This window comes from Pseudoliparis swirei, chromosome 12 (assembly GCF_029220125.1).
Source record: "Pseudoliparis swirei isolate HS2019 ecotype Mariana Trench chromosome 12, NWPU_hadal_v1, whole genome shotgun sequence".
Classification (NCBI taxonomy): Eukaryota; Metazoa; Chordata; class Actinopteri; order Perciformes; family Liparidae; genus Pseudoliparis; species Pseudoliparis swirei.
In genome coordinates this window covers 6,733,594-6,877,772 of record NC_079399.1, presented here as the reverse complement: position 1 = coordinate 6,877,772, position 144,179 = coordinate 6,733,594, and the positions used below count along the sequence as shown (strand labels likewise).

Genomic DNA, 144,179 nt, shown 5'->3' with positions numbered 1-144,179 from the left:
TCTCTTATCATCTCACCACCGTTAGTTTAGTTGCAGTCCTTTACTAGCAGCTTTAGCTCAGTCACAAATTGGTTGAAACTTTGCAATCCCTTTGTATCTTTTCATGGAATTTATACTGCACGGAAATGGGGTTAGCTTTGGGAGTTACAAATGTTTTGAATTCCCAAATTCTAAGTAAAACACTTGATACCAGCTCGTCTTATTGGGCGTCCATCTTTATTGACTGCATTAATCGGCTCAGATCAATCATCTGGGTGCCTGCCAACATCAACGTTTTACATAGTGATGACTTCAGAGAGATTATAGTGACATAGACTTAACATTAATTTAAAGCTGACCAACACACCTGTCTCAAAACTTGTTATTTGACCTCAAAAGACCTTCTGTCTTCAGCTGGACAGGAACCAGGCCCGGGGTGGGTAATCGGGAGAATCGGGAGAGTTCCCGGTGGGCCGCTTCACTTCTGGGCCGGTCGAGAATTATATTTGTTGACATTTGTCAAGTTAGTCCATCTTCTCTTAAAGTGGGCTACACATGTTCCGCATTCTGACACCGCAGCCTCTGCATGGGTTGTACCATACGAGGAAGTTCACCCCTCCCAAATAATAGAGTTGGTTCGGTCCTTAGCCGTCTTTTCCAAAAAGTGTTCTCAGCTACGGATAGCTGGGCCGGCCCGACCGCAACGAGACGCGTCAGGGAGGATGGACGGGAGGAAGAGGGCAGGAGGGGCTGAAAAAGCCAGGTTGAAAAAAAGAAAGGCATTGGAGGAGGATGCTGCCAAATGTGCCAAGCTTACAGATTTATTTTCAAGAGGACAAACACAAGTGGCAACTGGTCAAGAGAGACAAAGGCCTAATGATTAGCAACATAACTATTCGGCTAACGTTGTAGCCTTGATTAATATCATTGTAGCGTTGTCAACCTATTCCCAAGCAAAATATTACATTGAATTAAAATATTAGCCTTTTTATCTCACCCAAAATATGGTGATCCATAGACTTTGCAAATATTATGCAAATATTGATATATACTATTGATATTGAAGTATGCAGTAATATGACGCTTAATTTTTCTTTGTAGCTTCGGAGCAGCAGATAAGAGAGTCTCCTGCTGAAAATGATGAGCCCGACATTTGCAATGAGGAGGCCATGACGACAGGGACATGTAGAGAGGATAACAGAGGAAACAATATGATTTAAAGTTATATATTCTAAGAAAGAGCAGTATATGACAGTACTTGATGAACCAATATGCATTGTTTGCTCATTAGTGTGTGTAGTAAAGGAGTAAATCACCACTTTATAATACTCATGCAGAAAAATGATAATGACCATGACCATGACGGCCCCCATGAGGTCTCACTCCAACAAATCTGGCCTACTGCCTAATCTGAGTGACACCTCTGCTACGCCCTTCTGCCTTTTTTAATGTTATGCATATTTTTTGTTAACTTCTCATCTTAAGTGGATTATTATTGTTGTATTTAACCTTTACATTATTTGTTGGACCATGGTATTAATAAAGGAACTATAGGATAGTAAGAGCTGAACTGCTTCATTTATCCAATTTCCACTACCATGAAAAAAGTGGGCTGGTCTTGAGCCTGAAATTCCCGGGCTGAAAAGTGGCCCCACTCCGGCCCTGACAGGAACTACTTAAGGGAGCTTAACAAAATCCCTAAAACGCCTGGACATTTACCAATATAACAGCTTCTAACATGGACACTGACATCTCAGGGCAAAAACAACTGTTTGAGAAAATATAAAATAGGCTCAATTCATTCTTGTAATGTCTAAAGTTATTTATTATTTAATTACATTTTGTATTATTTTAAATGGTTCATAAAGAGAAACCTGATGAAAGTTAAAATATCTTTCTTTACTTTTGTGTTATTACACTGTTGTAAGCATCTATAACACATAATAACGACAAATACTAGCCACATTATGAAAGATACATTTCTCCTTAAAAAATGAGCAAAAGAATGTATACAAAGGACCTTTTCTGAAAAATACCAGCGGCCTGTCACCATTACAGAGTCTAGTCGACTGAGATTGTTTCAATACTAATTTACTCTAGCCAATGTCTGCTCCCTCTTTTTCTGACAGCTGAATGATATTTTTATTATAATAAAAATCTAAGATTTTATCACCTCAATGTTGATTACATTTGTCCTAGTGGTATTGTGACAACACTAGTATACATGCTAATACATCAATAGTTATGATTCAGTTAAATGATATTCGGGAATGGGCCTTTCTGTCTATTAAGAACTTTTATTTTCTAAACTTAATGGATATTTTGAATTTTGTGAGATTTTGAATGCAGGAATTTACTTGGAACAGTATTTCTCCACTGTGGTGTTGCTACTTTTCACTCCTGTTCAACAGTTGTTGTTTCTAACTTTTCAAAATTGTTTCATTATTGGTTGCACTTTACCAGCTGATGGGGTGGATGTCCAGCTAAGATGCAGATATGCAGTGTGGACCAGACATGTTGGAGGAACTCCGAGTTCAGCTAAATCATGTCTTACGAGGTATGTATTAAACTGAAATTATTACAGAACAGAGCATAATTGCAATGTACAGGGATTATTATCCCAAAAATGTTCGTTAATGTAACTCAGATTGACGGATAGGGAGCCTTTACTCTCATATTAACATGGGGGAGATGAGTCAGGTAGGGCTGCAACTAACGATTATTTTGATAATCGATTAATCGGTTGATTATTCTATCGATTAATCGGATAAAAAAACTTTAATTTTCAACCCTTTATTCAAAACAGGGTCCGTACGGTCATGGAAAACCTGGAAAAGTCATGGAATTTTTAAATGGCTATGAGCAGGCCTAGAAAAGTAATTGAAAAAAATAAAATCCCACAATTTTTGGAAAAGTAATGCTAATGTGTTTTATTCACATTTTAATTTACACGGTATATAGACGGTATGCTTTGGAATTCTCATTGTTAGTTTAAATACTACATCTTCTCACTTTGTCACGTAGACAGAGTTTTCACAAAATGTTTAATCATGGAAATTTGGTTTAAAGTCATGGAAAGGTCCTGGAGATCCACTGGTCACCATGGTGATGAACCGTCACAAACAGACTGACAGCTTTCCTCTCCTGAGCAGTGGTCCCCATGTGGACCGGCCCCCTGAACAATATCAGAGACGCGTTCCGATTTATTATTTTTTTCACCTGGCCCGCTGCTGTTGAGATTGCAGTGAGACGCGGAAAAAATGTGAAGTGGTGCTCTTCGCAATAAAACATCTTTGATGGACGTGTCGAGTCTCGGCCAATCAGCGTTCAGATGTCCACAGCGTTTGGGAAGTTAGGTTAGCTTGAATGTTAGTCCGCTACATCTGCTGCTGTCACGTTGCACGGTGTATCGATACTAACAAAGTACCAGTACGTTAAAAACGATGTGATTTAGCATATTTTTAGTCTCGATACTTCATTAAAAGAGCAATCAGAGCGCACGCGCTGTTCCGCTCCGTCAAATGTTGTCTGCACGCGCAGCGCAGCGCACACGGCGAGTCGTGGCTTATCTCCGTTGCCTTTCTCCATGGAAAAATATTTTCCGCAATCCGGCACGGAATAAATCACCACGTTTTCGTTATACTCTTGTGGAAATGCCACACACGTCGTGACATGTAGCGCCCTGGTGTCTGGGTTCATAACGTCACCCGTAGGCGCACACAGCTCCGTGAATGTCTCCGACTACGTGAATGACTTCCGCATCCAGCGTCACGTGAGCAGCAGCAGCCAATTAGATTCATCAACAGAGGAGCAGCTCAGCGCTGATTGGCTCTAACAACGCAGCATTATGCTCTCTGCTCTCCCTCCGCTGCGCTCTTGTTTCCCCTGCGCCGCTCTGCGCTCAACTCAACTTTTTTTATACTCCGTGACTTATTGAGCACCGTAATAATCGCGCGACACAACGAATCGATAATGAAATTCGTTGCCAACTATTTTAATAATCGATTTTTATCGATTTTATCGATTCGTTGTTGCAGCCCTAGAGTCAGGATTCCCTTTTTTTGTGTGCCTTTTTTGCTTTTTTATACTGAACCAAATAACTGCAGTATATAACGCAAGTGTCCATGATGGGAGAGGTTGGCCAAAGTTGCACAAACGCATCAAACAGTTTTAATGTGAAAATCTTTAAATTGGAGAAACGTTAAGTGTAAAATGTCTGATATTTTAGGCTGTTAATTATTTCCGAATGAATACATTTAAATTGTGGATAACTCCAGGCCAAGATATAATGTCTATCATGTTTCCTTTTTTTCTCCCGAACCAAAAACAGGAAAAGAAGGCAAAGAAGAATAGATCATTGTCTTGGACAACATGGACACCTGCTGCCTGGAAGACCACAAAAAGATGGATTCCAACAAAGTATGGCAGTGGCGCATTATGTGTGGAAAGAAACTTTCAGTTTGTCTAGAACCATTCCATCACAGCAATAGAATAGGGTTGGATTTTAATGTGGCATCCAATACACAGAAAAAAATTGACTTGCAATTTGTGACAAATGGGGTGATACTTGAAGTCTGTGACTTTGCTAAAACAGTCAACAAGAGTAAAGGGCATTTTATCACCAGCATTCTTGAGAACAATTTTGATCTTGGGTTGGAAAATGAGCAACAGCTGACTGACTTTACTGCTCAAATTCTGCACAAAGTCAAAGACCTGATTAAGAAACCTCCTGAAGATAAAAAAGAAGTGTTTACTCTCTTTGACCTGTCATCAAAGCCAGAATGCAAAACCAACAATGGGCTGAACATGGCATCTGCAGAGCGGAAGACTGAAAGTGTTGGAGTGGAGATGGATGATACTGCACATGGAGATCAATACGCATGTTCACAAGCAACATCCAAAGAATACATGAAGATGGAAAGTCTCTTGGAAGACATGGAAGGAGCACACGGTGACGACAGTGAAGATAAGGATGGATTTAAGGGATCAGGAGCAATGTCAGCAGAAGAACTGATTGAGGATGCTTTTCTCCCTAAGTTTCCTTATTGTGAAGAAATGTGTCTGAACCTTGATGTTGGGTCAAAACAAAGTCTAGATCCAGGTCTGTTGACAAAGGGTGTGATGTTAGAACTGGTACACTTCACCAACATACTGGCTGCATCCTTCAGACCTATCGTCCTGGGGGTGCTGGAGCACAATTTTGAACTTGATCTCAAGAGTCAACATGGAAACAATCCAATTTGGTTCAGGATATTAAACCTTCTAAAAAGAAGAAATGGTCTTATCATGGAGTTTAAAAATGAGCCGTTTTCCTTCCAAGTAACCAGAGGCTCAGCACCTTCCAATATAGAAGTCCAACAGAATCTGTTTCAGGAAGTGACAAAGGCAAGACGATCTGGTTCAAGCAAAGAGCACAGAAGAGAAAAGTCTAAAGACATGGAGACAAACACACACTCTCATCACACTGAATTGTGTCCCACTCGAACGTCAGAGGGAGATCATTGTCAAACTGGTTCTCTATCAGAGTTTGATCTAGACTCCTTCACTGGCAATGAATGTGACAAAGAACAGGAGGATGTGGAAATGGAGAACTACCACACTTGTCCTCAAGGAGAGTCTGATCTCGACTCGGACAAAGTCACAAACTCTGGTAATCAAGATCACTTCCAAAATCCCCAAAGATGTTCTCTAAGCTCAGACATCTCTAGAGAATCAGAAGCAAGTTGTCGGAACGTTTGTGCGGCTTCAATCGACACCACCAACATCTCATCTACTTTACCAATTGTAAACGCAAATACCAAGTCATTGATATGTCAACCTGATGAAAGAGGGCTTGGCGGAGGTGAAGAGCAAACACAGACTCCGCCCCCAAAAAAGTATAAATGTGAGATGGAAGAAAAGGAATTGGGAACAGAGAACATGTGGAAGTTGCGTGCTAACCGTGTCAAACAAATCCTCTCTGCTAAAGAGTTGAGTCCATTCAACAAGTCCAAGATGGTTGGCCTTGAATTCAACGTTGGACATGGCACAAAGAAACACTTCAGTGTTGATTCTCTGTCTGATTCTTTACTGTTGGAGATTGCTAGATTTGCCATAGCAATGAATTCATCCCTACAGAATTTCATCATGGAGATTCTTGAGTACAACTTTGACTTCAGCCTGGAGACTGAATACCAGAGAGACATTTTCACATGTGAAATTATGAATGGAGTAAGAAAACTGAAAGATAGTGAAGATGCAGTCAAATTCTCAAAAGAGGTCTTTCAACTCCATGGTCCCATTCCATCAATAAGTATGACAAATCAGAGTGTGGGCAATGCCAACACTGAACTCAGAAGCATATCGATGATGGAGAAGGGTGATGTTGCCTGTGGGTTTCCTCCTCATTCACAGGCTGAAACTGAAGAACATATTTCACAGAAGTGTGTGGATCTTCATCCTTTCTGCAAGGAAATTAATCTGAAGCTACATGTAAACCACACTCAACCAAACAAGAAGCTGGATATCAACAAACTGACCTATGGAGCAATGACTGAAGTGACAAGCTTTGCAGAAAAGTTGTGTGGAACATTTGAGCAGATTTGTGTTGACATCGTGAAACACAATCTGGATCTTGTGTCACAATGTGGAGACTCTGACCTCGCCACAAGTATTGTTGCACAAATTCCTGTTGCACTGGAGAAAAGGAATATTCCTAATGCTACATATTTTGCAGGCGACACAAGAAAAATCTCAACCAATGTTAAACTGGATTCCCAGAACAACCTAAACTCTGATGTAGCTGGCATTGGTTCTTCACAGGCTGCATTTGTGATTCAGGAAGGAGTTAATTCGCCTGAAATGGAACTCCAAAATAACATCAATGTAAAGCTCTGGCAATTGAAGGAGAATCACATTCAGAAAATCCTCTCAAGACCTCATGAAGAACATTGTCCACTTTATTCTTACTCAAGATGTAAGAAAGTAGGCATTAATTTCAATGTAGGATCTGGAGTCAAACAGAATCTTGATCCCAAATTACTGACCAATGGCATCATGGTTGAACTTCACACTTTTGCCACAGACTTAATGTCGGCCCCAAAGTATTTAATTACAGAGATACTGGAGTATAATTTCCATCTTGATTTCAACAATGAGCTGTATCGCCGTGCTTTTGCACAGAAAACCTTTGAGCAAGTATGTTTGAATGCAATGAAAAAGAAATCACGAATCAAAGTACAGTTTGAACTCGCTAACACGAGGTGCAAACCAGAACCTACCTTTGAGAGACATTTATATTGTCCCAAATGCCATCAAGTCAGAATTCATAAGCATTGTCAGGAGGAATCTGACTCTCGTCACATGCACAATCCTCATCCAACCACCATGAATGATGCAGACTCTGCTGATGCAAACTGCTCTGCACAAAAGCCAGCAAAGGATCCGTCGTCTACCTTCTCAGCAATAGAGGAGTTGATAATGGACCACTACCCTCGCTGCAAGGAAGGAGGTTTGAGCCTGTGTGTGGACAAAGACAAGCCAAAAGACAAGCTTGACCCGCATGAATTGACAGACTGGATCATGGTTGAACTTTTTCATTTTGCCAAAAGAATGTGTGGAAAAAAATACAAGATCATTAGTGATGTCATTCATCACAACTTCAGTACTGGCATGCAGGGGCAAGTAGTAACTACTACATTTCAGTTCTACAAAGAGATAAAAGAAAAAGACGCCCTGCTCTCCTGGCTCAATGAAGTATTTGTCATTCAACCATTGCCTATCAGTCAACCTAGAATTGAAGTTGAAAAGAAATCCCCAGCAGTTGTGCATGGAAGTGAATGGATGGAAAGTGTAATAAAAAAACTGCTTCTGCAAAGAAAAGAAAACACAGACACACTTCAAAGTGTCGTAAAAAAATCGGAGAAAAAACATCCGAGTCATGGACGCTGTTATCCCATTTGCACAGAGATGGTTTTGGATCTAGAAATGACATCTTATTCAGGAGAGAAAGAACAATTGGAATTGAAGCAAATCACCAAATCTGTCTGTAACATTGAACAGGAGGAAATGGCAACAGATAACCACTACACTTGTCCTCTAGGAGAGTCTGATTTAGACTCAGACGAACTCACTGACTCGGAAAAGTCTGGCAATGAAGGTGAATTAAGGATTCCAAACGTTCTCTGAGCTTAGACCTCTCTAGTGTACCAACTGTAAACTCATATGTAAACCCTTGGTTTTCAAGCCAATCTGATGAAAGACGGCTTGGTGGTGTAGGTGAAGAACAAACACGGACTCCAAACAAATGTGACATGGAACAAGAGGAATTGGGAACGGAGAACATGTGGAAGTTGCGTGCTAACCGTGTAAAACAAATCCTCTCTGCTAAAGAGTTGAGTCCATTTATTTATTCCAAGAGGGCTGACCTTAAATTCAACATTGGATTTGTCCCAAAGCAAAACATCAGTGTTGACTCTCTGCATGATTCTTTACTGATGGATATTGCTAAATTTGCCATAGCAATGAATTCATCCCTACAGAATTTCATCATGGAGATTCTTGAGTACAACTTTGACATCAGCCTGGAGAATGAATACAAGAGAGACAATTTCACATGTGAAATTATGAATGGAGTAAGAAAACTGAAAGATTGTGAAGATGCAGTCAAATTCTCAAAAGAGGTCTTTGAACTCCATGGTCCCATACCATCAATAAGTGTGACAAATCAGAGTGTGGGCAATGTCAACGCTGAACTCACCAGCATATCGAGGATGGAGGAGTGTGATGGGTTTCCTCCTCATTCACAGGCTCAAACTGAAGAACATATTTCACAGAAGTGTGTGGATCTTCATCCCTTCTGCAAAGAAATTAGTCTGAAGCTACATGTGAACCATACTCAACCAAACAAGAAACTGGACATCAACAAACTAACCTATGGAGCTATGACTGAAGTGACAAACTTCGCAGAAAAGTTGTGTGGAACATTTGAGCAGATTTGTGTTGACATCCTAAAACACAATCTGGATGTTGATTTGCAATGTGGAGATTCTGACCTCGCCAGAAGTAATGTTGCACGAATTCCTGCTATACTAGAACAAAGGAAACTATCAAGCTATGTAAATGGCTACAGTAATCTTAATAGCTCAACAAATGACTCGACACTCATGAAACTGAATTTCTACAACAACCCACATTCTGATGCAGCTGGTGCTGGTCCTTCCCAGACTACAATCATAGACCAAGAAGTAAACAGTTCTCCTGACATAGAACACCAAAATGAGTTTGAATTGAAGCTGTGGCAATTGCGGGCCAATCATATTCAGCAAATCCTTTCAAGACCTCATGAAGAACATTGTCTACTTTATACTTACTCCAGATGCAAGAAACTAGGCATTGATTTCAATGTAGGATCTGGAGTAAAACAGAATCTTGATCCCAAATTACTAACAAATGGCATCCTGGTTGAAATTGGTACTTTTGCCACAGCTCTAGTATCAGCCCAAAAGCATTTCATCACAGAGACACTGGAGTATAATTTGAATCTTGATTTCAACAATGAGCTCTATCGGAGTTTCTTTGCACAGCAAACCTTGGTAAAAATGAGAGGTAAGACCTCTATAAAACAATCTGGAGTTCTTTTTGAACTCCCTGACACAAGTTGCAAACCAGGACATACCTTTGAGAGACATTTATATTGCCCCAAATGCTCTCAAGTCAGAAATGATGAGCATCATCAGGAGGAATCTGGCTCTGGTCACATGCATCATCCACATCCACAGACCATGACTGATGCAGAATCTACTGATGCAAACTGCTCTGCACAAAAGCCAGCAAAGGATCCGGCGTTTAACTTCTCAACAATAGAGGAATTGATAATGGACAACTATCCTCGCTGCAAGGAAAGAGGTTTCAGCCTGTGTTTTCACAAAGACAAGCCAAAGGATAAGCTTGACCCGCATGTATTGACAGATTGGATCATGGTTGAACTTACTCATTTTGCCAAAATAATATGTGGAACAAAATCGAAGATCATTAGTGATGTCATTCATCACAACTTCAACACTGGCATGCAGGGGCAAGTAGTAACTACTAAATTTCAGTTCTACAAAGACATAAAAGAAAAAAATGCCCTGCTCTCCTGGCTCAATGAAGTATTTGTCATTCAACCATTACCCATCGACAAACCTAGAATTGAAGGTGAAAAGAAATCCCCAGCAGTTGTGCATGGAAGTGAATGGATGGAAAGTGTAATAAAAAAACTGGGTCTGGAAAGAAAAGAAAACACAGACACACTGCAAAGTGGCGTAAAAAATCGGAGAAAAAACATCCGAGTCATGGACGCTGTTATCCCATTTGCACAGAGATGGTTTTGGATCTAGAAATGACATCTTATTCAGGAGAGAAAGAACAATTGGAATTGAAGCAAATCACCAAATCTGTCTGTAACATTGAACAGGAGGAAATGGCAACAGATAACCACTACACTTGTCCTCTAGGAGAGTCTGATTTAGACTCAGACGAACTCACTGACTCGGAAAAGTCTGGCAATGAAGGTGAATTAAGGATTCCAAAACGTTCTCTGAGCTTAGACCTCTCTAGTGTACCAACTGTAAACTCATATGTAAACCCTTGGTTTTCAAGCCAATCTGATGAAAGACGGCTTGGTGGTGTAGGTGAAGAACAAACACGGACTCCAAACAAATGTGACATGGAACAAGAGGAATTGGGAGCGGAGAACATGTGGAAGTTGCGTGCTAACCGTGTAAAACAAATCCTCTCTGCTAAAGAGTTGAGTCCATTTATTTATTCCAAGAGGGCTGACCTTAAATTCAACATTGGATTTGTCCCAAAGCAAAACATCAGTGTTGACTCTCTGCATGATTCTTTACTGATGGATATTGCTAAATTTGCCATAGCAATGAATTCATCCTACAGAATTTCATCATGGAGATTCTTGAGTACAACTTTGACATCAGCCTGGAGAATGAATACAAGAGAGACAATTTCACATGTGAAATTATGAATGGAGTAAGAAAACTGAAAGATTGTGAAGATGCAGTCAAATTCTCAAAAGAGGTCTTTGAACTCCATGGTCCCATACCATCAATAAGTGTGACAAATCAGAGTGTGGGCAATGTCAACGCTGAACTCACCAGCATATCGAGGATGGAGGAGTGTGATGGGTTTCCTCCTCATTCACAGGCTCAAACTGAAGAACATATTTCACAGAAGTGTGTGGATCTTCATCCCTTCTGCAAAGAAATTAGTCTGAAGCTACATGTGAACCATACTCAACCAAACAAGAAACTGGACATCAACAAACTAACCTATGGAGCTATGACTGAAGTGACAAACTTAGCAGAAAAGTTGTGTGGAACATTTGAGCAGATTTGTGTTGACATCCTAAAACACAATCTGGATCTTGATTTGCAATGTGGAGATTCTGACCTCGCCAGAAGTAATGTTGCACAATTCCTGCTATACTAGAACAAAGGAAACTATCAAGCTATGTAAATGGCTACAGTAATCTTAATAGCTCAACAAATGACTCGACACTCATGAAACTGAATTTCTACAACAACCCACATTCTGATGCAGCTGGTGCTGGTCCTTCCCAGACTACAATCATAGACCAAGAAGTAAACAGTTCTCCTGACATAGAACACCAAAATGAGTTTGAATTGAAGCTGTGGCAATTGCGGGCCAATCATATTCAGCAAATCCTTTCAAGACCTCATGAAGAACATTGTCTACTTTATACTTACTCCAGATGCAAGAAACTAGGCATTGATTTCAATGTAGGATCTGGAGTAAAACAGAATCTTGATCCCAAATTACTAACAAATGGCATCCTGGTTGAAATTGGTACTTTTGCCACAGCTCTAGTATCAGCCCAAAAGCATTTCATCACAGAGACACTGGAGTATAATTTGAATCTTGATTTCAACAATGAGCTCTATCGGAGTTTCTTTGCACAGCAAACCTTGGTAAAAATGAGAGGTAAGACATCCATAAAACAATCTGGAGTTCTTTTTGAACTCCCTGACACAAGTTGCAAACCAGGACATACCTTTGAGAGACATTTATATTGCCCCAAATGCTCTCAAGTCAGAAATGATGAGCATCATCAGGAGGAATCTGGCTCTGGTCACATGCATCATCCACATCCACAGACCATGACTGATGCAGAATCTACTGATGCAAACTGCTCTGCACAAAAGCCAGCAAAGGATCCGGCGTTTAACTTCTCAACAATAGAGGAATTGATAATGGACAACTATCCTCGCTGCAAGGAAAGAGGTTTCAGCCTGTGTTTTCACAAAGACAAGCCAAAGGATAAGCTTGACCCGCATGTATTGACAGATTGGATCATGGTTGAACTTACTCATTTTGCCAAAATAATATGTGGAACAAAATCGAAGATCATTAGTGATGTCATTCATCACAACTTCAACACTGGCATGCAGGGGCAAGTAGTAACTACTAAATTTCAGTTCTACAAAGACATAAAAGAAAAAATGCCCTGCTCTCCTGGCTCAATGAAGTATTTGTCATTCAACCATTACCCATTGACAAACCTAGAATTGAAGGTGAAAAGAAATCCCCAGCAGTTGTGCATGGAAGTGAATGGATGGAAAGTGTAATAAAAAAACTGCTTCTGCAAAGAAAAGAAAACACAGACACACTTCAAAGTGTCGTAAAAAAATCGGAGAAAAAACATCCGAGTCATGGACGCTGTTATCCCATTTGCACAGAGATGGTTTTGGATCTAGAAATGACATCTTATTCAGGAGAGAAAGAACAATTGGAATTGAAGCAAATCACCAAATCTGTCTGTAACATTGAACAGGAGGAAATGGCAACAGATAACCACTACACTTGTCCTCTAGGAGAGTCTGATTTAGACTCAGACGAACTCACTGACTCGGAAAAGTCTGGCAATGAAGGTGAATTAAGGATTCCAAAACGTTCTCTGAGCTTAGACCTCTCTAGTGTACCAACTGTAAACTCATATGTAAACCCTTGGTTTTCAAGCCAATCTGATGAAAGACGGCTTGGTGGTGTAGGTGAAGAACAAACACGGACTCCAAACAAATGTGACATGGAACAAGAGGAATTGGGAACGGAGAACATGTGGAAGTTGCGTGCTAACCGTGTAAAACAAATCCTCTCTGCTAAAGAGTTGAGTCCATTTATTTATTCCAAGAGGGCTGACCTTAAATTCAACATTGGATTTGTCCCAAAGCAAAACATCAGTGTTGACTCTCTGCATGATTCTTTACTGATGGATATTGCTAAATTTGCCATAGCAATGAATTCATCCCTACAGAATTTCATCATGGAGATTCTTGAGTACAACTTTGACATCAGCCTGGAGAATGAATACAAGAGAGACAATTTCACATGTGAAATTATGAATGGAGTAAGAAAACTGAAAGATTGTGAAGATGCAGTCAAATTCTCAAAAGAGGTCTTTGAACTCCATGGTCCCATACCATCAATAAGTGTGACAAATCAGAGTGTGGGCAATGTCAACGCTGAACTCACCAGCATATCGAGGATGGAGGAGTGTGATGGGTTTCCTCCTCATTCACAGGCTCAAACTGAAGAACATATTTCACAGAAGTGTGTGGATCTTCATCCCTTCTGCAAAGAAATTAGTCTGAAGCTACATGTGAACCATACTCAACCAAACAAGAAACTGGACATCAACAAACTAACCTATGGAGCTATGACTGAAGTGACAAACTTCGCAGAAAAGTTGTGTGGAACATTTGAGCAGATTTGTGTTGACATCCTAAAACACAATCTGGATCTTGATTTGCAATGTGGAGATTCTGACCTCGCCAGAAGTAATGTTGCACGAATTCCTGCTATACTAGAACAAAGGAAACTATCAAGCTATGTAAATGGCTACAGTAATCTTAATAGCTCAACAAATGACTCGACACTCATGAAACTGAATTTCTACAACAACCCACATTCTGATGCAGCTGGTGCTGGTCCTTCCCAGACTACAATCATAGACCAAGAAGTAAACAGTTCTCCTGACATAGAACACCAAAATGAGTTTGAATTGAAGCTGTGGCAATTGCGGGCCAATCATATTCAGCAAATCCTTTCAAGACCTCATGAAGAACATTGTCTACTTTATACTTACTCCAGATGCAAGAAACTAGGCATTGATTTCAATGTAGGATCTGGAGTAAAACAGAATCTTGATCCCAAATTACTAACAAATGGCATCCTGGTTGAAATTGGTACTTTTGCCACAGCTCTAGTATCAGCCCAAAAGCATTTCATCACAGAGACACTGGAGTATAATTTGAATCTTGATTTCAACAATGAGCTCTATCGGAGTTTCTTTGCACAGCAAACCTTGGTAAAAATGAGAGGTAAGACATCCATAAAACAATCTGGAGTTCTTTTTGAACTCCCTGACACAAGTTGCAAACCAGGACATACCTTTGAGAGACATTTATATTGCCCCAAATGCTCTCAAGTCAGAAATGATGAGCATCATCAGGAGGAATCGGGCTCTCGTCACATGCATCATCCACATCCACAGACCATGACTGATGCAGAATCTACTGATGCAAACTGCTCGACACAAATGCCAGCAAAGGATCCGTCGTTTAACTTCTCAGCAATAGAGGAGTTGATAATGGACAACTATCCTCGCTGCAAGGAAAGAGGTTTCAGCCTGTGTTTTCACAAAGACAAGCCAAAGGATAAGCTTGACCCGCATGTATTGACAGATTGGATCATGGTTGAACTTACTCATTTTGCCAAAATAATATGTGGAACAAAATCGAAGATCATTAGTGATGTCATTCATCACAACTTCAACACTGGCATGCAGGGGCAAGTAGTAACTACTAAATTTCAGTTCTACAAAGACATAAAAGAAAAAAATGCCCTGCTCTCCTGGCTCAATGAAGTATTTGTCATTCAACCATTACCCATCGACAAACCTAGAATTGAAGGTGAAAAGAAATCCCCAGCAGTTGTGCATGGAAGTGAATGGATGGAAAGTGTAATAAAAAAACTGCTTCTGCAAAGAAAAGAAAACACAGACACACTTCAAAGTGTCGTAAAAAAATCGGAGAAAAAACATCCGAGTCATGGACGCTGTTATCCCATTTGCACAGAGATGGTTTTGGATCTAGAAATGACATCTTATTCAGGAGAGAAAGAACAATTGGAATTGAAGCAAATCACCAAATCTGTGTGTGACATGGAACAAGAGGAATTGGGAACAGAGAACATGTGGAAGTTGCGTGCTAACCGTGTAAAACAAATCCTCTCTGCTCAAGAGTTGAGTCCATTTAGGTTTTCCAAGAGGGCTGACCTTAAATTCAACATTGGATTTGTCCCAAAGCAAAACATCAGTGTTGATTCTCTGTCTGATTCTTTACTGTTGGAGATTGCTAGATTTGCCATAGCAATGAATTCATCCCTACATAATTTCATCATGGAGATTCTTGATTACAACTTTGACATCAGACTGGAGACTGAATACCAGAGAACTATTTTCCCATGTGAAATTATGAATGGAGTAAGAAAACTGAAAGATTGCGAAGATGCAGTCAAATTCTCAAAAGAGGTCTTTGAACTCCATGGTCCCATTCCATCAATAAGTATGACAAATCAGAGTGTGGGCAATGTCAACGCTGAACTCACCAGCATATCGATGATGGAGAAGGGTGATGTTGCCTGTGGGTTTCCTCCTCCTTCACAGGCTGAAACTGAAGAACATATTTCACAGAAGTGTGTGGATCTTCATCCTTTCTGCAAGGAAATTAATCTGAAGCTACATGTAAACCATACTCAACCAAACAAGAAGCTGGATATCAACAAACTGACCTATGGAGCAATGACTGAAGTGATAAACTTTGCAGAAAAGTTGTGTGGAACATTTGAGCAGATTTGTGTTGACATCCTGAAACACAATCTGGATCTTGTGTCCCAATGTGGAGACTCTGACCTCGCCACAAGTATTGTTGCACAAATTCCTGTTGCACTGGAGAAAAGAAATGTTCCTAATGCTACACATTTTGCAGGCGACAAGAGAAGAATCTCAACCAATGTTAAACTGGATTCCCAGAACAACCTAAACTCTGAAGTAGCTGGCAATGGTTCTTCCCAGGCTGCATTTGTGATTCAGGAAGGAGTTAATTCGCCTGAAATGGAACTCCAAAATAACATCAATGTAAAGCTCTGGCAATTGAAGGAGAATCACATTCAGAAAATCCTCTCAAGACCTCATGAAGAACATTGTCCACTTTATTCTTACTCAAGATGTAAGAAAATAGGCATCAATTTCAATGTAGGATCTGGAGTCAAACAGAATCTTGATCCCAAATTACTAACCAATAGCATCATGGTTGAACTTCACACTTTTGCCACAGACTTGCTGTCGGCTCCAAAGTATTTAATTACAGAGATACTGGAGTATAATTTCCATCTTGATTTCAACAATGAGCTGTATCGCCGTGCTTTTGCACAGAAAACCTCTGAGCAAGTATATTTGAATGCAAAGAAAAGGACATCACGAATCAAAGTACAGTTTGAACTCCCTGACACGAGCTGCAAACCAGAACCTACCCTTGAGAGAGATTTATATTGCCCCAAATGCCATCAAGTCAGAATACATAAGCATTGTCAGGAGGAATCTGACTCTCGTCACATCCAACATCCTCATCCAACCACCATGACTGTTGCAGACTCTGCTGATGCAAACTGCTCGGCACAAAAGCCAGCAAAGGATCCGTCGTCTACCTCCTCAGAAATAGAGGAGTTGATAATGGACAACTACCCTCGCTGCAAGGAAATAGGTCTGAGCCTGTGTGTGGACAAAGACAAGCCAAAAGATGAGCTTGACCCGCATGTATTGACACACTGGGTCATGGTTGAACTTACTCGTTTTGCCAAAAGAATGTGTGGAAAAAAACACAAGATCATTAGTGATGTCATTCAACACAACTTCAACACTGGTGTGCAGGGGAATGTAAGATATTTTAAATTGCAGTTCTACAAAAAGATAAAAGACAAAGACGCCCTGCTCTCTTGGCTCAATGAAGTATTTGTCATTCAACCATTGCCTATCAGGCAACCTAGAATTGAAGATGAAAAGAAATCCCCAGCAGTTGTGCATGGAAGTGTATGGATGGAAAGTATTAAAAAAAGAAAACTGTCTCTACAAACAAAAGTAAAAACAGACACACTTCAGGGTCAAGGACTCTGCTATCGCAAGAAAGAACAGAAAAGGAAATGTACCACGTATCCCATGGAAGTTCCAGACAAGAAAAAGAGCAAGGATCATTTTGTACAACAAGCAAGATGCCAGTCGGATGAAAACCGTTTGCATTTTCTTGATGGCGCCAAAATTAACGAGAAAACTCTGTTCCGTCATGAGGACGCCGAGTTGCCAACAGATCCGGAGACGAGTCAAGTGGGTGCAGGTTGTGGCGGTCTTCTTCAGGGAAACCTTCACACAAAAGAAGAGGAATATGATCCATGTTATCGGAATATGAATCCAGAACCAGACACAGAGCAACAATATTATCCACTTCATGGTGAAGTCAAAATGGAGTCAAACGCTGCAGAGGCCGAGCACCCAGGCGAACCTCCAGAACCTCTGAGATTTACTTTCCCCAAATCAGAAAATGAGAATCTTCAGTATTCTCTCGCTGAGCCACAAGGATGTGCTGTATCCCCAAACACTTCCAAGACCACACAAACTGCATGGGACACTGAGGATGTGAAGTATGTAATCCCAGTTGAAGCAGCAGAGGACCTGGATTACATCATGGTAACCATAGGTTAGAGCAACCAGAGCACATCGATCAAAGAAGAGCAAGAAAATGTTCCAGTTGACTCGCACAGTTCATGTGGTCACAAAAGTGAAGTGGGCATCTAACGGGAACAAGTTCCTTAATGTTCTGGACTACAATTGACAAGAGACTGATTGACTGTTTGCTGCCTTCAATGTTATCAAAACCTCTTTCTCGTTGGGGTAAATGTAGATGATGGCTTTATTCAGTTTGGCAGAAATGCATACTTTTACATAGCTCATTGTTAACTTTCTCAAAACAATGGAAGCTCAAAAAGATGGAAAGATCTTACAAAAATCTTTCAGTATATGAGCTATCAGTATTTGTGGTTTGAAGCTTTGTTTTCAAATGTTTTATTGTGCTACACTTGGACATCATTTAAACTTGTTTTTGGGCTTTCCGTTTCCTTTGTGTTAAGCCTTGGTTAAGTTTGTATACATTTTTTATATTGATCTTTTGACACTAAACTTTACTCAATGGATTGCAGTTTTTTGTATTGCATTTCATTTCTTAACTCGTTCTGCCACGTTATATGGTACTTGTGCCTTTTCTGACTTTATACCTCTGTAGTCATTCGTTAAATTTTTTCCCAATGGAGAAAACTTTTAGAATATAATTGTACAATTTCTGTAAATTACTAAAACTGTAAATTTTTTGTGGCTGAGATGTACCAAGCTAAAGATGAATCCGTCATTTGTCATTGTTGATATACTCTAAAGAAAGGAACATTACCTGGTTCTTTATGTATATATGTTGCTCATTTCTGGTTAATTACATTCTATAAAAACTATTTTGAAAGCATCCTGTCTGTCTCGATGTGGTCTTTTCAGATACGATGAATGTGGATCATATAGGTTTGTGGCTCATGATTATTAGCTTGATTTGGTATTTTATATGTTGTTCTTCAAATGTTTAATAAACTTTTCAGACCTGAGTTTTGAGATACTTCAACAGCTTTTATTCCATGTTAATCCTTATGGAAAATTTGGTATATCAGATAGTGTCCACCCCCTTTTCAAAATAAACTATTTTAGCAGGAATCTTAGAATTATATATATTTTTGTCTTATTACATATTGCCCGTTCTCATACTCCTACAACTCTTATTGGTAATATTTCTACTACTACTACTATATTTTGCCCCTAACTGCTTAAAGAGTATTTAACACCAACTTTCTGATTGTCATATATTCTCAACTCAACCAATAACAGTACCAGGGTCAGAAAGGTCATCATGACAGTTAACTTGTAGATTTAATACTGTTTAAAGTGGGCTGTTGGCGGAGATCTAGACCAGCAGCTTTCTTCCTTTTTTTGGCAGCAAACACTTTATACCAATGAGCAAGGTAGATAAAATTAACTACTGATTATTCCATATCAGAGGGATTCAGTCGTCACATAAACCAGGTAGGGAAAGTCGGTTCAATCGAACTGCATGGTACTTAGGATGGGATTCAATTAGAAAATATTTTACAACTTTGTATTCATGCCTTTGACATCCTTGAAGGCAAGTGATTGCTCCTAACAGTAAGTGGACAGTGACAAGTTTTGGGGTTTTATTAATTGAAGCCATCTGGTTACATGTAGCATTATAGTCAGTCCGACATTACAACACATGAGCTGAATGAGCTTTTTTCTTTAAATTTACATGATTTCCCCCCTAAAATAAAGGAAAATAGTAGGTAAAATATCCAAAGGAATCCATCACAGGATAATCCATTTATGACAATAATAATATAATATAATTGCAAATATTTTGTAATGTCTTTGAGGATAAAACAGACTAGTTGACCATTGAAAACGGGAGACGCATTACGTCCAGTAAAGTATGCGTAAATAACTAAACTTGTATATTTTATAAAGGTGTGGTTTGAGTGTTTTTGTTGTTCAAGAAAGAGGATGGGCGGGCTTCGTCCAGTTATTCTTCATGTGTTTTTACCAAAATGCTTATCACGCGCGTCAAGGAGTTTTATTGTGAAAGCCATTACCGGAAGTCTGGTATGTAGAGCCGTCCGACTTGACCATCTGGAGAAGCCCATTCCTAGTCCACACCCACCCGGCGACTGGGTCGGTTCCTCCCTCTTCAGGAGCTACATTTTCCTGCCTGGATGTCGGATTACCATCGCAGTTCAACCGCAACAGGTAAATGATAAGAAACCATTGTAAAGCTTTTATTTCATGCCACTTTCATTTCACTGCACACCCTGTGTGTGTATGTGACAAATAAAACATCTTGAATCTTGAATCTTGAATCAGGACGGGACACATGTAACACACACTGGACACTGTCGCTTAGACCTTCTGTTTCTTTCTTTTTTTTGTACCTTTCCATGGAAGCTAATTGACGATTTTAATCGTTTTAATTCATCCTAACTGAATTACTGTACAACGTAGCCTTGAGGTGATACATTTTTTTTGCCCATCCTAAATAAATGTGGATTCCTGACACCTGTCACTAAACCCTGAGTGATAACCTTTCTGTGCGTTTTAGATCGTGAGCACTCCATATGGCTGAAAACGTCTGTCTGTGGCTGCAATTAACCCTTCATATATGCTTCAATGTCTTTCAACAGATGGGCTGAATCGCATTGAAAGATAAATCCCTTTTAAATCACCAAAATAAGAGCTGTCGGCTGCTAGTTGCCTCTATGTTGTCAATAATGTTAATGGCGGTATAGTCTTTTAAGTATATTTATTATACATGCAGCATATTACCTGGCACAAATATGCAACGGGCAATATACAATTGCTTTATTGCTTCGTACCAGGAAACATAACTCCAGAGGTTATTCATATCCCCCCCCCCCTGAGGTAAAGTTACCATTCACAGAGAAGGTGTGTTCATAATGTAACACTGCTCCCTAAACATTCAGTGTCCAGAAGATCCAGCCTCACTAATGATATGGCCACCCTTTTTTTATCTTCAGAGAAATAACCAGGACATTTCTGGAGCGTCTGAGTGTCTGAGTGTCGTTTAAAAGCGCGTCAACAGACGTTTAGATTGTTTTACGTCACTGCAGTTTTATATCCATCGTGATCGGGGCAGGTGCAGCAGCTCATCCGCGCTTGTGTTCATTCACTGCAGCCTAGAATAATTACAGAGATTGGCTATGTGTGTGCTTTTGTGTGCGCGTGTTTGTGTGTGTGTGTGTGCGTGTTCTGCTACTCTCGGTGGCAACAGAAAGAAGAGGCCTTTTCTTTGCTTTAGTGGCAAAGTCCACCCAAACGGCAGTTGCCAATGACATCTGGCCTCATCCCGGCAGCGACTGTTTCACATCCGCCCGCCGAGACGAGAAGCACCGCGTAACGCACACATAAACGCACACAAGCATACATCCGTTGTTGTGTTGAAAGTTGGAGCTTAAATGCAGACGTTCAGGCTCCAGTTTCCGGCTTTCAGGGTCCAGCTTCTAGCTACTGTGACTGTCACGTGAATGTCACAGTAGTATGCAAGTGCTTTATTTAAGACATTTTGGGACTTTAAACCGGGAGAAGAAATCTTGTGCCAAAAGGGTATAGGTGAGAAGCTGACTGTCAAGTGTGTGTTGGGAGTTTAAAGGAAGTAAAAGAGGCTTCGGTGAATCATTGCTCAAGCTGACCAACAAATGCATCAAAGGGATAATAAATATAAGACGGTTCCTTCAGCGCCTCAATTTTTCACCTTGCAGGACAGCAGAGGAAGGTGTGTGTGGATGTCTTTATGTGTTTCTGTGCTCCTGCGAACAAGCAGAAAATAGTAACACACACACACACACACACACACACACACACAGGCCTCTTTCTTCCTCAGGCTCAGCAAAGCTTCCTGGCTGTGTCTGCTGGAACAGGGTCCCCCTCTGTTTGGGGAGTGTGTGTCAGACACACTCGGGCACACAGGCCAGCGCATTGATACGCACATCCGAGCGGGCCGGTGCGCGGCGCACACAGGTGTCAATCAGCATGCAGGGCAGAGTCAAAGGTTCTTTTTATTCATTTTCTCCCACCGGTGCATCGAATAAGCAAACGTCTGGCCCGCGAAGTCACGTTGTTCCCCCAAATCTGAAATATTTAACCTGCTCGATTTTTTTTTTAATGTCAATATCCCATCGATAACTTTGAAGTACACTATCTTACGGGTTATCCCCCTTAGCACGAATGAAACCATGAAAGTCAAAGACCGTGGAATAGTATTTGATCGTGTGAGTTTGTTGTTGACAGAAGAGTAATGGTAGCCCAATGTTTGTTCTTTCATTTGTCATGAAGATGGCTCAGTTGATCAACCTGGTATGAGGCTTCAGGGCAGACATTTTGGTGCGGATCCCTGTTTCCCCCCCTTTCAATGCATTGTGTATGCACCCCATCTTATCAGAATCAGAATCAGTTTTATTGGCCAAGTAGTTTGCACAACAAGGAATTTGTCTTGGTAAAGTGTCTCTGTGCTTACACAAAATGTACGTTATTCAAGGTCTCACAGCACACAGTACTCCTGTTACTGTCTAATTTGGAGCCTTTCTACATAATAAAAGATCCTAAAACTGCAACTGCAGTGTACCCAGGACCTTTGGGTCCCCTGTGAGTTTGCGGCCCTAAAAGCCCGACGGCCAATTGTTAATCGAAGCATGGAACATACCTAATATTTTAGCTGGTTGAAAGCTCCAGAAAAAGTCAGTGGGCCTGAGGTCAAGACTAGTTTTGTAAATGAAAGCACAGTTTAGAGGATGTGTCGTCTTTGTGTCACTCTTTTGAAATCCCCCAAAAAATAATTCAAGAACGGTTGTTGCTTTATATCCTTCTACTCTTCTTAAAAACAAAAATGTCATTAAATAATCACTTTAAAAAAAAAAATTAGTTTGATGAGCCCTTTGCCAGGAAATGGCTCGAGTTGAAGCCGCATTTAAATCATCACTGAGTTAACGTTCTCCCAATACGGCTCCGCAACGTAACATCAGTCACATCAACACGGACTGAGCTAAAAGGTAAATTAGACTTTAACTTTTTTATTTTTAAAGCCTACATTTCTGAATTGCTCATGGGTCCTTCGGGAGGACAGACATTAAGTTGTGAGCCTCTGAAAGTGCCGTCAGTGTAGCTGTAGAGGCTGTCCTCTGTGCCTCGTGTTGATTCCGTGTTGCTTTTCTCCAGGATGTGTCCTATTTGAATAGAGAAGGCTTTCTAACGGGGCCGATAGATAATATCTTGTGTTTTTAAACCACCAACACCTCAAGGTACAACACTGTTTGTTTATGAGGGCGGAGGGGAGGCTGCTGAATACCTTTCTCCAAAATGCGAGTTTAAGACGCACGTATACAGTCTTCACACAGGGGCCTATGTAGTTCTATCAATTGATAGTTGATCTAATAATGATCAATCTGGCGTAGTCTACTTTGCCTTATGTCAATTAAATCACTGTGAAGCTTTAATACACGGTGCACACGGTGCACTATTACTGAATTAATTATCTAGTTATTGCGGTTGAACGAGGCTGTCTCGGGATGATGACATCATTATCCTCGTTGTAAAATAAGTGTTAACTAGGTGTCAATTTACCACATCACTAAATTATAACAGATCACACGACATCAACTTGTTTTTACATAAACATTAGTTTTAAATAACACCATGACTGCCATATGTTAATGTTGCATATTGAGGGCTGCAGGAACGAGTCCTAAAAGCTGCACTTTTAATTCCCTGATCTTCAAGTCAACGTTTTTTTTATGGATAGATGCTAAAACTAAGCTCTATGGATAACACAAGCTTAAAACACTTGAAAAGTTTTGTTCTACCATATGTCTGTAAATACCCCCTCATGCGAATTTTTAAGTTCTGACCTGTCTTAAGATTGATAACAATTGGCTAAAGAGACAACAAAACGACTGACTAGTCCACTTTTACGGCCTTATTGTGTATACTCACGCTCAGGAGGCCGTAGGGTAGTTTGTTTAAAGCCTAGCGTTAGCTTTTTACTTCTCCCAAGTGCATTCACGCTTAAAAAACCCCTCAAAGTGGTTGTTCATTTCTGAGGATTATCTTGCCGAATAAAGCGTGTAAATATCATAAACTTAAGTATTATAAACTTGTGTTTGTCGTGAGAAAATTTAGAATATAGTCAACAAATCTGACCTGACACTTGATAAGATGCTGTTGGGAAGATATATATATATATATATATATATATATATATATATATTAGCATATCTCAACATGACTTTGCAATAATAGCTTCAAGTAGTAAGCCAAGTTACGAGCTGGTTGCAAGTTAGATATTTTTTAAAACAATATTGTATAGTTGACAAATCTACTCTGAACCTTGATAAGTTTTGTTGAATAATGATTAGAACCGGGAAGAGTTATATATACAGTTTATATTTTTAAATAACCCGCCATAACTCAACATGACTTTGTGATAATAATTCAAGTAGGCTAGCAGTGTTACTAGCTAGTTTAAAAATGGCTAGTTTAAGCAAATATAGAATATAGTCTACAAATCTGACCTGACACTTGATAACATGCTGTTGAAAAAATAATATGAATTGGGAAGATTTATACATTTTAGTAAAAGAATAACCCTTTGATTTGGGCCCGTGATTAGCGAGTAATGCTAGCTGGTTTATGGTTTCTAAGAACTAAGGGTGGATACTGTGCCTAAAATTCCAGTTCATCATGCAGTTTCAAAGTAAGACGTCTACTCAAAGTTAGCGTAGAGTGTTATTTTACTAGGATTACCAAGGTTATGTAAGATTAACTGCTTTCTTTGTAGCCTATTATTATTATGCAAATATTTTCCTTGGATGGATTTATGTTTTTTTGTACTTGGAATGCCACTATTGTTTGCCATGTGTGTGTGTGTGTGTGTGCGTATATATATATATATATATATATATATATTTATTTTCTGTAATGCAATTAAAAAATAAATATTAGAACACCTGGAAACATTGTTTTGCTGTTATAAATATATGCGAGGCATATGCCACAGTTCATTGCTCTTAAGTAATTGGCAATGTTGGCATGTGCAGAGGATGATTTATACTACGACAACCTCAGCTCCCCCTCCAGGAATTCACACGCAAAGAGGGAAGCCAAAGATGGAGCAATGGTGTAACCAGAGCAGAAGGGATGAAAGAAATATTTGGTGGGAGTCATAAGTCATACAAGAGGGGAAGCATGTTCGAGTGAGACGTGATTTAAGAAGTCGGGGAGCTGAAATGAAAAAAGAGAGTGAACCGAGGTAAAAGAAAAAGAAGGGGGTGAAAAAGGCGTGGGGGAATGATTCGTTGGAAGCGGAGAGGAGATTCCTTCGATTTAACGGGAATCACAGCTGAAGAGAAAGCTGGCTCGTTAGCTATCGGCTTGAAGCTAAATGGATGAAACAAGAGGAAATAACGGGTTAGGTCTGAGTGGAGGGACTAATAGATTCTGGAGAGCAGGATTGAAGGAGTTGCTGGAATGGATTAAGAAACTGCAGAAATTATTAAGATATGGGGAGTGCATTGCTAGAGTAATTTGACTAAAACTTGATTCAGCAACAATGGCATGGCAAAGGAATATAACTAGAAGAGGAACAGTGGATTAGACATGGATTTTTTGGTGTGGCTGAAAAATAAAAAAGTCAAGACTCATTTTCCAATTTGAACATTATTACCTGCATGGGCTCATCTGTCCCCTCGACCTCGTGGGACTCTGCCAGAGATCCCACGGAGGAATATCTCATCAGGTGGGCCAGGCTGCCGGCCCTCTGACGACAACAACAACAGTGGATGCAAGCTGCACTCGATACACCCATAGCGCTTGTTTTGAGTGTGTGCGGTGCAGATACACGTGGGAATACGTGTGTTTTATTGTTCAACTTTATCAGAAAATGCCCTTGATGAGAAGCGTCCTTTATAGATACTAATATTAGGACAAATATTGTTTATTTTTCCAACAAGCAAAATATATATTCCTATTAATGTAAAGGTCTATACTTCTAAAAAGAGGAAATATTCATTATATATATATATATATATATAATGCATGTTTCCTTCCTAATAATACAAATATGTATAACCCTGCAAAAAAAGAAAAATGTCAATATTAATATACCAAAAAAGACCATATTTATATTCCAAATGAGAGAAATTTACTATCATGACGAGAAAACTATTTGCATCCATGAAATGACAAATATTAATATTTTTAATATAAATAAAAAAAATCCCCAATAAGTGCCAATTCGGTGGCAAATGCAGAAAACCACCAAAAAACCACCGTATAAAATGAAGACGCTCTTTAGATTATCCAGAAAGCCGCCATCTGTGCTGCGAGAGCGGAGAAAGATCGGCGCTCCCTCTCTCCTCAGACCACCATCATTCCTCCTTCCTATGTATCCTTCAACTGTCGGTCCTCCTCTTGCCGACTTCTCCCCGGTGGCATTGTCTTCCTTCTTTCCTGCTCATCCTCCCGCTCCCTCCTCCCTCTGTCATTTTGTGTCCCTCCTCTCTCTTTATTTCCCCTCCTCTGTCCCTCCCTCCCTCGCTCTGTCGTCCCTCTCCCACGTTCGCCGTTCACTGTACAGCATCCTTGCATTTTGAATGAATGCATTGGTTTTCTTCTTTTTTCCCCTCTCTCTCTCTTGCCTGCATCTGTATCATTTATTTTCTCTTTCTCACTCACACACACACACGCATGCCTGCGTTCCTCACATACGCCTGCTGCTCCGTGACACACACACACACACACACTCACATCCCTCTCTCCCTCTCTCTCCCTCTGCAGATGTCTGAGAGCTAGCCAGCTGAGTAGAGGACTCACCTCTCTGCCCGTGCTTTCCACCTGCAGCCATGAATGGTAAGAACACTTTGTCTTGCTCGTGATATTTTTCCCTCTACCGGAGGAAAACGTACACTTTTGCAGAGAGAGGTCGGTGCAGAAATTTGAATTTACCAGACTTAACGGAAAATATATATACAGTATATACATAGAAACAGAAATAAGCAGCAGTTGTGTCGTGCCCCTTCTTTAAACTTTAATCTTTGTCTCCGGTCATCTGACTGTCGAGGATGGAAGACGCGTTCGGTCTCGATGGATGTGTTGATGTTTGCGTGTCCAGCTGCAAACTGGACCCGGAGGTCGTGTTCATAGTGTATGGATCTGGTTGGTGGAGTAAAGGATCAGCTCTAAACTAAACCCGTCTTTGATCCTGTGACATGGACTTACAGGCAATTCTACATCGTATAAACCTCCTGAGCAAAGAGGGCTTGAAGGAAAATTAGCGAATTATTTTGTAATTAATTTGATGTGAATCTTGAGTTATTCTTGTGTGTGTGTGTGAGGGGCTGCTTCTGTTTCTGTTGTGCTCACTCTTGCGATGCGATGCATCGTTTTTGTCCTTGGTTTGTGGACTGAATTGCTCAAAAGTGTGTGTGTGTGTGTGTGTGTGTGTGTTGTTCCTCTTGTTTCACAGCCTTTGATCATAGAACAGTAGTTGCCGCTCCTTAAGGGCCTCTCTGGGAAATGCCTCTGAGGAAGTGTGTGTGTGTCTGTGCGTCGGATGCATCTTGTCCACATGACTAATTCTGCATTCTAGCAAAGTGCCGCTCCTTCCCCCACACACTCACACACACACACACACACACACGTACTGAATCAGCAATGAGCCAATTGTGGAGTCATTAGTCAGTCCATTTACCCAAACAGGTGGACACAGTGTGCAACAGTGTCTGATGAAATGCGGCAGCAGTGCAGACACTGTTGATCCATCCAGAGGCAGTGATGTGGTTTCCCCCCCCCCCCCCCCCCACCAGAAGGCTCGCCTGGAGGTTTGACTCCAGCGTCTCCCTCAGGCCCGTACAGCGCCTAGACAACAGCACACTGGCTGACATGAGGGAAGCGGTGCCACACGAGCCGAGGCTCTCTGTGTCGCAGCAGAGGATCCGAGGCTCCGTCGGTTTAAATCCTGCGCTGGCGTCGTTGCTGTGGAAGCCGTTCCATGGGAGTGTGCCGCTGCGTTTGTTTCCAGGAGATCGACTGTGTGCGCGCTGTATTGTCTCGATATTTGCTGACCGGCTCTTGTGTACTCGCGCAGAGTTTGTCTTCTCGGTTCCTGCGCAGGAAGCTGCTCCTCCTCTCTGACGGTGTGTGTCGGGGTGGACTCACGGTGACGGCCCTGTCAAAGAATGTAACAGGAACCCGGGGAGGGAATAACAGAGGGACACGATAAGAATGTTTACAGCACACTGAACACACACGATGGCCAGTGGTGAGCTTCAGAGCTGTTCCCTCCTGCTTTTCGTCTTTATGCTAAGCTAAGCAAATCTCCACCTGGTTCCGGCTTCGTATTTAAAGTGGCATCGACCTTCTCATGGAACTTTTGGCGGGAAAGCGAATAAAGTTTCTTTCCCCAACATGTCAACAAGGTTAAGATAAACATATGTTTTAAAGTGCAACGTGTCGGGGTCAAACGGCGGTCATTTGTTCATGTCGTTAAAACAAACAAATGGATGAAATAGCCAGAAGACTCATTATAATCGGCTCTCATATGCTCAATTTTCCAAAAATATGGCACCGTTTTATCTGGTCGCACATTGAGGGGTCTTACACTGGCCAGACCCCGATGGATGTCTGTGTAAGAAGCTTTGCAGTGCCCCACTTACACACACACACACACACACACACACACACACACATGCTGAATCAACTGACAGGCCTGTGGATGTGGCCATGCTAGCTACTTGTCCCAGTGGCACTGTGCTAAATATCCCCTCCCCCCTCTTCCTCTTCCTCACTTACAATAGCTTCTAAATAAGGTCTGTCAAAGCCAACAGTACGGAGAATACTCACATTTCTATGAGAGATTAATCACTTTTTCGACCTTTTTTTTTTTTTGTGGCTGCAATTTTGCCGACTGTGCAATATCTAGGTCGGGCTCCGAGAGGTGCTGAAGTTTGCCTCGATACCTGAACAGGTGCTACCATCGGGTGTTTAGAGATAAGTGAGTTGGTTCAGCCGCTGAGGCCAGTTCAAGGCAGTCAGCCGGAGATTCTAAAGTTGTAATCTTCCTCCTTTTTAACTCTTTGTAACGTTGTGTGATTCCTCTGAGATGTCCGTGTAGTGTGTGTGTGTGTGTGTGCTGTGTCAACAGTATAGCCGGTGGGGTGTTTGGGTTAGAGAAGGGGAGGAAGTTCCATCATGGGGCAGGCAGGGTGGCATTTCCTGAAGCTGGTGAAGAGATCTCCCTCCAGATACCAGGTCTCTCAAGACAAACACACATACCAGCACAAGGGTTTTTCCCAAAAACAATATTACAGCTATAATTATTGTCCTTAGCTCTGCAGACTTCATTTCTACTCTCTGAATCTTTTCATCTCTCAGAGATACCCTCCCCTGATGATGTTTTTGTTGTTCGTGTTGAGGGGAAGAGTTCAGAGAGAACTTCCTGTGTGAGATATTGTCTGTCGCTCAGAAGAGAACCAGAGTGGCTTTATGGGGATCCCAAGCATGATGCTGTTGACAACAGGGAATGTGGAGTTATTATGAAAATCAAGAAAAGCAATCGCACGATTAATTATGTGTTGATTATATAACAAAAAATGTCCCATTTATAGTTTCAGTCGATTTTAAAATGAGTATTTATATATTTTTGACCCAGATTTCTCAGACAAAGTGAGACATCAGTCGGACATCTTTTCTTTAATTTTATTAAGTATTTTTAAATGCAAGACACTGAAAATGATATGTGGAAATGTTCATGATCTTTCATTAAATCTTTGTGTACACTGCGCCCACATTTTGAGATGAATTGCAACGAGTTGTTATCACACTTCTCTTCAGTATCTAAATCGTGGCCTCCAGTTAGATTTAGATTTTTGTGAATTATACATTATCACACCAAGGTGAGCTTTAAACCAACAATTGTTTTAATTTTCGAATAATTAGTCGAATATAATTCTCAAGTCGTCGTTTTGTCTATAAAATGTCAAAACTATGATGCAGATCTGGGTTTTCCAAACGCCAAGACGACTTCTTCCAATGTCCACAACTCAGATATTCAGTTTACTTCCACAGAGAAACCAGAACATTAACATTTAAGAAACTGCATCAGAAAATGTTGACAGTAGTTTTCCATCATGTAACATTGCAACCATCCACTTTACAACCGAAGCGTTTCTCACGTGAAAACTATCCGTTCCTCCCGTCTCACTGCAGGTCACAGTCGATGAACGAGTCCATCACTCGGCTGTGCATCACTCTACGCTGTCTGGGCTCATTATCTGTCAATTTCTCTTTATCTGCGTCTCTGTCCTTCAATTACTGGCATATGGAGAGACCCATCTGTGCACCATGTCCATACAGTCGCTCCTTTAATTAAAAATGTCCTCGGAGCTCTCTAGTTGCGTAAACAAGTCGAAGGTATAAGGCCTTCAGTATACCCTGATCGTGTTGGGATTTGATAAATATTGCGGATTCCCTTTCTGATTAATTGATTCTCAGCTCCGATGATATCCTCTCACCCCCCTCCCCGCTATTAAAGACGTTAAAAATAATGAAGTTTCATACCCCTCACACGGCACATTCGTCTTCATATTTAATTCATGGACAACCCTGGACTTACCTTGAGAAACGCCCGAGTGGAGCGGAGTAAAAAAAAAGAAGCTGACTGGACATTTTTACACATTAATCATCTTCGGGAGTTGGTGGTGAGTGGTTTCATCCGAGGAGGAGATCTCATTTGGGATGGATATTATGCAGACTTTTTGGATGGCGATGTAAAATAAGACCCTGTAAACTGAATTCTGTCTGAGCATTTCCACTTTGGAGACTTTCGATGTGTTGCTGCATTTGTGTTGATGAGTGGCGCGCTGCCCACACACACATTATATATGTTTATATCCCCCTAAGAAATGCCGCTGTCATATTTATGAAGGTTTGGGGCTCCAAAATGTCCCCGGCAGTGCAATAAAGCAGGATCTTTTTGTGCTGTGTGTCTTTTTAACACACAGTACCACTGACCTCTGTTGACGTGCAGAGATGGAGTCTATGGAAATGACCGAGCGTGCTGTGTGGACTTGGTAGTTTGCATCTCTGTCGGAGGTTTCGTTGTGCTTGTATGACGGTATAATCGTGCTTTTAGGCCTAGATCTTTGGGTCAGTCGATACCGTCACTTTTCTTTTTTAATACCAACATTCATGGTCCCCAGAGGACCAGATGAACTGGCTTTGATGATCGCGTGACTTTTCTTCTCACTCCACCGGGAGGTTGACATTTCTGCTTTAAGACATCCCGATGTGACCTTTGAAAGTGCAGTGAGAGTGAGAGAGAGAGAGAGAGGCTCCCCGGCCAAAATCAACCTGTGGACATTTCGGTTATGTGGTATGCAGCTCAACCAGCAGGCTATGTGACGCCACCGCTGCTCACACTTTTCAGTGATCCTTGACCCTGTTATTGCATATTAAAGATGTTGTGTTTGAACAAAATGTGCACCAACTTTATCCGGCATCTCAAAGAACATCTCTTGTGTTTTCTTGTCCAGGCGGAGCCAGAGTGTGGGCTATCGCTCCAGAGGAGAGGGGGAAACACGACAAGCAGTTTGACAGCCTCTCCCCCGTCCTCGGCTATGTCTCAGGTCGGACGTTGTCGCAACAAACAGGAGTGTCATCGGTGAAGAGCGACGGCATCAAATGTCCGTCTTACTCTGGATTTCTGTCTGTTTCCAGGAGAACAAGCCAGGAAATTCTTCCTCCAGTCCGGCCTGCCTCCTTCTGTCCTGGCTGAGATCTGGTAAGCACCATCATGTGTGTGTGTGTGTGTGTGTGTGTGTGTGTGTGTGTGTGTGTGCCTAAGAGTGGCAGTTGTGTGTGTGTATGTGGGGTCCTGGTGAGGTCGGAGTTCAATCCTCTGATGGCCTGAGAAAAAACTCCGCTCAGTCTTCTGTTCTGCAAGCGTGACTACGGAGGCGCCTGCCTGACCGCAGCAGCTGAAACAGTCTGTTGTTGGGGTGGTGTGGCCTTCATGATCCTGCCGGCTCTGGTTCTGCCCTCCTGTGTACAAGTCAAGCAGGGTGGGGTGAGGTGTCAATGAAGCCAGCTCTCACTCTCACTACTCTGAGCCTGTCCTGAGCCTGAGAGCGGCAGTTGCCAAACCAGGCTGTGATGCTTCCTGTCAGACCACAGCTCCAGAGTAGAAGGACTGAAGGGGATCCTGGGAATTTTTAATTTAAATTTCCTCAGCTGCCTGAGGTGGTAGAGGCGCTGCCTTGCCTTTCTCACCAGAGTGTCTGTGTTTGTTGAGTGTGTGTGTGTGTGTGTGTGTGTGTTTACGTGTAATCAGAACAGAACTTAGTGTAACCCTCGCCCTTCATACTGTCTCAATAAAGACAGAAAAAGACGAGGAATGCACACTTTACTCTAAACCGATCATATGATGAGCTCACCTCTCTCCTCCTCCTGTAGGAACCTAGCTGACATGGAGGGTGATGGGAAGATGGACAGACAGGAGTTTTCCATCGCTATGAAGCTCATTAAACTCAAGCTTCAGGGGCGGAACTTACCATCTGGCCTGCCAACCACCATGAAGCAACCTCCCGTCTCCAAATCGGCTTCAACCATGCCTTCATCAGCACGTTTTGGTAAAGATCCTTTTCACGGATTTCACAGGAACAATCCAATTTTTTTTTTATCTCTCAACTCTTCCTCTCACAACTGTGAGAAAATAACACATTTAAAGTTCTATTTCAACAATGGATGTTTGTGTAGCCTCCCAGGCATCAAAAAGTGATTTTCCCTCAGTTGAGTTATGGTCAAAATGGAAGTTACTCAACTATAAGTCAGTCTCTCTTCTGAAAGTTCATGTTTACATGTGTGTGTGTTTCCTCCTCACAGGAATGGGTTCTATGCCAAACCTGTCCATCGGTCTGTCATCCATGTCAGCTCGGTCCTCCATGCCCATCCTAACACCCATTGCGACTAACCACTCCATGCACTCGGTGCATACCCTCGTGCCAACGCCAATGACTCTGCCCCTCATCAACTGCCTGGTCTACCCTGGACTCCCCAACGGCAATGTCAACCTCCTCACCCCACCTCTTGTCCCCAACAGTTCAGGTTGGTTCTGCGGTGGAACCATTCTGATCGGCTCACGGGGGCAAATGCAGCGAGATATTTATAAGTGGATTAGCACCCATTCATTCTAATTTAACCTGGGATTATAAAAAGCGAATGTGCGCAGGTGTTTGATTGTGTTCCAGAGTTAGCGAGATGTTTCTCTGGCACACGTCACAAAATGAGATAAAATGGGAAAAAAGGAGAATATAGGAGGTAAAAAACTGAAGGAGGCAGCATAAATTAGAGGCTTGTGCTATTGATAACTTCCACACATTCAAATAAAGTCATTATCATAGCATTACAGCTGGGAACACAGATCCAGGTGAGATGAGAGGAATAAATGTGTTTATCTATCTTCTCATCTTTTTGGATGCTTGAAGTTTTAGGTGTAAATCTACTCAAAAGTTCACGATGTCCTTCCTGCAGCAGCTCATTGTAGATTCAAACGACAAGTCTAATTATAACATGATATTTGACTAAATGGCGATTATGCAGAAAAGCTAACATAATATCAGAATAGGTTGACAAATTACTTATTCAAAAGGCTGTTAGATTTTGATCGAAACTACGAAGATGTTCAACTCTCACTAAAATAACACAATATACCTTAATTATAAAACACTATGCTAAGAGCATCTGACTGAATTAATATTACTAAATAGCTGGTCGCTGGATTAGCTCATTAAAAACGACATTAATACGACTAACTCTGAAGCATATTGATTTTTCCATGTATGCATATATAAATAAAACTATGAAGGTAGATTTGTGTCTTTAGTACGCGAACAAAAAAAAGATTTTGAGAGCAAATTTCTGCTCTCAAAAAAAAATTGCTCTCAAAATAAAAGAAATGCTCTAAAAAAACATTTGCTCACCAAAAAAAAACTATTTTTGGAGAGGGCACAATTCTTTTATTTTGAGAGCATTTTTTAAATTTGAGAGCAGAAATTTGCTCTCAAAACCTTTGTTTTTGTTCCCGTAATAAAAACACAAATCTACCATCATATAAAACAGTCACTCTTAACCTCTTTGCACGCTAAGCTTTTGTTGTTGCAGTGTGACAGCTTGTGACACAACAGTTAACTAAACTCATATAAAAACATCTCTTAAAGGCACAGTTTATAGGATTGTGGGAGTAGTTGCAGCAATGAAATAGAATATTCATAACTATGTTTTCCCTAAATGTATGTTCACCTAAAACTTAAGAATTATTGCGTTTTCGTTGTCTTGAATGAGGCCTTTATATCTCCTGAGGGAAGGGGTCCTCTTGACTGACCTCGCCATGTTTCTACAGTAGCCTAGAAGGGACAATCCAAGAGCCTTTTTGCCTTTTTCTCCGTAACCTGAAGGCAACAGTAGTTCTCTGACTTGTGAAACTGCAACAGAGTGCTAAACCATTTCACTTGCTGTCTCAACAGTGATATTATGGTATGGATGGCCTCTGACCTTTACAACGCTTTCCCACGGCGCTACTCTCGGCGGCTCGCGGTACCGCGGCCTTTGAAAAAGAGAGGAGTGACGGAAGGGATATTTAGTTAGTTGCCACCAAATCCTACAGACTGTGCCTTTAAGCCCGGTGCAGCTTGACTGAGACTGAAACTAACTAGTAGTTACGAGGATCTTATAAAGATTAATGAATAGCTGGTGCGACCCAATCCTGGTGTGCAATGTTTAGCGCAGCAGGCTCGGTGATCTGTTCAGCTCGTGTGCGCTCATGGTGCGCCGTTAACGCAGTGCAGTTTACACGTATGACATGAAAGGGCTGCACCCCCGAGGTTTCATATCTGACTTGGATGGATATTGCGCTATGAAGTCACAGCTGTTTGTTTTTACCACCACGGAGATAAGTGAGCACATTAAAAGCTTGATATCAGGCGTGCATCTATCTGGTGTACACGTACTTATTTAGTGTGTTTTCTTGTGGTGGGGATTTCTCTTTTATTTGGCTGTGCACTCTTCCGCTCTCATCTCTCCTTTGGCTATACTCTCTTTACTCTCTCACCCTGTTTGCGATCTCCTCTCTGGCTGTGAAGTGTACGACTTAATTAGCGTGACTTTTCTCTTCTATTCGATGCACCCTCGATCTTCATCCTTCCTCTCTCAAATGGGGGGGAATATATCAATGCCACGGCTTTCGAGACGAGCCCTCTGTGGCGCAGAGAGTTGCAGAAAACAACGATTATTTTTTTATTTTTTCCAAACCAGATGTCAATAACCTTGCCGCTGGAGCTGTGTGTGCTGCGACTGTAAAGTATGAGGAGATAAGATTAGCCGTACGCACGTTCAAGGGCAGCTGCATTCTGCACATAGAGATTGATTGCATATGGAAAAAAATAAAAACACACATGCACACTTGTGTTTACATGCATGCACGGAAGCATTCAGCAGATTGCCTTCTCTTATGAGTTTCTCCAAATTAAATGTGACTGTTAACCAACTGCCTCCCACCCGATCTATCTGCAGCGCTCCCTCTCTCTGGCTTTTCCTCTCCGACGGCGTTCTCTCCGTCCACCGGCATGTCCAACGCCAACTCTCTTCTGGACCTCGGATCCAGCAGGTGAGAGAGTGTCAATGGATAATTAGCATTTAAAGATAATTTCTCTCATTTTGAATGTCCTCTGTCATCACATCAAGGTTCCTCCAGATAAACATAAACTCAATTTCCAAGTAGGATTTCTGGGAGCTGTGACGAGTTCTCAAAAAGCACCATTTATAATGAAGGGATTCATTGCCTATAACCTCTCTATTAACGCTGGTCTGAGCCCATTCGTCCTGTGCTTACAAGGAAGCAGGGCTTTTTTGCAGGGAAGGGAAGAGGATCAGAATGTAGGCGGAGATGAAACCCTTCGATAACAGAGGGAGCAGGAAGTGGCAACATTAGGAAGTGGGCTTGTTTCGAGTCGCACGCATTAGAGGCAAAGGGCATTGTTACGGGAGGAGGGCACTGGTACTGTGAAGTAAACAGAGCCGGTCCTACTCATTAATTTTTAGCTCAACAGTTACTGATTTGGATCGCAATTAAATTGTGTCCAGATATTCATAAAGAACTGGCTCTTTAGCAATCAGATGTGTGAGCATCATCAGTGATTGTGAATATACTTATTGCTTTTTATGATGTTTTTTAAATTTTTCATGATTTTATGATGAGGCCGGAATTTGATCGTAACTGTATATATACACTACCGTTCAAAAGTTTGGGGTCATCCAGACAATTTCGTGTCTTCCATGAAAACTCACTTTTATTTATCAAATGAATTGAAAATTGAATAGAAAATATAGTCAAGACATTGACAAGGTTAGAAATAATGATTAATATTTGAAGTATTCATTTTGTTCTTCAAACTTCAAGCTCAAAGGAAGGCCAGTTGTATAGCATATATCACCAGCATAACTGTTTTCAGCTGTGCTAAAATAATTGCACAAGGGTTTTCTAATCAGATATTAGTCTTCTAAGGCGATTAGCAAACACAATGTACCATTAGAACACTGGAGTGATCGTTGATGGAAATGGGCCTCTATACACCTCTGGAGATATTTCATTAGAAACCAGACGTTTCCACCTAGAATAGTCATTTACCACATTAACAATGGATAGTGTGTATTTTTGATTAATGTTATCTTTATTGAAAAAACAGTGCTTTTCTTTGAGAAATAAAGACATTTCTAAGTGACCCCAGACTTTTGAACGGTAGTGTATGTTTATTGCTTTTTATGATGTTTCTGTGATAACCTTTTTCTTCATAAGTGAAAGCTTGTAATATCTGGTCACGGGGACTACGGTTGAAATTTAGCCTGAGCTAAGACTGACACATTTACCCCTGGGTTGATTGATGTGTACGGCCCCTGTTCAAATAAATGACAATAACTGGCCCGTTTTCCTCTGGCTTTTCTTAGAGCGCCACGATCATGTCAACGTTTTTAATTTGTCTAATTTTATGACTTAACACTTGTTCACACAAATGAAGTCCCATCAGTCTCATGTTGGACAGTAGACTGTGATACATACGCTGTTGTTTAGGGTCTAATAACTCACATTATATGCTGACAATGCCATACAGGGAAGTGGACGTGTGAGATAGCGACTGGAGGCGTTTGCTGTTGCTCGTGTGTTTTGAGCACAAAGCACTTTCACTCGGTCTGCCTGGAGCAGCCGTGGGACGTCATGAGGAGGGAACGAAGGAGAACCAGAGTCCGGGAGGTTTTTGTGCAGATTTAGTTTCGGCCCGATTCCCTTCAAAAAAAGACAATAGCATATATAATATCCTTCATCTTTTCTCATGGTGTTCTGTGTGGTTTAAGGAAATGAGTAGGTGTAGTATCTGATTTCATTTTGAGTGCATTGTTTTTTTTAAATGGCCCAGTGTTGGTCCTGGTCCTCAGGTGGAAAGGTGGGAAGTATCTTCTTTTTTTTTTTTTTTAAGAGAGAAAAGGGCAACAGGTTGATCCAGCGGCCATTCACACATCACTTTAACCTTTCAACTTATTATTTGACCCAGAAGGACACTTCTTTTCTTTTTTTTACAGCAACACATATAACAAACAATACATGAACAACTAGAATGGGCACTCGGTAGAGCGCATACCTTCGCATATCACAAGATTGGGCATGCCAATTGGATAGAAATTGACACGTGCTATGGTAAAAAGAAGATTTTTACCTTTTCATGACCTTGACCTTTGACCCGATCAATCCCAAAATCTAATCAAATGGTCCCCGGATAATAACCAATCATCCCACCAAATTTCATGCGATTCGGTTTACAACTTTTTTTGTTATGCGAATAACACGCATACAAATAAATAAATAAATACACGGCGATCAAAACATTACCTTCTGCATTTTCAATGCGAAGGTAATTATAGACATCCAGTACAGGAAAGGAAAGGAGTGGAGTCCTGAACGCAAGTGGGCGAGAAGTCATACGTTTTATTATAAGGGACTTTTACCCTCCTGGTGACACACACACACACACACACCCTACGGCGGAGGGAGGATCCCGCACTGCATCTCCCATTGTCTCCTTGAACCCTCTTCGATTTCAGAGAAGTGTTGCATGTTTGCACCCGGCTCTGATGATGAAAAAAAAAAAAGACATTCTTCTCAAATGAACGCCATCGACCCGGCCTACCCTCTTGCTATTCTAGCACAGTTGTTTGTTTATGATGAAAACAGAAGGGCCGATGAGTGTAGCCCGAGAGTACGGCGCTGCCTCGTTTCAGAGAGTCATCGTCTACGTAGCCGGCTGCTTCCTCTACGGCTAATTAACAGCTGGGAGATAACACAGGGGAGTCTCTGAGCAATTAGAGGGTTTAAGTGGAGGCTTGAGAGAACGGGAACGCTGACTGTGTCTTATTATTGTGTAATTTCCCTTTAGGTGATATCTCGGTGTAACGTCATGCCTCTTCTTTTCTTTTTTTTTTCATACTCTTCTTTTCGTAGTTCAAACTCTTCCTCCACCACGTCGTTGGCCAGTAACTCTCCGAAGATGGGTGCGACCGATTGGTCCGTCCCGCAGGGCTCGAGGCTCAAGTACCGTCAGCAGTTCAACACGCTGGACAAGCTCATGAGCGGCTACTTGTCCGGTGAGTCCCCGGGACAGACGCGCGTAGACGCACACACACACACACACACACACACACTGCGGCTAAAATAAACAGGAGGTTCTCAGGACCGCCTGAGAGGCCTCGGCTTCACTTCACACACACGCTCTCACGCACACGTCGGTGCTCTGAGCCCCACTTGACAGAGCGTGGAAGTCAGCAGCGGGAAAAGCGTCCACATCAGCCGGCGTGGGAATTCACTGTTATTATTCCTGATGTCATTTTTTTTTTAGGACCTCAGGTTAGAAATGCGCTGATTGCGTCCAACCTGACCCAGACTCAGCTCGCCACCATCTGGTGAGTATAAGGTGTGTGTGTGTGTGTGGTATTTTTGCTTCTTCACTTTATGGAGAACTGCCATGATTTACGGCTCAAGAACTTTCCATGAATGTGATTTAAAGCCACTTTGTTTATCATGTAAAAGCAAATTATAATAAACAGCAAACCAGTAAAAATATGTTTTTTTTTAATTTTAGCTCATTATTGTGTTATATTGATGTGATTCACTTTCAATGCTCATCACCAGAAGGTAAACACACCAAGTTATCATCTAGCTTGTGAACACAGTGACGCGTTGAGCATCGAAAGAGGAGTAAAAAGTATTCCCCTCTTTATCTGGTGGAAGCTAAACGAGTGTTAGTGAAGGACTCCTGAGCCAGGTGGTCAGAAACATTCATGCACGTTAACGAGTAAATAGGCAACAGTTCATCATCGCAACATCATAACTTGTTAATTTGTACAAAGTTGACTCTAAAGAAGACCATCACGCTGCTTTAAAAGTCATAGTCACACCAAAAAAAACTACTTTCTATCTTTATTGCTCTACAATGTGACTCACTCTGTTGTGCGTACATAGGAACTTAGCGGACGTGAACAAGGACGGTCAGCTGCAAGCGGATGAGTTCATTCTGGCCATGCACCTCGTGGACATGGCCAAAACTGGCCGACCGCTCCCCCTCACACTGCCTCAAGACCTGGTGCCTCCCTCTTTCAGGTAACACACACACACACACACACACACAAATGGACACACTCAATTGTTTGTCATACTTTCATTATTATATATACGTTATTTCCTTTTCCTTTTCAGAGGAGGAATCGAGCCCAGTGAGCTTGTGAATGGAACGGGGCCCTACATCACTCCCTGTCTGATAGAAACACTCGAGACTGAACCTGGGCAAAAGAGCAAGAGCAGTGGTACGGCGTGTCCCGCACACCGCCCCGTCACGCTACAATTCGAGTCTTCAGTCGTCCTCTGTGTCACGTCCGTCCGTCTCCTCTCCTCCGTAGTGTCCTTTGAGGACAAGCTGAAGGCGAACTTTGCGCGAGGCAGCGCCGAGCTGGAGAAGCGTCGTCTGGCTCTGGAGGAAGGGCGGAGGAAGGAGAGGGAGAGGAGAGACAGGGAGGCGAGGGAGGCTCACGAAAAGAGGGAGAGGGAGACCAGGGAGCAGGAAAACCGCAGGAGGCTGGCGGAGGAGAGGCGTTTGGAGAGTCACCGAGAAATGGAGAGACAGAGGGAGGAGGAGAGGCTGAGGGAGCTGGAGAGGAAGGAGGTGAGCTGGAGAAATTGGCCTCGCCCGTGAGATGACGAACATCCAGGCCGCCATGTCTCTGGGGGGGGGGGGGATGATGGCCATGGTCCTTTTGTGCTTCACAGGCGGCGAAGCAGGAGATGGAGCGCCAGCACCGGGAGGAGTGGGAGCGAGCGAAGAGAGAGGAGCTGGGCAGGAGGAGAGGGGGGGAGCAGGAGGAGATCTCTCGACTCAGGGCCAAAAAGAAGAGTCTGGAGTTGGAGCTGGAGGATGTGGTGAGACGCTCGGGAGACGAGCCCCTTTCCCAGAAGGCCGGAGCACACACTGATACGTCTGTCACCTGGTCTCACAGGGAAACAAGCACAAGCAGATCTCGGACCGCCTCCGGGACGCTCAGAGCAAGAGGCGGGTTCTGAAGGCGGAGGTGGACCTCGTCAATCAGAAGAGGGACTCGCGCATCAATGAGATCAACTCACTGCAGCTTCAGTTTGAGGTTTCAAGAAGTGCTCTTGCTTCGACTTCCTCCCTGTGAAACATGTATTCAAATTTTCCCCATGAATGTTTTTTCTCCTCATGTGTGTGTGTGTGTGTGTGTGTGTGTGTGTGTGTGTGTGTGTGTGTGTGTGTGTGTGTGTGTGTGTGTGTGTGTGTGTGTGTGTCTCACTCACAGGAGCAGCAGAGGAAGCTCTCCCAGCTGGTCCCAGAACAGCAAAGATTGACAGAAAAGCTAAGAAACCTCAACAAAACCCCCTGTGAGTAACAAACGCCTGTCGCACAACACACACACACACACACGGACATCACATCGGTCACTGAACCCTCGCGCTGACCTCTGACCTTTTGCCCCCATAGCGACAACTCTGACCTCGCTGACCGGGACCGTGACGGAGAAAGGGGGGAATTGCCGGCGGCTGAAGGACCAGCTCGACACTCTGGAGAGGGAGACCACCGACAAACTGTCCCAGATGGAGCAGTACAACAAGGAGCTGAAGGTCAGCGGTGGGCACAGACTGACCCGGGATACGGAGGCGGGTCATGACCTTTTTTTAACCCATCGCAATGGAGTTCAACTCCACCCAATGTATCCCGGGGATGAGGAGCAGCGTCAAGCCACGAGAGAGTCGCTCAGTGAAAGCCAGACTGGCTGTATCCCCCGTTTCCAATCATGATGTCGATCTAAATTAATCTACCGGCTCATTCCGAAATTAATGCGCAGACACGAAAGTGGTAATTTTCTCATTTCGCTCGAGCAAATAAATTCCCCCCGATTCAAGATAGAAGTCGGGTATAATCATAATAATCCGACAAAATAAAGCAATCCAACCGTATAAGGGATTCCACCGCTAATACGAACCGGAAGACATATCTTTATTGTACTTCAGCGACGGTTAAAAACAGTGAAAATACTGCTGCTTGGAGTTTCACCCCTCGGGAAAGAAAAGCGAGCCGCGTGACCTCCCGTTATTGCACACGCGCACTCGGACGCCCCGAGTATTCAATACCTGTGATGAATGGTGTCATAACTCCTTACAGCATATCATTAATCTAATACGTAGAGTTGCAGCATCAACAGTTATCTCTTCTATTGTTTTCTCTCTTTTCTCTGCTTTTTAAGCGCTTTTAACCCCTTTCCTTCTCCCCTCTGTCTTTTTTCCTCCCCCTGCTTCCCTCGACCTGGAAATCTTTCTTCTCGCCGTGGGTTCTTTCCATTAATTGTGTTTCTAATTTCCTTTTTCTTCTTTTATCCATCTTACAACTCTCACAACTTTGATCTCGATCGTCTACCCTCCTCCGTTCTCTTCCCACTCTCCTTTTCCTGCATCATCCCTCTGTGTCTTTTCTAAGCTCGGGGATATGGATGACTGTGTCCTGCGAGGCCTTCTGTCTCTGCTGGCCTGCCTCAGCCAGCTCTTCCTTCTCATCAAGGTTATCCTCCTCTCTCTCTCTCTCTCTCTCTCTCTCTCTCTCTCTCTCTCTCTCTATCTATCTCTCTCCCTCCGACTGTGTAATCTGTTTCGCCCGTCCTCCTTATTAGTTGTTCTCTTTTCCATCTCACCTCTTGCCACAATCTTCCTTTTCCTCCCGTTCTCTCATCCTTGGGGTTGTTTTTCTTTCTTTCGACTCATTATTTAACGGAGCCCTCCTTTGGTACCATGTCTTCCTTTTTTTGTTCTCGCCTGTGTTTTTATGTGTAAACAGGATGCACCCTGAGGGTAAAGCACACACACACACACACACACACACACACACACACACACACACAGTTAACTTGCACAAGTTATGTGTTAGAAAGGGAACAAATGAACTCGTTGGGTACACACACACACACACACACACACACACACCTATGCATGTGAATGGCTGCTGGTTTTTTTATTTATTATTTAGAGCCGTTTTGCCTGTTTAGACATTGTATTTGCACTATTCCACCATAAGATGTGTATTCTTTGAAACCACCACATTCTGTATGCAGATATGAGCTTTGCAACACATCCACATCTGTCTTTACATCGAGCACAAACGTAACGTTCAGTCCTGTGCATCCACTACGTTGGCCTGACCGTCGTTGGAGCTTGTGTTTTGTGATCATAACGCCGTCTTCTGCGTCATCGAGCCGGTCGTCGCTCGTGTCTTTCACGTCTCTCTGATGCCCGGTACATCCTGTGGCTGCTTCAGGAGCTGAGGGAGAAGCAGGCGAGGCAGCAGGCTGTCCTCGTCGACCTGCACAGAGTCAAAGAAGAGAAACTGAGGGAGCTGCAGAGGCGCAGGGACGAGGAGACGGAGAGGAAGAGGAGGGAGGAAGAAGAGGCGGCCAGGTGAGTGTGACTGCAAACGACTCTCACTGAACTTTTATTTAAATCAATGTTGTATGTCATTCTCTATGTCGGGCTATAAAAAACATTTACTTCCCACAGACAGGCAAAGCTAGATCAAGAGAGAAGGGAGCGGCAGGAGAAGGAGGAAGAGGAGGCGCACCAACGGAGGCTCCTGGAGGAGCAGAGGGCCAGACAGAGGGAGGAGGAGGAGGAGAGGGAGGCACAGGCTTGCCTCCAAGCGGCCCAGGAGAAAGCCCAGGAAGAGGAGAGACGGAGGAGGGAGGAGGAGGAGGAGGAGGAGAAGGAGAAGAGGAAGCGGGAGGAGGAGGAGAAGGAGAAGAGGAAGCGGGAGGAGGAGGAGGAAGAGGAGAAGGAGAAAAGGAAGAGGGAGCAGGAGCAGGAAAGGAAATGGAAAGAAGAAGAAGAAGAAGAGGAGGAGAGGAGAAGGAAAGAAGAGCAGGAGAGAGGAGAACAGCAGCCGGTGTTGGAGGCTCAGCGATCCTCCCAGCTGACCACGTATCGAGCTCTGTACGCGTTTGTGGCCCGAAACACAGACGAGCTGAGCATCGACGCCGACGGCCTGATCGAGGTACGGGACACACTCACACCGCAAAATACAGATGTTTGAATCCCATAGTGAAAGATACAGATGTCTGAATCCCATCGTCACACATCTACGAGAAGAAAGATACAGATGTTTGAATCCCATAGTGAAAGATACAGATGTTTGAATCCCATAGTCGCACATCTACGAGAAAAAAGATACAGATGTTTGAATCCCAGAGTGAAAGATACAGATGTTTGAATCCCATAGTCACACATCTACTAGATGAAAGATACAGATGTTTGAATCCCATAGTCACACATCTACTCGATGAACGATACAGATGTTTGAATCCCACAGTCACACATCTACTAGATGAAAGATACAGATGTTTGCAACCCATAGTCACACATCTACTAGATGGAAAATACAGATGTTTTAGTCCCATAGTCACACATCTACTAGATGAAAGATACAGATGTTTGAAACCCATAGTCACACATCTACTAGATGGAAGATACAGATGTTTTAATCCCATAGTCACACATCTACTAGATGAAAGATACAGATGTTTTAATCCCATAGTCACAGATCTACTAGATGGAAGATACAGATGTTTTAATCCCATAGTCACACATCTAGATGAAAGATACAGATGTTTGAAACCCATAGTCACACATCTACTAGATGAAAGATACAGATGTTAGAATCCCATCGTGAAAGATACAGATGTTAGAATCCCATAGTCACACATGTAACATTCAGACTGGGAGTCACGACCTACGATAGGATATTATCACAATGCTATATTAACTTATTTCAATGTTAAACATTTTCCGATGTGATATTGCAATAACATATATTGCCATTTATTACCTTTTTTCAACTGCAAATGTCGCAATTTGCCAACATCTGTTTAAAAAATAAATTGGTGTATACGAAGTTTTCCCTCTGTTCATCTCACTTTAATAATGTGTTGTGCAACATCGTCTGTCGGGCAGACGGATGGAAGAGTGAAAAAGTAATTGTTATCGAAAAGATTGGATTTTTATTTTTGTTCACGCTGCAGGTGAATGAGCAGACCGTCGGTGAGCCTGGCTGGTTTTGCGGGAGTTACCATGGAAACAGGGGCTGGTTTCCCCAGAGTTACGCGGAGAAATGTCCGACCCCCTCCACGACCAACACGCCTGTCCCTCCTTCAACTGGAAAATCGTCCTGTCCTCCGCCGCCACCACTTAACGCAAGGTAACGGGAGGGGGCGGGGCTTAAAGACATCGTCTGCATGATATTTCAGTTCCTCTTCATTAGAGTTCGTACAGTTCTGTGCCGTCTACTCGTTCAGTGGTTCTCAAATGGCGATACGTGAGATAAGAATATATACATTTGAATTTAGCATCCATTAAAAAAAATCTTTTAAATATTGTTATTTAACACATTTTCAATAAAATAATCTTAATAAAATCATTTTTATTGCGACATTGTCAGTTGATTAGACGGATTCAAAAGGTCGAATTTTTATTTACAACATAAATAGTTTATATAATAAAAGGCCATAAGTTATTTCGCTGATATTATTGTATTAACAAACTTTTAATATAAACATATATATACAATTCAGTTTATGAACTTACACTTCTGTGAATTCATACATTTTATATAAAAATCGAACACTGATGGCACAGCGCTGTTTATTTCATCTTTTATTTCCAATAAAAAATAGTTTTTGGGGGTACTTGGCTGAAAACATATTTCACAGGGGTTACATCACTAAAAAAAAGGTTGAGAGCCACTATGCTAGTGTCTAATAATAATAATAATAATAAAGTTATATAATAATAATAATAATATGCTGCCATGCTTTGGGCATTGCGATGTATGCTACCCCCGTATTGGGCGTCCCTTCTTCTTGTGTGTGCTCCTTTCTGAATGGTGTGTGTCCCTCCCTCCAGAGTCCCAGACAAGAAGGCAGCATGTGACATCACCGTTCCTGCCCAATCGGACGCGTCACAGGTAAAGCTCAACTTGTGTTTACTCTGAACTCCGGGGGATTGGGGCTAACTGAGTTTCCTTAAAAGAAAGCTCCCTCCTGGTGGACAGATGGTGACCTACCTTCCGGATGCAAATTAAAACTCCTGTTGTGTTGCTGTGTCAGTTCACAGATTAGCCGTTCTATTTCTGGGGAGCATAGCCACGTTCACACGGGAGCAACGCGGGAAATATCCCTCATAGAAAGTTCTCCTGATGTCTTTTTCAAAGGCCCTTTAATGAGCTACGGTCTCTCAGTGCTCTCCATTGTATCAGATGGAAGCTGCTATAGTTATTACTTTTATATTAACAATTAAATGAATGAAAATGGGAAATAAATCTCTGGTAATGAGATTTCTTGTACCACCCAGAGAGTTCTGCAATGCTGCGTTGCTCCTCAGCTCTACGGAGCCGTTTAGCTTCTCTCATTCTATTTTTAGCGTCTCATTGTTTAGATTTTTCCATCCCACAACTTTACTGGTTTCAGGAGATTGAATATTGGACGTGCCTTCCGCCAGGTGACCAAAGACATGACTCTGAATGAACGTCAATGTTTCTCTTTTGCTGTTGCATGTGTAAATAAGCAGCTGTTGCCATATCAACTTTTTAAGGTGATCCTATGTCACCGTTGCGGTTGCAGCCGGTTGCTCTGTCGCTTTCAAGACGTCTGCCTTGATAGTATCTCTGAGCTATAAACAAGCTTTGGCAGGAAACTATCTGGGTCTGGCTTGGTACACACACTGCTCCCGTCACCATCTGGCACACACACACACACACACACACATATATCTTCAGCAGCAGCACGGCTGTATATTTATAGCGTTTCCCTATGAGAGTCCCTCTCTCTCTGTTTGCCTTTCTGTGGCTCACACAGACATTTATAGATCTCCATCTCCCAATAGGTAACATCAGTGTTCGCAAGTCATTTTTGGCGAGTCCGGGTCGAGTCTTAGTGGGTCGAGTCTCCAGTCTCTTGTGTTTCCACTGAAGGTTCAATAGCAATATGAAAAAGCAAACAATAAACACTTCCCTGTGAGGTGAATTACTGTATTGTGCCCATATAAATGGTTATAGACTAACGTTTCTCAGGGTAACAGGAAAATAATTCTATGTTAGTCAGAAATTGCGAGGTGATCCGAGATGTTATTCCATCTTCCTTGACTTAAGAGAAGAATTGCTCGACTCTCTTACCCCCGCCCCTCAGTCCTCCGCCCCTCTGTTGGCTCGAGCCGTCTCCTCGTGGTCGGCCACCCCGGAGACGACGCTCAACCTCGCCTCCGGCGCCGGCGACGTCGCCGCCGCGATGCTGAGCTTCTCCCAGGGCGACGTCATCGGCGTGCTGCAGCAGCGGGAGGACTGGTGGTTGGGACAGCTCAACGGGACCCAGGGATGGTTCCCGAAAAGCTATGTCGCCGTGGAGACGGGCGGCTATACAGAGTATGAGGACACACACACACACACACACAGACCTTTCTGATGTCTGCTGAGTGTAAGACTAAATTGACTGTGTGTTGTTCCCGTTCCAGTGTGGATGACACTGACTGTGTTCAGCTAGAAGGTAAGAATACTTTACATGTAGAAAGACAGTCTCCACGTTTTATCACGGCAAGGAGCCAATCGGCTTTGTATTTGATCCACACCAGAGTATGTTGCTCTGTACACGTACGAGAGCCCAGAGGCGGGGGACCTGACGTTTGTTGAGGGAGACGTTGTCACGGTGACGGAGAGGGAAGGAGAATGGTGGCGAGGATGCATCGGGGATCAGACCGGGGTTTTCCCCTCTAACTACGTCCGACCCGTTGAACCAGAGGTGATGCATATTTACTCTTCTCATTGTATTAATTGTGTAAAGTATATTTCATGTAAAGTGATATTGCAAAGATCAGACAGCCGTAAACCTGCGATAAGCACGTGTTAGTACTCGACATTCTTTTCGACAAAGCAATTAATCAATTAATCTATATTTTGACCCATTTTATATATATATATATATTATTTAATTTGGAATACAATGTATTTATTTGTTACTTTACTCCTTAATGTACTGTTACTTAATTCATTTAGGTGTCAAAACCTGGAGCTCCGATCAAAAAGCCTGGTAAGACAGAGTTCACACACACACACACACACACACACACACGCATACATACAAAGACTATCAGTCTGCTGATTAACTCTTCTTTACTCTTGACATTTAGCTGATCTAAATCCTCCCTCAGCTATCTCTGTTTTGTCAACAGAGATAGCCCAGGCAGTCACCACCACCACCACCGCCGCTGTTGCCCCGGCGATGCATCAGCTGCATCTGTCTCCAGGGCAACTGATTGTGGTCCTGGCCAAGAACTCCACTGGCTGGTGGCTCGGGGAACTGCAGGTCAGTGTATGTGTATGACGTGTATATATAATATGTAAGTTTATATATATATATGTGTGTGTGTGTGTATATATAAATATATATATATATATATATGTGTGTGTGTATATATATACAGGACTGTCTCAGAAAATTAGAATATTGTGATAAAGTTCTTTATTTTCTGTAATGCAATTAAAAAATTATTAAATATTAAAAGAATAAAAGGCTTGCAATATTTCAGTTGATTTGTAATGAATCCAGAATGCATGACATTTTTGTTTTTTTAATTGCATTACAGAAAATAAAGAACTTTATCACAATATTCTAATTTTCTGAGACAGTCCTGTATATGTGTGTGTATATATATATATATGTGTGTGTATATATATATATATGTGTGTATATATGTATATGTGTGTATATAAGAAGATAGGAATAAAAGAATAATGTTATAACTAGGGCTGTGAAACGATTAAAATTTTTAATCAGGTTAATCACAGGTTTCTGTGGATTAATCATGATTAATCCCATATATACATTCAGGGTTTTTCCTGGGTCAAAATGGGTCTTCGGTGCTCCCAACATAACTTAATTGACCTTGTCGTAGGATCACCACAGCGTCGTCAAACTGCCCAATGGCCTAATACGTTGATTTACTTTTGTATTCAGGTCAGTCAAGTCGGATTAGACGTATCACAGACTTTAGGCCTGAGCTTTGATTGATTTCCTCAAGGTACTGAATATAAATTCCCAGTAAAGACCCGTCAGGATTCGGTGTCGGTTGTTTGTCCCGCTGAGACTCGGGAGCTTCAGCTCTCGGCGCCCGGGCCAAAATCAATCCATCCATTTCTACATCTCAGAAGTGAACCGGCAGGCGACTGATTATTTCTCACTGGCTCTTTGCCCGGCAGGCTCGAGGCAAGAAGCGGCAGAGAGGCTGGTTTCATTCCTCTCACGTCAAGCTCCTCGGCCCCTCCAGCAGCCGGCCCTCCCCCTCCCCTCTGCCAGGTGCTGCACGCTTTGAACATAGCGATTCATCACTTCTGTCTCACTTATTTCTTTAGCCACGATTACTTCGACAAACGGCGCCAGAAACTGCTGATGTGTCTCTGATTGTGACATTTAACCAAAATAAAGTGCATTAATGCATGAAACGAGTTTGGTGCTAACACCAAAATGCTATTTAATACATGTGACGCTCGATATAAGTGACGGACTAACCTGGGAAGATTGTATTCCCAGTTGTCTTAGCTGTAACTGTTTTAATGTGTTGTACGGCAACCTTGAGTGCCTTGAAAGGCGCCTTATAAAATACATTTATTATTATTATTATAACAATCAGTAGTTTCTGTCATTTTTTGGATTGTATGGTTAAACAGCATTGTTGTTCATTTAAAAACGATCAAAATTCTTGGTATTACCAACATATTGATAACATTCAACAAGATTTAGAGTTCACACTCGTCCAATCCATCTCATCACAAACGTCTACCTCGGGGGGCGGTGCTAGCCGAAAGGTCAGGGGATCACCACAGTGTGTGGTTCATCCTCCGGGGACCACGAATGTATGTAGAAGATGTCACGGCTCTCCATCTCCATCCAATAGTTGTTTTGATAACCCCGTGTGTGCCTCTGACCCCTCAGTGTGCCAAGTTATTGCGATGTACGACTACGCGGCCGCCAATCGGGACGAGCTGAGCTTCTCCAAGGGTCAGCTGATCAGCATCCTGGACAAGACCAACCCCGACTGGTGGAAAGCAGACATCGACGGGGTCACGGGCCTGCTGCCCACCAATTACATCAAGATGACCACAGACTCAGACCCCAGTCAGCAATGTGAGTCAACCTCAGGGTTGTTTTCTTCTTCTGCCATTACAGATTTCCACAGAGGGACGATGTGTATCTGTCTACTTGATAGAAAATCAATAATCCACACACGTAGTTTGAATTAGTTCGCGAGTGCTGTTGGGGGAGGATGGGGGATAAGACAAATGGAAAATGATAAATCATATTTATCGGCTGGAGAAAGAAACGTCTCTCTCGTTGCCGACGATCTGATTGGTTGACTCGGTTCACAGTAGACGACTCATCCATGTCCGAAGCATGGAGAGACTGCCGGTAAGATGAATAGAGTTGCTCTCTGTCACTAATTGGTGGATATGAACCCGCTGCACTGAAAAGGCTCCATCCCCACATACGCTGGGCGGGTATTCGTATTGAAATGATTGGCGTGTCAAAAAAAAGTACATTTATTATTATTTTTTTGCCTTTTTGAAGTGTTCCCTGAAACGGCTAACCAACCATTAAAAAAAATCATTCAAACGAGCAGTTTGATGTTTGTGGAACAACGTCTGTGCGTCTTCTTGCCGAGAGCCAAGTTAGCTCAGCATGAAGACGGGAAGCAGAGCGAAGGTGTTGGTCTTGCTCTCTCTATCCAAAGATCGAATGTCCTCTTTATGCGGAGCGAACCGTCTTCTGCCACCGCGTTGTACTCGGAGTCGAGTGAGGTCATCGAACTCTCGGCAAGAAAGGGAATGAGCGTTTTTCTCAAAATGTCTTTTTTCCACTGGGTCACAGAACAAAAGCGAACAACCACTGTTCATTTTCAAATTAAGAGCACTTTTAATTTTGACTGGTAGATTGATGTGGTCGGTAAAGAACATGTGAGATGCACTTCCACCATGCAGAACGCACTGGTGAATGTCTTTTTGACACATAGCTGGATTTCTTGTTATTTCTCTTTTTCACAAAGTGCCGATAATTTGTCAGACGTGTGTGTGTGTGTGTGTGTTTGAATTAGTATTCATAGCGTGTGTGTTCTCTGCTCAGCAGTCCATCTCTGTTAACAAGAGTAAACACGCCGGAGTTTAATTAGGAGGAAGTTGTTGAAGCCGCAGACACGAAACCCAACACAATGACGTTGTAATCCTTGATCATACACTCCCCGACACACACACACACACACACACACGACGCCTGTGCTTTATCAGAGAGAGAGAGAGAGAGAGAGAGAGAGAACACGCGCTCCAGCTGATGTGATTAGTAACAACATTTACATTTCCAGGAATACATTAATAATGCACTTGCATGTTGGAGTCTAGCATTAATATTAAAACTATATTAATGTCTCTCCGTTTCTCCTTCATCTCACTCACCTCCCCCCCCCTTCCCCTCCTCCACCTCATCTCTTTTTTTGTCTTCCGTTTCCTCTGTAGGACAGTAATGCTGGCTTTCCTCTCTACTCCTTCATTTCTTTTTCCTCCTCCTCCTCCTCCTCCTCCTGTCTGTCTGAGCCAATCTATCGCAACAGGAAGCCCAGCCGTCAGCAAGAGCAGCTTTCCACCTCACTCGTTTGGAACTCTGTCGTTCTCTGTTTTAAACTCTTTTATTATTATTTTTTTGTAAACTTATTTTGCTTCCTTTACCTTCTCCTCTTCGTCATGATCTAAAAGGCATTTATTTACTCACCCGTTCCCCCCCCCCCCTCGCTCTCTCCTCCGCTGTGTGTCCTCTTGTTGTTTTCTTTGACTAACTAATCAGCCGAGGGAGCGAGGGAGGCCGAGGCGGCTAGACGTGTTTTTGGAGGCTTTTTGAACCTCTGATGCAAAGGCATGAAATGTGTAGGTTCGCGAAAATATGAATGGAAATATGAATCACAAAAAAAATGTTTTTGACATCGTGTAGTTGAAATAATATGTAAATGGAATCGTACTGAAGTCTTCTAGTTCTAATTTAAGGCTATGAATCCGTATAACTTTGAACAGGGTCGCTCATTCTTGCACTAACAACACTAAACCTTGCTAAAAATGGACCAATGACCTCGAATTGCCGCTTTCTGACGCGTCGCTCGTTCTCAAACCAATTAATTGTGATTTTAATACTCACTTTATGATGCACTCCTCCATTTATTAATGCTTCCAAGCGATTTAATGTCGTGACTCATCCTGTCCTGAACTGTGATATCACCAGCACACAAAAAAAGAAACCGACTCACAGACGTTAGCGAGCGTAGCAACTTTATAATTAACAATAACCGTAGATTCAGAGACGATGACGCCACACTGCCGACGGAGTCTTCCACTGCTCTCTCCCTCGAGCATCCGCTACGTTACTCGTCCACACCTATGCAACCATGAGGAGTGTGAGCACTCCGCCATGACGGGTGCTTCACTTTCCTTTAATCCAGTGTCCTCGGCAGCAGTGACCTTAGCGTTAGCATCGCCTGCTATGTCCCCGGAGTTCACGTGCTGCGACTACAACGTGCCTCACTCTTGTCTGTGCATTCAGTGTAAATAAAATATAGAGCTGATAATAAACACAGATTTTAACACGCTGTGTGTGTCGTGTGTTTTCACCGTAGTTTCCTCACACACACACACTGTTTGATGACCGTGAAGTATTTGTGTGTGATGCACATGCTTGTGTGTTCGTCGGTGCATGCGTGGCCCGCATGTTTGCTCGTCTTGGCATGTGCGCGCGCTGCAGGGTGCGCCGACCTGATGACGCTGGACACGATGAGCCCTCAGGAGAGGAAGAGGCAGGGCTACATCCACGAGGTCATCCAGACCGAGGAGACCTACGTGGAAGACCTGGAGCTGGTCCTCGAGGTGCGAACGTACGCGCTCAAAAGAAACATGCAGAACCTGCTGAGTGCCGCCGTGTCTAACCTCCCCGTCTGCATTGTTAGGTCTTCTACCGGCCCATGTCCGAGTCGGGCCGGCTAACGGAGGCTGAGATGGGAGTGATCTTTGTTAACTGGAGGGAGCTGATCGTGTGCAACACCAAATTACTCAAGTAGGTACCATTACATAAAAAAACTAGAACGGGCACTCGGTAGAGCGCCTACCTTCGCATATCACAAGATTGGGCATTGAATTATGAACATTTTGGCATTAGATGCATGCAAATTGGATACAAATTGACCGTGCTATGGTAAAAAGAAGATTTTGACCTTTCCATGACCTTGACCTTTGACCCGATCGATCCCAAAATCGAATCAAATGGTCCCCGGATAATAACCAATCATCCCACCAAATTTCATGCGATTCAAGAAGATTTTGACCTTTTCGTGACCTTGACCTTTGACCCGATTGATCCCAAAATGTAATCAAATGGTCCCCGGATAATAACCAATCATCCCACCAAATTTCATGCGATTCGGTTTAAAACTTTTTTTGTTATGCGAGTAACACGCATACAAATAAATAAATAAATACACGGCGATCAAAACATAACCTTCCGCATTTTCAATGCGAAGGTAATGAAGCATTCTGGGAAATGATATGTGCACAACAAACTCTGCTTCATCTTTGGATGTAAAGCAAAAGCAACTGGGGATGATTAAACGATGAAAGAAAAACTCAAACTATAAAATCGATTTTGATCGACTAATAAATCATCCTCCTCCTCCTCCTCCTCGTCATCCCTGTTCTCCAGAGCGCTGCGCGTCCGCAAGAAGACGGAAGGAGAGAACATGCCGGTCCAGCTGATCGGGGACCTGTTGGCTTCGGAGCTCGCCCACATGCAGCCGTACATCCGCTTCTGCTCCTGCCAGCTCAACGCCGCTGCCTTGCTGCAGAGCAGAACCCACAGCCAGCCCGACTTCAAAGACTTCCTCAAGGTACAGGGTGCAGATAATGAGGTTTTTTTTATTTTTAAAGAAACAAAGGCACAAAACAGACAGTGAAATCCCTTCTTTCTCCTCCCTCTCTCGCCGTCTGCCTCGCTCTCTCGCAGAAGATCGCCACTAACTACCGCTGCAAAGGAATGCCACTGTCCAGCTTCCTCCTCAAGCCCATGCAGAGGATCACACGCTACCCCCTGCTCATAAAGAACGCAAGTGGAAAATATTCTCTGTGTCGTCTCGTGACAAACACCCTCCTTTCCCCATCTTTTCCTCCTGATCTTCATCGTGTGCACCTTCAGATCCTGGAGCACACCCCGGACTGCCACGCGGACCGCAGCCCGCTGAGGGAAGCTCTGCAGCGGGCCGAGGAGCTGTGCTCCCAGGTCAACGAGGGGGTCCGGGAGAAGGAGAACTCTGACCGGCTGGAGTGGACGCAGGGCCACGTGCAGTGTGACGGACCCATCGAGGTGAACGCGGTCGGACTTTTCTTCAGTCGTCGATGCACGTCAAACGTTTTATCGCCGCGGTAACGTAGAGTTGTAAACGCCCTATACAGGGCATTTTATGTGGGATGCCACTGATATAGATTCTGCTCCATCGCTTTACTATAACTCCTTCACATCAGAACGGATCACATCTGTTACCACATATAGGAGCGAAGCCGCTGAGCATCCGTCACTTACTGTACTTTATCGTTGTTCCCTCCTTTCCTTCCCTGCCTCCTCAGTCACGCCTGTCTTTACCATCTTTCAGCACTTGGTCTTCAACTCGCTGACTAATTGCCTCGGGCCTCGCAGGCTCCTCCACAGCGGTCGGCTTCACAAAACCAAAAGCAGCAGGGAGCTGTGGGCTTTCCTCTTCAACGATTTCCTCCTCCTCACACACAGCGCCAAACCCTTCTCCTCTTCAGGACCAGACAAGCTATTCGGCCTCAAGACCAACATCCAGCTGAAGATGTACAAAACGGTAAGCGAGAGGCTCATCGCTTATCCTCCACGGGATTATAAATATCATTTTTTTCTGTGGTGGTAAAATAATACATGCGCTGCTTTTTGATTATTTATAGCATACAGGAGAGGAAATCTTCTTATTTCGTTGACTCGTCACTTTATTTTCTTCCCCCAGCCGCTGTTTCTAAACGAGGTGTTGGTCAAAATGCCGGCGGACCCGTCCAGCGACGAGCCGATCTTCCACGTCTCGCACATCGATCGCGTCTACACGCTCAAAACCGAGACCTTGAACGAGAGGTGCGGCTCGCACGTGTGCAACACATTCACAAACGTGATATCAGATCACCTGATCACATCGTCTAAAGCAGGGGGGGTCAAACTCATTTTCAACGTGGGCCACATCAGCATCGTGGCTGCCTCTTAAAGGGCCGGTTATAATATAAACTACTCAAACATATTGTTAAATAACTATCTTTGCATTTGATTATTGTTTGAGTGTAGAAATAGTGTACATAAGAAAATGTCTCTAATATTATGACATGAATCCAGTTAATTTTAAACCTTCAAAATAAAAGCTCAGGATATTTGTCTTCAATTTCTTAAAGAAAAGGTGATCACGTGTCTTTCAAGCCGTCAGGGGCCACATAAAATGACGTGGCGGGCCTTGTGTTTGACGCCTGTGGTCTAAGGCATACATGCATGTTCTGTGTCGGTAGGACAACGTGGGTCCAGAAGATCAAAGCGGCATCGGAACAATTCATAGAGACGGAGAAGAAGAAGAGAGAGAAGGCGTACCAAGGTAAACACGATGACCATGTGCTGAGCCATGAACATGTGACCATGTCCTTCTAGAGCAAGTGATCTCTGTGGACAAGCATCCCAGTACAATGAGATACGTGTAAATACTGACACGCACATATTGAATTATACTGATTTTACAACCGCGTACCTATTATGCAATAATTATTATTGTAGAATATATTACATTTACCGTATTCTTTATTTTTTTCAAAGCAAGACCCTTTTACATGATTGATATTACCTTTGAACCCTTCTCTTGACTTGTCTCACCATTAACTAAAAGAGGTAAACATATAATTGTCATCCAACTTAAACCATATGAATAAAGTTTTCAGTGTGCTCATACAAAGTGGAATTAACAATTTCAAAATGCATGTTAAACATAGCAAATGAATATTGTAGCCTCTCTATTTAAGAAGAAATCTATGCTTTGTCCATTTGAATTATATAGGTCAACTTTAAGACACTTTTTTAAAACGTCTGTTCTTTTGTGATGCAAACTAAAGTGAAGGAAGGAACAACTGTTTTTAGAGAAAACATTGTATTACTGAAATCAATAAAAAGTGTATTGTGATGGGAAAAAAATATATAATTAGATTTGTTTTACTAAATCTAGCAGGCTATGGGTGAAACAACTTTGTTAAAAAGACCCACCCTTGCTCTGCAAAAAAAAGACCTTTCTCATAACAAAAGTTATTTTTTTAATCGCCCTGAATTATATAAGCTCCGGTTTCGTCCACACATTAGTCGCAGTAGTGCGTGCAGTACCTCTTCCTGTCTGTGTGTGTGTGTTAGCTCGCTCCCTGAAGACCAGCGGCATCGGCCGCCTGCTGGTGACCGTCACCGAAGCCCAGGAGCTGAAAGCCTGTAAACCCAACGGTGAGGACCGCAGAGCCCCTCGTGTCCCCGTGTCCATCCGTACCCGTGATATGGAGTTAATTTCACGATTCACCCCGCCAGGTAAGAGCAACCCGTACTGCGAGCTGACCATGGGGGCCCAGTGCTACACCTCCCGGCCCATCGGCGACACTCTGAACCCAAAGTGGAACTTCAACTGCCAGTTCTTCATCAAAGACCTCTACCAGGACATCCTGTGTATCACTGTGTTCGAGAAGGACCAGTTCTCACCCGACGGTCAGTGGAGAAGAGACGCAGACAGTCTCACACAAACAGAATGGATCCTGTCCGATTTGTCCACAGAATGAAGGAAACGCATCATCGCTGGTTGCTGATGTCCTCTTTTGAGCTTTTTAAGCCACGTTACCCATTCCATCCCTTTTTTCTGTGTTCTGTCTTTTGGTTTTTCGCTTATCACATATAGTGTATCTCTATCTGCAAAAGATTTGTATCTGTTGATAAACTGACATTGTGGCATCAGCTCAGCCACCGCCGGCTAACATTTTAAATCCCTTAACCCTCCTGTTACCTTAGGGTCAATTTGACCCCATTCAATGTTTAACCCTTGTGTTGCCTTAGGGTCATTTGGACCCGAATTAATATTACACCCTCCCCCCGCCTTTGGGTCATTTTGACCCGATTCAATGTTTCACCCTCCTGTTACCTTTATATTTACTAACATATTTTACCCTTTGGGTTCAATTTGACGCCAGCAATTAAAACCTCCAGAAAATTATTATAATTAATATTGTTTTCCAAGTTTAAGTGTGAGGCACTTTATGTTTGTTTGTTGACTACCGAAAGAACACCGACATTAAACATTGAATGGGGTCAAATTAATCCTAAGGCGGGGGGAGGGTGTAATATTGATTCGGGTCAAAATCACCCTAAGGCAACACAAGGGTTAAAGACGTGCATTCCTTTTTCATTTTTATAAATTTTTAGTCCATGACCGGTTTTCTGCCTCTTCAGATTTCCTGGGTCGTACGGAGGTTCCCGTGGCAACCATAAAGAAAGAGATGGAGAGCAAAGGTGCAGCGAATCGTCGCCTACTGCTGCACGAAGTCTCCACTGGAGAGGTTTGGGTCAAGCTCGACCTGCAGCTCTACGAGCCGATCAAGTGAGGACGACGCACGGCCAAAACACTCCCTCGGGCATTCGCACCACTCCTTTTCTTTTTTAGAGTACCGTATTTTTTGCACTATAGGGCGCACTAGATTATAAGGCGCACTGTCAATGAATGGTCTATTTTCGATCTTTTTTCATATATAAAGCGCACCGGACTATAAGGCGCATTAAGCGGAAAAAAAAGCTGGATCTTCTTTTCAGTGATCTTGTTTTTGCAGTATGCGCAGAAAATGACCAACTTTTCTTCGTAATCTTTTGGCAGTTGCTGCGAGACGGTAGTTCGTGTGCGGATAGAGAGATTACGTCTTTTCATAAAACGAAAGCACCAAGAAGGACCGCCTCGAAAGTCATTGATATTCATGTCCCGTGCTCACGCTGTTGCCTTCAGTCGAATAGAGACTGTAGAGACGCTTCTACCTGCTGCTCTCTGTTCAATAACCCACTGTTCAATTTTGTCCTCTAACTGTGGCCATCTCGCTTTGTTCCTGCGGAAACTCTGTGTGGTCTTCTTTACTTGGCGCAGGTCATCTTCTTGCTTCCTCCACTTCCGTACCATTGATTCATTGATGTTGAATTCTCTCGCAGCTGCTCTATTCCCATGTTCTACTGCGTGACTGATAGCCTTGAGTTTGAAGTCCGCGTCGTAAGCGTGTCTTTTGACAGGTGCCATTTTGGGATCCTTATACACACACTGTAATATTATGGTGAAGCACAGTATGTATTACTCCGCGACGCTCCTGGCTACGGTAGCCGTAATGCTGCAAGCGGTGCGGCTTTGTAGTTTACCAAAGTCGTACTAAAACATTTTGACTTAGCGCCGTGAGCGCCTTGTACCACACAAAATCGCTTAGAGGTCAGTAAGCAAAACCAGAATTAATCCATATATACGGCGCTTCGGATTATAAAGCGCACTGTCGTTTTTTGAGAAAATTAAAGGCTTTAAAGTGCGCCCTTTAGTGCAAAAAATACGGTAATGAAGAGAAGACATTTTGCATAACGGCTGCACACATCTAGAAGTGCCTACCTGTAGCTGTGCCTTGAACAACTCTTGATTTTACTGCCTTTTTTTGCCTCGAGTCCCCTAAACTCATCGAAGTGACCTTGCCAAAAATGGAGAACGACAAACCGATGGAGTAGAAACGTATTGTGGAAAAAGGGTGGTCTTGTTCCCAACAAACCAGCTAAAATAAATAAGATTAAAATTGGCCGCAGTCGCGATATAGTTGAGTTTTTACAAATATGTACAGTATCCTATTTTACCCTTCATGGAGGAAAACCACCTTGTCCAACATGTCCTCTTTGTTCATAGGAAGACGTGTGTCCTGTTATGCCATCATTTAAAAAATGCTGCACACTACTGTTCAATGTGATGTCAAATGTACTGAAAATGGCGTAAATAAAATGGACATACAGTAAAATATTTCTTCTTTATTGCGGCTGAATGTTTCTCTACTCTGTCGACACATTTCCCAAACGATAACCCCTTCTAGTGCGGTGCCTTTTGGGGAATGTGAGGTAGTTGGAGGGAAGCAGAGGTGGAGATTTACGGTTAAAATGCATTTTATTTGGATGTGGGCGAGCACTGACGCTGTTTTTAACTCGCTGGTTGTTGCCCAAATCCGAGGAGCCAGCAGCTGCTCTCATGGCATCTTCCATCTGCGTTGGCGTTTGCACTGAAGTAGTACGGTATGCGCTCGAGCCTGGATGAGACACACACAACGTTACTTCTGACATGGTTTGAACTGTCGCTTCTATCCTTAAGTGGCGTTGTGCCACAGCTGTTATTGAGTGTAACACTTAATACTAATACTACTACTGAATATTTGTACCCGCTATACCTCCTTCCTTCAGTCTCATCCCCCACTGGAGGGTTTCTGGATGCAGTGACTGGATGATTAGATGAAGCCAGTCGCAGGATGGCGGTCCGAGGCGTCGCAGATTCACTCAGAGGAGGATCCCTCTGAGATAGCATCTCAACTTGTCTCCTTGTGTATCTACATCCTGAAATGGAAGGGGAATGGGTTATCTACAGTTAGCCGAAATAAGCTGCAACACATGAGTTGAGCAAGCTTGTCTTTTATTATGAATGCAGCTTTTTTTCCTTTTTGAAATGGGAAGAATGTGTTATTTCTTCTTTCAAGAGTTATACAGTTTCACAATAAGAGAAAAATACCACTGCGGAGATCTCCTCTCAAAGCAAAGCATTCATATTGTTCTTACATTTCCTTTTAGTAAAACTAAATAACGGAAAAATACCTTCACAAGAACCGGCTGTTCTTTTCCCCTTCAGTCCTTCATGCAACTGGAGGTACAGCGGGTCCTTTAAGTCAGCAGTACTGCGCTAGTAGTGGATAAAGCCGTGAAACTAGTGTCAGTAACCAACACATTATGTCAATACGTCCATAGCTGGTTTATATATTTGTATTTATTTTGTATATATATATATTATTCCACTTAATAAATGTAATTTATTTTATTTCACTTATTATATTTAATATATTTAAATTCACTTTATAGAATATTATTTCACTTTATAATGTGTATATATATAATTATATATAATTTATATATTATATAAAGTGAAATAAAATATATTAAATATACTAAGTGAAATAAAATTTATTAAATATACTAAGTGAAATAAAATATATTACATTTATTGAGTGGAATAAAAAATACAAAATCTCCTTCACCTTTTTGGTTTGCAGAAGAAGCGGATTGTATTCCCTGACATCATAGGTCTCTAGAAACACAGAGCCCTGAAGATGACATGCATCACAGCTGTTAGATCATTACACCTGAGTACCACGCAGCCTGAAAGGAGAGATCTTCATCACCTTGGTGTTGCAGTGATGGAGGTAGTGACCGTATAAGCTCTGGCGCCTCTTGGCCGCCGTGGGGCCGCGGCTGGACGCATGTTCCTCCAGCCTCCTCTGGAGGGGGAACCACACGCGCTCAGTCCAGCGCTTGTGCAGCAGCTCCCTCCTCCTCAGCTCCGTCACGTCCCGGTGGCGCAGGAACCTCTCCAAGTCCTCCACGGAGACACATTTCAAACATGTCCAGATGTCAAAAGCTTTTTTATTAGAATAAAAAAAGTGCAGACAAAACAACAAACGCGGTGTCCATCTTCTCACCTTCACGAGACCCCTTTGTGTATCCAGCAGCGGTTGGATTATTTCTTCCAGCTGTTGACGGTCAGCCTCCATCTTGGCCTAAACAGTATTAAACATAGTGAGATCTGTTGTGTGCATGTCTGGTTTGGTTGAGCCACTACCTTCAGTCGTCTGAGGGAGGCGTGAGAGAGCCGCTCCTGTTTGGCTCCCGGTTGGGCCCCACAGGGAGGGGCCTCCTCGTCCCTTCCCCCGACTCTTGCGCATGTCCCGGGGCTCCTGGTCCTCGCTCCCCGAACAGCCGGGCTCCCTCTGCGGGCCGCAGGCTCCCTCACATCCGCCCTGCACTCCTGAAACAACCCGCAGTGTCACTCGCCACCACGACATCCGTCTGTAAACCATATCGCTCCAATAAACAACATCACATTAATATTCACGATAACATAGGAGAGCTCCATGTGGACCATGACCTCTCATGACCTCTCGTGAGGAATCAGCTGGAGTACACAGAGGGACCAGACGCGCACGCGCGCGCAGGTGAACGGAGGACAGCACAACAGGCACTGACAGATTACGTCACTACCGGGACACCTGAGCTGCAGCTCGCTGTGACGCAAACACACGTGGGACATCTGTGTCAGTGCACGACGCGTTTTTATTTTAGCCCCCTCTCCCCTTTGGGGTGTCCAATATGCAGCCTCCCTGACATTTAAAGACAAGTGATGATTCTTAATTGGCAAATGATTTCTTAGTTGTTTTTGTTATACCTCTGATTTGAACACGCTGACAGGAAGAGGCGTGTGGAAGATGATCACTCCGCCGGATGTGTAGTTCTTGTTGCGTCTCATCCCTAAATCACCAGAAGAACAACAATACGGTTTGAGTCATTAACTTGTGTGGCCTACAAACCCGAATCCAGCCTGAGTCCTCGCTAAGTGGTCAAATACGTGTATTACTCGAGCAGCCATCGAGGGCTTCCGGTGCCACGACTTACCGCTGCGCGCCGTGTCTGGGTCGGGGTGCCGGTGCCGCTGGAGGAGGACGTTCCCCTTCAGACGAGCTTTAGCTTCAACTCAGAGGAAGAGAGGGAGCCGCCTCCAGGTGTCCTGCTGCCTGAAGGTTTCCGTTGCCATGACACCGACTCACCGGCAAAGACGCGCGTCGGCGTCAACCAAATGTGTGTGTGTGTGTGTGTGTATTAGGGCTGTCAATCGATTTAAAAAAAAACCGAATTAATCGCACATTTTGAAATTCATTAATCGCGATTAATGAATAGTTTTTTTCCTTCTTTTTAAAGACAAAACTTCACACAGAGCTGTGTTTTCAAAGAGGCTCCTACATATAAAGTGCCAGCGAGGTAATTAATATTGTGGATGATAAATTGTTTCTTCAGTGAAACATCCAGATTCGTAAAAAAGAAGAAGTATATTGAGACCCCATTGGTCCCGTCATCTTTAACATTGAACAGCAGCAGAACCAGTGGCCTTGGTAAACTGACTGACATTCAAATATGTCACGTTAACCCTCTGGAGGCTGGGGGCATGTTCTCAATTCTACAAAAAAATTAAAATTCACCTTTTAAAGTCTTTTGCATCAAACATTCCAAAACAATCGCATCTCTATATATTGAGGCTCAGTTGTCCTCGCGCCGTGTTCTCTGGTTCTCTGACTGACCGGGTCCGTGTACGTAATGTTATTTTGTTTTTTCGTTTCATTCCAAATACGGAATACGGAAATCACGTGGTTTCCCGTTTGAAAACCAAAAACGGAAAAACGGAATACCACCTCCGTATTTCGTTTCTGCTGTCTGAAACCAAAAACGACAGAACGGAAGTGCTTAAAATGAAAGTCAAAATAAAAGCCAGTGATACATATTCGTATTAACCTGAGAAGAATATTAATTAATCAATATAAAGAATAAAGAATTAAACGGGGATATTTTAACGATGCAAACACATAGCACGTTCAATTTGATAATTTAATGACTTTTCCTGTAACTAAAAACATAATTTTTCAAACAAAGGTATATTATAGTGATGGTGAGATGAAGCCTCATGAGGCATCGAACCACTTCAGCCAATTGGTTCGAGAAAGGGTTCATTTCTCGAAGCTTCATGTGCTCACGAAACCACCTTCTGGCCAAGTGCATAATCACAGGCAGCTGTATCTGAACCACATCATGTGATGCATTGAATTATTGTGTCTGTTATGGCTGTTGGGAATGACTATGAATTACAAAAATGTATGACCAAATCATTTCTGTACATAAATTATCACATATGTGCATAATAAAATATTTTTTTTATGTATTCTGTGTGTGTAAATGTTCCCAAAATGGTAGTATCATATGATATGGCAGGTTGTGTAATAATGTTATTATGTCACTTTAGGAAAATGGTATGGGCTTAAGCAGGCAGAGGACAGTGAACGTGTGTGTGTGTGTAACTAGGAAGAGGGGACTGAATATGCGTGTATAACTTGGACAGTGATGTACAGGACAAGGGACATTTTATTCATTTTTATTCAGAAATAACAGTTTCTCAACAGTTCCATCTTATCACCTATCCTTCTCTCCTCACTCTCCAAACTATCTCTCTCTCTAAACTCTCAACCAACAACCCACATTTTGAATGGAGCCTGAGGGGTTTATATTGCTGTCAAACCTCCCGGCAATATCTGAACCACTTCCCGAAGCAGTCACGTGGTACAGCCGGGCAGCGAGGCTTCGGACGTCATCATTTTTGGCTCCTCCCCTAAACGAAGCAAGCCTCGATACGCGCTTCGAGGAAACGCCCCCTCCATTACTCGACACACGCTTCGAAGCGTCGGCACATCTCGTAACCATGGACGGATTAAGAAACCACGGGCCCCTGGGCCTGGACGTGTCAAGCCCCCCCCCCGCCCGTAAAATAAATAATAAATAAAATAAAATAAAAAATTCAGTCCGTATGGAACAACGATACCGGAGCTGAGCAGACAACATTACGCGAATTATATGATAGCAGGGACTTCGGTTATATGAATTAAACGAATAAACTTTCATGAAGAACAACTTTACAGAAATACATAAACAGCGCATTTGTGTGTGTGGGGGGTGGGGGTGCTTAGACAGAGCTCTAATGCTATTGTTTTGCACTTGCTTTTTGGATTTCTCCCTACAGAGTTGAAGGGCCCATATATTGAATGGAGTACTCAGCCCCTCTAAAGTCCTATAGATAAACTGAGGGGATAAACACTCACTTGAAAGGTATCATGATGGTTTCTTTCTTGTGACATCTTCAAAGTGAATATTTAGGCTATTCTTTAGTTTCTCAATCGGACTATTGGGGCCCTGTTACTGACATGAATGACTTAAGCCTGGCATATACCGGCTACGGCGCATCGTGTCATATCATCATATTCATATCAATACAATGTTAATAACAGCGACGTCACGCGCGGAGGCTCAGGCCCAGGGGCCCCCTGAGCTCATGGGCCCCTGGGCCTGGGCCCGGTAGGCCCGTTGGTTAATCCATCCCTGCTCGTAACAACACTAGTATATTATATAACATGTAGGAACTTGATATATTTGACAAAAATACATTTTGCTTGATCTACTTATTAGTGTTGAGTGATCTTCTGTCCCTGCGTTGGGCGTCTCTCGTCCATGCATGCTCTCTCAGAACATGAAACGAAAGGGAGAAAATGCAGACCGCGTACAGTCTCTGCAAGGAGAGTCATTCGTCCTGCTCTCAACACTGAAACGAAAGTGAAACATGCTTGGCCTACTTAATGTTTGGTTATTAGCCGCGTGAAGGCAGGGCAGGGCTTGGCCACATCACTCCTTCAGAAGTTCACTGCTTTTCCTTCTTTTTGTCTTATTGTTGCCGAGTCCAGGACCGAGGACAGGTCCCATGGATTGGTGGACATCGTTGGCAGCGACTATTGTCCTGCTCTGTATTTTCTGCTTCATAGACGGTAAGAGGAGCATCGAAGAGATTTGGAAGCTTTTCAGGAATGCTGGGCCACCAGTCTGCAACCACAAGGCAGAACAAACACATGAAATACTATTTATAGCTCTGCACAGCATGTTTAGTATGCTGTTCAACGTGTATAGTGCTGGGTTTAAAACTATGAATAGTTCACTTCACTTTTGCTTTAAGAATTGATGAGTTTCCATAAACCTATGAAACAATGGAGTATTAGGAAATCATAACTGTATTTTAAATTTTACACACGTTGCCAAATGTGAGCTGTGTTAGAATAAACATTAGGGTCGCTTTATGAGACTTTATGAGTCACTAAATGTTGTTTTTTCTTAACACAAAATGATTTGATGAGACATTTCACACATTTAAAGACTTATGATTACTTTTTTTTGTGATCAAATCTTTTATTGCACATACCTGCATATACCCATAAATACTGTAAATGTTCCACCCACCCCCTGTTGGAGACTTAAGATACTTGTACCAATTTTCTACAATATTTTGTCAAACGTTGGGAATAGAATTGGGATTATTTGGCTGTATGATTTGTGGACGTGTCCATGAGCTCGCGCCCCATGCACCGCGTCGCGTCGCGTGCTCAGGTGATGCCCGCCGCGCCCCATGGCTGGCGAACACTTTAATCCAAACGCTGCTCGTAATGGTTGCTGACATTATCCAGGGTGTTAAATTAGCGCTGACCCCCGCTGACCTCTCCTCTCCAGGCCACGCCGTGCTTGAGCTGCGGCTGCTCTTCCACGCTCTGACCAAAGCGACATGCCATCTGTACCTGGCGCTGGTGCCGCTGCGCCGCGCCGTCACCCACTTCGCCGACTGCGCGCGGTACCTGGTCAGCCATGCCCAGGGGCAGACCCCGCCCCCGCACGGCGGCTCCTCCCTCCTCCATCACCACCACGACCAGCCCGACTCGGCCAAGAAGGGCACCATGCACTTCCTGAAGGGCGTGTGCCTGGTGTGCGAGGCGGTGCTCAACCTGACGGGCGCCGCGCTCAGCCTGGGCTCCGCCTTCTGCCACATGCTGCAGGGCGGCTTCTTCATGCTGGCGGCCATGCTGCGTACCATCCAGGTCAACCTGTTCTCCCAAATGAACGGCGAGAAGGACCGATGGGACAAGGAGCGCCACCGGGCCAAGGAGGAGAAGAAGCTCAACTCCAGAGTGCTGGAGTCCATCTCGGTGTTCTGTCAAGACCCCGTCAGCGCGTTACGCATCAAGGACGTGCCACCTGTGTATAGATAACCACCCCACCCCACCCCATAGGCCTAGATTCTTCTCGCTGCTGAGGCTGTACATGGTAGTGTGTTCAACTTTGACCTCTGGATTTCACCCACTGTTGTTGAGGGAATAGTACACACCAGGGCCGGAGTGGGGCCACTTTTCAGGCCGGGAATCTCAGGCTCAAGACCAGCCCACTTTTTTCATGGTAGGCTATAGTGGAAATTGGATAAATGAAGCAACAGTTCAGCTCTTACTATCCTGTAGTTCTTTTATTAATACCATGGTCCAACAAATAATGTAACGGTTAAATACAACAATAATAATCCACTTAAGATGAGAAGTTAACAAAAAATATGCACAACATTAAAAAAGGCAGAAGGGCGTAGCAGGGGTCAGACTCAGATTAGGCAGTAGGCCAGATTTGTTGGAGTGAGACCTCATGGGGGCCGTCATGGTCATGGTCATTATCATGGTCATTGTCATGGTCATTATCATTTTTCTGCATGAGTATTATGTAGTGGTGATTTACTCCTTTACTACACCCACTTCTGAGCAAACAATGCATATTGGTTCATCAAGTACTGTACTGCTCTTTCTTAGAATATATAACTTTTGTCTTATCTGCTGCTCCGAAGCTACAAAGAAAAATTAAGTGATATTACTGCATACTTCAATATCAATATTTGCATAATATTTGCAAAGTCTATGGATGGCCATATTTTGGGTGATATAAAAAGGCTAATATATTAATTCAATTTAATATTTTGCTTGGGAATAGGTTGACAACGCTACAATGATATTAATCAAGGCTACAACGTCAGCCGAATAGTTATGTTGCTAATCATTAGGCCTTTGTCTCTCTTTACCAGTTGCCACTTGTGTTTGTCCTCTTGAAAATAAATCTGTAAGCTTGGCACATTTGGCAGCATCCTCCTCCAATGCCTTTCTTTTTTTCAACCTGGCTTTTTCAGCCCCTCCTGCCCTCTTCCTCCCGTCCATCCTCCCTGACGCGTATCGTTGCGGTCGGGCCGGCCCAGCTATCCGTAGCTGAGATGACGTTTTGGAAAAGACGGCTAAGGACCGAACCAACTCAATTTTGGAGGGGTGAAGTTCTCCTCTCCCAAATTGAGCTGGTTGAGTTCCATAATGGACTGAACCAACTCTATTATTTGGGAGGGGTGAACTTCCTCGCATGGTACAACCCATGCAGAGGCTGCGGTGTCAGAATGCTGAACGTGTGTAGCCCACTTTAAGAGAAGATGGACTAACGTGACAAATGTCAACAAATAAAATTCTCGACCGGCCCAGAAGTGAAGCGGCCCACCGGGAACTCTCCCGATTCTCCCGATTACCCACCCCGGGCCTGGTACACACACCGAATCAGTGAATAATTTATAATCAAGTGTGGAAAAAAACAAGAATCTATGGTGCATTTTTGTTATTGAGATGTAACAAAAATAACAAAAAATAAACATCTCAAACTAAAAAATGTATGGGTTATGTTGTTTGGCATTATTAGTGGTATCCAGTGTTATGATGTTTTTATTGGTACATTGTTTATACAATCAAGAGGCATCATTCAGTGTTTCCTATCAAATTGCAGTGATGCTTATTGTAAAGTGCTCTTTTCTGTCATGTCAGCCTTGTCAATCAAAACAATATTAACACAACGCAACTGATTAAGACCCAGTTATAGTTCAGTATTTTGATCCACAGGCATCACGAGTGCATCAGTCAGACGTAATGTTCGTCTTTATGCATCAACTCATTCTGATTATAGACATCACATAAAAAGTTGAAAGAACCAAACATTTCTAAAAAGCCATTTCACTTTTCATGTTCCTCTCGCACACATGTAGAGAAATACATGCAACATTTCCTCTCTTCTTAAAATTAAAAACACTTCTGAATTCGGGCCTTTGTAGCTTTATCTTCAGTACGGATACAGAGTGTGTGTGTGTGTGTGGGGGGGGGGGGGGGGGGGGGGGTTAAGTCTGGCCACTGGTATCGAGGATGCAGAGTTAAGATGGGCCGATTCGACCGACGGCTGCATGACGGCACGGAGGGTAAGGAGAGAAGTGGAGAGGGTCAAGCGAGGGCGAGCAGGCCGGCGAGCTGATACTGAAGTTGGATCCGTTCCAGCGGAGGCTAAAGTTTTGCGTCAGGCGGCGTCTGGAGCATCTGAGGAGGGATTTTCCCGTCTACGGTGAAAGAAGAAAAGAAAATAAATCTCTTGAGTTCGGTGCGGTGAACACAAAAAAAGGGCATAAAGCAATTCCTCAGCACACGGTGAGGACAGCCCATGTATCCTGTGAAGACGATGAGGTCTTCCGGTGCCACGACTTACCGCTGCGCGCCGTGTCTGGGTCGGGGTGCCGGTGCCGCTGGAGGAGGACGTTCCCCTTCAGAGAGGAAGAGAGGGAGCCGCCTCCAGGTGTCTTGCTGCCTGAAGGTTTCCGTTGCCATGACACCGACTCACCGGCAAAGACGCGCGTCGGCGTCAACCAAATGCAGACGTGTGTGTGTGTGTGTGTGTGGGGGGGGGGGGGGGGGGGGGGTGTGTGTTATAATATTATATTATATTTGATATATATTATGTTGTTCTCAGTCTGACTTATTTCTCCTGGTTTTATATTATAAATAAATTGGAAATCAATAAAAAAAAACGTAAACTCTTAACTCTGGTGTTGTTAGATGTCAATCACATTATTCTTAGATTAGTTTATTATCATCACTAGTATTATTATTTTGTACAGATCGTAAAGCTCCTGAATCAAATGTCTTATTTGTGATGTTGGGCTGTAAAAAATAAGATTGTCTTTACTTTTATATTATATCAGTCATACATCACAAGCAGCTACGTAGCTGGGATTTATTGAGTCCCCCAAACGTCATCAAGAAATTATCTAATTTGTTTTTCATTTCTCTAAAATCCTCTAAAATTCCATTAATTGCTTGTAAATTCAACACAAAAATGTGTTTCTTTTAACTTTGTTTTCATTTTCTCTGGTAGTAAACCCATGATGGCATTATTACACACTGAGGACCTGAGGAACCAGAACGAGTCTCAGAAAGAGTCTGTCTTGTGAAAAGCATGATGTCAAATTCATCTTGGCTCTGGTTTACATGCAATATGTTCAAAAAGAGAAGGGGCGAGGAAGAGAACATATATATTTTCATTACAATATCCCATATAGAACAGAGCAAGAGGGAAATACTTTTTTGTAGTTTAAAAATAATAATAATAAGGCTATTCTTGTTTTAAATAATCCAATGAGTCGCTGATTGCACCACGATACAGGCAGTTCACGGGGTGTGTCTGTTGGTCCTATAAGACGCCTGTTGACACCTCAGGTGCACTAGTGCTGCGAGAGGCTCCTGTGCAGAATGCTTGGCCTACTTCATGTTTGGGAATTATCCGCGTGAAGGAAGGGCAGGGCTTGGCCACATCACTCCTTCAGAAGTTCACTGCTTTTCCTTCTTTTTGTCTTATTGTTGCCGAGTCCAGGACCGAGGACAGGCCCCATGGATTGGTGGACATTGTTTCCAGTGACTATTGTCCTGCTCTGGATTTTCTGCTTCATAGACGGTAAGAGGAGCATCGAAGAGATTTGGAAGCTTTTCAGGAATGCTGGGCCACCAGTCTGCAACCATAAGGCAGAACAAACACATGAAATACTATTTATAGCTCTGCACAGCATGTTTAGTATGCTGTTCAACATGTATAGTGCTGGGTTTAGAACTATGAATTGTACCCTTCACTTTTGCTTTAAGAATTGATGAGTTTCCATAAACCTATGAAACAATGGAGTATTAGGAAATCATAACTGTATTTTAAATTTTACACGTTTCCCAAATGTGAGCTGTGTTAGAATAAACATTATAGGGTCGCTTTATGAGACTTTATGAGTCACTAAAAGTTGTTTTTTCTTAACACAAAATGATTTGATGAGACATTTCAAACATTTAAAGACTTATGATTACTTTTTATTGTGATCAAATCTTTTATTGCACATACCTGCATATACCCATAAATACTGTAAATGTTCCACCCACCCCCTGTTGGAGACTTAAGATACTTGTACCAATTTTCTACAATATTTTGGCAAACGTTGGGAATAGAATTGGGATTATTTGGCTGTATGATTTGTGGACGTGTCCATGAGCTCGCGCTCCATGCACCGCGTCGCGTCGCGTGCTCAGGTGATGCCCGCCGCGCCCCATGGCTGGCGAACACTTTAATCCAAACGCTGCTCGTAATGGTTGCTGACATTATCCAGGGTGTTAAATTAGCGCTGACCCCCGCTGACCTCTCCTCTCCAGGCCACGCCGTGCTTGAGCTGCGGCTGCTCTTCCACGCTCTGACCAAAGCGACATGCCATCTGTACCTGGCGCTGGTGCCGCTGCGCCGCGCCTTCACCCACTTCGCCGACTGCGCGCAGAACCTGGTCAGCCATGCCCAGGGGCAGACCCCGCCCACGCACGACGAGCCCGACTCGGCCAAGAAGGGCATGCTGCACTATCTGGAGGGCGTGTGCTTGGTGTGCGAGGCGGTGCCCAACCTGACGGGCGCCGCGCTCAGCCTGGGCGCCGCCTTCTGCCACATGCTGCAGGGCTACTTCTTCGTGGTGGCGGCCACGCTGCGCGCCTTCCAGGTCAGCCTGTTCTCCCAAATGAACGGCGAGAAGGACCGATGGGACAAGGAGCGCCACCGGGCCAAGGAGGAGGAGAAGAAGCTCAACTCCAGAGTGCTGGAGTACATCTCGTGTTCTGTCAAGACCCCCCGTCAGCGCGTTACGCATCAAGGACGTGCCACCTGTGTATAGATAACCACCCCACCCCTCCCCCATAGGCCTAGATTCTTCTCGCTGCTGAGGCTGTAAATGGCAGTGTGTTCAACGTTGACCTCTGGATTTCACCCACTGTTGTTGAGGGAATAGTACACACAATCAATCAGTAAATAAATATATATCAAAAAAAAAAAAAAGAATCTATGGTGCATTTTTGTTTATTGAGATGTAACAAAAATAAAAATAAATAAACGTCTCAAACTAAAAAATGTATGGGTTATGTTGTTTGGCATTATTAGTGGTATCCAGTGTTATGATGTTTTTATTTGTACATTGTTTATACAATCGAGAGGCATCATTCAGTGTTTCCTATCAAATTGCAGTGATGCCAGCGGTGAAGTTTATTGTAAAGTGCTCTTTTCTGTCATGTCAGCCTTGTCAATCAAAACAATATTAACACAACGCAACTGATTAAGACCCAGTTATAGTTCAGTATTTTGATCCACAGGCATCACGAGTGCATCAGTCAGACGTAATGTTCGTCTTTATGCATCAACTCATTCTGATTATAGACATCACATAAAAAGTTGAAATCATAAAAAATAAAAAGAACCAAACATTTCTAAAAAGCCATTTCACTTTTCATGTTCCTCTCGCACACATGTAGAGAAATACACGCAACATTTCCTCTTCTTAAAATTAAAAACACTTCTGTATTCAGGCCTTTGTAGCTTTATCTTCAGTACGGATACAGAGTGTGTGTGTGTGTGTGGGGGGTTAAGTCTGGCCACTGGTATCGAGGATGCAGAGTTAAGATGCGCCGATTCGACCGACGGCTGCATGACGGCACGGAGGGTAAGGAGAGAAGTGGAGAGGGTCAAGCGAGGGCGAGCAGGCCGGCGAGCTGATACTGAAGTTGGATCCGTTCCAGCGGAGGCTAAAGTTTTGCGTCAGGCGGCGTCTGGAGCATCTGAGGAGGGATTTTCCCGTCTACGGTGAAAGAAGAAAATAAAATAAATCTCTTGAGTTCGGTGTTCGGTGAACACAAAAAAAGGGCATAAAGCAATTCCTCAGCACACGGTGAGGACAGCCCATGTATACTGTAAAGACGATGAGGTCAACACCGTCACCGTGTTCATCTGCATCACAGCATCGGTTCATCTGTCACTCACAAAGTATGTCGCTGATTCTTCTCACGGCCGCTTTGTTCACTCTGTATTCGTTCTGCTCGGACCTGTGATGAGAAATCGCACGGAGAAGCTTAAAAGACGTCGGCGTCGGAAACTCGGACGACAGATTCTCAACCAACCACAGAAAATGAGCTTAACCCTCCTGTTACCTTTGGGTCAATTTGACCCCATTCAATGTTTAATGTCGGTGTTCTTTCGGGTCAATTTGACCCCAGGCTGTTTTTCACTGTGTCAAACATATAAGAAATATCAACTTTTTGATATATTTAAAGGGCTATTTAGGTAGTCAACAAACAAACATAAAATACCTCACACTTAAACTTGGAAAACAATATTAATTCTAATAATTTTCTGGAGGTTTTAATTGCTGGGGTCAAATTGACCCCGAGGGTAAAATATGTCAGGAAATATAAAGGTAACAGGAGGGTTAAACATTGAATGGGGTCAAATTGACCCTAAAGGCAACAGGAGGGTTAAACCCAAACGGACTCGCAGCGGCTAATCTCGTTACTCACGACTCCGGCTTCGCCAAAGTGTCCAGCCGCCGCAGGGCCGACACAACGTTCTTCTGCATGTCGGATGAAAGGGCTTCATAGGTGTGAAGCTCACCTGAAACACACACACACACACATACATAAATACACAATGATGGGAAAGGCCCATGTTAAGAGTTTAACAGCTTGAGGTTGTTTTTAGGGGTCAGAGGTCACTTTGTTTCACCTGACAGGATGAGCTTGGTTGCCAGGTTTCGCACAGCGGGTAGGAACCGTTTCTCGGCGATCACGTGAACTCCGTCTTCACAGAGGAACCTGAACACCACCTGGACATCAAAACACACCCGATCACACAGGAGGACGTACTCCGCCGACTTGCACTGTTTAAATCCAACAGCGTCATTGTCTTTGGAATACATTAGTATCTATTTATGCACCGTCTGGTGAGGAAACCTGCCGAGTATAAAATCTGTGATACTTTCATTTTCAGCATCTTGACATATAAATGTCATCAGGCGTGACCAAACAACCCAAACTAAATGTTTAAGTAACAGAGTTAATGTCTCTAATCACATTCATAACTAGAATGGGCACTCGGTAGAGCGCATACCTTCGCATATCACAAGATTGGGCATTGAATTATGAACATGTTGGCATTAGTTGCATGCCAATTGGATACAAATTGACCGTGCTATGGTAAAAAGAAGATTTTGACTATCCATGACCTTGACCTTGACCTTTAACCCGATTGATCCCAAAATCTAATCAAATGGTCCCCGGATAATAACCAATCATCCCACCAAATTTCATGCGATTCGGTTTAAAACTTTTTTTGTTATGCGAATAACACGCATACAAATAAAAAATAAATAAATAAATACACGGCGATCAAAACATAACCTTCCGCATTTTCAATGCAAAGGTAATTACATCACACAGTACATGTGTACATTTAAAATACATTAATCTAGGAAATAATCTCACATGTCTAATCAAGTTTAGCGAATAAGCAACTGCTTATTACTGAGAAACACTGTGAAATATTTCTGTTTAAATGGCTGCTCCAGACTACCAGGAATAAACAAAATTGAATTCAGAATTATTCATGTGTATTTATTCATTCATTTTCAACTAAAGTACGAAAAAAAACTAGAAGTTATATTGTATATTGTGAACTACCTCAGGGTTGCCAAAATCCCCTAACCCCCAGAACAACAGCAGAGGTCATGACCTCAGCGGTAGCTCCAGCATCATGTGCACAGTGTGATGTCTCAATCGGAGGAGGCACAAGTCAACGGACCTGATAAGAGTCGATGAAGGGCTGCAGAAGAGCCTGCAGGAAGGACAGCGCCTCCAGCCCCGCGGCCGACGCCGTCACTTCCTGTTCGCTGATGTGGACCGCTCCACACTTCCTCAGGAGGACGCACGCCTCCTCAAAGTCCTGAATAATGGGAAGACAGAAATCAACTGTAACGAAACCTGAATACTTAACTTTAGTTTTACAATATTGTACGACGCAAACTGTGGAAGAATATGAAGGCCGTGGGTGGGGTGGGTCCGTGGGTGGGCGTTTCATTACTCATTATTATAATCATTTGTTATTCTGTTTTGCCTTTGTTCTTTTTCTTTCTTTCTTTTTCCTCTTTACAATTGTAATCCGATTGAAACGCACACACAAAATGTAAATACTTGTTATTTGATCACTGTATACCATATTGCGCATTATCATTAAAGCATATTTAAAAAATAAATAAATAAATCATCAGGCAGCGACACACACAAAATCAATAACAATCCAACAATATGTCTTCAGATATAAAACGTTAAAGGCGAAGGTAATCGTGATGGTGAGGAAGCATTTGGGGTTTTCCTGGGATTCTGCTTGGAGCTTCATATATTATCACCGGGTCCAGGTGTCTTCGTCCCGAGATGACCGATGGGGTTCTCACCTGAGACGACTTCCCGGGGATGAAGATGAATTCGTTGGAGAAGACGTCTCGTAGGAAGCAGAAGAAGGCGAACAGCTCGTCTGTGAAGGAAACGGTGGAGCCGAGAGGAGAATATATAAAGGTGAATGTTACGGTGTGTTATTAGAGAAACGTATATATATATATATTATAGCCCCTCACCTCTCTGCGCGGTCTTTGTGACGCTCATGGCTGTCGCGAGCATGGCGGGACGCACAAAGAGATGCACCGACTGGTTCCTGTAGGACGCCACCATCAGCACCGCCGCCGCCGCCCCGGTCACGTCCTCCTCGGGGTCGACGGGGCGTTTCCTCTCGGGCTCTTTCTCCCGAACCAAGAAGACGCGCCCCTTTTCGCGGCGAACCACGGAGTGATGAAGAGCCACGGCGGACGACATCACATCCGGGTCGGGGACTTGTCCTGGAGAGAGAGGAAAAAATCACCGTTATAAGGGCGGCGGCTTAAAGAGGGGGTTGTCTCAACCTCAGGGGAGTTTTGTGTTTGTACACTCGCATGTGTGTTTAGGAGCCGACGTGTGTGTATTGGCACACACGAAGTGAGGCAGGTCAGTCGGGTCCTCTCAGGGTAAGTTACTGAAAGTGCATTAATCCTTGAGATCTCGTAAGTGAATCTGAACGCTTGTGCCAACTCAGATTCGTCTAATCTGTCTGATCTACCTCGGACCGGGTCGAAGGAGCCTTTGGTATCCCGAGGTAAGAGCCGACACATCCAATTTACTGACTTCTCTGCGTTAACTCTACCTGCTTCACTTGTAAGGCACTGTGCCCCCTAGTGGCCATTCAAGGGATGTGAAAATAATCCACTGAAAGAGGAGCTCGATGCAGCTGCATTGGTGCCACTATTAATAGACTACACATACACATCCATCTATCTCCTCCACCCACCGGGCCAGTGCAGGCGAGCCCCGAAGTCCAGCGCCAGCTTCCGGAGCCAGATGGTTTTTTCCGTGAGCTGATGCCAGGGCAGGCCCCGCTCGGTTAACACGGCGGGCAGAGCCTGCAGCAACAGGCAGGCCATCAGAGACCACGGGCTGATCAGAGAGCCCTCCTCTTGGATGCGGACCGTCAGATGAGCCAGCCAGCTCACGCAGGCCTCGGCCTCGGCGCTGGGCTTCTGAGGAAGATCTCTGTGAATGGACGTAAAGGGAGGGAGGGAGGAGGGGGCAGAACGAATGGGGGGAGCTGCATGACCACAGGGAGATGTCCTTTGGTAATATTTCTGACGTAAAAGAAGAGTTTAGATTGAGCATAATATGACACTTTGCTTCTATTAAATCCTATTAAAAACTACTTGGAAGGACTTTTATCTCCTACCTAGGTGTGAGGTTGTACTGGCGGAGGTTTATCTTGCCCCGACACAAACGTCGGACGGACATGGGACGGCAGAAGTTCACATGCATGACGCCGTAATCGTCCTGGAGCACTTTGCTGGCCTTCAGCAGAGCCTGAGGAAAAAAGAGCCAGACTGGGAGTGAATCCCGAGCAGGAGGTAATCAGATTGTATTCATGCACCGGCCCTTCGGACCTGCACTCATGAGTCACTGAGGTACGACACACGTTTCAGGGAGCGGCGGACCTGATGGGGCAATTAGTCTTTCGCGATTAGCTCGCAGTGAACGCTGGAAGGAGGCGTGGCTTCTTGGGCCGAGGACGTACCGTGGTGCTTTCTTTGGGTTTGGAGACGCCCAGTAACTCGTGGGCGAGCAGCGACTCCTCCAGCACTCGGTCGTAGCTGATGCTGATGGGGACCAGTTGGATGTCGTACACTTCCCCTTTAAAGTAGGGCTCCAGCACCATGTGCATCATACCTGCAGGGACACGTGCAAATACTTCAGAGCTGAGTCCCGTCTTCAAAAGGAAAATGCATGAATGTAATTGTACTATGTAAACAATTCAGCCTTTAGATCAACTGTAACCACGGTAGGACTTTACATAATTTTTAGGGGGCAATTTTTGCCCCCACTGATGGAAATTCAGGGGCAATTGAAAGGAAATTGGAGGCACTTTTTTAAACTTGTGAAATAACATTTAAGCTTTGTTCAAAAATAATAAATAGACTTATTTGAGCTTACAGTATATGAGCAATTGTCATACAAATGGCAATAATAAGACTATTAGGCAATAGTCTACAGATGCAAAGTGTTTTCTTTGATTTTTTAAAAACAAAACACAGAAAAAAGAAATCAGACAATCGTATTCAATTTTATTCTTATTTCTTTGTGGTTATTTCTTAAAACATTTTTTTAACAACTATTAACAATTATAACTTATTTCTTTTCTTTTTTCTAATAAAAAATTATATTTATAGATTTTTTTTACCTCGTACAGGCAATACAGATAGGACACACACAACAAAGAACAACAAATAAATGCTATCAAATTATTGAACTTATGGGGGCATTTGTTGCCCCTCTCCTCGTGATATCAGGGGCAACATTATATTTCTAAAGAGGCAGTTTTGCCCTTTGCCCTCGTGTATTTCTGACTGTAGCACACAGCTGCAGTCAATATCTACTCCTGCACACAATGACGTAATAAAAACAATAAAACGTGAAACAAAAGAAGTCAAATGGTTGAGACGGACTGGTATGAGGAGACGAGTGGAGACGAGACAAACGGTTCTCATTTGTAAGTCTATTACCGAGACAAGTCTTCCTGATGGAGACGCCCTCTCACCCCGGACCACATAAAGCGCTGACGTGACACTTACCTAGCTTGGGCATCAGGGACTTCAGCGTGCGGCTCCGCAGGCCTTCAACGTAAAACTCCAGAGGCGCGAACCCTTTCTACAGGAAACACCAGGTTGGAAACACTCGTTACAGACAAATACAGCAGCTGGTATATTGAGGAACACCTGAAAATAGCTGAAGATGTTACTGAAAGACAGTTTGAATCGGGGGTGGCTGATTGAGTCTCACTTTGATAATGGTTCTGACGTACTCGGACAGCACGGCCCAGTACAGTTTGTCGGAGCCGATGGCGCGTCGGATAAAGAATGCTCCCGAGCGACGAATTATCGCTCCGACGATCTTCATCCCTGCCAGAGCTTTACGGTGGAGAGAGAGAGAGAGAGAGTACGAGAAAGAGAGAGAGAGAGCATCATGCACATGTTCACGTCCAGCAGGGGTGTTGTGATGCAACTCTTTATTGAATATTATATTCGGCTGCTGTTATCAAAATAGATACTTGCGAATTCCCGCAGCAATAACAGGCACCGGGATGTCGTAGGTGAACATGATGTAGGAGATGACCAGGAAGTCCACGTAGCTCCTGTGATTGGGCATCAGGATCACAGGAGTCTCCTGTATGGCTTGTTGGAGCTGCATGGGACAGAACACAGAGGATGATGTCTCAGTCGCTTGGCTTTGAACCCTTATATATATATATAGTTGTAGGACTTTGATTATTGAAATATTAACTTACATTAACTTGTAAACAACGTTAATTATTTATTTGGCTAATGTCCCTCGACACTGTATATACAGGACTGTCTCAGAAAATTAGAATATTGTGATAAAGTTCTTTATTTTCTGTAATGCAATTAAAAAAACAAAAATGTCATGCATTCTGGATTCATTACAAATCAACTGAAATATTGCAAGCCTTTTTTTAATTTTTATATTGCTGATTATGGCTTACAGCTTAAGAAAACTCTAAAATCCTATCTCATAAAATTTTAATATTTCCTCAGACCAAGTAAAAAAAAGATTTATAACAGCTGAGTGTTTGTCAAGGCTCAGGAAACCCTTGCAGGTGTTTCGAGTTAATTAGACAATTCAAGTGATTTGTTTAATACCCTACTAGTATACTTTTTCATGATATTCTAATATTTAGAGATAGGATATTTGAGTTTTCTTAAGCTGTAAGCCATAATCAGCAATATTAAAAGAATAAAAGGCTTGCAATATTTCAGTTGATTTGTAATGAATCCAGAATGCATGACATTTTTGTTTTTTTAATTGCATTACAGAAAATAAAGAACTTCATCACAATATTCTAATTTTCTGAGACAGTCCTGTATATACATGTTTGTATATATATATATATATATGTTTATATACATATATATAATAATCATAGTTTGATTATTGACATATTAACAAACATTAACTTGTAAACAACGTTAATTATTTATTTGGCTAATGTCCCTAGACACTGTATATATGTACATATATATCATTTTTTATAAATATATTTATTTATCTATATATATATATATACAATGTTCGGAATATGATTACTGACACATTAACTGTTTGTATATATATATATATATATATGTTTGTATATATATATGTTTATATACATATATAATAATCATAGTTTGATTATTGACATATTAACTAACATTAACTTGTAAACAACGTTAATTATTTATTTGGCTAATGTCCCTAGACACTGTATATATGTACATATATATCATTTTTTATAAATATATTTATATATATATATATATATATATTTATATCATATTAGTCAGTGTCAATAAAGAGCAAGCCACTATTCCATACATTTTACCCACTGCGGGACAAATACAGGAATATATAATCTAATCTAAACACATGTAAATATGTTTGAACATTTATTGTGAATATTTTTGGCAAAAGATTACAAACGTTGAGACGGATTACAATCTTCTGAACTAACTCTCTTTGGATTTTTTTCCATGTTTTTGTGTCAACTTGACGTACAGAGGACAACAATTTCTGAAAAATGGGTGGAGTATTTCTGCAAAGGGTCTTGTTCATTATGTTGTCAGAGACTTATAGTTACAATATGAGCCTGAGGCAAAAACAAGAACTTTTAGTCAACGTAATGTTTAAATTGACGTTTACAACTTTCTCCCTCAATACATGGACCAATTAATTATTTCCTCACTAATTTTGTAATTTCCTCACTCCCCAAAAAAACATGAGAAAATTGGGTCCGGGTTTAAAATGACCAAAGTTAAAGTTGTCAAATAATATGGGGAGTGGAGGTGCGTGCGGGTGGTGGTAATATTCAACACATTAACTACAAAATGAGATTACAGGGTACGAGGCTATTCTCTGACGTTGCATTTATGAGCCATCAAAGAGATAAGATCTCCCACAAGATTAAAACTAATAACCACAGTGTCTCACTAACCTAATGTTGAGCATGGCAGACATACAATGTGGATGAGGTGACTCCTTCAGATCTAGTGTACATTGCGTAGTGCACATTGTGTGGTGTCCTGACCGCGTTGAGTCCCTCTATGTTGACGTTGATGCTGGTGAAGAGTCTCTTGAACACTTTGGAGAAGACGTAGCCCATCAGCCGGATGAAGCCCAGCTGCAGGTTCTGAGACATTTCCTCCAGAATCACAGACGCGTCCTCTCTCACCTCCTCCAGCGAGCACCCCGTCTCCGCGGCGATCTGACGGGGGAGGAACGCAGGGTAAAAAAAACGACTGAACGAATAGTGTAAGAAACGTCTTTTTTCAAATGACACCGTCCCACCTCCTTGAACACGTAGCGTAGATACTGGGACTCCAGCACGATTTTGGGGAGGTCGGTCGCCGAGCAGGACGGGCCTCCTTTGTAAGGGCTGGGGCTGAAGGTCCTGAGGGCGTGGCCGAGGTCACTGCTGAGCCTCCTCTCCTCCAATATATCCACGAACCCCTCCGGGCCGGCTCCGCCCGAATCCTGACACTTGGAGGAGAACGCCGTCGCGTGAAATTTAGGTTTGATGTTTGACACTTTTCATTTAGACACCTAATGTGACTCGTGTATGTGAGAGGACAACACATTATTTGTTTTGGGAGGTTACTGGCTGCTGAGGGAGAAGATAGTTAAACCAATGTTTCAACCCCTCTCTTAAATAAACACCTATTACACACAAAGGCTTTAGAGGTTGTAAAACAGTGGTGATGGCCGCGCCAACACAAACACACATAAAGAGAGGCAATGCATGCAGCTGGGTCGTAGCTCTTTAAATGTAACGCCCCCCCCCCCTCTGCTCCAAAATGTGATGTGCTCATCATCAAGTCATTCAGAGGTTTGACCTCAAGTGTGAATTGTGCATGTTTGAAACTAGAAAGCTGTTTGTGGTCCCATTAAATCTGAGTGGAACACATGCAGCCATGCTTGTGTGACGTCACAATTTAGAGGCCAACCATGGTCCAATATGGAATGTATAAGAAGTGTGAAGTGACAACTTTTAACCTCCAGTATGCCACCACACACACACACACACACATTAAGGATTTTTCAATGAGAGATAGGGTCTAGGTGCAATTTTAACTGACGTAATTTTTCTTTGAAATAAACATATTAAAACACACAATTATTATCCCAAACTGATGATGTCATATATGTTTTAAAACATCTGAAGACGTGTCTAAAGGAGATCTTAACACGAAAGCAGCCTATAGGACTGTTATCTATCAACCGAACTCACCGACCCCTTATCAGCTCGGTGTTGTACTATGAGCCCCTCAAGCTGGCCGGGGGCCACACATTGAGCAACGTTACACAACTGTGTGTTAAAGTAAGCGTCAGCAGCACAGATATAATACTCGCCTCACTCCTTGCACACTTTAAGTCTTGTGAACTTTCGGAGCCCGACTAAGATCGCGACCAGCCGGTCTACGGAGGATGCAGTGGGTGTTATACCGACCGGTTTCCGGTGGCGGCTCTCTTACCGTGCTCGTCGTCATGCTTCTCAGGGACACGCAGTCCTCCTCGCAGGTGTCTGTCCTCCGCGACTTGAAAGGTCCCTTCGGCCCCTGCGCAGCACCCAGCGGCCCCTCGGGGGCCGCAGCCAATGGGCTCGCTGGGTTTGGGAAACTCCTCCCCCAGCCCGTTGCTCTTGAATGACCCCACACTGCAAGTATCAGAACAAGCACATCTATAAATAAATTATTATTATTTATTTAATAATAAATAAAAATACATATATATTAGGGCTGTCAATCGATTTAAAAAAAACACTAATTAATCACACATTTTGAAATTCATTAATCGCGATTAAAAGTTTTTTCTTTTTCTTTTTAAAGACAAAACTTCACACAGAGCTGTGTTTTCAAAGAGGTTCCTACCTATAAAGTGCCAGCGAGGTATTTAATATTGTGGATGATAAATTGTTTCTTCAGTGAAACATCCAGATTAGTAAAAAAAAAGAAGTATATTGAGACCCCATTGGTCCTGTCATCCTTAACACTGAACAGCAGCAAAACCAGTGGCCTTGGTAACTGACTGACATTCAAATGTGTCACGTTAACCCTCTGGAGGCTGGGGGCATTTTCTCCATTTAACAAAAAAATGTAAATTCACCTTTTAAAGGCGTTTGCATATGACACATCCCTACGTGTTATACATCAAACATTCCAGAACAATCTCAGCTCTCTATATGAGGCACATTTGTCTGTCCGTGTCTCTCTCTTCTCTGACTGACAGGTGCTAATGAGCCTCACCACCTGAGGTGGGCGATTCTTTGTGATTGACTGAGTGTGCATTGGTTATTTTCTGTAATGCAATTAAACAAACAAATTGACAAATCACGTTCTGGATTCATTACAAATCAACTGAAATGTTGCGCCTTTTTATTCTGATTTCTTGTCCGCTGGTTATGGCCTATTTTGCATGCAAATTACAGAATATCTTTAAATAAAATCCATATTTTAAATAAAATATTAGAATATCATGAAAAAGTATACTAGTAGGGTATTAAACAAATCACTTGAATTGTCTAATTACACTCAAACACCTGCAAGGGTTTCCTGAGCCTTGACAAACACTCAGCTGTTATCCAAATCTTTTTACTTGGTCTGAGGAAATATTAAAATTTTATGAGATAGGATTTTAGAGTTTTCTGTGTAAGCATAATCAGCAATATTAAAAGAATAAAAGGCTTGCAATATTTCAGTTGATTTGTAATGAACTACAGTGAATGCATGAACAAAACATTTCATGTTGTCCAATTGCATTAGGAAGAGAAAATAAAGAAAGCCTCATCACAATAGGTTAGTTTGTCCGAGACAGTGAATTGTACACCTTCAAAGAGCTATATTTTAGATGATAATATACTGTATCTAATTACACAAGGCCATTTTAGGACCTAGGTGAAATAACTGTTTGACTGAAACTGCTTTTAATGAGCCTAACCTGTGTTGTTACTTTGTAGATATTACAATACATTTGGAAATGTTCATTGTTGTTTTTTGGGCATATGTTGACAGACAAACGGATTGACATTAATGGCCATTGGGCTGGTTTGGGCTGGTTTTGATTGGCCATTGGGCTGGTTTTGTCACACAGACCTGGCAACCCTGGTTCCTCTGTGTATCAGAGGGGGAGACGGGAGGAAGGAGGAGCAGGAGGAAACCCGACTGATTCATCCACGAGTTAAACTGATTTCTGCTCCTTATTTTCGCGGAGAAATAATTGTTTTAAAAACGGAAACAGTGTAAATACTTCAACGCACACCGGAAGTAAACAAAGTTGCGTTAATTGCGGTAAAAATATTTTAGTGCGTTAACGCGGCCAAATTAATCGCATAGATTAACGCGTTAACGCTGACAGCCCTAACATATATATATATATCTGTATATATAATAATAATAATAATAATAAATAGACTTATCCATCTATATCTATTTAGTTGTCTTTTTAGTTCCTTTTTTTATTCATGGAACAGACATTTTTTTACATTATAGAATATGATGCATTGCTGTATATTAAACTATCCAACAGTATATAAACATTAAACATCTCTAACAAAATAATGCAACACATTAATGTAGCATTTATCCAAAAACATCACATATAACAGGAACACACTTGGACTTTTACTTTTCATAGTGTGATATTACTATTTTTTAATTAATATTTATTCTCCAGTTGAATGCAGAGTTGCCATGCTGAATTATTGACCCACACTCGCTGTTATCAAAGCATTTTTTATTGACTTTGCTTACACAAACATAACAGTGAACTGGTCGGGGGAAGGAGTGGAGGGAATAAATGAACAAATTATTGATTATATTGTTCACGGTTTGGCAAAGTTAATACACTTTCAGGCAATTTGAGCTCTTTCATGGAAAGAATCATGAAGCATTATATGCTCTTTCATAAACTATACGCTTACTGAACATGAAGCTACTGTTCGGGTGGTTCACAGTGAAAACATTGATGCATTAGGGAGGTCGCCATGACAGCAGCTCCTGCATATGACTGCATATGACCTCAGGTTGGCTGTGGTGTTATACAAATGAAAGACTTTTAATATTGTCGCCTGCTGTGCTCTCTCAGCTGTCTGATGAGGGGGATGTTACAAGGGAATGGCAGCAGTAAAAGAGCCAATGGGTGACGTATAATGTCTACATGTTATATCAGTCAATGTAACCAGATAAAATAACAAAATATAGCTCACGGCATGTATGGAAACAAGCATAGATCTGAGAGAGTTGAACACCAAACAGTCACGTCGTACGAACTCTAACTGGCTAAATTCATTTTAAGAAGACAATATAAACACTCTGTGATTTCAATAGAAAAATAAAAATCTCTCAGACACTCCAATGGAAACCCATAATTATTTTGACCATTTAAAATGTTGTGCTTTCTGTTCTCCGGTCAGATTACTTTGTCTCAACAATAAATATTCATTCAAAAACGTCTTTACAATGTAGACTTTGTTCAAAAATGTCACGCTGCTTAGACCACAACATATTAATTGTGCTGTGTAATACATTTTATGTAACATACTATGTAAATAATACTGACAGAATAATAATAATAATGTACACATATGTCGCTCTCAAGTAAAATATATTTTATAAATATATATATTAAAAAATATATATATATATATATGCAACTCCATGCTGATTGAGGATCTGTAACAGTCTCGACTGAAAAAGTTCAGAGTAAGGAAATAAATTCTTCATCGAGGAAGACGCTCTTCTGAACATAGATATACCGTCTGAGAAATACAGTATGCAACTGTCTGCATAAATAAATTTAAAAGTCGAGCTCCCGAAATAACCTCAACACGCACTAAAAACATAACACATGTGCTAAGCTGCCTGAATAAATTATAATTATTTATCATATACATACAGATAGTCAAAAGGCCATCTTTTTATAAAAGTGCTCTTACATCCATCTAGTGCGTTTGACATATTCACAGCAGATTAAGCGACTTAAATTGCTCTCTGCCGTGCCCTCAAAGGGCTCCATCTTCTTCTACAACATCCAAAAGAAATACATAATTCCTATCACACACATGTGACCATCACACCTGCCAGTGCTCCGCCTGCTAGCAGTCAGCTGCTGGGGCGGGGAGTCTGTGGAGGTGTAGTACCCGGATGGTCCACCCGGGGGAGCTGCTGCCTCCAGTAGGTGAAGTGGCTGTAGGTGTCTGAGCAAGGGAAGTCCGAGGATGAGGCTCTCGTCTTCAGAGGAAACACGTGGTCCACCACCTCACCGAGGCGGACGTACCTGCGGAGAGGAGAAGGTCACAGTCGGACACGTTGAAAGAGAAGCTCCTGGAATACGGCGCGGGAAATGGACGCCGGACTTACGATGAGATGTTGGTCTTGGCGTGCTCCTGCACGAGCTCGCCTTTCGGGTTGACTGTAAAAATCCGGTTCAGTGGCACTCCCACTTCTTTATAGGAATATACATCCTAAAAAATACAGAAAAGAGCATTCAACTTTGTAAAAGTAAAATGCATTTATGCAAGAATGTACGGCACAAATGGCGATAATGTTCAGTCCCCAATAGATCTAGATGGATGTTATACACCAGTAATAACCATTAATTGACACGGTGTACTTTATATAACGCGAGCGTACCGTCGGTCGGTTCCCAAACGCTGCATAGAACGGCTCTGTGTTGGGGAAGAAGAGGTTCTTGATATCGTTGAGACACTCCACCTTGAATTTCTCTGGTTTCTTCTCGATCACCTCCCTGTCACACATACACACCACAAAGATGTAGCCAACAATGATAAAGTTGCAGTGTCTCCTGCATCTTCTTGAGTGTAAATTTTGAGTTTGTAGTTTGAGTTTTTTTCGAGAATTTAGTGTGTGTCTGTGTGTGTGTGTGAATGACAGACCTGTGCAGGGCTGAAAAGAGGCTGCTCGGGCTGAGGAGGACGGGGCCCATAGGAAGCATGGTGCCTCTCTCGTTGACCCAGTGGAGGTAACCTCTGGTCATGTCGGCCATGCCGATGGCTCGCGCCGAACAGTACAGGAACTTGTAGCCATTTCTGACGAGAAGCGAGAACGAGCATGTGCGTCGATAACGATCGCTCCGTGGCAATAACAACAAATCTTTCAAAGCGATGTTTGCCTTTCGGTGTTTTGCTTTAATTGAAACTAGTTGGTGCTTACTGGCTGACTTTGTGGTAGAGGTGTGCAATGCCCTGGTGGGTCCAGTCTTTCCCCAGGGTGGGCAGGATATGACCCAATGTGTCCGACCTAAAGACAAACACACAGAAATTACATATATATATGTGTGTATTTGTTTATGTTTACATGTAAGACACCCACCTGGTGATGGTTCCATCTATGTCAGAGATGATGATCTTGTCATCCCAGTTCCAGAGGTAGATGGTGCCCTGACAGCGACAGGTTCCCTGGTACTGAGTGGTCACGCTAAACACAGCATCGTTAGGGCCATCCTGCAGCTTGAGGGACAGCTGTGTGTGTGTGTATGTGTGTGAGAGAGAGAGAGAGACAGAGAAAGATATATAATGATGGTAAAAAAGACTACAATAAGTAGAACCATTTAAAATAAGTCCTCACCAGCTGCTCTGATGTGAGTCGGAGGGTCTTCTTATAAGACACGCCTCCTAGTGTGGGCCCGGGCTCTGATTGGATGGCGGGAGAGCTCTGCATGGCTGCCCTGTGGTCTTCGTCGCTGGAGGACGACTCCTCTTCGCGTCTGCCGCCAGACGGGACGACAGTGTGTTAGAGGATGTTCACAGCACGGCGGTCGAGGCTCTTCTATCGCTCGCCCGGGACTGTTTTGAGGGTTCCTCACCTGCTCGACATCTCGCCGGCCTGTTCAGCATAACCACCGGCCCCGCGCTCCGAGACCGAATCCTGCAGAGACGGGAGAAACGGCGTGGGTTTGATTTCCGCCCGCTCATTTAGCGGGAATCTCAAAAAGAAGCGTTGCCGGCGAGGTGAGAAGCAATCACCGATTTGCTGCTGCTGTTTCTGCCTCGCCAGGAGAACCACCACCGCCCTCCTTTCTTGGGCATCTTCTCCTTCATGATGTTCTCCACCGCAGCCTGAAGGCGGAGCACACACCACGACAGAACACCGTAAAAAAACACACTTAAAAAAGAAATGGGTATGTATGGGTGGGCGGTTAATGGGAAATTTGATAGAGGACAAGGAATGAGGAAGATGGAGAAAGGGAAGGAAACGTGAGGAAGGGGTAAAACAACGCGGTGACGTACAGAGCTGTAGCCCAGCACGCCAGTAAGACAACAGAGGAGGAACTCTAAGGCTGAGTGAATAGAACTGAGGCAGGAGGACTCATGGATGGATGCACCGATGGAAAGGGAGGGGGAGGGGGGGGGGCGGCAGAGGGGGAGACAAAGTTTAAGTAGAACAGATTCAGTGGATGTTTGTCACGAGACATAAAGAACGTGATAACAGGTGCTATGCGACAAAACGCATGTTGGATGGGTAGAAAGTATAAGGTGTACAGGGAGTCCTACAGGCTGCAGTACCAGCTGCCGCCAACAGGGGGAGTGGTGTTCATGTTTAGTGCTGTATCATTTTCGCACCTTTGGCAGCGGTTTCTGAAAGGCTTGCATGGCCAGCATAAGGGGAGCCGCAGAGCTCCAATTATAGTATCTGAGGGAGACACCAAATGTATTTTTATCAATATCAACCACATCGTCAGCTCCACGTCTTCGCAGAAATGTGTGACGGCTAAATCCATAACGCATGCAGTGGATTACAAACTGCGAAATGTGTCTTACTTGGAGCCGATTTTCACGACTAAGTTGGGGTCGTCGATGATGGAGGGGTTTTCCGAAAACTGCTGGTAGGAGATGAGCTTCTCGTGGAACAGCTCTGTGAGGAGACACGATCCTCCGGTTCAGTTGATCTTCGGGGCAAGGAGCGCGAGGCTGTGCCGCGTCCTCGTCTTACCTTTCGTGATCTCCCGGACGTCGTTGAGCCCGCCGCACAAAGAGATGGCGATGGCCGGCATGTCGGCCATGTGGTCGCAGTAGCTGTCCACCCCGCTGTCTCCTCCGGAGCTGACCGACTGCAAGGACGGACTGGCGCTGTGGAGACCCGGGTCCGAGACGCTCCTCACCGCCGCGCCGCCGTCGCTACGGAGGAGGAGGGGCGTGAAGGCTCGGCCACGTCGATGCGTTGCGACTTGAGCGGCGCCCGCGACACACGGGACACGCGTGTGTCATACCTCTTGGGGAAATAAAGGGCCGCCACTTCAGGCTGGAGCTCTGTGATGTCATCCAGGTAAATTCCATCGGCGCCGAGGTGGCGGCTTCTCTTGTCTGCAACGGGGAGACGGCTTCATTACCTTCGCATTCTGAGAATGCGGAAGGTTATGTTTTGATCGCTGTGTATTTATTTATTTATTTGTATGCGTGTTATTCGCATAACTCAAAAAGTATTAAACCGAATCGCATGAAATTTGGTGGGATGATTGGTTATTATCCGGGGACCATTTGATTCGATTTCGGGATCGATCGGGTCAAAGGTCAAGGTCATGAAAAGGTACCAAAAAGTGGCTGCGGCGAAGGTATGCGCTCTACCGAGTGCCCGTTCTAGTTGTGTTTGCTTTCCTCCCGAGTTCATCCATGAGGAAATCCTTTTTTACAGCTGATAAGTGAGTCAAACTAAATAATCATCTCAACACCGTGAAAAAGGCTGTTTCTAAATATTTTTAGTGACGTCGTTTTAATATTCTTCAACGTTAATGTCGGCAGTTCGGAGAATTTGATTGCGAAGATACTATTTCACCACAAAACTCAATAAAGTTTGGTTTTCTTCAGGCCATCTTGTTTTTGTTTTTTTGCTGCAGCTCTCCCTAACTCTGCATGAGATTGTGGTGAAACCAGAAAGTGTGAAGAAGAAAAATAGGTTTCTCTCATTTCCTTGCTTATGTTGAGCAACTGATTATATTTATAAAGACCGTTAAAATGTGGGATTATAAATAACATTATAAACTGACACAGAAAGAGAAAGGCGTACAACTGACAGCTGAAAACCTGCAAAGGATCTTGTACTGTGCCGTTGACCTTTGACCTTACCTTGCCTCTTGGATGGAGAGTCTGTCTTGCCCGGCGGAGGCGACATTGCCTCCTCCATGTCGGACGTCATACGGGCCGCGACGCCTCCAGCTGACTCCTCCCCCACAGCGTCCTCACCCGTCTCCTCCGGCATCAGCAGCCGGAGCGCCGATATCTCCGAGCAGGGTCTGCACTGCTCCGAGGACGACGGGTGCGTTATCACGCGGAAGTGTGTGCTTTCAGACACGGGGATGGACAGCGGGCGCACTGGGGGAGGGCCGGGTTTCACCGGGAGGAAGGACGGCTAGAAAAGAAGGGAGGACGACGAAATATGAAAACCATGCCAACCAGACGAACACAAACGTACCAAAATACTACTGCGAGTATATTTCGAGCTGTGTGTGTGTGTGTGTGTGTAGTGGACTCTGTTGGTTACCTTGGCAGCCTGTGGCAGCTCGCCCCACGCCCACAGCATGGCCGGGTTCCGATTGCGTGCGTCCGACGGCTTGGTCAGGAGCTCCGAGTCGCTCTTGGGAGAGGTGGGGCGAGAGTTTCCAGGGCTGAGAGAGGAGCAGAGGATAAACCGGAGTTACGGAGCCGTGCCTTCCCGAATAATAACACGGAGCTCTGACGGGTCACACGAGGGCGCGGAGCACCTCTGAATCGGGCTCCAATCCCCATCCGAACGGGTGTAGACGCCGGTCTGTTTGAAAGAGACGACTGTCGTCTCATCTCTGAGGACGTCCCGAGTCCTGAAGCACACACAAAGACAGGATATATGTACAGCACATCTACGGACAGCATGAATCTGCAACTTAACGTTGTTTATTTTTATGAATAGACTATCATTTAATTTCCCTTTTCACCCACAGAGACCACGGCGGACATTGTCGCTCTGTGCACGCACTCACAACACAAGTGTCTGGACTGTACGTCGGACTTATGCTCAGTGAACAGGAAAATACCTGAAACAAGCAATTCCACCAGAAATGCAACAGGATGTACTCGTACTGGCTCGGTGTCTGAGGTAAAGTGTTCCCTTTGGTAACAAAGCATTATAATAATATATTTACACGACACATGCAACCATTTTTAAATACGTTTTTCGTGTGCAGGAGAGACGAGCCAGATGTTCACATGCGATGTCTCCCAACACACACATGCGCAGGGATCTAAATAAATCCCTTCCCTCTTCATCACATGCAGTACAACATGGCTCCCGGAGCTGCAGGCCGGAGCCGGCCTGTTTTTGATTGGACCGGAGGCCGAGGCGCATGTTGGGCGTCCTGACGCACATTTAACAGAAACACACATATTTCCTCTTTTCACGAGAAAGCTTCTTCCTTCTTTTTTGTGTCTTATCAGTGTGTGTGTGTGTGTGTGATCTGTATATTCTCCAATTGTGTTACAGCTGCTCATCTCAGTGATGTATTATACTTGTTATCGTCCTTGCCTCACTGCCCCCCCCTCCCCCACCCCACCTTGTTCTGTCTCGTGTGTTTCTCTTCCTCTTTGCTTGCACCCCCACATGTACTTCCTATTTCTTTCTTCCTCTTTCTCCTCCTTTTTTCGCCCCCTTGACCCTTTCACCCTCTCCGCCCTCCTTCTCACCTGTTGCTCTCCGCCATATCGTCCGAGCTGATGTCGATGGTGAACATGTCCTCGTCCTCGGAGTACTCGCCGCTCTCCTCCCTCCTCACGCTGTCCGCCCGCGCCTTCCGTCTCCTCTTCCTCCTCTTCTTCATCATCGTCACCGTCCCACCGCCGGTCTCGCCCATGCAGCCCGCGGAGCCCAGGGTCTGTACGGGCGGCCCGGAGCTCTGCCCCATCAGAAGGGGCCCGTCCGACAGGATGGGGGAGGTGGCCAGGTAGGAGGGCACCACTTCCTGTGGGGAACCAGATCAAATCAGGGCCATCGATGAGTCAAATAGCTTCTGAATTAAATTTATAACACTCGACATCCACAAAAGTATTGCCATTAAAAACTGTTCGAATTGAAGTAAGACTGCATTTATTTAATTTATTTACTTTTGGCACACTCAGCACTTTATTTTCCTGGACACTTTAACCTGCTGGAAATTCACTTTGGTCACTGCCTTGTGTAAATATTTTCTTTCCTCTGTATATTTTGTATTTTAGTATTGTTATTGTGTTTTATTTTTATCTTTTATTAATGCTCTAATGTGCACCCACTGCTGTGATCCTGAAATGTCCCCACTGTGGGACAAATAAAGGATTATCTTATCTTATTTTAAATCCTGATTATATTTGTGTTCAAATGAATTGTTGAGCAACACAAATAACCTTTTATTAGGAGCACAGGCAGACTAACCAGAAAGGGACAATCTGCTGCAACGGTGGAAGGACCGAGAGCGGGATGTGTACTACATCCAAAATATCTTCTCTGTCATCCACCCTAACAATCTAATCTAAGCAGAAAAACACGACCCCAGAGTTTGTGCACAGTTTTCGTCAAAAAGCACAATTGTGCAATCACTGCCAAACTGTTTGCAGCCACCGAGGAAAGCCTTTATCCAGGAAACCAAACGGCCCGTCCAAAACAGGCTCTGTTTCTCCGTTTTGTTTTCCTTCTCGGAAACGATCAAATACTTTCCAGAAGAATCTAGTTGCCAGTGCAAGGGGAGTGTACATGTTTATGTGTGTGTGCTGACACAAAGAAAGAGACAGAGAGCGAGAGAGAGAGAGAGACAGACAGAGATATAGAAGGAGGAAAAAGTGAGATATAAGCGTATGATTCATGGTCTGACAATACTGTCCCCTCATGTTTCTATTCCCCGTGCCAAGACCTCTCGGTGTCCCCGTCCGCATCCTTTCTCTTCCAGGCCTGGGATTCTGACACCACTCCGGGGGAAATAAATTACCCACTTCCCTCTTTGGTGCCGGGGCCCCTTCATCCTTGTTTGCGTCTTTCAGCTGCACAAAATCCTCACGTGCGCACGAGCACATGCGGCTCCGAATCCTTGGAAAACCAAAATGCTTTCCAAGAACTCAAAAGAATAACAGCTGCTTTTTTCCCCCCCAAAGTGGTTTCTTTTTTATGGCTCTCGAGGGCTTCATAAACATAACAATATTTCAAGTAAAATGATTTTTAGAAAGAGAGGGCCATTTAATTTGTTTACTACATCTTTTCAACTTGTCAAACTATAGCCACTTTTTTTTAAACTTACAACCTAATTCACAAACATGCACTTGTACTTCTTTGTCAGATTGATCCTGCAGCTTTAAGTAGACTTCAGAAAGCCTAAAATAGTAAATGCTGCTTAAAGCTCTCATTCACTCGCTGATGAACGGAGGAATACTTTTCAGCCAAAAAGGAAAGGCAAATATTCGTGGCCTCAGGGCAACTCTACACACAGCACGACCTTGTTCAAACTACGATACAGTAAGACGGCCTGGGAGCAGGACGATAGTTTGGATGACGCCTCTCGGTTGTAAACAAGGGGGGTGTCAGGGGGGGGGGAGACCGATTGTTTTCAGATGAATCGTGTTCAGCGAAAGCTGCATCGTATTACACTTTGAACCAACTCCCTGCTCAAGATACAGTCGCATCCATGCAGACCTGATCATTCTCCGTTTCCTGCACAAAGAAGGCTTCTCCATTGTCCCCGAGCTTCATGTGTAGATCCACGGGCTCTCCGTTGATCTCCATGTCCACCTTGAGCAGCGGGGGCACAAAGGGGCAAAAGAGGTGAAGGGGGAGGGGTTTAAAAGCGTGAAAAGAGGCTGCATGCGTCCCTCAATGTGACGGCGGAGGCGGTCGCCCTTACCACTTTCTCTCGGGACCGGAGGACGCCCATCTTGCCGAAGCGCACGTGGAAAGGCGAGCACTGCAGAGATCCGTCGGGCCGCCTCACCACGATGACGTCGATGCAGCCAGAGAGCGTGGCGGGGTTGAGGCCTCGGTACAGCTCTTTGACCTGGACGAACACCTGGCCGGCCAACTGGCCCACGTAGTTCATGGTCTGACGGGTCTGTAGGAGGGGGAAGGAAGAGATTATTTAGCATTGAAGCGATCAAATACATCCATTTGAGAATGTCTAAATGTGCTTCTTCATAGTGGTGATCACTAAGTGCCACAAAGTCTGTCAACATTCAGAGGAGGAGGAACCGGCATCGAGTGTGATGGTGCACAACTCTACCTCAGGGGTGAAGTTATTCCAATACACCCATTTTAAGTGTTTTAAGCTGCACTAAGACTGGTCTGGCTATGGATGGAGGACATGGAGGCTTGTTCCTGTTTAGTAGTCGTTGGCCTACATAATGTAGGAAGAGCACGATGCCACTTTGACCTCATGTCTGGAAATCCTACCCGACTGTTTTCCATTCAGCCGCCCCCGTCAACGGAGGTCAACGGATAGCAAACAAGTCAGATCGGTGTGTATCAGCGGAGGTGATGTCACAGCCTTCCTCTGTGTTTATTGGCTGAGCAGAGACGCCACGGGAACTACAGCCGAGCACGTCGACAATGCAAATGCTTTTTCTTTTTTACGATTGTAAAGAATACCGTGACGCGATCAAGAGATCGAACGCATCCGTCGGAGAATGTTGATTGACAGCTACGGAGCAGCCGGTCACACACTGTACACTACTGCCCCTGGTTTGATGATCGCAACACAGTAAATATAGAGGACGGCGAGGGATCGCAACAATGGTCACGCGTGGTGAATCCCATTCGTGGCGGTCAAGACTCCTTGGGGTTCGCAGCTGTCTGATAACAGAGAAGGGGGTCTGACCTTGACTCGGTTGCCAGGGGCCCCCCAAAAAGAGATGCCAACACAGCTCTACCTTTGAGCACGTGACCAGGAGAACGGGGCTCCTCACAAGGAGAACAGGAGCCCTAATTTTAGAGCATCCGGTGAATCCGAGGTGCCATAAGTATACCAGAGTCTTGAAATGCTTCATGCAGATGACCTTAAACGCGTCTTTAATTATTAATTTCACCTTTCACTGAGGCATTGAGTTACAGTGCCCGCTGGCAAGTCCCCTGATGATTTTTAAAGCAGGGGACTTTTTTCTGTGGTCACTGCTACATGCACAGCTTCATCCAAAAATAGATTATCTTGTGTTACAGATGAAATAGAAAGAGGAAGAGCGACTGATGCTTCAAATAAAGACACTTTCATTTTCACCAAATGACTTTAGTCCCACGTTACCATATATACATATATACATAACTCATATGCCTCTCAACATAACTTTGCTCCACCTAACTCTTGAGCCCAAGCAAGTGGAAGGTGTACGTGATGAATTATGAGTGTAATTAAGAACACTCATCAATACACGTGACTCACACAGTTAAACACATTTAAAGACATTTAAAAACAAATTCCCATACATGTATAGCTGACTCAAAATAACGTCCTGTTTTAGTAATGCATGATAACTGATGAGTGGATCGATGTAAAGCGGTTTTGGTCATAACAACCGTGTTAAAAACCTGAATTACCATCAGACATGCAGGTGCAGTAAAAAAATACTATAAAAACCCGCATCATACCTTCTGTGCTGGCAGCCGTTAAAAAACACACACGGAGAGGTTCCCACAGCAGTGAATGACAGCTCAACAACCCATTACAGAAGAGCCATTTGCGGACTGAGAGGCGCGTGCGTGTTTGACTAAACCTTGACTAGTTACGACAAAAGAAAAGAAAAACAGCCTCTTTAAGTCATTGCGACACTAAGTTCCCCCTCTGACCGCCTCTGTTTCACTCGCTCCGTCTGTCTCAACGAGCCTGGTCGGAGAATGACGTCACCTCCATCGGAACCCGCCCGTTGACCAATCAGCGTGCAGCTGTTGAGTTGCCAAACGCATCGTATCAGATGCCACAGTCAGTAATATCTTTAAATAAACTGACTCCAGATCAGCACGTACACACATGGACATGGGACACGCCCACATACACACACTTTAAAAGCAGTGTATATGGTTTGGCACGGGCATATTTTGAGTTCTGATATTGGGCTGGTTTTTGGGCTGGTTTTATTGGCCATTGGGCTGGTTTTGGGCTGGTTTTGTCACACAGACCTGGCAACCCTGGCCACAGTGGCAACACAAGTCTCCACGCCCTCGCGCGTGTGACGACAAACACATGTTTGGGGTGGTCGTGTCGTGTGCAAAAGAGTTCTCCTCAAAGTGACCTTAGACACGACGCATTCCGCACCGACTATAACGCGCATGTGCTTTACGTTTGTTTTTGTTGTGTTTTTCACGTGAGAACGGGACACGGACGCGTTACATTGTAGCGCAACCTCGCGACGCGGTGACGTCACCGGTTACAGAGCTGGCGGAGGCGTCAATGAGAGGACCCCGCAGCAGCAGCGGGAAGCTCCAGCGAGCGGCGGGAAGGAGCGGCGTCTACGTCACAGCGTTTGAAGTCACCCAGTCAGCCTCGAGCAGTGAGGTGATCTCTCCAGCCAATCACAGGCCCGCGTGAGAGCACGTGTGCGATGGAGCGGGTCTAGACCGAGACCCTTTGGAGGAGCGGTGTGTGGGCAGCATGTGGTTCACTGCTGGTGTCACACACTCACAGAACCAGACTGACACTTAGGAGGTGAAACATCTGCATTATACACACTTTACATATTTATAATAATATATGCAGAGCTATAGACTCCACCTAGGTACACACGCGTGTGTGCAGTGCACGTGCAGCCACACTTCTGACAGCAACATATTTAATAGGTTACATTCTACAACAGCCTCACATGTCCCTCTTCTGTAACAAGAGCCAGCACAAACACACACGCTTGTTTGTGTGTGTGTGTGTGTGTGTGTGCACAGCAACTAATTGTTTAACCATACTATTTTTCAGGCACAACCATAAAAGGAAGAACGCATGTCCCTGTGAGGGGGGTTTCCAACGCTGAAGCCTTCATGCTGCTACCGTGTGAATGTTTTGAAAGGTCCTCGCCGCCATGACAGTGGTGACAGGTGTCACTGTCATGAACTCATGGCGCTGTGTCGAGTGGCGTGCAGTGCGTGTCACAATGTCCCACTGTACAATGTCATCACGGTTTCGTCCTGGATCGCTCTGGCTGGTGGCGCGTGTGTGTTTAGTGGTTTACAACGTCTCATGTTCTGCATGTTCTTTAGTTTCAGGGCCAGTTTGTTGCCTGAGATCTTTGTCTCTCCAGACTGTGGACCCTGCACCAACCTGCAACCTCACCTGGACATATCGGTGGCTTTTTTTACTGCATAATAAGTTATGTAACATGTACTATGATGTATAGTTCACTCTTTCTTTTGTCATTAAATCATATTTAAACTGAGGCCTTTTCCTGTGAGCATGTTTCTCTTAAGCTCTGCTCGTCTGCGCCGGCATACCGTTCAATTTCATTCATCACAGCACAAAGCCACTTGAAGAATAACTGACCCTTTGGTGACCCCCTGAATGCACCATGAGCATCTTTAACAACTCATAAATGTGGAACCCTAGAAGACCCCCCCCACCCCTTACATAAAAACACACAAACTCCTCAGACTTCCTGTTACTTGCTTACAAATGTGACTGGAATCATGACGGAGATATTTAATGCCACATTTGCAGACACAGTAATAACCCTGTAATAACTATAGGCGTGCAACATACTGTTATAGCCCATTCTGACTCTGCTACAGACAGCAGTCAGAGACGCTGAGATTATACAAGGACATACGAGCCTCTCAGCAACCCCGGGACATGTTTCTTGGAACGAGTTGCGTTGCCGGGGGAAGCTGAGCTCATTGGATTCTCTCTGGACACCAAACAGCAGACGATGGCCGTTTCATGTTTGGTCAGTGCTGTGACCGGTGTCAGGCTACGGTGGGACAAGCTGACACGTGACGCTGCATCTAAACCACTCAGAAACTATTCAAGAGAGATTTGATTCGGCTCTAATATCTTAATTCTGACTTTTAAAAAATTAAGATGGACCCTGACCTCTAGCTTGACCTTATTTAGCGTTGCACCAAATCCTTCACCCTCTCTGCTAGGAGGAGTGTATCGGCTGCTGTGGTCTGCGGATTTATGACGGATATGTCACGATGAGCTTCCTATAAATCTATCAATCCCACTGTAGTAGAGCAGACATTTATTTGCTCTATTCATCTGCCAAAAATTAAAAAGTGACTTTTAAGTTATTTTTAAACTGCAGGAGAGGAAAAAAACATCAGCTTCTGGGCACACACCAGCCGAGAACTTGGCAATCTTATTTTATGAGAGGGTGAGCGGGTATAAATACCTGGGAGTCCACATCACCGAGGATCTGACATGGTCAACGAACACAGACACTCTGGTGAGAAAGGCAAGGCAGCGCCTCTACCACCTCAGGCAGCTGAGGAAATTTAAAGTTTCCCAGAGGATCCTTCAGTCCTTCTACTCTGGAGCTGTAGAGAGCGTCCTGACAGGAAGCATCACAGCCTGGTTTGGCAACTGCTCCGCTCAGGACAGGAAGGTTCTGCAGAGAGTAGTGCGTTCGGCTGAACGCACTATTGAACTACACTCCCACCCTGCAGGACTTGTACACCAGGAGGTGCAGAACCAGAGCCGGCAGGATCATGAAGGATCCTCACCACCCAACAACAGACTGTTTCAGCTGCTGCGGTCAGGCAGGCGCCTCGTAGTCACGCTGCAAGAACAGAGAGACTGAGACGGAGTTTCTTTCCTCAGGCCATCAGGACTGTGAACTCCGACCTCACCAGGACCCCCACATAGACCCACACAACTGCCCCTCTTAGGCACACACACACACACACACACACACACACACACACACACACACACACACACTTACTGTAAATATTGTGTTGTTTTTTATTGTAAATAGTGTGTACTTGTTGCCCTTGCACATTCCTGCTGAGCATTGCCACTTTCATTTCACTGCACACCCTGTGTGTGTATGTGACAAATAAAACATCTTGAATCTTGAATCTTGAATCTTATCTGTGTAGCCCGATATCACAATTACATAAGACATCCTCTGTCCTTGGACCCTCGCATCCGATGAGGAAAAACTCCTCCAAAAATAACGTGGAGGAAAAAAAAACTCAGGGAGAGAAACTGAGGAGCGCAAACGACAGCATGAATAAAGAACATCATAATAAATACAGTCCGTGTGACAGAAATGATAAACAGTGATTGGTCGTGCATCATTTGAGCTACACAACGCTCGCTGATGATCAAGTTCAAAATAACGATTACAACGAAAACTCCTCACAACGTGCCTGAAGTCGGCAACAAATACAAGTAACAAATTCGTTGCACCATGTTTGACACGCTTGGTGGATATAACGAGGTCTCTGATTGGCTCATCTGGAACTGTAAACCTTAGGAAAATTGATTAAAAGGGTAAAAACAGTTTGTCCTTAATGAGAGACGTTATGAGTGCAGAACAGCCTCTTGGGCAAAACCTTGTTGACTTGTGGCTGCAGACTGTGAGAGAAACACATGAGATTAACTCTATTTTTATTTTATGGAAGATTTAAAAATGGGGGGTATTTTCAAAAAGAAATATAAGAAATCCCAAAATAACTTTTAGGATGTTTTGGTCCAACAAAAGCCCACATGATAATGATTATTATTCTTTTTTTTTTTTAAATCAAACCAAGATTTTTTGGTATATCAGAAAATGCCACATATTAAATGTAATAATTAATATAACAACACATTTAACAATTGCCATACCTCCTCATGTTTTCCTCACATAATGAGGTGTTTTCTTTCTATTTTATACAAATATCCGAGAGAGACTGGTGGAAGCCCCCCCCACACACACACACACACACATCCACGTAGGTCATCCCTCCACTCCTCTTTCCCCCCTTTCACACGTTCCTCCTTCTCCCTCCAGAGTTTTAGTCAACACAGATCGGCTTACAGAGGGGTTGGAGGGGGGTTGACTGAGAAAGACATTCATGTTCTCACTGTCTCTGCTGTCCTAAGAACCAGCTCCAGGACCCGCTATATATTTATTTTTGAATGCACAATTAGTTTTAAGATATATAAAAACAGTGTAAATCCAATATATTTAGTAATCCTCCATGTACATACTGTACACAATCATCCTAAATATATATTTACAGTATGTATCGCTTTTCTCTCTGTGCATTTCTTTCCATTTGCAAGTGTATTCCTTCGCCTACTCAACCCATTGATTGTGTTCATCACGATGTACACATGCAGATGATTTTACAAACTACTTTACCCAGCCCCATGTGGTCTCCGAGGCGTAACGCTCAACAGCCTCTTCAAACTCTTCATCATCCTCTGCTGATGTCATGATTCCATAATGTGTTTGATCCCAGCCGCAGGCTTCTTATAGTTGCTCCCCCTAAGCAGATGTGTATGTGTTAAAAAAAAAGCTCCACAGGTCCAGTCCTGTCTTGAACTTGCGTCTTCTCTCTGTGAGCATGTCAAGTGTCTGACTGCAAGTGGACCTCGTCTTCCTAAATGTACCTGGGCCCCCTGGTCAGAAACCTGAGACTGTTCTGGAGTGGTCATCGTCCACCAGACCCTCTGACTTCTAAGGCATTTGAGGAGGGGGTCGGGGGGGGGGGCACCTGTTAGGATTATTTATCAGAATGTTGGTCTAAGAGGCCTTTATACACACATAGTTATACTTGATCACACAGTTAGATTATGCATTGCCAAGGCTGACAGGGAGCCACCCCCTTCCAATGCATGCCTGAGGTGTAAAAATTCTCATTAGTTAACCCAGCGGGTGTGACGCCTTTCGCTGCTCTTCCCCCCCAAGTTGACCACGGTCGTGCCGTCAAGGAGATTCCGAGAATATCAGGACACCTGTCGCATGGGATGAAGTCCAAGTCTGTCCGGTGACCAGGAAATCTTTCACTGACCACTGTAATTAATATGCCACTGATGCGTTTTAACAGGTGACCTTTGGTATATATTTGATTGGCCAGCTGGGCCTCAACCAGGCATCGACCTCTACTGCTGCTAGGCCGTTTCAATAGAAACATCTCCATTGCCCTCTAGTGGTCAACATGTAAACATAGCAGATTGTGTGTTGCGTTCCTTTGCTACATTTAAAATCCGATTTATTCAATTCAATTCAATTCAGTTTATTTGTATAGCCCAATTTCACAAATTACAAATTTGTCTCGGAGTGCTTTACAATCTGTACACATAGACATCCCTGTCCCAAAACCTCGCATCGGATCAGGAAAAACTCCCAAATAACCCTTCAGGGGAAGAAAAAAAGGGAAGAAACCTTCAGGAGAGCAACAGAGGAGGATCCCTCTCCAGGATGGACAGAACAATAGATGTAATGTGTACAGAAGGACATATTTAGAGTTAAAATACATTCAATGAATATGACAGAGTGTATGAATAGTTCATAGTAGGCATATTCCACGATGGAGACCTCCACGATCCATCAGGCAGATGGCGGTAGAGAGGAGGAGTGGGCGGAGTCTCAACAGTGGGCGGAGTCTCAACAGAACAGTGGCGTGGTCGGTAGCAGGAATTCCACGACCCAGACCTCGATGATCCATCAGGCAGATAGGATCTATGCCGTCTCATAGGGTCCGATGACCCCATGAGACGTGAAGTCAAAAGGACTCCGGGGAGAAAGCAGAGTTAGTAACGTGTGATTGAGAGATGAAAATTCATCCCTAAGGAGAGAAAAGAGGAGATAGGTACTCAGTGCATCCTAAACGTCCCCCGGCAGCTATAAGCCTATAGCAGCATATCAAGGGGCTGGACCAGCTGAACTTGATTCAGCCCTAACTATAAGCTCTGTCAAAGAGGAAAGTCAAGATTTTTAATTTATTTATCAAGATATACTTTGGTTGTTAGACTTCATGTGTCTTTGGTACAACTACATTTCTTTCGGTTACAATTATATTACTTTTCTTTAAAGGCAGGTTGTATTTTGGTGGTTAATAAATACATAAACATATAAATAACCTCAAGATCCACGCTATAGCTTTCCTGGAACTTCAGACTAGACAAGAGTATAGTTACTGCGCTATTATAGTTATTTATTATTTAGCTATGTAGCTGTGCAACCGTGCTCACGATTTCGTGTCACAACGTAAATATCAAATTTCCCGCAGCACTTGAAAGCAGCATAGTACCTCTGGCTGCGTTCACTGTCGTCCTCTCGTCGCGTATCGATCCTGCTCGCTGATCGCTCGCCCTGGCCTCAGGATGGTGGCCGTGCTGTGTGACGCCACACGTTTGTCCGAAGTTCCTGGTTAACGGGTATCTGGCACCCGGGGGATTTAATGTTCCGTGCAGCTAATCTACAAACCATCGGCAAAGCGGGAACCGGCTGGTGAGCTGGTGTTTGAACTCACTGAGACGAAACGTTCACGTCTCTTTCACGTCCACTCTCGTGTTAGCTGCAGAGCTGAAGCTAGCTTTGCTAACAGCTAGCTAGCGAAGCTAAAACATCGGGGTTTCTCCATTTGTTTATTTCCCCGATGACCGTCATTAAGCTAACTGTATAATAAGTAATACGTATATTGGTTGTTGGTCGTGTAGTGGTTTTCTTTTGTGATGGTTGGTTAGTTAACTTAAGATGGCTAGCGAGAATACATTAGCTCGCTAGTTAGCTCGCGTGTGAAGCTATTAACTAGCCTCAAGAAGAGTAACGTCGGTGTTGGTGTTGAATCCAGAGGAGAACGCAGGCGACATTACATCTCTCCAACTCCTAAATCAGACATCTGAAGATTTCTAAACGTACATAATAAGCAATGAACTCGGAGGATGTTGTATTCAATTTAAGGAATAATGTGTAAAAAGAGAATAGTTAGCTCTCAGGCTAACATGAAAATCGCAGTTGCTCGTCTGTTCATGGCAACTCGGCATCTCAACTGCCGACATTAAGCTAATTAACGTCACGTTTAGGACATTTGTAACTGTAGCTTTCCAATGATAATGTACCCATTATTCCTGCACACACACACACACGCAAAGAGAGACTTTCTAACGGCCTGCAATGCCAACAAGTATCCGAGCAGCCGTCCTGCACATATAAATACAATAATCCCAAATTGCAATCCTAAATGTGTAAAACTGAATCCTCTCTTTTCCTCCACTTCAGGCACTTCTGCCGGACGATGGACGAGCTGGTCCACGACCTGGTGTCCGCGCTGGAGGAGAGCTCCGAGCAAGCCGCTCGCGGTGGATACGGCGATGGAGGAGACCACGCGCTGGCCGTGGGCTGTCTGCTGAAGAGGCAGTCTCGGAAGCGGAGGGGCAGAAAACGACGCTCGGACAACCCGCACCCGCCGTGGGAGCCGGGCCACCTCAGTGAGGGCTCGGAGTCCAGCGTGGAGGAACACAAGGTAACGGTTCGGCACACAGACGGTCGTTCGTCCAGGATTTGCTCTCGACATCCTTACGTTTCTAAATGTAGCACCAGAATCACGGTTTGATGTTTCCTGCGATCTTCGTTGCAGGACTACCGTGCCAGCACAGGGGGTGTCTCTGCTGCCAACAGCCATGCACGAGACAACAGCGACTCGGATGAGCAACTTGGCCCCAAGCGGCGCACCCTTCTAACGGCCGACAGCGGCCGAGGCAAGCGGCCGATTTGGCCGGAGGACTTGGGTGTCCTGGGGTCCGCGGAGGGAACGCGCAGCCTCAGACGGCGCCGTAAGGTCAAACGCATGGCTGTGGACCCACCCGCTGAACCAGAACCCCCCTCCTGTGCCATGCTCGGGCCACCACCTGTTCCCAAAGCCCGTGGCGGTGCCAGGCAGCATAGACTGGGTCCTAGAGACGTTAGGGGTGCCATGGAAGTCTGCGGGGGTGGGAAGAACAGGGTGAAGAAGAGAAAAATGGCTCCCAACAGGCTGGGAATGGAGGCTGCCGACGAAGGGGTGGTGGTGGAGAGCGAGGACCCCATTTCTTCTCCGACGGACGGCTCAAAGGACAAGATGGAGTTGGAGGAGCAGAAGGGTTCGGATGAGGACATGAGTGACAGGTGGTTAGTGTTTTGACTTTTGTCTTTTTCATACTCCACGTTTCCAGAAGTTGCAACTCCTATCGCTGCTTCTGTAGACTTTTATATACGAGTGTGTGTGTGTGTGTGTGTGTGTGTGACACAACAGGTGAGGAAGAACGGCTGGGAATCGCACATCCAAACTGTTTAGTTTTGACATAAATGTGTGTTAAATTGAGTATCAATAACGGTAACATACCAACATGTGGCGTATCATTTTTGGTCAGGTTAATATCTTATTCACTTAGTGATCAGGAACTTTCTGTCTTACATTGACATTTGACCTATTTCAGGCAGATCTTTTAAGCAGATGTCCTTTTATGGCTGTTTGTGATTAGACAACATAACATTTCAGAAATCTTTGCTTCCGTTAATTTGAAAAAGGGTTTGCGTTTCCATCTTCTGCTTTCTTTTTCAGTGAGACCAGCAGTGTCAGCAACAGCAGCGACGGAGGCCTCTACACCAATGACGAGGGAAGGCAAGGTAAACACTAGTGGCAGCAAGTTTTCACAATTTCCAGCCTTTTTTTATGCCACATCAGGTGTTTCTTTATAAAGGTGTAGCCACAGTAGAGCCTCCTTTTATCAGTACTTGACAGGACAGCTTTCCAAATGACTCCCGTAAAGTGAAACGACGGTCCCGTTTTCATCTCCTCCAGCTGATGACGAGCAGAGCGACTGGTTCTATGAGGGCGAGCCAGGCTCCGCTTCAGGATCCGGAGGGGTGAGTGGGATCGCGGGAGTGATTCCTTGGTGGGAGAGGGAGACGGGCTCAGAGGAGCTGGACCTAGGGGACCCCGTCTTCAACAGCATCCTCACTGGATCCTTCCCCCTCATGAGCCATGGAGCACATAGAGGTAGGCTGGAAAGATACAGATGATAAAGCTAAAAACGGCACTCTGATAAAAGTACAATTTTAGTTAAAAAAACAGTAGAACTCTCGAGGAGTGTGTAAGGCACACATACATTTTTACAATGTACTAGTTGTTGCAGTCTCACTCATGACCAGAGGGGGCCAAACACGTATCAATGTTTAGCGTTAGGCTATAGAGTGTTGTATATTAAATATGATCTACCTGTGACTTCGGCAAGCCGTACTAAATAGAAAAAAATACTGATTATAAATGCAAATAATACACACCTAATAGTTATTTAACATGAATCCCAGTACCTTGCAGAATTCGGTTCATCCTTAGTGGCCACCTCACTGTTTACCAGGCCTCATTGAATAATCATGTCCTCAGGTAAATAGGTGACGAACCAGTACTCTGTTTGTCAGGGTTCCAGGCCCGGCTGAGTCGTCTTCATGGAAACCAGCAGGTATCTCAGGCAGGCGGCTCCAGACAAGGCTTCAACGACAGACTGAGTAGACAAACCCAGGACCCTCATGAGTGAGTCCCCTTCTCTTTCAAAACTCTCATCAATTCAGATTTGTTTTTGTTTTTGTCGTATTCATACTTTAATGCCGCTGGCCTTGTAAGAGCAGCGGGCGGAGGCTTTATGTTTACACGTTGTCCACTCATACGGAGTGGAGATGCACAGGAGATGCAACACGTTTTACAGACTTGTATATAGAGTTAGTACCAGATCATAGACATAATCGCAAATGAGCGAAACAACCAACTTAATTGTTGTCGTCATGATTTATGAATCTATTCACATTTAAAACACGTCTATCACAAGTTACCAGAGCCAAAAGTGATGTCTTGATTAGTCCAGGTCAAGGTCACTGCGACCTCACATCTGTCCCATGCTCGTTAACGCGATATCTCACGAACGAATCTCTTCCAATTTGCCCACACATCCACCTGGACTCATGATTGTACTGATTATAATTTGGTGGTCACCGTTGCCTCAAGAATTCATGTGCTAATAACTGACAGTTTCGTACTGATGTCTAATAGGAATGCTAATGATGAATTGATGTTTTGGACAGACAAGGATGTAACTGCAACATGACTGGATGTCAGAGGCATACAACGGCGTGGCGGTAATTCTAGTTTATTTTTAATCTGCTGTTATGATTGTAGCACTTTCAGTTGCATTTGATTTCATGAAAGGTGCTGTACAAATGAAGTGTTAGAAGTTACATCTAGGATCAATTCAGATTGAATTGTTATGTAGAACTGATTTTGTTTGCATAGTTTGTAGAGTGCCGAGTTTGATAAAATAAAAGCATGCAATAAAAAATGTACTTGAATTGAGACGATATGAAAGCAAAGTAAACAGGAGCACCGATTTATATTAATTTCATATTACCGGTTCCACATTTGTACCGAGTTAATTAAAAGTATTTGACTGCAACTAAGTTTCTGCAGTTAAAATGCAAGTACGGTCCCCAAGTTAAAGTCTAGAATGGTCAAAGTTTCTGTGATGAACGACTGTTCACCCACAGCAAGACGTGGTGCTTAATAGCAGTTTGGTTTCTGTCTCTGGAACGCTGCCTTGGCGGGAATTTGAGGGCCTTATTATCCACCATTATATCTCCAACAGGCCTTGGTTTAGCTCGGGCTCGAGGAGAGAGCACGGACAGGTGAGCCATGTTTCTTTACCAACGTATTCCCTCTCAAATGCAAAGTAAACATGTTGATCTAATACGAGGACCTATGTGGCCGGTGTTTAAGACGGACGTGTTGTGTTATTCCAAATATTTATAACAAAGTGCTTCAGCACTAACTCGAGCTTTTCCTCTTTTCTTTCTCCCTTCCCCGCCACTTCAGCTGCATTGGGACCCGCGGTCAGACCGAGGGCATCGGAGAAGCTGCTCCGTGAAAACAGCCAGCAGGTGAGAACAACAGCGTGACGTGAAACGCCGGTGATTTACGACCAAAACTCGGACTCGTTTAATTTAGTACCTGCTTTGGTTTCGGCGGCGGTCTCCTCGACCCACCTCCCCTCTGGTTTCACCTTGTTTAAAGCTGTTTTTCAAAGGACATGACAGCGTTGTTTGAGCTCAAACTAACGCTCCCATATTTTTGTCACGCTTGTCTGGCTTTGCAGACAAACCAGCGGGCACCTCGGCTCTCTGTGCACCGGGGATGTCAAGCGGAGGCGAAAAGCAGCGCCCCTCGGCTCCGCCGCCCCCTCAGGTATTGGATGCAAACGTAGCTCCGCCTAACACACCATCTGGTCCTTTTTACCTACTGCCCCTTTTATTGTATTTTTGGCTCTGGCTTTCTCGCCCGTTTCCCTCCCCCCTCTCGCTGGAGCCTCAGTATGTTCACCGGCCTGCTTTCGTCATTGCCTTCTGTCTCGCACACACTCACACCGGGGCAAACAATTAAGGCTTTCGCTACGCATTTTTAAAAGAAGGAATCGAGAGAACGGAGTCCTTCATCTCTTCATATTGCTCCCTCTCTCCGCCTCATTATTCAACCTTAGCTTGGGCTTAATTTGGACATGAGTCATCCGGCTCGTCGTGCTTTTAGAGCGGTGACACTGGATTGGCTCTTAGCCGGTAACACTTGTGTATCACCCCCCCCCCCCCCTCCTCCAAACCACTCTCTTTACCTCTGGGTCAGTTGATGCTTTTGGACGAGGAAGGACAAGGCAGCAAAGCCTTTTACTGTTGGGTCAAAATGCTCATTATGAATATGTACTCTGAAGCCACGCCCCATTTTATTTAGACCATGCAACCTAAACTGTATGCACAATAGAGTTCCATCTTTTTCTTCAGGTGTGTTCGCTGGTCATCCCCTGGCCCGTTATGTTGAATATATCAAACGCATTTGATACTCGCCCCCACACACTGGTTTCCGAGCTCAAGGGCAGCAGGGTGGCGGCAGCAGCAGAGGCCCTGCCAAAATCACATCTTGAGAATTTGGCTTGACTCCACCGGGGGGGGGGGGTGGGCATGCCACCCCTCATGTGTGTAAATGAGCGTGCGGCTTTGCTTCAATCGCTGCACCATGAACTTCCAGAAAGAACGAGGATGGAAAGCGTGCTTTGAGACAATAGGAACCTGCTTTCTCTCTCTCTGGTTTCTGCTTCAGGACTTGAACATTTAACAGAATTGCAAAATAATAAAACAACCAACTTGTTATTTTCCATATTGATTCCACTATTCACATTAGAAACCTGCCCATCACACGTTCCTAGAGCCAAAGGGGATGTTTCTAACACAGACACAGGCCATTTATAATGACGTAAAGGGACCGACTCAGCAAATCCTCACAGTTGCTCGCCTGGAGCTATATTTTTAGATGCGCACATTTTTTTGGGATTGTCGTTCCCGTGAACGAGAGATTTCTTCATATTTGGGACAAACATCCGCTCGGAGTCGAGGATGAACTGATTAGATTTGATGGTTAAAGTTCAAGGTCGCTGTGACCTCACATCTATCCCATTCTACTGTACTTTATATTTCGGGAACGCCTGGAGGACATCTCCTAAGATCAGGCACGGACATTCACTTGGGTGTCCGGGTGAACTGATTAGATTTTGGCGATCAAAGCTCAAGGTCACTGTGACCTCCCATCTGTCCCATCTTCATGAACATGATATCTCAGGAATGCCTGAAGGGATTTGTTTTCTTCAAATTTGACACAAACGTCCACTCGGACTCAAGGATGAACTGATTGGAATTTAGTGGTCAAAGGTCACGCTGACCTCACACAACTTGTGTATGCATATAATGTCTAATGGGATAAAATAATAAGGTGATTGCATTTTTGACAGACATGGATGTGAACTGCAACTTAACGGAGGGAGGAATATATGTTATTTGTTTCTGACCTGCGACCTCTCGTTTCAGGAGCGGTAGGGGAGAGTGCGTCTCCGATCCCCGACTCAAACATGGGGAGTCGGATGTTGCAGAGCATGGGCTGGAGCCCGGGGACGGGCCTGGGTCCAGAAGGCCGGGGCATCACTGAGCCCATCCGTGCCACACAGAGACCCAAAGGCACAGGATTGGGCTTCAACTGAACACCTGGTGTCTGCATCCTGAACCTGGCGTGGACCAAATGCCCAAAGACCTACAAGGAGGGAAGGAGATGAACTGCTGCTCAGGGCGATGAACGATAACGACAACAAATAATCCTGGCATGCGAGTCATAAGAAGGAAAGGAATGAGGTTTTACCTAGCAACAGTCTGTGATGAAAGAGAAACTTTCCCATATTGGGGAAACTGCAAGAAGCCCGGGATGTCCACACAGCAAGAGGGAGAGGGAGACAGCGGGACATGAGGAAGTGCATGAAACTGAGCTGGAGACGAGACTTTTTGCAAACATGTCTTCTCAAGAAACTCCATGTTGGAGAAAATGAATGACATTGATGCCTCCATAGTTAGTTATGCTTGATGCAAGGATGACGTGGTTTGTCAACGATTTTGCTTAGTGAATTAAAGATATTGCACAATCATTTTGAATTAAAGACTATTTGAGCAGGTCATACCTCAAGGTTTCTTTCTAAGGTCATGAAGTAAGGGTACACTGTATGGATGTGTGTTGGAATATCTCAAACTCCCCATCCCTCCCACACCATCTTATTATATTGTTCATTTAATGGAAAATGTCCTATCAGAATTCTTTTTTTTTTTAATCCAAAAACAAAATAAGATATTAAATCACTCATATTTTCGCCTCCATTGTAGCACCACTATGTATGCATGTACAGCCGTGGCTGCTGTCGGTTCTGCTGATGTTTACTTACAAAAAACACCATCTTTTGACTTATTTTATTTCCGTTTGTTTTAGGTGTTTTAGCCTGACGTATGCTTGTGCTGCGGTGTTTCGCCAGCCATAGATAGCCACGCTCAAGGACTTGGCATGAAGACATGGCTCTCATATTGTCTGGTTACAAGCACTCAGTTTTTTAATTTCCTGAGTGAGAAAATTGGTAAATATAGCGTTTCAATGTCTTCAGAAGTAAAATAATTTTGTATACATACATATATATATTGCCCGTTATATACATACAAAGGTCCGAAGTACCTTTTTCACAGGTGTTTTCACTTAATTGGCACTGATGGCCGGCTCTGCTAATCAGATGGAAGTGAAAGCACCTGTGTCCGGCAGGTCCTCTAACTGAAAACAATCGAAGTGCTACTTGAATTACATTTTATAAATCACTTTTAGACCCACTGTTTCTTGGGTTTGTTTAGGCTGTTGGGTAAAGTAGTTTACTTTCAGCCATAGATTGTTCTCGACACGGATTTGAAATTATTTTAAGTGCAGGTCGAGAGTTTAATGTCTAAAATAACAAATGATAACGAATAAAATTTTGACTTTATAAATGTGCAGGAAGTTGTGTACCAATATTTTCCTCTGTTCTTGTACCCATTGAGCGATAACCCCACGTGGCCGGTTTAGAGAAGTGTGGGATGTCTGAAAGTATTAAAATCAGACACTGCCTGACCAGTTAATCAGGTGAACAAACCTTAACGAACTTTCTCATGACTAGCTATGCCAGGTAACTTTGTTACGTAACTGTTCTACTAGTTATTATATCATGCCGTTATTCGACGTCACTTTTTCAGACCATTTGCAAATATTCAACAGTATCTGTCCGTGGTTTTCAGAAACAACATCAACATTGATTCCCGTCGTCGACCTGGCTCAATAAATGACAACGGGGAGTTGCGTAACGGATCCGTCTCTTGGCCTGGGGCAGCAGCTCGTCGGAGTCTGTACTGGTTGCCTGGCAACCTTATAGTGTCAACGAGACTCCAGGAAATAAAATACACCTGTATTGCCGGTGTGTTCACGGGCAATACAGGTGTATATGTGATCCAAATATACCTGTTAAAACCCAGTTATATCGGCCATGCTGATATTTTGGATGCGTCCACATTTTTGCTAAGTTAATATTTGGTTAATGTTTTAAACCCAAACTAGAAGAACTTTCTAGTCCGTTTGCTTTTTCCAGCACAAACACGCTCGCATCTCCTTTTTTTCTTCTTTCAAAATCCACAACAACATGCCCTCTAAATGTTTCCAACTCCATCAACACATGCATCGCATTCACATGCTGACTCAACATCGCTGAAATATGATGCTCCCTCTTGTCCCCTCCCCCCCCCCCTGTGTTTGCGAGGCTGCGATAGAAATCCCTCTGTATCTATGGGAATACAGGAGCGCGGTGTGTCCTCTACCCTCCCCTCTACTCACCACCTCCCATCCTGCATATAAGGGAACGCTGGCTGCCCCCCACGCCACCCCTCTTGGACACACTTTTTTTTCAATCCCCCCCCCCCCTAGTCTGACACACACACTCAGGACTCCCCTTGCCAGCGAGCTATAGGCAGGTAAACTCAGCGCTGGATCAGAGTGAGACGCTGAGAGGAGAGAAAGGAGGAGAGGGGAATGTGTGTGTGTAGGGAGAGAGAGAGAGAGTGTGTGTGTGTGTGTGTCTGTGTGTGTGTGTGTGTGCTGCTGCATCGCTGAGCTACAGAGACCGGAGGCGAGGAGAGCTGGAGCGTTTGTCCTTGAGACTGACTGACTGACTGCAGCTGTGGAGCGGAGCAGCAGCCATCCAGCCGGTGGATGAAACTGACAGTAAGTGCCGAGCAGAAAGCTTTAAGATGTGCGAGCGGGAGGAAGTAGAGCAGGCTTCTTGTTCTGAGAAACAAAAACCCATCGGTCCATTTGCTCTGTCTGCTTAGAAACAGACCAATGTGGTGTTTGAATGGAAACAGAGGTGCGCACAATGTATCGCTGTGTGTGTGTGAGGACAGTGTGTGTGTGTGACCAGGTGAAGGTCTACTCTGCTCCCAGGTGAACTTATTGCTCATGCTTTTTTATTGGCTCCCATTAATACTTGCTTTCCGACCTATGTACGACTTTGTCAGCAGTTCACTTGCAGTTATTCAGCTATTCTAGTTTGCCTGCAGCAGCGTCCACTGTGTGTGTGTGTGTGTGTGTGTGTGTGTGTGTGTGTGTGTGTGTGTGTGTTAGGCGTCAAGAGAGACGTCAGTAAGCATAACATTACTGTCCATCTCTTCGGCTCCAGCTCCTCTCCCTCGACGCTCCTGTTGACCGATCGATAGTTGTGCCTCTGTAATTGGAAGTCATCATTTATGGCGACCCCTCCAAAGCGAGTCATTATCATGTGTAATCTTGCAGAAAATTACGTTTGGACTCGTGTACCTTGGCGTGGCCCGGAACCAGTGGACTGTGTTGAGTGGGCTTTGAAGGAGGGGGGGTCACTTAGAACAAGGCTCCAACACCTGGAGGAGGAGGGCGGTGTATAGGATGAAATGGGCCTGGTATCACATTGTATTTGCCCCCCCCCCCCCCCCCGCTTGCATGATCAGATGAGGAAGGGCAGTCAGGAACGGATGGCGACACAGTGTGTAGGATTAGAGAGAAGACGGGAAGGAAGGCGATGGAATCGGAGAACGCAAGATGAGACCGGCTCACCTGTGGAGCTGCTGACAGAATGTGTTAGGCCACGTTAGAGGGGTGAGAGAGAGAGAGAGAGAGAGAGAGAGGGATGCAGAGATGGAGAGAAAGCCAGAAGGCGAATACATAAAGCTGTGGCGGACTGTTTACAGCAGCGCGACAGGGCGGCTCGCCGGGTCTCCGTGTCTGTCTGTGTCCGTTTGTTTATTGTAGACGTGCTGACAGCGAGCCGGAGGGCGAAATGTGCCACCTGTGGAGAAGTGATATGATGAGATAGATGAGACTGCATGTTGAGTGCGTGTGTACTTGTGTGTGTGTGTGTGTGTGTGTGTGTGTGTGTGTGTGTGTGTGAGGGGGGTTATGTGAACGTGTGTATAATGGTCCCTGACATCAGCAGTAGGTGTGTGGTGCTGACTCCCAGGATTTTATTTGCGTGTCGGGCCCACACCCTCACCTGAGACTGGGAGCCAGGTGTGCGCGTGCGTGTGTGTTTGTATGTGTGTATGTACATGTGTATGTATACGGGTGTGTGTGTATGTACGTGTGTGTGTGTATGTACATGTGTGTGTACGTGTGTGTATGTATATGTGTGTGTACGTGTGTGTGTACATGTGTGTATGTACGTGTGTGTGTGTATGTGTGTGTGTGTATGTACATGTGTATGTGTGTGTGTGTGTATGTGTGTGTGTGTGTGTGTGTGTATGTGTGTGTGTATGTACATGTGTGTGTGTATGTACGTGTGTGTGTATGTACGTGTGTGTGTATGTACATGTGTGTGTGTATGTACATGTGTGTGTGTGTGTGTGTGTGTACGTGTGTGTGTGTGTGTATGTGTGTGTGTATGTACGTGTGTGTGTGTGTGTGTATGTATGTGTGTGTGTATGTACGTGTGTGTGTATGTACGTGTGTGTGTGTATGTACGTGTGTGTGTATGTACGTGTGTGTGTATGTACGTGTGTGTGTATGTACGAGTGTGTGTGTATGTACGTGTGTGTGTATGTACGTGTGTGTGTGTACGTGTGTGTGTATGTACGTGTGTGTGTGTATGTACGTGTGTGTGTGTATGTACGAGTGTGTGTGTATGTACGTGTGTGTGTATAAAAATTGTTTTTTTGGTGAAAAAGATGTGAGTGAATCACATTTCATCAAATCCACATCACTTCAAGTACATTTTAGTATCATATGTGTTACTTAAATAGCTCAAAGTCAAAGGTTAACGAGCTGGAGCCCAGAGGCTGACCTCTGGATCCAATACAGGTGAGAATATGAAGGCTGAGCGTCGCAGCGATCCTCATCGTTTAGTTCGGACAGGCTTGGTTACATCATCGCCCTCAGAACCTCCAGATGGGCCAGAAGACGACATGGCGTGATGACTGGACACGTGACATAATCCGGGTCACCGTCAGTCACATAACGAACTGTAATTACAGTCCTTATCAATAGTGCTTTTAAATAATCAACTCTGATCAAGCCTGTGGTCAGTAAAGCTGCTGCGGATGGCACATATATCTGTCCACTAGGGGGCAGCACAGCCAAGTTATTAGGGTGTATCCCAGCCTGTGAATCCACCGTGTTTCTCGAAGCATTTAGTCTCAAATATTCTTAAAATGATCCCAAATTAATAAAATCCAGCCTGCCTGAATGCCTTCCTGTGCATATGCATGTGAGCTGACTCACTTCCTGTCCAGTGGGACCGCAGGATGACCAGATAAGTGAAAACCATTTGAAGACCATTTGCCCTCCGAGCTCAGCAGCAGCAGGTCTCAGTAGCTAAGTGACATTTCTATGGTTATGTTGCTTTAAGCTTCTCCCAGAGGCTTTCTTTGGGTTCTGGTGTGTGTGTGTGTGTGTGTGTGTGTGTGTGACCTCTGATCCCTGTACAGTGCTCAATGGATCAATACAATGCATCTGATCCTATTCCAATCTGTCACTTAATCCCTCATTCTGTGTATCATTTCCCTCCCATTCATCTATTTAAAGACGTGGAGCTGTACAGCAAGCATGCAGATCAAAGCTCCTCCATTCCTATATCGCATGTCTCTCTAGTCCTCCTCATGTTCGTCGTCCTTTCTCTCTTTCTTTACTTTTACTTCCCCCCGGCCCCTCCACTCCTTTCGTAAACCACTGAAGTGCCGGAGAGGTATTCTGTGCCACTGCGGCGAGACAATGGTGTTTGCACACAGTGTCAATAGTCCTTCCCTCTGTCTCAGTAATTGATGGATGACTGTGAGTCAGGCATAAACTAAGCAGATTACACTCACTAGATCTCAGGGCTAATGCTAATGTGTGTGTGTGTGTGTGTGTCTTTGTGTGTGTGTGTGTGTGTGTGTTGGGGGGTTGGAGTTGGAGTTGCAGAGTGACTCTCCAGTTTTGGAAGTCACTCCGACAGCTGTCCCTGGAGGCTGAGATTTGATGGCCGTGAGTTTAGGGATGAGGAGAAAAAGGGTGCACACACACACACACACACACACACACACACACACACGCACAAGTGCGAAGGGTGTCTGATTCACTTGTACTTTTGCTTTTCCGTGTGCATCTGGTGTGGGGGGTCAATAGCTGGCAGCTGGCCGCTCCGTCACAGGCAGCGTCCCCCCGGAGCAGCTATTGAGCTCCTGTCTTCGGTTCAGCTTCAGCAGTGTAAAATTATTTTTGATGTCTAACTGCAGCCATGCGGGTTCAATTTAATTTGCTGCGTTTTTTGAGACTGTTTCCATTTCTTGTTAATACCAGATGTTCTGGTTCATGTTCTGGTCTTCTTTGCTCAGTTTACTTGACTTTTGTCTTCTGTGGTTTTGTCATTTATGGTTGACGTTTTTTAAAATTTATTAGACCTTGAGTTTATTAAAAACTATTTCTTTGGTTAGTAAATACATTTTTGACATTCAGCACAGCGTTTTAATTGTTTTCAGTAACTTTTACTCCTTTATATCGCCACTGATTTTTGAGGCCAATACAAATGTGGATATTTTTAAATTATTCAAAGAAATATTGGCAGAATAACACAATAAATAAATTGTAAAATATATATATTTAATTATCTAAAAATGTATTTTAGATAAACATCCATCTCACCGGTTACCGTTTTAAAATACAATTGTCATTGTTATCATCCTCATACCCTCACCCTCTTAAAAATTCAACCCCAAAGAGACCATCTGACTAATCCTCCCAATTTCACAGTTTTTAAATCTGCAGTGTGAAAGTTCATTTTCTTTCTTTTTCTTTCTTTTTCTCTTGGGTCCCTAGAACAGAAGTCCAATATGTGTCTGCTCTTCCTTGGACGGTTAAGACATTACTGTTTATAGTTCCTACCTTGTAACACATCAACAAAAAAGCAGTCCAAAAACAAGACAAAAGGCTTTTCCTCTTTAAGTGAGATCCACCGTGAAGTCACAATGTGACTGTTTACTCTGAATCCTCATCTTCGTACATCCTGAGTGGACACCTGGACTCACGGGTCGAAGTATTTCCACAACTGTTCCAGTGGTTTGAGAGGAATGGGAAGTTGTTTTGTATAATTTTAAAGAAATATCCCAATAACCAGCAGCGGAGGTTGTTTCCTCATCTTGATGATGATGATGATGATGATGCTAGACGGAAGTTTTAGGGATCACATTTATTCATACAATTTTAACTCTGGATTAAAATGGTGGACCGACCGATAGCGTGACATCGACTTCCCCGGAGCCGCGTGGCAGAACATTTGATAGATTATTTACCCCCTAATCTGTATTTATTCGGAAACCTCTTTGTCGATAACGGCTCAAATCAAACGAATAAGATCAATGAGTGTCTTTTCAGTCTGGAACCTTTTTTGTATTTACATTACCTCAAACGACACACACCTTTGACGTGGAGCCACCGCAAAGTGAAACAAAAAGCTTTTGTGCAAGTGGCGCACATTAACGAGTAGATTATCAGACAGAATAAACTACTCGGGCGCGCTCGGCCCTCTTCAAGTGGTCCGCTCGACGCCACTCCGGCTACTTCACTCGAGACCACTCGGGCTGCCGGAGCCAGGGGGAAATATCAACCGCTGATTAAAATTATTAATCTCAAGCTTTTTAGAATTCAGCCTGAATATCGGAAAATCTCCTCCGCTCGAGCAAATAAAGAAATCCGTTGAACTTAAAAGCCGCCGAGCGATAAGAGCCAATCGGCTTCAGCGTCAACATTTGGTTTCCTAAATGGTTTATGAAAGATAATTTCTCCGTGTAGATAACGGTTTATGTGACACATTAACTTTGGGGAGATTTGACACGATGGTAGCGCTCGGTGTCTGGCTCCTTGTGTTTTATGGTCGAGATAAAATAATGTGCCATTACAAGTCACACTCTCTTTATCGCTCGTGGGTATTTTTTCATACCCCCCCCCCCCTTGTGTCGGCGCTCGTTCACACGTGGTCGTGCACGCCTGCGTACGAGGCCGCGAGATAAGAGCCCCACTCCACGCAGTCTGCCGTCTGGCCCCTTATCTGCACCGCGGATTAGCGCAGGTGATTTCATTCCTGTGGAGGTTTGGCCAGGTGAGGGTCAGCTCCAAACGCCCCGTCGCCATCTTTGACGGGCCACAAGGCTGACATTGACTCGACTCCCTCTGATGCTCAAGCAGTTCTCATTGGGGGAATGTATCTGAATGGCTGTTGTTCTTACATGGTGCAATGATTCTAGGATTAGTGAGAAGTGAAGTCACTCCATCAGACTCTAGGATGTCTGTATGTGACCGTGTGCTTGGACACTGATGAATACTTCATCGCTGGACTGAGCGGAGACGTATGCAGGAACAACTGGAACCATGTGGGAAAATAGATTAGCACTTTAGTGGCACTTAGTTATGGTTTTACTTATGGTATTACTTATGGTATTACTTATGGTATTACTTATAGTATTACTAGTACTTATGGTATTACTTATGGTATTACTAGTACTTATGGTATTACTTATGGTGTTACTTATGGTATTACTAGTACTTATGGTGTTACTTATGGTATTACTTATGGTATTACTAGTACTTATGGTATTACTTATGGTGTTACTTATGGTATTACTTATGGTATTACTAGTACTTATGGTATTACTTATGGTATTACTTATGGTATTACTTATGGTATTACTTATGGTATTACTAGTACTTATGATATTACTTATGGTATTACTAGTACTTATGTTATTACTAGTACTTATGATATTACTCATGGTATTACTCGTACTTATGATATTACTTATGGTATTACTAGTACTTATGGTATTACTTATGGTGTTACTAGTACTTATGGTATTACTTATGGTGTTACTAGTACTTATGGTATTACTTATGGTATTACTAGTACTTATGTTATTACTAGTACTTATGATATTACTCATGGTATTACTCGTACTTATGATATTACTTATGGTATTACTAGTACTTATGGTGTTACTAGCATTTGTTATGTTACTTATGGTTACTATGTTACTTATGGTATTACTAGTACTTATGATATTACTCATGTTTACTAGTACTTATGATATTACTTATGGTTACTTACTAGTGGTATTACTTGGTATTACTAGCTTGTCATATGTTACTTACTTATGGTATTACTAGTGTTATATGATTACTTATGGTATTACTTAATGGTATTACTTATGGTATTACTTATGGTGTTACTAGCATGACTAGTACTTATGGTATTACTCAGTGTATGGTATTACTTATGGTAGTATTACTAGCACTTATGGTATTACTTATGTATTACTTATGGTATTACTTATGCTTATAGCACCATGTATTACTTATGTACATGTATTTAGTACTTATGGTATTACTAGTACTTATGATATTACTTGTACTTATGGTATTACTTATGGTATTACTAGTACTTATGGTATTACTTATGGTGTTACTTATGGTATTACTTATAGTATTACTAGTACTTATGGTATTACTTATGGTGTTACGAGTACTTATAGTATTACTCATGGTATTACTCATGGTATTACTCATGGTATTACTCATGGTATTACTTATGGTATTTTTCTAATTTGGCTTTCTTGTAGAAATGTTACTTTCTTGATTCTTGTTGTTCTGAGTTTGTACTCGTGGTTAAATTCACTTCCAGTCGCTTTTGGATAAAAGCGTCTGCTACATGACATGTAATGTGATGTAATGTGATGTAATGTGATGTAATGTACAACATATTTAATGTACTGCAATATAACTCATTTATTCAATGCTCCATGGGAAGAGTCCACGCTGTGGAGGCCTGTGCTGGGACTTTCACCATCATGATTTTAACTTGATCCATGACTTCTCAACAAGGCTGAGCAGTGTATCTGTGTGTGTGTCTCCACACAGCCAAACACACACACACACACACACACACACACACACACACACACACACACACACACACACACACACACACACACACACACACACACACACACACACACACACACACACACACACACACACACACACACACACACACACACCAACACACACACACACACACACAACACACACACACACACACACACACACACACACACACATTCCCAAGCTGGTTTTCGGCACCAACAGGGATTTCCGTTGACATGGACTCTGATAGATCACCAATGCATCTGTCTTTTAAGTGGATTAGGACGCAGTGGCAACAGGATGGCTCCTCTAACGCCGGGCGCTTCCTACCGTAACGTCATTAGTGGCCTTTTATTATCTTTAGTATTAAAGGTTTAATCTTATATTTACTGAATTCTTGTCAAATTTAGTCAGGTTGAACATTTGGCAAGCGAGGATAATCTTTAAACTTTACATTCACACTTTCCTATGTCAACAATTCAAACTAAATGTGTGTATTTAGTTCACTTTTCTTGTGTTTCTGTCGACCACGGTTCATCTCGTTGCACCTGTTAACCCTCTTCCCCTGCCAAGCACTACTCACTGTGTTACTTATTTTGCGTGCACGCGTGGGATGTCAGTGAAAGGTTAAAAAAAACGTGACATTAGGTACATAGACATCGCTGATAAGATCAAATAAAACGACTGTACTGCATGCAGTAAGTCAGTTAAGGCCTGGTCGCACACTGCATATGGTGGTCCATGTGTCAAAGCTCTGAATACAGCTTATAGTCCATTTATTGATTATATTTATTATATTTACAGTGAGGAATGTTTGTGGTAATACTTGTTTTGTCAAAAAAGTAATGCAAAATGCAAATATGTTTAATTTACAATCGTATAAAACAGAAAATAGCCTCTAATTTTCATGTTTTATAAGTTGGAACCAGATTTTTTTTCGTTGGTAAATGCCAATTATTGATGATTTAAGGATATATAGGTTTTGTGGATCTATTAATATGTTATTCAATTCAGCACTGGCTGCATTAGATCATATTCATTGATTAAGTGTAGATGTATGTGGTGGTATATTCTCTTGGGCAGTATATGAGCCATGGTTTATCCTTTAATTCATACACACTTATAAAAGGTTCATTTCTTTTAAAGTCTTCTTTTTGTTTCTCAGCTACAATAATCAAAAAAAATATCCGCCGATATATTAATGTGAGTGTTCACCGTCTACATTCCCAGTTATGAAGTTATTCCTTGGCACCCAACCCTAAACATCCTCTGTTGTCACATCCACCTGCCCCAGCGTGAGGCTGCCTCTCATTGGCCCAGAGGCCGGCCAATCCTCGGCCAGCTCTGCGCTCTGAGGGAAGGCCATTCAAATGGTGTGGCTCATGAGGGCCAGCTCAGAGACCCTTGTCACACACACACAGCCAGCTCGTCACACACACACACACACACACACACACACAGTCAGGACTCCAGAGGCAGCCGGTGGCAGCCGGTGAGCAGTGAGAGTGACAGGAGGACAGACGGACAACCAGAGGAGCTGAGAGCGGCACACCGGAGGACAGTAGATGGAGACAAAGTTTGGAGGCAGAGGAAAGAGACAGTGACAAACACTGCTGCGAGAGGAGAGAAGAAAGAGAAGGAGAGTCGAAGGGAAACAGAGGAGAGACACACGTTTCTTTTTTTCTCATCTTCAGAGCATGGTGGCAGAGTGCACATGGATTTAGTCGAGCTCTACCTCCCAGAGTGTTTCACCTACCACTCTGACACCGAGTAAGTACTTTCACCTTTCACAGGGACTGAGTGCACTCTCATGGTGCCACTCAGGTGAAGCCAGATTGAATGTGTGCTTCCTTATGATGTCTTTACTGGGATATGAAAGTGTGTGTGTGTTTATGACTTTAATTTAAATGGTTTAGAGAGTCGGTTTTCTGACTCTTTTTTTGAATTAAGCCGGTGTAAACATTTGCCATTAATTAGCAGTTTGAGGTTTGCAGCTTGTTCTTCATCCTGCAGCCTTTAATTAGATAGGTACTTCTCATGGATTAATCAATTCCTCCTGTCGTCTATAAAACATCAGGAAATGGTCATAAACGCTCAGCCAGCTTTCCTTAAGCCAAAGACGACGTCTTAAAATTGAAAAATATGTTGAGTTTACTAAGAAATATCTCCCTGATTCAATATATGATAGTAAAGAATGTCATATTTACTTATAAACGTCTTAAACTATGAATCATTGATCAAAAGGAATTTCCGTATCATTTCCCGTTGAGTTATTAAAAATTGCTAAATATGTTGAGTTAACAAAGAAATATCTTCCTGATTCAATATATGAGAGTAAAGAATGTTCTATTTACTTATAAACGACTTAAACTATTAATCATTGATCAAAAGGAATTTGTTAATCAGTTATTTGACTAAACCGTAAGAGCGTTTTTCCGGAAATACAAATGTAAAGTAAAGTCGTCTTTCTTTGTGCTTTGGGGACATTTCTCCGGTGGGGAGGCGTGTTTGCGCCGCTTACAGTTGACATTGTTCCCAGTGTTTGTAGAGGGTGAGTTGGGGAAGATCAGTTTGAGAAAAGCCAGTGTCATCCAAACAAAACAAAAAACTTCCTGACATGCACAAAGCAAACACACGCCTGTGAAGCAGCAGTTTGATTACCCCGGCACAGCGTTTTGATTGCCTTCCTTTTTCTGTAATCATAAAAATAAATAAAAAGGTCTTCATTATCATCCCGGTGAGAACTCATCTCATCCAGATTTTCATGGATTTGAAAGTCACATCCCCAGAGCAGAGAAAGAAAAGCCGGGAGAAAAAAAAAGAAATAAAAGACGGCGAGGCGGAAAGACACGCGTGGACGTCCAGGTCGGCTGATCGCCGGTGACGGAAGCCACCGGATAGGGAAGGAGGGGAAAAGGGCAGCGATGGCCGCAGATGATCCCGTCTGCGCGGCACGCTCTCCATGTTCCCAGGGCTCCAGCAGCAGGCACCTTGTCTCCCTGCTAACCGCTTCGTCCAAAGCCTGACTAAGGCTCTTACGGAGGGCTCATCTCCTACTGGCTCATTAGTACAACAACAAAAAACCTCAAAGAAAAACCCTCCCGAGACCACACTGACCTAAATAACTGCTCCTCAGGGTCGGCGGGGTTAGGGCTAAGAGGTTAGCATCTTATCTTCACTCCCCCTCTCCAAGGCCTGGAGATGGACTTTTACTTTTCCTTATATCTCTTTGTCACTTCCTTCTTGTTTTCTGTTCTCCTCCCTCCCTCCTTCATCCGTTGGGGTCATTGTCTGCATTATGACTCTGCTCACTTGGAAGTGAGTGTTGCCTTCTCCCTTTCCTTTCAACAACCCCCCCAGGTTAATGAGCCACAGGACTGCCCCCTTTTTCTTTCTTTCCCTTCCCGGCTTTTTTCACACTCCCTCTATCTGTCTGCCGCTCTTGTAATTTCCTTCCGCCTCTCTTCTTCTTCTCTCCTTTCTGCCTCCACGTCGTTTCACGCTGAATTCTGGCCCCTTTGTTGCCGCGGTGCAATTAGAGTTGTTTTGAATTCTGGGACACAAAGGGGTAAGGTACGATAACTTTGAATACCCATTGACAGACACACACACACACACACACGCACACAATACCCATTGACACACACACACACATCCTCTCTGATTTATCCCCGCTGCATGCCGCTGTAGGAGCTCCACCAACAGTCTTTTGATGGGCTTTTATGTGAAGTTTTAGATTAGTAATCTGTCAGAGTGAATATTACATCACACCTGATCACCCCACGCTAATGCCATTTCATTTTGAAAGCAAAACACCAACCCCCCCTCTACTCTTCCTCCACCTCCTCCTCCTCCTCCTCCTCGTCTTCCTCCCTGTGATGCTTTATGACAGGAGAGCACAAAGTATATCTCACTCCGTATCCGTCAGAGACTTGACACGGCAATATGGACGCCTGTGATGGATGGCCACTGAGTAAAGCAGAGAGTCTAACATCTCCCCACTGGACTGTTTTTATGGTCTTCAGAGTGGATTGGAGAGGTGAAGGTTGGCATCGGGGAGGGGAGGAGCTTCTATGTCGTGGTAATTGGTGGCTTTAAGACTCAACTTCAGGTTTAGGAGCTGGGCATCGTCGGGAATCTTTCTAAACTAGCAATGCTGGGATGCCAATACGATGACAACGTTATACAGGACTGTCTCAGAAAATTAGAATATTGTGATAAAGTTCTTTATTTTCTGTAATGCAATTAAAAAAACAAAAATGTCATGCATTCTGGATTCATTACAAATCAACTGAAATATTGCAAGCCTTTTATTCTTTTAATATTGCTGATTATGGCTTACAGCTTAAGAAAACTCTAAAATCCTATCATAAAATTTGAATATTTCCTCAGACCAAGTTAAAAAAAAGATTTATAACAGCAAAACAACATCAAACATTTGAAAATGTGTTTCCAGGTGTTTCGAGTTAATTAGACGATTCAAGTGATTTGTTTAATACCCTACTAGTATACTTTTTCAAGATATTCTAATATTTAGAAATAGGATATTTGAGTTTTCTTAAGCTGTAAGCCATAATCAGCAATATTAAAAGAATAAAAGGCTTGCAATATTTCAGTTGATTTGTAATGAATCCAGAATGCATGACATTTTTGTTTTTTTAATTGCATTACAGAAAATAAAGAACTTTATCACAATATTCTAATTTTCTGAGACAGTCCTGTATATTGTTGGCTACCTTTAAAAAAAAAAAAAAAAGTTTAAAACTGCACCAATAATGTGGATCAACGGCTCGGTGTAAAAACCCACAGCGAATGACCACCACCCCGAATCTCCGGGGCTTCATCCCTATCGGCGAGTTGTTTTGGTTTTTTCCATCCACAACAAGTGTCTTGATTCCCTCGCGGCTCTCCGGTTGCTTCTGGCCGCAGAGGGCAGCAGATTAGCAACTCGCTCGTTGACATCACGCAGCATTTAGCGGCCAAAGGGTGTCGTGTCTTTTGTTTCCAGGCATTGCCGGAGGCCAAAAACGGAGCTAAGAGCGGAGTGAACATTGGACTAAATGCTAATGCTGTGGTGTAGAGGCAAATGCCATCACTCTTTTAGAAGTGGAACATATGACCCTTGTTGCTCTGCCCATACGTGATGAACATCATGGCGATGGCCCTGAGACAGTCGATGCTGATCACGATGCTATAGTTGCTATAGTTGCTATAGTTGCTATAGTTGCGATAGTTGCCTTGTTTTCTTCTCGATGTCTGCTGCTGGTATCTTGTTGTCGGTCTGTCTCTGTGTGCGTCTGTGTGTGGGTCTTTGTGGGTTTCTAGAGGGGGCAGTAGCGCGTGCCCATGGTTTACTCTGGAGGTGGTTAAAAGCAGCCAGACTTTTTGCAAACCAAATGACTTTTGGCCAAGCGAACACTGATTTACATGGCAGGAAACAGACTGAATTGGACCTCCACCTCACCGGGCCACGAGTGGGAGATAGTGTGTGTGTGTGTGTGTGTGTGTGTGTGACAGGGAGTGAGACAGCAGAGGTCTTTTATGAAGTTGGCCTGGCAACAAACAGTTGCATACCAGTATGTGTCGGGGTGTTTATGAAGACACTTGCTTTAAAATGTGTGTGTGTCTGTGTGTGTGTGTGTGTGTGAGTGTGTGTGTGCTTAGAGCTTGAACATGTTCCTGATCACATGAATCTGAAGTGTGCGTAGAGAGTTGGGAGCCTGTCTTTGGTTTTTATTTTTACATCATCACATGAATGCCTGACGCCATGATTGTGTGTGTGTGTGTGTGTGTGTGTGTGTGTGTGTGTGTGTGTATCTGTGTGTGTGAGTGCAGATCACATGCCTGTGAGCCTGGCGTACACCTCAGCTGGTTTCAGACGCTTTTCTCTGCTTGTCGTGGTGACAGAGAGTCTGTTGTAGTCACATCTTGATCCAATAATACAACCATGATACGCACTTTAACACGCCGCACAATGTATTTGAAGCCGTTATAATGGATGTATTCATAGAAAATACCTCTTTAAACATGTCAGCAATGCTAAGACACAAGACGTGGATGTATTTGTGTCTGTGTTCAAAAAGCTTGACGCCATTCTTTGTTCTTTTAAGTGGTTTGGAGGTTGATATTTAATCTGTTGCTGCGCCACAAAGCATTCGAGTCAATGTTCTTTTAATTTTGTGTTCTCCACATTGTCTAACGCGTCCTAACAGTAAATACGAGGCGCTGTAAGAACAGGTTAGCTGTAATGCCTGACAGGTCGGGAGTGATGAGAGACACAAAGAGACAAGAGAGAGGGAAAGATGGCCGTGCCTGGATTGAACACACCGGCCACAATGAAGCAGATGATTACCAGCTTGGCGATTTCCCTACGTTTGTTTAAGCAATCTCTTTCTTTAAAAACAAAGCAGTGTAATAGACAGACACTTTGCATATGTGGGGATTGGAAATCACAAACGGCCAGTTTAGATCAGACTGGGATTGATGAGGCGGGGAGGGGGTGGGGGGTGGGGGGTGTAAGAGAACTATTTTACTCTGTATGTGGTTCGGAAAAACATATATTAATCCATGGATTGATCGTAATGTTTCTTTTCCTCTCCAATTTGTGTTAATTATGCATGACAACTATAGCCATTAATAGTCATTCATATTTATAGCAACACCAAGGTGACTCATTATATATATATATATACAAATACATATAAATAAATAAATATATATATTAATATATACATACATACATATATATATATAAATAAATATATATATACATATATATATATATATAAATAAATATATATATACATATATATATATATATATATATATATATAGACCGATCATATATAATACATATATTTCTCCATCCCCCCCTCTTCCCCAGACATCTGGGCAGGATGTCAGTGAGGGGCTTGGACCCCACCTGTCCCTCCACTATAAAGCGTGAGCCCTCCAGCCCCAGCTCTCAGGGGGACGTCAGCCCGGCCCAGCCCAGTCCTGGAAGCACCTCGTCGGACACAAACTCCAGCTACGGGGCCCTGATCAAGGGCCATCACAATCACATCAATGGGCTGGACTCCTCGGGCCTCTATGGGCACACAGCCGGGTTGGCCAGCAATGTAGCAGCAAACAGGTCGGTGTATGCGATATATGTATATATATATATATAGTCTATTTATTGTGTGTGTGTTTAAATGGAAGTGTTATTACTATCTGAGCACATTCCTCTCAATGTGTCCCCTTCACCTCCTCCCTTCCTCTCCACCTCCATCCAGGATGTTTGTGGAGGAAGAAAGCCAAGTGAAGTGTGAATTCATGCTGGGCTCGGTGGCCAAGCGTGTGTGTCTGGTGTGCGGTGACGTTGCCTCGGGCTACCACTATGGCGTGGCCTCCTGTGAAGCCTGCAAGGCCTTCTTCAAGAGGACCATCCAGGGTAAGGGAGACACACACACACACACACACACACACACACACACACACACACACACACACACACACACACACACACACACACACACACACACACACACACATTCAGGCACATGTTCCACGCTCAGTTTGATACTGAGTGACAGAGTTGTGTGTGCATGGCTGATAATGCCTTCCTGCATCATATAAACCTGTTTTACTAGCAACATGGTGCAGATGCAGTCAATTGTTTTGGTATCAACAAAACCCGATCAGTTAGCTCACAGCCCCCCCCCCCCCCCCAAACACACACACACACAGCCTTAAACTGCGGAAAAAGACCTGTTTGCAAACAGCTGATATGCGGTTAAAATTTCAGTGCATCTTGTATACAGTCAACATGTTTGAGTTTAGGCTTTAAAGCGTCGGATGACACATGGCGGCGCTGAGTGTTTGCACATCGGCGTCGACAGGCAGCGGCCTGCAGTGTGGGGGTTTTAAAAGGAGTGTCCAGGTTGAGGGCCCAGCAGGCCGTGGTGTGTCGAGGCCTCTGGAGGTTGGCGACTTTTGGACGGGTTCGAACGGCTGTCGGATCAACCGGGAGATCTGATGTCTGGCTCATCAGATCCTTCCTGTTTCTGACCCAGGGTGGCAGCTTAGAGTGGCCATAACCGGCTGAACGCCATCGGCCTTAACGCACATTACTCCAAATTAGGTGTTGGAAACGTGGGTTTCTACATGATTACTGAGCAACTGAATGAAGATTTATTAATTTTTTTACAGAATATAATGTTTATTCTCAATAATTGAAAGGTGCTCTCCACTGATCAGCTTACTTGTCATGGGGTAGATATTCACAGCCCGTGAACACAGTTGCATAATGTCCTCTGTAGCTTGGAGGGACCTGATGATGTCATAGTGATGTCATCAAGGTCATCTCAGTTTATGTTTGAGATCATTTATTAACACAAAGCCAGAGGCATTAACAAGTGTAAGTGTAGAGTTTAAAAGGTGTGAGTATGGACCAAGCAGGGACAATCTCTGTCCAGCTGCATCATGGGAAGTGTAGGATCCTGTGTGTCTGTGGGACGACGCACACCAGGAGCTGAAAGTCAGGATATCCCTGCGTCTACTGCTTCAATAATGACAATAATATAAACAACTAGAATGGGCACTCGGTAGAGCGCATACCTTCGCATATCACAAGATTGGGCATTGAATTATGAACATTTTGGCATTAGTTGCATGCCAATTAGATATAAATTGATGGTAAAAAGAAGATGTTGACCTTTTCATGACCTTGACCATGAGCTTTGACCCGATCGATCCCAAAATCTAATCAAATGGTCCCCAGATAATAACCAATCATCCCACCAAATTTCATGCGATTCAAGAAGATTTTTACCTTTTTCATGGCCTTGACCTTTGACCCGATCGATCCCAAAATCTAATCAAATGGTCCCCGGATAATAACCAATCATCCCACCAAATTTCATGCGATTCGGTTTAATACTTTTTTACTTATGCGAATAACACGCATACAAATAAATAAATAAATACACGGCGATCAAAACATAACCTTCCGCATTTTCAATGCGAAGGTAATAAAGAAACATGTCTCCCGTGAGTCCCTCAAGTAAAATATTAAATCATGAAGTTGTTGTGCTGTGAACGTTTGAGTGACTGAATCCGAATGAAATGAAGAGAGATGATTTTATTTGAGTTTTTTTAAAATCTTCCTCTCTTCTCCTCCTCCAGGTAACATTGAATACAGCTGCCCGGCGTCCAATGAATGTGAAATCACCAAGAGGAGGAGGAAATCCTGCCAGGCCTGTCGATTCGTGAAATGTCTGTCTGTGGGCATGCTGAGAGAAGGTCAGCTATACATAAATTTAAAAAATCACATTTAGACTCGGTTCAAAACATTGTTTGAGTTGAGTTGCTCTGGGATTGATCGGTTGGTAGTCTTGGCAGCAGTTCAAACATTATCCTTCGGACGGCTGAGGATGAAAAAAGTCTGTGTGCTCGTCAATATCTCTGTTGTGCATTCCTGGAAACCTCACCCTCATTACCGGCTGAGATTCACTCCACCTGATGAGACGCAGGGCGACTGAAACGGGTTGACGGCATGTACAGTCGTCCTGTAGACTCCAGTGAAACCCAAAACCTTTGACAGTTAAACTTCAGACATTTCGTGCCAGGTGTGATGTATGTGCGCGCGCGTGTGTGTGTGTGTGTGTGTGTAGTAAACACACGGCTGAACAATGCAGACCCGTGTCTTTGAGATGGAGGAGAGGGCGACTAACTGTGCGAATGTGTCAGTTTCTGCTTCACCCCGTGCTCTATAGAAATGGCTTCTGGAAATGTGCCATTGTGTGTGTGTGTGTGTGTGTGGGTAAGTGTGTGTGCATGTGTGAAAAACCGCCGCAGCGAGTGAGATAATGCCGCGAGTCATTTTGGGACGACACTTATACACAATTAAATTGTAGGGACTTTTAAATTAAATGTTTAAAACAAACATTTAATGACAATGCACCAGACTATCGCTGTGTGCGTGGCAATGTTCTTCCTTTAATTGATATCTGAATCTGAATTATAGACACATTGGCTCCCGACCACACTGTATTTATACCCATGCACAGATTAAATTAAGGTTACAAAATACACCAAATCATTTTTTCGCTGGCTCTCGAAGGTCTTTTGTTTCTGATAATCGATCGATCGGGATTCAGCCTCTCGGATGTGGAGATATTCTACTTTCCCCTGTTTTGTGTGAACTGGATATCTTTGGGTTTTGGATTGATTTTGAAAAAAACTGAGCTGGACATTTTTCACTGTTTTCTGATACTCTAAATATTTAATTGATAATAAAATATGTTGTTCGTTGCACCCTACAGCAAATGAAATCTCTACGTTACAAAAGGTCATTACGTATGGTCGTAAATATGGCCCGGTGGTGGTGACACGACACATACCGCACGGGGAATCTGCGGCAGCAATCCGGTGCTCCTTCAGTCGGACCGTGTGCCTGTCTGCTGACATATTGTTGTCCAGATTTAGAAGTGACTCAAAAAGGAAAACATTAGCGACCCCCTCCTGTACCGGCCACTTGCTGCATGCTGTGTGTGTGTGTGGGGCCTCCGGAGGATCATGAAGATGGGAGGAGATACACAACATGTGTGTCTGTGTGTGGCGGCGACGATGTTGGGACTAAAAGATAGTAAATGTGAAGATGAAGAGGGACGAAGGGGAAAATGCTCACAGTTTGCAGACAATAAGTCTGCACGGTTTATCAAAACAACTTATTTTTAAAGCAGCTTATACAGGGGAGGTTACGTTTAATTGGATTGCGCAACACCACAAGCTAGGGCTGGGCAATCTATTCATTTTATTTTATCAATATTGCGATATGAGGCGACTGGACTTGATTTTGAGGCAATATTTTTGCCATTTTAAATGCTGGTATGTCCTTCATACAAAGCCAGACATATTTCAAAGTCAACATTTTATACCTAAACTTCCTCTCATAAACATTGTATATGAACCAACCCAGAGGAGCACACACACAGTTTTATCACCATCATTTTGGGTATTTTTTTACCTCTAAATAAAGTGTTAATCTGTCTCATGTTGACTTGTTTACAAGCCGCGCGATCGGCCGACTGGTGATGGCGACGTCTCCGTGTTCCCAGATCTCAGCCATGACTATCCCATGTGTAATGTTATCATAACCAATAGAAATGAGCTCTAGAACTATGAAAATAAGATCCCAGTTGTCATAAACTTTGATTGATCCAATAATCCCAGCTCCTCATCTCCTCATCTCCTCATCTCCTCATCTCCAAACACGCAGCAGCAGCAGCATCTGTTTCCTGCTGCTGCGTTCCCCACATGTGTGTTTGTGAGTGATGCACACGCAGAGTTATTGCATCTGTACACGTGTGTATGTGTATGTGTGTATGTGTATGTGTGTATGAGTATGTGTGGATCAGTTTGTGTGGATCAGTTTGTGTGAATCAGTTTGTGTGTATCAGTTTGTGTGTATGAGTTTGTGTGTATAAGTTTGTGTGTATGAGTTTGTGTGTATAAGTTTGTGTATATGAGTTTGTGTGTATCAGTTTGTGTGTATCAGTTTGTGTGTATCAGTTTGTGTGTATCAGTTTGTGTGTATGAGTTTGTGTGTATAAGTTTGTGTGTATGGGTTTGTGTGTATCAGTTTGTGTGTATCAGTTTGTGTGAATCAGTTTGTGTGTATCAGTTAGTGTGTATGAGTTTGTGTGTATGAGTTTGTGTGTATGTGTGTATGAGTATGTGTGTATCAGTTTGTGTGTATCAGTTTGTGTGAATCAGTTTGTGTGTTTCAGTTTGTGTGTATGAGTTTGTGTGTATAAGTTTGTGTGTATCAGTTTGTGTGTATCAGTCTGTGTGTATGGGTTTGTGTGTATCAGTTTGTGTGTATCAGTTTGTGTGTATGAGTTTGTGTGTATCAGTTTGTGTGTATCAGTTTGTGTGTATCAGTTTGTGTGAATCAGTTTGTGTGTATCAGTTTGTGTGTATGAGTTTGTGTGTATGTGTGTATGTGTATGTGTGTATCAGTTTGTGTGTATCAGTTTGTGTGTATAAGTTTGTGTGTATAAGTTTGTGTGTATCAGTTTGTGTGTATGAGTTTGTGTGTATAAGTTTGTGTGTATGGGTTTGTGTGTATCAGTTTGTGTGTATCAGTTTGTGTATATGAGTTTGTGTGTATCAGTTTGTGTGTATCAGTTTGTGTGTATGAGTTTGTGTGTATCAGTTTGTGTGTATGAGTTTGTGTGTATAAGTTTGTGTGTATGGGTTTGTGTGTATCAGTTTGTGTGTATCAGTTTGTGTGTATCAGTTTGTGTGTATGAGTTTGTGTGTATCAGTTTGTGTGTATGAGTTTGTGTGTATGAGTTTGTGTGTTTGAGTTTGTGTGTATCAGTTTGTGTGTATCAGTTTGTGTGTATGAGTTTGTGTGTATAAGTTTGTGTGTATCAGTTTGTGTGTATGAGTTTGTGTGTATAAGTTTGTGTGTATGGGTTTGTGTGTATCAGATTGTGTGTATCAGTTTGTGTGAATCAGTTTGTGTGTATCAGTTTGTGTGTATGAGTTTGTGTGTATGAGTTTGTGTGTATGTGTGTATGAGTATGTGTGTATCAGTTTGTGTGTATCAGTTTGTGTGTATAAGTTTGTGTGTATAAGTTTGTGTGTATCAGTTTGTGTGTATGAGTTTGTGTGTATAAGTTTGTGTGTATGGGTTTGTGTGTATCAGTTTGTGTGTATCAGTTTATGTGTATGAGTTTGTGTGTATCAGTTTGTGTGTATCAGTTTGTGTGTATGAGTTTGTGTGTATCAGTTTGTGTGTATGAGTTTGTGTGTGTATCAGTTTGTGTGTATGGGTTTGTGTGTATCAGTTTGTGTGTATCAGTTTGTGTGTATCAGTTTGTGTGTATCAGTTTGTGTGTATCAGTTTGTGTGTATGAGTTTGTGTATCAGTTTGTGTATGTTTGTGTGTATCAGTTTGTGTGTATCAGTTTGTGTGTATGGTTTGTGTGTATCAGTTGTGTGTATCAGTTTGTGTGTATCAGTTTGTGTGTGCTTGTGTGTATCAGTTTGTGTGTATCAGTTTGTGTGTAGTTTGTGTGTATCAGTTTGTGTGTATGGTTTGTGTGTATCAGTTTGTGTGTATCAGTTTGTGTATCAGTTTGTGTGGATCAGTTTGTGTGAATCAGTTTGTGTGTATAAGTTTGTGTGTATGGGTTTGTGTGTATCAGTTTGTGTGTATCAGTTTGTGTGTATCAGTTTGTGTGTATGAGTTTGTGTGTATCAGTTTGTGTGTATGAGTTTGTGTGTATCAGTTTGTGTGTATCAGTTTGTGTGTATGAGTTTGTGTGTATCAGTTTGTGTGTATCGGTTTGTGTGTATGGGTTTGTGTGTATCAGTTGTGTGTATGGGTTTGTGTGTATCAGTTCGTGTGTATCACTTTGTGTGTATCAGTTTGTGTGTATCAGTTTGTGTGTATCAGTTTGTGTGTATGGGTTTGTGTGTATCAGTTGTGTGTATGGGTTTGTGTGTATCAGTTTGTGTGTATCAGTTTGTGTGGATCAGTTTGTGTGAATCAGTTTGTGTGAATCAGTTTGTGTGTATCAGTTTGTGTGTATCAGTTTGTGTGTATCAGTTTGTGTGTTTCAGTTTGTGTGTATCAGTTTGTGTGTATCAGTTTGTGTGTGTGTATCAGTTTGTGTTTCAGTTTGTGTGTATCAGTTTGTGTGTATCAGTTTGTGTGTATCAGTTTGTGTGAATCAGTTTGTGTGTATCAGATTGTGTGAATCAGTTTGTGTGGATCAGTTTGTGTGAATCAGTTTGTGTGAATCAGTTAGTGTGTATCAGTTTGTGTGGATCAGTTTGTGTGTATCAGTTTGTGTGTATCAGTTTGTGTGTATCAGTTTGCCTCGACACCTCTCGGGGTTTTTGTGAGTGACGGTGTGTCTGCAATTTTTCTAAATTAGCTGCTTTTAATAGGGAAGGGGCATCAACAGCATCCCAGGCCGCCCTCCCATCACCCCCCCCCCTCATCCCCCTTTTACTTTCCCTCCCCCCTCGTAAATTCCTCCAGATGCCTCGTGGGATTCTTGGACCTCCATGAAATGCGAACTGCCCCTCGTAAAACTCCCGTCGTAAGCGCCCTCGTAACGCGCTCCATCGTGTCTCGCGGCGGCCCCTCTTCCCCCGGAGAGGCCGCAGTAAAGGCCGAGACAGAGGAGCCGTGAGGTTTAACTGGGGGGAGTCGGAGTCGCGTTAAAGACGCGGCTAAAAGACATATAGACCCCGGGATGTGATTTGATCCAGCCCTGTTTACTGCCGGTGGAGAACATGTGCGCTGGGCCAAACGCACGCCATCGTTTTCATCAGTCCATCACACAGACGTGAGACGCTGTGTTTTAATGTCCAATGAGAGCCAGCGGTGCGGCACTTTCCTCCTCAGCCGAAGTCGTTTGGCCTCGAGTGCGTTCGTCTGTATTCCGAGGAAGGAACCGGGGGGACGACGACGACGAGGGCCGACTTTCCACATCCATTTGAAAAGCCGCGTGCGATGAGGGGGGGGGGGGGGGGGTCATGTAACGCCACAGCAGCATTGTGTACATATGTCACATTGTTCGCGGGGTTGTTTGCACTAAACACACGCTCACCGATGTGGCGGCGGCGGAGGAGGAGGGAGGCGGCGTCGCCAAAGAACACGATAACCCGGATCAGTCCGGATCAGGGGGGGGCGGGTGGATGTCGGTGTTCCTATTCCTACTGCGTGAGCCTTTTGGAAACCTGTAAAGCCTCCAGACCCCCCCCCCCCCCGGGAAGACGGCCCGGCCCCCGAGTGATGAAAGCTGCAAAAAATAGATCAATGTCTGAGGAGTCCGCGTCTATCGAACAGGGAGGAGGTCTCTTATCCACCGGAGCTATTCTCGGCCTTTTCGTTGTCAGCACATTCCACTGTGAAGAGTTACACTTAGCTCTGTTGTGTGTGTTTGAAATACTGTCAGACCTGAGCACCGACACACACACACACACACACACACACACACACGAATAAAACACACATTAAGTGACCAATAGTAGTGCGATTGACTCCAGGGTTTGATCTGATTCACGAGTACACGCCCTCATCCCTGATCTCACGCCTCGGAGTGACACCCGCCAAGTGGCCAGGATACCCCCCCCCCCCATGACACAGAGGTATCGAGTTGGCCCGTCCGATCTCTTCTTTATTCCTCCGCTCGTCTTCGTCTCTCCGCCCCATAACTGCCTCCTCACATTTGACCTATTTCCCCATCACGGATGCCCCAAAAGTACGACGTAGATCTCGCCGAGGTGATCTCAAAAATCTTTACGGTGATAAGTCGTCATATTTATCTTGATGAGAATAAGTGTGAGATCATTTTTAAACACCAGCGCATGACTTATCCTGTCTTGGGCTGATAATTAATAGTAAATATTCTGGACTGGACTGTGATTCGAATATTGATCGACCCGATAGGTGCAGTAATACTTCAGTTATATCGCTTTTTCTTTTCTTTAATTGAGCCTCTTTAAACCAGTAAGAAGAGCTTCGGGGAAAAACTCCAATCCAGAAAGCCCTTGTGTATAATACTTATGCAGAAAATGCTTTGCACATGTATGATAAATAGGCTTACAGTACTGTAAAGGATTGTGCGTGTAAAAACTGTCCACCTTTTAAATGTATACAACATCTAATCATGATATTTCATAGTCGTCTTGCTGGCGGACCACATTTTCACACCATCGTTTTTGTTATTCTGCCCATCTTACCTAGCTCTGTTCATGGTACATTAACTCATAAAGCAGAACTTCTATAAAAGTGTTGTTATTGTAACGGCTTAGCCATAAAAGGACACAAAGAGCCTTTTCAAACCAATGATGCAAAAAAAAAACGAAGAACCCTTTCAACCCCTCGGAGATATGTCGCATGCCTGATTAGAAGGACATCGCGTTGTTTAATGTGCATGTTCATGTATGCTGTCCATAAATATCTGCACGGGTAAGAATAAGCACGGGAGGCTCAAAGGGGTGAGGTGTCTCTGTGAGGTGTCAAGTGGGCGAATAATACCCTCAGAGTGCCATTATAGATCTATTCAGGGTCACTACGGCCTCTGTGCAGATCAGGGAACGCGACACCGCGGCCGAAGGCTCCCTGAGTCACGTTCACACTCGCTGGACACATTTTCTTGAGGCATACACACACACACACACACTCTCTCTTAACTCCCTGTGACCGTGGTGACGAGGCGACCACAATGCTCGTTAAGACGAGGCAGTTGTCATCGGCTGCTCTGAAGTTCTCGGGTGTCGTGTTGCGCATGCTGCTGCGCCGCCGCCGGACGTGTTCGATGTCTCCTCGGGGCCGCTGAGACACGGGAGCAGATGATTGGCCGACGCCCCGGTGATTGACCGGGTTCAACGGGAAGCATGTTTCCGATCACTGATCACCCCGTCGAGCTGCAGTCGGTGTTTGAATGCATGAATGTGATCACTTAATCTGATTCAGGTTGACTTTGTTTCTCAACAAATAAAGACTATTTTTTATACTTTATATTAAATAAAAGAAGATTCTCGAGGATTTGCTCCATGGGGTTTCAAACAATCGAACACATGAAATGAAGATAATAAATTGTGCATGTGAGTGACTTCACCCTGACGGTTTGAGGACAACCAGACGCGTGTCTATTTAAAGAGCGTGCCTTGTTTGTCCCACACCAAATGCATCATTAATATCCCTGTGTTTTGTGTTTGTGTAGGTGTGCGTTTGGACCGGGTTCGCGGTGGCAGACAGAAGTACAAGAGGAGGATAGATGCGGAGAACAGCCCGTACCTGAACCCGCAGAATGCCTTGCCTCAGAAAAAGACGTGTAAGTGCATTATGAACACGACTGCAATTGTTAAGTAGTCAGTCTGTGTTGATGGATTCCTTCGTTGTAGATATATGAGAGGCTCTGTGGTGGCGTGCGAGTTCAGAACAGTCAAATCTGGGATGTTGTTTGTTGTCACACTACATCATTTTTATAGCTTGTATTTGCTAATGAGTCGGCATTAATCAATGCCAACTGTCGTTTCGGAATTAAGACATGAGACAGTTTGAATGGATGAATATATTATATATATATATATATATATTTATATTTATATATATATTTATTTATTTTTTATATATATATTCACAACTTTAGCTGTTCATGAGTTAAGAAAAAACAGTCTGTTTTTCTCACTTTTTTATTTTTCGAATTTATATTTATTTTTCCCTAATGCCATGGAATCTTTACATAATCCTGGTTATACTATATTATAAAAATAATGGTTAAATACAGGCGGTTATGATCTAATTGGACTCTCTCCATCTCTCTCAGACTTTGTTGGCGGTGTGGTCGAAAACAAAGTGGTGTCCCTGCTGCTGGTGGCCGAGCCCGAGGGCATCTTCGCCATGCCGGACCCCACCGTGCCCGAGAGCGACATCAAGGCTCTGACCACGCTGTGCGACCTGGCCGACCGAGAGCTGGTGGTCAACATCGGCTGGGCCAAACACATCCCAGGTACCATCGCTCACATGAGCTCTCCCATTAAGTCTATAATCAGATCAGAGGAGGAGATTTTTGTGACTTGTGGTTGCCAAGATGCGTGTGTGTGTGTGTGTGTGTGCAGACGCCATGCCCTTGCTGACCAATGTGTGTTCCTAATATATCAACCAGATGACCAGTGGCCACCTGGACATTTTAATTCATTTCCTGGGTCACGCCAGCCTCTGAATTACAGAAATCCTCCCTGACACTTGGAACACGCTTGACAGCTCCTCTGACACAGGAACAGCAGCAGGGATGACCACATTAGTTCTTTTCCATTGGATGAAAGCGTGGAAAGGAGAGGGGAAGTGCATTCTGACAGCTTGGCGGGATTAAAGAGCCGGTATGCAGCCATGTTGGCAGTTGTAATGGTATGCGATGGCAACAGAGGTCTGCAGGTCTGCTTTTGTTACTTGGCTCCGGAGACCTTCACAGCTCTCTCAATGGGAATGAAGAAGCACTTTCACAAGTGTGTTGGGGAAAAAACTTTTATAAAGCACAAGTTGATGTCTTAAAACCCAATAATATTACGTTGGCAACGGTGTAAAACTGAGAATGGCAGCAGATTCTCACATTTAAAAGAAACAAGATGACCTTTGACAAAAATAGCATAAAGGATGAATCGGCCTAAATGAGAACTGATTATCTTTAAGTTCCTTTATTGAGCGAAAATACTGAATATCTGCTGCATCCAGCTTCTCAAATGTGAAGATTGGCTTTCATTACTGTTAATTTATGATTGTAAATTGAATACATTTGAGTTTTGGACTCTAGGTTTTGACCAAACAAGCAACTTGAAGATGTCACCTCAGGCGTCCGCTAGTTCTAATGGGTGTTTTTATTAGTTTTTTGTCATTTTATGAATTAAAAGCGGTGTGGTCTAACATTGTTCTCAAGCAATAACCATCACAGTCTTTTTTTTCCTCTCACTGAAGCTGTGACTGCTTTATCAGCCATGTTGTCCACACACAAAACATCACATGGGAAACACCTGGGTTTTTGTTGATGTCGTATCTCTGAAATGCTTACAAAACAAACAAAGCAGGTGTGTGTGTGTGTGTGTGTGTGTGTGTGTGTGTGTGTGCACGCTTGAATCTCAACTATATTTGCCCCTTCTGTATTTCCACCTACAAAGTGGACATGAAGCATCCATTAGAGAGTGTGTTGGTGTTTGGTGTCGCCCCCCCCACCCCCCCCTCCCCTCCCCCGGCTGTTGCTGCCCGCCTCTTTTCTCCCGTCGACGGCTCTTTACTGTCAGCGCACGAGACTGACGGATTCCGACTGATGGGTGTATTTGTAGCCCTCCGCCAGTGGAGGCTTTGGCTCGTTGGACTCGAGCACACAGCAGATCCCCACCTGAGGGGGGGGGGGGGGCGGCATCTCCAACTGTCAAGCTTATTTTACTTAAAGTTATGAAGTATCAGTAAAGAAATGCAACTGAAAGCTGCTCTTTCATCGGGGCGAGCCGAGGCAAATAAATCTCAGGGACGTGATACGTTGACATACATTTATTTGAAAAAGAAAAAGAGGAGAGGATTTTTGACGACGTGTCCGGCGGCGGGCGGCTCGTTGCCGTTCATTAGTGTCAGTTAATTGTTGAGAGTTGGATGAGAGGATCGATACCACTCGCGGCCCTTCTCAATCAATGTGACGCTGGAGCCAGCAGCGGGTTAGCTTAGCTTAGCGTACGGGCGCGAGGGGAAACCGCTCACATTAAATGTACAATAAGCCGTTTGACATGTTTGTTGGTTCTTTGCTGAAAACTATATTTGCATAAGTTACCGCCTTCCAGGTGCCGGGGTGCAGATTCAGGGACCTGCGGATAGAGCCAGGCTAGCTGTTTACAGTCTTTATGCTAAGCTAGGCTAACTGGCGGCTGATGGTGTCGTTGTATTCAATGGCCAGACGTGAGTGTGGTATCCCATCTCATCGAACTCTCGTACTATGAACAGATTTAGACTTTATCAGTTAGAAATAGCAATAACATAACATTAATACTGGAATGAGATTTCCTCTATTTGTAATCATTATAAAACGTGTATTTCTGGTACATGTTGTCCTCAGATAACATGTGATGAGCATTTTCTTTACTTCAGAGATTATATAGACTACCGTTCAAAAGTTTGGGGTCAACCAGACAATTTCGAGTCTTCCATGAAAACTCACTTTTATTTATCAAATGAATTGAAAATGGAATAGAAAATATAGTCAAGACATTGACAAGGTTAGAAATAATGATTCATATTTGAAGTATTAATTTTGTTCTTCAAACTTCAAGCTCTAAGGAAGGCCAGTTGTATAGCTTATATCACCAGCATAACTGTTTTCAGCTGTGCTAACATAATTGCACAAGGGTTTTCTAATCAGACATTAGTCTTCTAAGGCGATTAGCAAACACAATGTACCATTAGAACACTGGAGTGATAGTTGATGGAAATGGGCCTCTATACACCTCTGGAGATATTTCATTAGAAACCAGACGTTTCCACCTAGAATAGTCATTGACCACATTAACAATGTATCGTGTGTATTTTTGATTGTTATCTTTATTGAAAAAACTTTGAAAAATAAAGACATTTCTAAGTGACCCCAAACTTTTGAACGGTAGTGTAGACTAAATCAAAGAGAAAAAAAAATCTAATTAAATGTCTTAATTAAAGAAGGATTTCATTTGTTCTGAGAACAACAGAGGCAATGCATGAAATGAACATTACCAAACATCTGTATGTTCTCCTTCCCGACCTGGTAGCTTCTTGTTAGTTTTCTTATTATAATATAATAGCATGTAAATGTGCTGAGAACAAACTGTGAGTTTGAGCCTTACAGACAATGATTCATTAGAATAAATTCAAAAGAAATGGTGGCAAACAAAATGACACTGTTGCCTGAAAACATTGTTCTTCCAGTCAAAGGGATTTTTTTTTTTTTTGCCTTTTCAATTGAATAGAAATAGACAGAGGCAGGGAGGCAGACACAGAATATGGCAGATTAAGACGAAAAAAGGACAAAGGAAGATATAATAATGAAAATAAACGAGTGACAGCAGACGTAATGAAAGGAAGGGACAATGGCGTCACACAAGGAGCAGGTCGAGGAGGTAAAAGAGACCACGGCGGTCCAACTCACGGGGGACAAAGAAGGAGACACACACACACACACACACACACAAACATGGAGAGAATGGATATTGAAAACATAAAAAAAGACTGCCCCCTTCTTGCAGCGTAATGGCCATGTCACATCGGCTCTGGGTGAGTGGCGGGCCACGAGGCCCCCATCGCTGGGAAAACCAGGGTCCTGGGCAAAGAGGGCCTGGGCCATCTGAGCTCTTTGCCCAGGGGGAGGTGAGTGTGATGGGGCAACTGTCCCGGCCGCTCCCCCTCTCTCTCCCGTGTCCGCTTTAATCAGGCAGATTGACGGTGACGCGGTCTGAAGTCTGAGGGCCCGACCGGCAGATGAGCGAAAGACCAACTGCCCTCTTTGCTTTTGGCCTCTTTTTGTTTTGGAGTCGATGTGGTGTCACTGTGTGTCGCTGTTGATATGACACAACGAACGCTGGCTCAAGAATTCCCCCCCGGATGCCAGCGCTCCCCGTCGCCCTCGGTGACCTTCACTTTGCCCCCCTTTTTTTATTTTTTTAAATAAATATGCTCTTTTACTTGTATTGAAGGTTTAACTTGTATTTGCCCTTAAAACACATCGATATGTCGTCTGGGATGTCATCACACTCAAACAGGTCCCGGCGCCTGATCGATGGTCCCGTGCCAGAATACTGATCCCTATCGACCAATGAAAATTGTGCAAAGGCAGCGTTTCCAATCAATCAGGCCAGCGGTAGTGTGTGTGTGTGGGGGGGGGGGCGGAACGGGCGCCGCTCACGTCCCCGTGGCGAATGTAAAGAGCAGCGGCTCCTGATAACCATCACCGACGGTGTCAAAAACACAAACGACCCCCCCTCCCCCTCCTCCTCCTCCTCCTCCTCCTCCCTCCCCCCATTCTATAAAATCATCAGTTTTAATTACAGTAAACGTGTGTGTGAGTGTGTGTACGCGGGTTTACGCGGGGGACGTGACCGGCTTTAATCACGCTCCTGTGGGGTGTAATTGTCAATCAAAGTGGGTGTGTCCCACAGAGTGTCATTAAATTCACCCCCTATTCACTCCCTCTGTCCTTTGTTATGCCCTTTGCATCACGCGGTCTTCTTCTGAGGGAATCCGTACCATCAACGATACTATTCTATCGAATACAGATGATTCGGATTGTTATCAGGACTCTTGTTATTACCAATGCGTGAAATGAAATTCAACCACATTATTTAAAAGGGGTTCTTCCGCCGTTTAGTATGAACATTTAATAAAGTTGGTTGACAGATTAAAAGAAGAATTTGTGCAAGCGAGGATGAAATATCCAGACTTTTTATTCCTCGTACGGCTCGGTGGGCCTGATCCTCCGATTACCACAATGCAACACAACAGCACCTTTTATGAGACATAACGTTTATATAATGCTTTTGAGAAGAAAAGCCTCTCTTTTGAGCCGACGGACGGAGCTCCTCGCCATATTCTCACAGCTTGCCCTTCTGATGATAAATCCTGGATGTCCTAAAATGTCAAATTTAATGATAAGTGTTCAGTTCTCCAAATTCCATCACCTCTCTTGATGCGAATCTTGGCAGTCTGTCAGACATGGCTGCGAGTAATTTAAGGGTATTATTGGATGCAAATGTCCGTCTTGTTGTCATGTCATGTTTCATCCAAACTCAAGATCATTTCTAAAATTAGCTAATTTTCTTTTTTTGTTGTTGCTGAATCGCTGCTGCTGCTCGATCTCATTACCGGGGGACAAGGAGGCACGATCACATCGCCTCTGTGCTTATACTCTCCTACACTTGGCTCCCTGTTAGTTTTCTAATTGACTTTTCCAATGTTGTTGTTCACTTATCAGGCCTCAAACGGTGTGTGAGCCGAAAAAGAGCCCCGCACACCGGCTTCTTTCTTTATCTCCTTAGGGGTCACGGACCCTCTAATGAAGACCCACGTGTTAGCCCTTAAATACCCACTTCTTTTCAAATGTCCACCCCCCTTCTGCATCCCAATAACCGGGTCCATTTTGGCTCCCCTAGGCTTCCCCTCCCTCTCTCTGGCGGACCAGATGAGTCTACTGCAGAGCGGCTGGATGGAGATCCTGATTCTCAGGGTGGTGTTCCGCTCGCTGGGCTTGGAGGACAAGCTGGTGTACGCCGAGGACTACGTCATGGACGAGGAGCAGTCCAAGCTGGCCGGGCTGCTCGACCTCAACAACGCCATCCTGCAGCTGGCGAAGAAGTATAAAACCATGGCGCTGGAGAAGGAGGAGTTTGTGGTCCTCAAGGCTATCGCGCTCGCTAATTCAGGTATGAGATGAATCCGGATTTTTTGATAATGCTCTAACGCAGAGGTGTCAAACACAAGGCCCGCGGGGCCAAATCTGGGCCGCCGCATCATTTTATGTGGCCCCTGACGGCTTGAAAGACATATGAGCCCCTTTTCTTAAAGAAATTGAAGAAAAATTTCCCGTGCTTTTATTTTGAAGGTTTTAAATTAAATGGATTTATGTTGTAATATAAGAGACATTTTCTTATGTACAATCTTTCTACACTCAAATAAACAATAATCAAATGCAAAAAGTGTTATTTATCCATTTATAAAGTGTTTCCGGCCCTTTAAGAGGGCAGCCATGACGCTGATGTGGCCCACGGTGAAAATTAGTTTGAAGGTCAAAATTTAAATTTGTCCTCTTACTTTGGTTATATATACAAATTGCTTCCACGCTAATGGCATTCCCATTTGTGAAATTCAATTAAAGTAGCGAATCAAGCTTTTACTTTGTTTTATCGCATTTATTTTCCTCCTCCTTACCGGAATTCCTCAATTTCACGTTCCCGACAGACTCCATGCAAATTGAGGACTCGGAGGCGGTCCAGAGACTCCAGGATGTCCTCCACGGGGCCCTTCAGGAGTACGAGGGCGCCCACCACCCGGAGGACCCTCGGCGGGCCGGCAAGCTGATCATGACCCTCCCTCTCCTCCGCCAGACGGCGGCTCGCGCCGTGCAGCACTTCTGCAGCATCAAGCAGGACGGCCGCGTGCCCATGCACAAACTGTTCCTCGAACTGCTGGAGGCCAAGGTCTGACCCCCCCCACACCCCCGGGACACGGGACGGCCCATCAGCTTCGTCCCGGGGAAAGTGAAGGACGGCGGGGTGACGGTGAGGGTTTTCGTCCATTTCAGCTTTGAACAAGAGGATTTTTTTTTAAAAAATCTGCCGCGGGGAAGCACGACAGGACTTTTTTTTTTTTTTAGAGCAACATCTTTTCCTTCTCCCGACGTCGGATCGAACGGAGCCGTCTGATTGGCGCAGAGTGTCTCGACGACGAGGAACATTGTCATCTTGTCATCGACAGCGTGAAAGCAGAAGAAAGCGCCTTCTAGAGATATTTACAGTAACACGCCAAAAGTAGAGCTTCTCCTGTCAATAGACCACTTGATACTTGAATATCCTCCTGGATTATGTCGTCCATCTTGAAACCTGTTAATCTGCATTCTAGTGCATTTAGAAAAGCCTTTTTCCTGATTTTTGATTTTGTTTTTTTGTCCTTTTTTTGTAGAGGAAAGGTAAATGTGTCCTGAGAGGAAAGTCTTGCCAAAGAGTAAAGACTCAAACTATTAATACCAGCATATGTCCACAATAATATAATGTGGCCTGTAAGACATTAACTTCACATAAACCTGCATCCCTGCTGTGTTGTGTATGGCAAAAAAATATCTATCCACTACATTCATATATAAATGATGAAAGGGAAGCTATTAAGTGATCTCATAAAACAATAACCGGCTTCCTGATTTATTTGCAAATTTCAGGGAAAGAGTATAAAATGCATTATACAACTGTACGACAGCAACGTGATATTTATTCAAAAGTAGCTCTGTTCGTTTGCTGTTTAAAAATTTTTTTATTTACTAATGTGGCATTAATGAAGAGTAGATTAAAAACAACTCCGGTGGATGATAATTTTTTTAAAGATTTTTTTTAATGATAAAGTAAAATCATTTTTACTAGCTTCTCCGCTCCAGCACTGACACCAATGTAAACCATATCATGAAATTCGAGGCAACTTGATTATAATTGGAGTTCGTACTTAAAGATCATAATGTTGTAGAGTTATTGTAGACCCTTAGATATAACTTTAATATGTAAAATGGCTGCCATACTGTATAATCTGGATTAGGGAGGCATTTGATGTCCTTTCTATGGTAGAATGTCTTTGTAGGATGAAATTTGTGCACTACTTTTTTTTCCCTTTTAGCCATAAAGTTTGGGGAAACTGGTGTTAATCTGTTAGAGTGTTTTGTGTGAAGAGTAGTTATATCTGAAATTTGTCTTTTTTCTGCACCCGTTACATGAAGGGATGAAACCGAAAAGGGAAACTCGGTGCATCGAGTAAAAAGTCTTTCTCCTTATTTTACTCGAGGTACCGTGACGCTATAATGTGCATATTTTTGTGACAAGATGACGGCAGCAATATGCCGGTTTAAATGTGTGTACTGTACGTTTTGCTGTATATACGTCATGTCTTACGCCAACAGAGATGTTTAAGGATGCAAATAAGCTTTGTTTGGATGAGCTGTGCCGCGCTAATAATTCATTCTCAGGTGGATTCTTGGGCAATAAAGATGATCCCCTTAATGCAAAGCTCATATCATCTGAGTGTCATCTTTCTCAATAACGAGAAGAAAAGGCTGTGAAACTAATTCATTCAGCGCTGGTAAGTGACAACGCACTGCCATGTCCAAGTTAACACATTTACGACACGCTTACACCATCGGACGAGTTGGATGGAGGTTTATAATTAACGGCCATAATGTAATGAAGTGTAGCAGTGACTCCGGGCAGCGCTGGTCATCAGATGCCTGTTGAGGCGGATGATGCAAGCAGAGGTGGGTTGACTCATCACATCATCATACAATCATTTAAATGTATTATTTATTCATATTTTGGTCACGCTTTTGATTTAAACCACCCTATTTATAATTTCTAAGCACTATTTAACTCTTAAATCACACTGTTGTAGAGTTGTATGCAGACGCGAGGATATTATTTGCTTAATGGATTTTTTTGAATACAATTTGGCAGCAAAACACATTTGTGAACATTTGACTCCTGTAATCCTGTTACTTTAATTTCATTTAATGATATAACATTCAAAAGCAGGTTTAAAACAGTTTGAAAGTTCATTCACGACATTAAAACAACACGCGGTCCACTTCATATGAAGGTTATGTGTGAATTATAAGCACATTCATAAGAGGTAATGCACTCATAAAGATGCTTCTGGTAGTAAATATGGTCACGTTTACTTTTGTAGGTGGAGGTAGATTAATTCTCTGAACTCTAAGTTAGTTTTTGTTTGCACCTTGTTTATATATATATATATAAATTATATATATGTATATATAAAATATATATATATATAATATATGTATGTATTTTTATATATATAAATTATATATATGTATATATAAAATATATACAGGACTGTCTCAGAAAATTAGAATATTGTGATGAAGTTCTTTATTTTCTGTAATGCAATTAAAAAAACAAAAATGTCATGCATTCTGGATTCATTACAAATCAACTGAAATATTGCAAGCCTTTTATTCTTTTAATATTGCTGATTATGGCTTACAGCTTAAGAAAACTCAAATATCCTATCTCTAAATATTAGAATATCATGAAAAAGTATACTAGTAGGGTATTAAACAAATCACTTGAATTGTCTAATTAACTCGAAACACCTGCAAGGGTTTCCTGAGCCTTGACAAACACTCAGCTGTTATAGATCTTTTTTTTAACTTGGTCTGAGGAAATATTAAAATTTTATGAGATAGGATTTTAGAGTTTTCTTAAGCTGTAAGCCATAATCAGCAATATTAAAAGAATAAAAGGCTTGCAATATTTCAGTTGATTTGTAATGAATCCAGAATGCATGACATTTTTGTTTTTTTAATTGCATTACAGAAAATAAAGAACTTTATCACAATATTCTAATTTTCTGAGACAGTCCTGTATATAATATATATGTATGTATTTTTATATCTATACATAAATATATATATATATATTTTTTCAGATACATTTCTTCCAAACAAAGTAACATGAGCACATTGCAGAATTATACTAGCTAAGTAGTCAGCCGTCCGCTAGTTAGCGTGCTACTTCCACCATGCTGTCATGCTACATTGGCTACAGGAAGTAACCGTTAACAACAGGCCACGCCTCCATCTTTCTATTAGTTTGGGCGACCACTCCCTCTGATGCTTCGCCCTGCTGCAGCAGTGGAGGCTAGCCGAAGTTAAACTATCAGCATGTACTCTTTACATTTTGAAGGTTCTCGAATCGCAGTGTATCATTTAACATGAGCGCGATATTGATCCTGTCACCAAACAACAACAACAACAAGAGATGAAACCTTCCATATTCATCTTGGGCCCACGGCACCGAGGTGATTTGTGTTTACCTCCAGTCCTTCCTTTGTTTTGCCTCCATCCAACTCTGTGATGTATTCATGACACGGGCTGTAAAAGTGTCCCTAACATGCTTTATAGCTCTTTATTTATTATTTACTTGGTGACATAATGTATACGAGTACCGCATTCATAATGCTGTACCTCCATGCCAAAGGGACATTGTTGATTAAATGCTGTATTATCATTTTGTTATGACTTTTTACAACTTTTTTACGACGTGCTATACCAACACTTTGTTATGACTTTCAATAGACTG

At 43.5% G+C, this 144,179-nt stretch overlaps 6 protein-coding genes across 13 annotated transcripts; 3 read left to right on the top strand and 3 right to left on the bottom strand.

Annotated features, from left to right (window-relative positions):
• The first annotated feature begins 19,855 nt into the window (after positions 1-19,855).
• On the top strand, positions 19,856-58,548 carry itsn2a (intersectin 2a). 6 transcript variants are annotated; one of them, XM_056428133.1, is made up of 38 exons: positions 19,856-19,936; positions 26,531-26,602; positions 31,285-31,377; positions 31,469-31,532; positions 32,204-32,379; positions 32,633-32,854; positions 35,318-35,411; positions 38,295-38,437; positions 38,689-38,752; positions 39,312-39,449; positions 39,546-39,652; positions 39,746-40,008; positions 40,113-40,262; positions 40,340-40,480; positions 40,658-40,739; positions 40,840-40,979; positions 42,664-42,803; positions 42,903-43,392; positions 44,417-44,592; positions 45,297-45,357; positions 46,577-46,809; positions 46,899-46,930; positions 47,016-47,182; positions 47,437-47,470; positions 47,613-47,746; positions 48,640-48,736; positions 49,373-49,564; positions 52,214-52,335; positions 52,416-52,522; positions 53,165-53,348; positions 53,465-53,563; positions 53,654-53,821; positions 54,108-54,320; positions 54,480-54,601; positions 55,021-55,103; positions 55,901-55,984; positions 56,066-56,239; positions 56,975-58,548. In XM_056428133.1, the coding sequence occupies exons 2-38, from the start codon at positions 26,596-26,598 to the stop codon at positions 57,124-57,126; spliced, it is 5,148 nt and encodes a 1,715-aa protein (XP_056284108.1). In that variant the 5' UTR covers positions 19,856-19,936; positions 26,531-26,595; the 3' UTR covers positions 57,127-58,548. The 6 variants fall into 6 exon arrangements, with proteins under 6 accessions (XP_056284108.1, XP_056284106.1, XP_056284105.1 ...); XM_056428131.1 differs by having other exon boundaries at positions 47,592-47,746; XM_056428130.1 differs by having other exon boundaries at positions 53,465-53,821.
• Position 58,549: 1 nt separating this feature from the next.
• On the bottom strand, positions 58,550-61,273 carry fam228a (family with sequence similarity 228 member A). The gene is made up of 9 exons (XM_056428136.1): positions 61,235-61,273; positions 61,008-61,090; positions 60,405-60,590; positions 60,265-60,342; positions 59,968-60,162; positions 59,824-59,889; positions 59,387-59,471; positions 58,969-59,131; positions 58,550-58,830 (listed from the first exon to the last, which is right to left on the bottom strand). The coding sequence occupies exons 2-9, from the start codon at positions 61,086-61,088 to the stop codon at positions 58,725-58,727; spliced, it is 960 nt and encodes a 319-aa protein (XP_056284111.1). The 5' UTR covers positions 61,089-61,090; positions 61,235-61,273; the 3' UTR covers positions 58,550-58,724.
• A 9,725-nt stretch (positions 61,274-70,998) lies between these two features.
• Positions 70,999-80,713, bottom strand: gnpat2 (glyceronephosphate O-acyltransferase 2). Of its 2 annotated transcripts, XM_056427967.1 has the most exons (16): positions 80,568-80,713; positions 79,384-79,575; positions 79,124-79,300; positions 77,094-77,223; positions 76,822-76,949; positions 76,614-76,689; positions 75,560-75,711; positions 75,218-75,348; positions 74,789-75,030; positions 74,046-74,303; positions 73,866-73,945; positions 73,217-73,357; positions 72,143-72,242; positions 71,938-72,031; positions 71,405-71,466; positions 70,999-71,222 (listed from the first exon to the last, which is right to left on the bottom strand). In XM_056427967.1, exons 1-16 carry the CDS (start codon positions 80,580-80,582, stop codon positions 71,170-71,172), a joined length of 2,031 nt encoding a protein of 676 aa, XP_056283942.1. In that variant the 5' UTR covers positions 80,583-80,713; the 3' UTR covers positions 70,999-71,169. The 2 variants fall into 2 exon arrangements, with proteins under 2 accessions (XP_056283942.1, XP_056283943.1); XM_056427968.1 differs by lacking the exons at positions 70,999-71,222; positions 71,405-71,466; positions 71,938-72,031; positions 72,143-72,242 and having other exon boundaries at positions 73,265-73,357; positions 74,789-75,085.
• A 2,094-nt stretch (positions 80,714-82,807) lies between these two features.
• Positions 82,808-98,481, bottom strand: lpin1b (lipin 1b). Its single transcript, XM_056427966.1, has 20 exons — positions 98,354-98,481; positions 91,939-92,142; positions 91,731-91,826; positions 89,762-90,036; positions 88,807-88,902; positions 88,587-88,710; positions 88,172-88,454; positions 87,319-87,412; positions 87,042-87,226; positions 86,870-86,963; positions 86,672-86,741; positions 86,075-86,167; positions 85,915-85,976; positions 85,677-85,815; positions 85,422-85,570; positions 85,263-85,349; positions 84,986-85,138; positions 84,723-84,837; positions 84,450-84,553; positions 82,808-84,366 (listed from the first exon to the last, which is right to left on the bottom strand). The coding sequence occupies exons 1-20, from the start codon at positions 98,426-98,428 to the stop codon at positions 84,192-84,194; spliced, it is 2,673 nt and encodes an 890-aa protein (XP_056283941.1). The 5' UTR covers positions 98,429-98,481; the 3' UTR covers positions 82,808-84,191.
• A 1,702-nt stretch (positions 98,482-100,183) lies between these two features.
• gpatch2 (G patch domain containing 2) lies at positions 100,184-107,508 on the top strand. 2 transcript variants are annotated; one of them, XM_056428525.1, is made up of 11 exons: positions 100,184-100,447; positions 101,219-101,462; positions 101,577-102,106; positions 102,540-102,604; positions 102,780-102,977; positions 103,400-103,511; positions 104,057-104,110; positions 104,614-104,653; positions 104,841-104,905; positions 105,121-105,209; positions 106,874-107,508. In XM_056428525.1, the coding sequence occupies exons 1-11, from the start codon at positions 100,398-100,400 to the stop codon at positions 107,041-107,043; spliced, it is 1,617 nt and encodes a 538-aa protein (XP_056284500.1). In that variant the 5' UTR covers positions 100,184-100,397; the 3' UTR covers positions 107,044-107,508. The 2 variants fall into 2 exon arrangements, with proteins under 2 accessions (XP_056284500.1, XP_056284501.1); XM_056428526.1 differs by having other exon boundaries at positions 100,185-100,447; positions 101,577-102,103.
• Positions 107,509-118,211: 10,703 nt separating this feature from the next.
• On the top strand, positions 118,212-142,093 carry LOC130202526 (estrogen-related receptor gamma-like). The gene is made up of 8 exons (XM_056428138.1): positions 118,212-118,574; positions 123,688-123,936; positions 124,079-124,236; positions 125,970-126,086; positions 133,541-133,651; positions 134,147-134,329; positions 139,479-139,748; positions 140,284-142,093. The coding sequence occupies exons 1-8, from the start codon at positions 118,519-118,521 to the stop codon at positions 140,526-140,528; spliced, it is 1,389 nt and encodes a 462-aa protein (XP_056284113.1). The 5' UTR covers positions 118,212-118,518; the 3' UTR covers positions 140,529-142,093.
• The last annotated feature ends 2,086 nt before the right edge of the window (positions 142,094-144,179 follow it).

Coding starts and splice junctions, on each gene's coding strand:
- itsn2a (XM_056428129.1), top strand. Junction 40,980..42,663: donor AGTACAACAAGGAGCTGAAG/GTCAGCGGTGGG, acceptor TGGCTGCTTCAG/GAGCTGAGGGAGAAGCAGGC. Junction 54,602..55,020: donor ACCGAGACCTTGAACGAGAG/GTGCGGCTCGCA, acceptor CTGTGTCGGTAG/GACAACGTGGGTCCAGAAGA.
- fam228a (XM_056428136.1), bottom strand. CDS start 61,088: ATGAGACGCAACAAGAACTACACATCCGGCGGAGTGATCATCTTCCAC. Junction 59,890..59,967: donor TCCATCACTGCAACACCAAG/GTGATGAAGATC, acceptor TGTCATCTTCAG/GGCTCTGTGTTTCTAGAGAC. Junction 59,132..59,386: donor AACAGCCGGTTCTTGTGAAG/GTATTTTTCCGT, acceptor CTTCCATTTCAG/GATGTAGATACACAAGGAGA.
- gnpat2 (XM_056427967.1), bottom strand. Junction 76,950..77,093: donor TGTTATTGCTGCGGGAATTC/GCAAGTATCTAT, acceptor TCCACCGTAAAG/CTCTGGCAGGGATGAAGATC. Junction 73,946..74,045: donor CACAAAGACCGCGCAGAGAG/GTGAGGGGCTAT, acceptor TTTCCTTCACAG/ACGAGCTGTTCGCCTTCTTC.
- lpin1b (XM_056427966.1), bottom strand. CDS start 98,428: ATGACATCAGCAGAGGATGATGAAGAGTTTGAAGAGGCTGTTGAGCGT. Junction 88,711..88,806: donor GATTGGAGCCCGATTCAGAG/GTGCTCCGCGCC, acceptor CTCCTCTCTCAG/CCCTGGAAACTCTCGCCCCA. Junction 86,742..86,869: donor GTCGTGAAAATCGGCTCCAA/GTAAGACACATT, acceptor TGTCTCCCTCAG/ATACTATAATTGGAGCTCTG.
- gpatch2 (XM_056428525.1), top strand. CDS start 100,398: ATGTTCCGTGCAGCTAATCTACAAACCATCGGCAAAGCGGGAACCGGC. Junction 103,512..104,056: donor CAAACCCAGGACCCTCATGA/GTGAGTCCCCTT, acceptor TGTTTTGGACAG/ACAAGGATGTAACTGCAACA. Junction 104,111..104,613: donor AGGCATACAACGGCGTGGCG/GTAATTCTAGTT, acceptor TATCTCCAACAG/GCCTTGGTTTAGCTCGGGCT.
- LOC130202526 (XM_056428138.1), top strand. CDS start 118,519: ATGGATTTAGTCGAGCTCTACCTCCCAGAGTGTTTCACCTACCACTCT. Junction 118,575..123,687: donor ACCTACCACTCTGACACCGA/GTAAGTACTTTC, acceptor CCTCTTCCCCAG/ACATCTGGGCAGGATGTCAG. Junction 124,237..125,969: donor CTTCAAGAGGACCATCCAGG/GTAAGGGAGACA, acceptor CTCCTCCTCCAG/GTAACATTGAATACAGCTGC.